The sequence below is a fragment of the Mastigoproctus giganteus genome, chromosome 14 (assembly GCF_048544385.1).
Source record: "Mastigoproctus giganteus isolate SK-2022 chromosome 14, ASM4854438v1, whole genome shotgun sequence".
Classification (NCBI taxonomy): Eukaryota; Metazoa; Arthropoda; class Arachnida; order Uropygi; family Thelyphonidae; genus Mastigoproctus; species Mastigoproctus giganteus.
Window position 1 is genome coordinate 75,697,191 of NC_143588.1, and position 121,896 is coordinate 75,819,086.

At 37.1% G+C, this 121,896-nt stretch overlaps 2 protein-coding genes across 3 annotated transcripts; both read left to right on the forward strand.

Annotated features, from left to right (window-relative positions):
* The first annotated feature begins 24,457 nt into the window (after positions 1 to 24,457).
* Positions 24,458 to 47,023, forward strand: LOC150075253 (cytochrome c oxidase associated subunit FA4L3-like). 2 transcript variants are annotated; one of them, XM_090389059.1, is made up of 5 exons: positions 24,458 to 24,556; positions 28,660 to 28,758; positions 39,912 to 39,997; positions 46,283 to 46,340; positions 46,839 to 47,023. In XM_090389059.1, exons 1-5 carry the CDS (start codon positions 24,554 to 24,556, stop codon positions 46,923 to 46,925), a joined length of 333 nt encoding a protein of 110 aa, XP_090245185.1. In that variant the 5' UTR covers positions 24,458 to 24,553; the 3' UTR covers positions 46,926 to 47,023. The 2 variants fall into 2 exon arrangements, with proteins under 2 accessions (XP_090245185.1, XP_090245186.1); XM_090389060.1 differs by lacking the exon at positions 24,458 to 24,556 and adding an exon at positions 26,951 to 27,026.
* Positions 47,024 to 63,502: 16,479 nt separating this feature from the next.
* Positions 63,503 to 120,863, forward strand: LOC150075254 (ras suppressor protein 1-like). The gene is made up of 9 exons (XM_090389061.1): positions 63,503 to 63,758; positions 67,187 to 67,237; positions 76,584 to 76,651; positions 82,505 to 82,557; positions 84,883 to 85,001; positions 92,573 to 92,655; positions 105,327 to 105,441; positions 107,658 to 107,790; positions 120,296 to 120,863. The coding sequence occupies exons 1-9, from the start codon at positions 63,596 to 63,598 to the stop codon at positions 120,387 to 120,389; spliced, it is 879 nt and encodes a 292-aa protein (XP_090245187.1). The 5' UTR covers positions 63,503 to 63,595; the 3' UTR covers positions 120,390 to 120,863.
* The last annotated feature ends 1,033 nt before the right edge of the window (positions 120,864 to 121,896 follow it).

A 121,896-nucleotide genomic window follows, 5' to 3' on the forward strand; every position in this document is an offset into this window, starting at 1 on the left:
CTCCTGGTACAGTATGGCCCAAGATGCTGATTCATTATAAAACTAAAAACTGTAGTCAGTCCCTCAACTAGACTTCTGTTGTTGCTAGTCCACTGGTCAGATTATTTATTTATATTGTTTTTATGATAATGTCACACATTAAAGGGTCTTATAAACCATTGTAGTACTTGATACAATATATGAATTTAGAGCCAAAGACAGAAATTTGTTAATATTTAACTGAATAACTGTGGGATGCAATTTGACTTTTCATGATTTTAATCAGTGAGTATGCTTCTTTCCCCATTATATGAGTGATTTTATTGGGTAACTTTTTGCTATCATGGGTAGCACAGTTAGTATAATCACTGTTCTCCCCATATTGGCCTCAAAAGACCAGAGTTTGAATCCCATCAATGAAGCTAGGAATTTCATGGGCATTTTTCATAATGTGGCTAAGTTAGTCAGTCTCGGGTGAGGGTAGTATGGTTTTTCCTCCCACAAAAGTCCAGCAAACAGCACTCAACCACGAAACACATGCAATTTACAGATATATTATGTACATTGCAGTATGGCCTAAGTTGCTGATATGCCTAAAACCCTACAACAACCAACCAACTCCAAATTTTAAATGCTTAACAGCACAGCCATTACTCTATAAATGGAATATCAATGGCATAATGGCAATAGTTATTTAAAAAAACTTTTATATCCTAAAATTGGTCACACTGGCAGATTTTTACACTTCAAATAGATATTCCTTCAGATTTTTTTTTTTACTGGACTCTGATACATATGGATGAAAGATTAAAAATGTTATGTTCCAAAACTTGTATTTAGCTAAATAAATGATAGTCAAAAAATAGGTACTTTTATCATCCACTATTTACAGTGAAAGCAAAATTCATTAGTAATTCCTTGAGCAAACTGAAACTCTCTGAAACTACTATTATCCTCCAACATTCTTAGTAACTACAGCTATAATTATAAAAAAAATTGCATTATCACTCTTCCATAGAACATGAGGTGACTTGTAATAATAAGCACTTTCCTGGGCCATAATGTAATTACAACACATTAGGAGCAGAATCTACTTTGTCTAAACAATATATTCAGGCAAGACTGGCTCAAGGAGAGTGCAGAGGATGTGATAATACAGTTACTGCTGCATAGGAATGCCTAGCAGTGGCATATCCAGGAGTTTTTGTCAGCAGGTACATTCACAAAAAAAAGGCACCAATTGCAATTCTAAATAAAGCACCACAATACCAGATTTTGGCATCAGAGGGTACAGTGTACCTGCTGATCCTACCCTGGCTATGCCACTGATGCCTAGGGTGATAATAAGCTGATTTTTGAGGTATTTAATGCTTTGGTAGGGCATCAAAACTTCATCTGACAGATGATAAAATGAAATCTTAAGCTGGTGCTCATTTGGGTGACATGTATTGCATTATTTTCATCAACGTTTCTGCCCTAAGGCCAATTATACTTCACAAGTGTCTAAAGGCACTGTTATAGTTGTAATAGTCTATGAAAGAAGTGAAACGAAGCTGTATCAGTATGCTAGTAACACAGTTCATATAAATTCTACTGGTGCCTCCGTAGCCAGGTGGGAAGGAGCAGCAGTGCATAGCACACGCTTCTTGATTAAACCGGGGGTTCGAGCCCGTCACCACCAAGAGAGGATGTGGAAAGGTCAGGGAATGACCACCGCATATCCCGGAGCAATATGGCCTTAGTTGCTAATGCTATAAAAAAAATCAAAAATAACAACAAAAAAAAATAAAATAAATTCTACCAGGGCAGATCACTAGGTAACATTAGCATTAGTAGAGGCATACGATGCAAGAAAGCAAGCCTATGCAGCATCAGCCAAAAAAACCCTCATTTCATCCCTCCATTCGTTCGAAATGCCTGTCCAGCTCAACCTTAAATTTATTTAGACTATTAGCTTCCACAACAAAAGATAGAAGCCTGTTCCACCAATCAACTACCCGCTGGCTAAAGGCAAATTTCCGCACATCTATTCTACAACTATCTTTCCTCAATTTGAAACTGTGCCCCCTCAGGTTCTTACTGAACAAGATGAAGAATCCCATCAGCATTCAGCTTGCTCAACCCGTTCAAGGCCTTATACACCTCAATCAGATCACCTCTGAGGTGCCTACTCTCCAGGCACTGCAATTTTCAGAACCTAAGCCTTTCTTGGTAAGAGCACCCCTTTGTTTCCCTAACCAATCTTGTTGTCCTTCTTTGTACTCGTTCTAGCAACTCTACATCCTTCCTAAAATGAGGCCTCCAGACCTGTACACAGTACTCTAGGTGTGGCCTGACCATTGCCTTGTATAACAGGATTATCACCTCCCTGTCCTGCTAGCAAAATTCCTATATATCATCGACAAGACTCCATGGCCTGCCCTGGCAGCCTATCTGCACTGTTCAGCGAACTTCATATTTGGCTGCACAATTACCCCCAGGTCTTTTTCACTTTTGCACTTTTGATTTTTGCATTTGTCAATGCAAAAATCACATTCTGATGATATTATAATTTATATGAAGAAAAAATATTAAAAGTTTTGCATTTAGTATAAATAAACTTATCAGATGTGCTTGGATGTGCAATGGGCCTTTGTGCATATTGACAAGGCAGTAAGTAGGTAGAAGATAAAACTGGATACTGATATATATGCTGTTATTACTGCATATAACTTTAATGTTATATTTTTAATTGTATTGAAATTGAATCGAAATCATGTCCCAGAGCAGCAAAGCAAAAGGCTCAAGGTAGTGGGAGTGCAGTGGCTCAGGGCAGAACTGAGGGGGGGTGGTTGTCCTCTGAATCACAGCCTTTTGAAATGTACTGCTTGTCTGATGTTTGTGGATCAGTCAGGAACGGGACATGATATTGCCAATGGGAATGTCTTTGTGTGTGCTTGATGTAAGGAGCATGAGGAAATCAGGCACTAACTCAGTGTTGTTATGGGCCTTTATGAGAGCTCTAAGAACAGAGTAGATGCCCTCGAAGGATTTAAATTGAGGGGCCCATAAGGCTCTCATCTGCCCACATCAATGCTAGAGCTTGCACTTGAACATCACGCAACACAGCAGCAATCCCCAAGGCAGAATGAACTGGTCCCACAGGAATTAGTTGTTGTCAATGACTCTATTGTCTGGGAAACGGAGAATATATTGTGCAAAAAGGAAGGTGGAACAGGACCAGGGTATGTCTACCCGGGGCAAAAGCTGATGACGTAGAGCGGATATCATGTTTTAAGAGCACAAAAGGTGTTGTTGTTGTACATATTGGCACCAATGATATTAAAAATAGGAGAATGGCGGAATTATTTAACAAGTACAGTTCAACGTTGAAAAAAAAGCCACGAGTTAAGAGTTGAATTTGAAAGTGTCTGCAATTCTGCCCAGACATGATAGGAGGGAGTATATGATGAGATTGTGCAAGGCTCATGGGGGTAGAATTTTTCTCAGCTTGGTCTGTGCTTGTTAACAGGAGAGACTGCTTCCACGGGGATGGGATACACTTAAATAGAATGAGTACAAGAATATTTGCTGATGCTATCGAGGCAGTGTTAGGTGGGTCAGAAAACTGCTAGCTTGGGGGGATACACAATCTAATAGATTAACAGTAGCCACTGGCAGAGGTGAAAGTGATTCTTGCACTGCTTCTATTGGAATGAGCAGTACCCTGGAAAACAAGATACAGGGTTTTTCAGAGACTGTTGGGAGTCATCACGGAACAAGTAAATAAATGAGCTGTGTTAGGGTAGCTAAGAAAAAGAACAGGTGCATGTATACTAGTGTATACACTAATGTTAGGAGTTTAGAAAATAAATTTGAAGTGTTGGTCAAAATATCAAAAGCAGATATTGTTGGGATATCAGAGATATGGTGTCACACAGATATAAGGAATGCAGAACTGGAATTTGGGGAGTACAATGTATACAGAAAGGATAGTAAGGGAGGAAGGGTTATGCTATTAGTTAAGAAACACATTAAATCTAAGGAAGTGCAGCCAGTTGACATGGGTGGACAGAGCAATGATGAGTCTGTTTGGTGTGACATAAACACTGGGGCTTAGAGGGGAACAGGCATTCTGTGTGTAATCAGACACTCAGTCTAAAACACTGATGGATCCAATATCTTTCTATTTCAGAAGATTTAGGAGAAGTCCGGTTGGCCTGCCTCCCTAAAATCCACTCATGCACACCTCGATGGTAATCCCTGTTACGTCACGTAGGTGGCAATGAACGTGTAGAGTGGTTCTCTTCAAGATGCCTGGTCAGTGTGAAGAGGAAAAGAGCAAACCCTCCAGGACATGACAGTAAGACGAAACAAATGACCCTCAGTCCCCAGCGGCTTTCATTCCCCCTCTTACGGCAGCGAGAGGGTCAGAGTGGAAGCAGAGGGTGCTAAAGATCTCTGAGTACTACCAGGCTGCCATGCACAGAAACTAAACTTGGCCTGTTACAATGTAAGATTGCTCATTGGTGAAGACAGGATATTAGAGCTGGAAAAGGAATTAGAAAATGTGAATTGGAATACCATTGGTTTCGCTGAAAGAAGAAGAAATGAATCACTTATAAGTTTATCAAGTGGAAATCTGCTGTACACCAATGAAAACAGTGAAGGTGGAGTTGGCTTTCTGGTCCATAAAGATATAAAAAACAGCATTTTGGAATTCAAAAGTACATCACCAAGAGTGTCAAGACTACTACTCAGGATTTCTAAGAGGTATAAGCTAAAGGTTATAATGATTTATGCACCAGCATCGAGCCATGATGATGAAGAGGTTGAAGAAATGTACACCGAAATTGAGAGTCTTCTAGATGAACAGAAAACTCACTACACTATCATTATGGGGAACTTCAATGCTAAGGTTGGAAAGAGACAAAACAGCACAGAAAGGGGAACTATAGGAAATTTTGGAATTGGTGAAAGACTTGTGGAATTTGCAGAATATCGAGGAATGTCAGTAATGAACACTTTTTTTCAAGAAAAGGGTGAACAGAAAGTGGATATGGAAAAGCCCAAATGGATTAACACTAATGAAATTGACTTCATCCTCACTAACAGAAGATATATCGTGAACGATGTTACTGTCCTGAACAAGGTAAATGTTGGAAGTAATCACAAAATGGTAATGCACACTTGATAGAGATGTAAGAAAGGAAAAAACTGACTCAAATAAATAATACAAAGGTCTTTGAGATAACAGAAGAGGAGAAAAAGCAGTATGTATTGGAACTTAAGAACAAGTTTTGCCTTCCGCATTATTACAAATGAGGAATATTACAACTTTCTGAAAGTGATAAAGCCCAAGAAACCTATAGGTAAAAAGAAATCCAGAGAAAAAAAAATTAGTCAAGAAACACTTGTCGTGATGAACCGAAGACGACAAATGAAGAGCAAGAAAAACACTGACGAGGAGAAAATTGAGTATACTGAGTTATGCAAAGCCATTAGAAAGAGACTCAGAGAGGACATAAGAAAATTTAACACAAGAAAAGTAGAACAAGCATTAAGGGAAAAAAATCAACAGCCATGAGCAGAAATGCAGAAAGACAAATGATACTGAAACTGAAGAATAGTGATGGTGTACTTATAAATAGCAGAGAAGGCATAATTCAAATAGCCCAAGACTACTATAAAGAGTTATACAAGGAGCGAGGGAATGATGCCAATAGTGGGGATGATGGATCGCAAATTAGAAACACATACAACATACCTGATATCCTTCCTGATGAGGTAGAACATGCGTTGAAGAAAATGAAGAATCAGAAAGCCCTGGGAGAAGATGAAGTTACTGTAGAGTTGTTAAAATTGGGAGGAAGAGACATGACACAAAAACTGGCAACTCTTCATAAAATACATTAGAAAAGGTGTGATGCCTAAGGAGTGGAATAATGCAATCATAGTTTTGCTGCATAAGAAAGGAGATAAATCAGAAATTGGAAATTACAGACCAATTAGCTTGTTATCCCACATCTACAAGTTGTTCACAAGAGTCATTACAAACAGATTAGAAAGAATGCTTGATAAGAATCAACCAAAAGAGCAAACTGGCTTTAGGACAGGATTCTCAACTATGGATCACCTTCATGTAATGTCACAGCTAATGGAGAAAGCAAATGAATATAAAACACCATTATGCCTAGCATTTGTGGATTATGAAAAGGCATTTAACTCCTCCATACAGCATAAGGCAATGTTTCGGGCACTGGAAATACAAGGCATAGATATCCCATATATTATGATTTTGAAGAAAATATATGAGAATGCTACCTCCTTTATTAGACTAGACAAAGACAGTAGTAAATTTAAAATTGAGAAAGGAGTTCGACAAGGAGACAATATCTCCGAAGTTGTTTACTGCTGCCCTCGAGGAAGCTTTTAGAAGATTAGACTGGTCACAGAAAGGAGTCAATGTGAATAGATAGTACCTAAACCATTTACGATTTGCAGATGACATTCTGGTCATAAGCCACGATCCCAAAGAATTAGAGGAAAATCTTAATCAATTATGCAGAGTTAGTAGGGATTTTGGACTAAACATGAATATGGTAAAACAAAAGTAATGATGAACAAGTATGCCACAGAAAGGGATATAATGATTGAAGGAGCAGTAATTGAAAAGGTGGAGTCATATACTTATCTGGGACAAGTCATTAGCTGTAATAATGATAAACGGGTGGAAGTCAAGAGAAGAATAAATTTTGGATGGATAGCATTCAGAAAATATAGTCACATACTGAGGAGCAATATCCCAATTTGTCTGTAATGTAAAATAATGAACCAATGTATACTTCCCACCATGACTTATGTAAGTGAAACTTGGGCACACCAAAAGAATGGAAGAGAAGTTAAGAACTACACAGCGAAGAATGAAACGAATTATATTGGGAATCAGACTGTTAGATAAGAAGAGAAACACATGGATTAGGCAGCAAACTCAAGTAAAGGACATTCTTATCAAAATTAAAGAACTAAAATGGTCTAGGGGCAGGACACATAGCTCGAAGACATGATGACAGATGGACTAAGAAAATAACAGAATGGTACCTAAGAGAAAACCTGAAAGACAACACCGGCGATGGACAGATGAAATTCGTGAGTTTGTGGGTAGTAAATGGATGGCCATTGCACAAAACAGAAGGAACTGGAAAGTTGCTGGAGAGGCCATCATCCTGCAGTGGATTGAAAATGGCTGATGATGAAGCACTGGGAAAGCAAAATTGAGAGTAGAAATGCGTTATAGGCCTGATGATTCTGATGAGAATAATGAACTGTACGGAGAAATAGAGTGGGCCAGTAAATCATATTATCTTATAATGGGGGATTTTAATTTCCCAGATACTGACTGGAACTTGTTGGTTGGTCACTCACACACTAGCAAGGCTTTTGTGGATTTATTGGATGTTTGTTTTCTATAGCAGCATGTTCGAGAGGCAACCAGAGAGTGTAATGCTCTTGATCTGATTATCAGTGGTGATTCTTCATGTATTAAGAATCTGCAGATAAAGGAAACACTAAGTGGCAGTGATCACAGTATGGTGATGTGGGATTTATTCAAAAAGGTAACTACCATCAGGGGTGAAAGGAAGGGTTTTTGATTTCGTAAAGGTGACTGTGGTCTGAGAGATTTTTAAAATTTTATACAGTGGGACCACCTGATGATATTACTAACAGCAAAATCTAAATGGGAAGCATTCAAAGAATTAATATTGGAAGCTACTAAGCTCTTCATTCCAACTAAGATATACTGTTCAAGGTTTAGGCCTAAATGGATGTCAGGTGAACTAATGAGACATGTGGCAGAGAAGAAAAATGCATGGGATTCATATAAATTAACAGGTGACACAAGCTTATGATAGATATAAGCCGGGCTGTAATCAAGTTACAAAGAAGGTTAGGCAGGCAAAGGCAGATTACAAGAAATCTTTGACAAAAATGCAAAGAAAAACAGCAAACAGTTCTTTACTTAGGTAAACTCTAGAAGGAAGGAGATGTATCAGATTGATCCACTTGATATTGATGGTTCATCTGTTGATGATCCTGCCCAGGTAGCTAACAAACTGAATGAGTATTTTGCATCTGATTTACACATGAGAAGTTATTCAAGGAGGGGAATGCCAGAGGTGTATTAAACTCTGACAGTGAGCTAGATGATTTTGAAATAACTGAGAGCAAAGTGGAGCAGGAATTGTTGAAGGGGTAGATGCCATCCACCTTGGGTGGATGGGATCTACCAGTTATATTAAAGGAGCCAACAAAGAAAGTAAGCAAACCTTTAACCATAATTATGAGAGCTTCCTTGGACCCAGGGGAGGTACCCATGGACTGGAGATGTGCAAATGTGACCCAATGCACATAGGAGGATCAAAGGGTGACACAAGTAATTACAGACCTGTTAGTTTGACTTTTCTTCTGGGGAAATTAATGGAGTCACTGGTTAAACAAGCACTGCAGGATCAACCAAACAAGACTTCAGTTATACTTCGGACACAGCATGGATTTGTTAAGGGGAAGCCTTGTCTGACCAATTTGATTGGATACTATGATGTGGTCAGAAAGGATGCAAAGAGTAATTTTGATATCATGTATTTGGATCTTAGGAAGGCTTTTGATACTGCTGCATGTGGAAGACTGCTGTATAAATTGGAGCAGTGTGTCATTGGGGGCAAGTTGCTGCTATGGATAAATGGATGGCTGAGTGGGAGAAGACAGAGTGGTAATCAGGGGATACTGCTCTTCGTGGACTAATGTTATTAGTGGAGTTCCCAGGGTTCAGTGTTGGGTCCATTGTTGTTTTCTGTATTTATTAATCATATTGATAGAGGTATATCTGGCTTAATGTCTAAGTTTGCAGATGATATGAAGTTTGGCAGGGTAATTAATGACACTAATGACAGTACACTACTGCAACAGGATCTAGAAAAGTTGAGCAGATACTAGATGGGCTGAGAGGTGGCAAATGAAGTTTAACCTTGACAAATGTAAAGTACTACATATGGGTAGCAGTAACCCCAGAGTAACGTATCAACTCTGTGGTACTACACTGGCAGTGGTAGAGAATGAAAAGGACCTGGGGGTAACTGTGCAGGCAGATATGAAATTCTCTGAGCAGTGCAGATGGGCTGCAAGAGTAGCTCATGGTGTCTTTTCAATGATATACAGGAATTTTACTAGCAGGGATAAGGAGGTAATTATCCCCTTGTATAAGGCAATGGTCAGGCCACACCTTGAGTACTGTATACAAGTCTGGAGGCCTCATTTTAGGAAGGATGTAGAGCTGCTGGAATGAGTACAGAGAAGGGCAACAAGATTAGTGAATGAACAAAGGGTTGCTCTTACAAAGAAAGGGTTAAGTTTTGCAAATTACAGTGTCTGAAGACTAGGCACCTGCGAGGTGATCTGATAGAGGTGTATAAAGCCTTGAATGGTTTGAGCATGCTCAATGCCGATGGGAATCTTCCTCTTGTTCAGAATAATCACCTGAGAGGGCATAAATTCAAATTGAGGAAAGACAGATGTAGGATAGGTGTGTGGAAATATGCCTTTAGCCAGCAGGTAGTTGGTTGGTGGAACAGACTTCCATCCCTTGTTGTGGAAGTTGATAGCCTAAATAAATTTAAGGCTTAGTTGAACAGGTATTTCGAACGAACAGAGGGGTGAAATGGAAGTGTGTTTTTTTTTTTTTTTTTTGGCTGATGCTGCATAAGCTTGCTTTCTTGCATCAAATGCCTCTACTAATGCTGATGCTAATATCACATGGATCTAGTGCATTGAAGAATTAATTGGAGGGTTGTTAGATCTGCCAACCCACACTGGACCAGTGTCAGATTATGGTCTATTTCCCTCAACATGAATTGTTGAAGACACTTCCATCCTGCAGTGGGTTGATAATGGCTGCAGTTTACCTTTTATTGAAATATAGTGAAAAGTTTCAGAACCAAATTGAAAATGAAAAACTTAGTATCCATTAAGCAAATTACCTGTTATCAACAAATATATCAGAATTTCTTTGGAATAATTGAACTCTTATCATTCAACAGAAGTATTTTTCCACTTCCAAAGAATTTGAAAGTATTACTGGTCCTTTACAAAGTGAAAAAGTTGAGCTGAGTTAATAAGTGGCTCTCTATGCAATGATAGCACTAATACTTTTTATATTGTTGTTGGGGATCTCAATAGCAGAAAATAAATAAATAAAAATAATTAATTAATTATTAACTGGGATGGCATCTTGGTTGATAAGTTTACTTTTTTTAAAATTAAGTTCAATGTTATTCCAGGTTGTTAAATTCTCAAAAAAGGTTTTCCAAAATGTTAAGATTGGCATTGCTAATTACAAGTCTGTGTACATTTATAATTAATCGTGGCATTGAATGGTAAAATCAAATGGGAACTAGTATATGTTTGCATGTGTTGCATAAAAGGACATTGTCAGCCCACAGTTATTTCTGGGCACCTCCGTAACCAGGTGGGCAGAAGCAGCAGTGCGTAGCACACGCTTCTTGATTAGACCAGGGTTCGAGCCCGTGACCACCAAATAGGGAGGATGTGGAAAGGTCAGGGAGTGACCACCGCATATCCCCAGAGCAATATGGCCTTAGTTGCTAATGCTCCTAAAAACCAAATAACAACAATAACAGTTGTTTCTGGAACTGGAAGAAAAGCACAGCCCTGACAATAATTAATTGCAAATATGCTTGAATGGCCATATTAACATTTTGGAAAACTGTTTTGAGAAGTTTCACAACTAGAACACTTTGAACTTAATTTTAAAATCTAAACTTACCCACTGAAATAGCATTCCAGCCCAATTTACACGTTGCAGAGCTGTACATTTTGTATATTATTAATGTTCAGAATATTAACAATATATTTATATAATAAATTTGCTTTATTATATAAATATATAATATCAGATAGTGTATCTGATTTCACACGTGAAATCATGCACACTATTATTATTATTATTAGCCATATGGTGCAAGGAAGCCTGAGGCTTATGCTGCACCAGCCAAAAAAAAATTTCTTGAGTTACCCTGTGTGTGTGTGTGTGTGTGTGTGTGTGTGTGTGTGTGTGTGTGTGTGTGTGTGTGTGTGTGTGTGTGTGTGTGTGTGAGAGAGAGAGAGAGAGAGAGAGAGAGAGAGAGAGAGAGAGAGAGAGAGAGAGAGAGAGAGAGAGAGAGAGAGAGAGAGAGAGAAGTAGAAGGAAATCACCAAGAAAGAGAAGAATAATGATATCCAGCTGAGGACCCTGGGTGTGCCAAGCCCATACTCACCAGATGTGAGCCCCTGGGGTTAACTAGGAACAGTACTAAAATTTTCTGCACATGATGAACAAGTCAACAGTGGGGGTACAGGCAGAAATCCTCATAAAAGTGTTATACGCTTACCAGATGAAGTGCGGTATATAAAACTGTTCTTGCTAATAATTTGAAACGTTCTGTTTGTGTAGTAGCCTAGAATACAATATGTCATTTGTTCTTGGCACAGAGAGCTCACACGTATGATCATAAATATTATATGTAAGCACCACTATTATTATTATTTAAATGTTATGTTTATACTCCAGCATGGTCACATAGGTCACAGGCATTTACATATAATAATTTTGACGTGAACTGTATTTAACAGCCACAGGAGCTCACACTGTGATCAACTCAAACTTACAAAATAGCAACATGCAAAGTGGCCACTCTCATTGGTGATGGTGTTAATTGCAGTTAGCTGTTAAAACACAAAGTGGAGACAACATTGTGATGGCAGAAAAACATCCACAGGAAAGTTTTTCTACAATTTTAAATTGTGATGTATGCTATATCAATGTCCTGATTTTAAACTATGAAATGCACATAAATTATTGCTCTTAAAAAAAAAAAATAACCTCACATTCGCAAAAGACTGAATAATAACAAAATATAAATTATATAAATATGTCAGGGTTTAGTAAAGTTTCTGCAAAAGTTAACAGCTGAGTGTAAGGGTTGTGGATTGTGCATGCCTTCCTTGGTTGAAAGCCAACTTGTTCTTGCATTTTGTTTAATAATTAGTGATTTATTTACTTTTCAAAACTTTTTTATGCAATAATGTATTTCTTTACACTGCTAAATAAATATATATTTTTGTATACTTACAAAAAAAAGTACTTGTAAATTGTAAAGCTGTATTTTTTTATCATGGAGAAAAGATGTTTAGCCTGCAACGAACATGAAGTACAGTTGTACCAATATTTCCAAACGATCACTCAATGTAATGTAAACCATAAATGATACAAACTGAAAATAACAAAAGCAGTAATTAATTAAATGTAATAAAAACTATTTAATAATTAATTATATTAATATATATTACTTGATATTAATCACAATTAGTAATATCATTAAGAATGAAATAATTAAAATTTAGCTTAATAGATGAAATTGGAACTGGATGCAAAAAAAACAATTGGAAATCATACATATTTAGATTTCAGTAAAGCCTATTGACATTGTTCCATATGAAAGACTGCTGTACAGAATGGAGTGCTATGCCATTACATTACTGCTGTGGATAAGGAATGATTGAGTAGCAGAAGACAGAGGGTAGTTATTAGTAGGCAGTGCTCTTGATCTAATGTTATTAGAGGAATCCTTCAGGGTTCAGTGATGAGCCTCTTACTGTTTCAAATATTTATTACTGATATTGATGAAGGAATATCATACTAAACGTCTAAGTTTTCAGATGATACAAAGGTTAGCAGGATGGTTAATGACAAGGATCAAGGTCTACTACAAGACCTATAAAAATTGGACTGACAAGTGGCTAGTGAGGTTTAATAATTATAAATGCAAAGTACTACATATGGGTAGCAGTAATCCCAGCATACCATACCACTTGGATGGTACCACACTCAACGTCTGGCCTCCGTAGAGGCCTGGCGGCTAAATGGCCAGAAGAACAAGGGTACACAACACTACTCATGTACAATATCCATACACTTTTAAATTTCTGGCCTTGACAGCGTACTGTATCACACAACAATGTAAACTACGTGGAGATGGGGGAAACCCCTGGTGCCGTTTGACCCCAAACACTTTACACTCAAGGTGGCGCAGAACAAAAAAGATCTAGGAGTAACTCTACAATCTGTCATCATTATTTTATTTTATTTTTTGGCTGATGCTGTATAAGCTTGCTTCTTTGTGTCATTTACCATTACTAAATATCAATTTCTGTGGATTCATTCACTGACATTGCTGAGTTGAGTATTCACCGCCCTTTTCTCCAAAATGTGCAGTTTTTTATGTCTTATGTGATGTCAGTCATATCTTCCTGCATACATTAATCCTATTTTTTTTTTTTATTATTTTTTTTTAAATTTAAGTACCATTAACAAATTTACCCATCCAGATACTGAGTTCTTCTTTCCACCAATTGCAGTCGATAATTTTTGGTCACAAATGAAACATCTACATATCCACATATTTTAAATTTTTTGGTATGCACCAGCCAAGAAATATTGGCAAACACCACATATGACCCAAAGGCATTTAACAGTAAAAAGTCTAGGAAACTAGCATATTATAGGATTTAGTCATCTTAGTCTGTGGTGCTATCCTTCATGTTTATTCCTGCACTGGTAGTTTACCAGTGTATGCTGCATTTACAGCAGACTTTGTGTAGATTAACCTTTTGTTCGACTCGCTATATTGCAGAACTTTATACACACGCTAGCCAAAAAAATATGAATGTTTATTCAGTATCGAATTGTTTTGCCTTTTTTTCTAGTAACATGGCACGGCAAGATGTTTTAGTGAATTTTGGTCTTATTGTAACCATTCTTCCAGCAAAATATTGCGTAGCTGCGACAGAGTTCGAGGAAGAGGACTTTCTTGCCAAATAGCTCTCTCCAGCATATCCCACACATTCTCAAAAGGATTAAGAACAGATGAATGTGGGAGCCAGGGAAGATGTTAGAAATCCATATCATGTTCTCTGAACCTTCCTTTCATGATTCTGGTATGATGTTCTATTACACTGTCATTCATAAAGTGGCCATCACTTTCAGGTTGAAAGTGTAACATTGCAAGGTGCATAGATCTGATACAAAATTCAGGTATTGCCTGGATGACATTTGACCTTCCACTAGTATCAACAGACCCAGTCTTAGCCAACAAAACACTTCCCATACTACAATACCACCTCTACATGTTTAGGATGTGTTAACAAGGCAGGCAAGGAACATTGCTTCTTGAGATTCTTGCCACACTTGCTTACCATCAGTGCAAAACAAAGAGTATTTGTCTGACCACATGCACCCCTCTTTGTGTTTTTGATAGGGATACTGTAACTGTGCAGAGGTACCAAGAACAGGTCCTCGAACAGTATGTGCAACTTTTTAGAGGTGCAGTTGGCACAGATTTTCTTTTCATGCACGATGACAGTGCCACTGCACATAAAGCTTAAGTGGTGGAGGAATATCTTGAAACTGAAGATATCCAACGACTGCAGTGGCCAGCACAATCACATCAGCAGACCTAAATGTGATCAAACACATGTGGGACACCCTTGGACATTGCATTTCATGCTGACAGCAAACTCCTCGGTCACTTGGTAAGCTACAGTCTGTGCTGGTGGATGGATGGGGTTTGTTGTCATAGCATCTTATAGACATATCAAACATGGTTCACTGCTGTCGAGCCTGTTTAGCTGTTGGAGAGGATCATATGCCATACTGATGTCATGTGACCATATTTTCGAGCAGCTTGTATCAACTTCTGTAATGTGACCTTTTTTTGGTAATTCTTATAAAACCCCCTATAAATGTCTCTTATACCTCTCCGAAGTTTCTCGCTGTCTCCTCATTTCATTGTTATTCTATGGTATGCACCATACCAAATTTTGACCCACATCATTGCAAGCTGCACAAGTTACACCACATTTTCTATGTGCTCTGTTAATTTTTTCAAGCAGTGTATTAACTTCTTTAAACAATTCAGAAAAACAGTATAAAGTGCCGGTTTATCCGCAGTGTTCAACATTGACCAGGTTTTTACTGATTGGAAAGAAGGGCTTTCTTTTCAGTGGCTTGTAAATACTTGGACTCTGAAGGTAAAATTGGTACACGATTGGGAAATTTAAAATGAGATGGTTTTTGAAGTGCTAAGGCAATAAATCCAGGATAAACTTTGCCATGTGAGTTATTGTGCTGTTCTGTTGATGTTACTGCCTTTTGAAAATAGATTCCTAGATACAAAGTCATATCATTGAAGAAGCTGATTTCAATAATGTGCTAATGCTTTTGGTCAGCAATCATGATACACCCATCATTATCCACAACAAAGAGGGTCCAATGATCACATGAACAGAAATGGCCTACTTTATTGCTAGAAATTTTGTATTCATGAACCTCTCAGCAAGTTTATTTGGTTGTTGCAACCCTAGGATAGGCAAGTATTAGTAGTGGCAAACAAATGATGCAAGGAAGCAAGCTTACATCAGCCAAAAAAAACTACTATTAGTTGAAAAAGGCCAAACTCAGGTCAACGGCATGCACCCTAAGATACATGCTGCCATGTTGAGCTATTTTATTCTGGACCATATTGTATTATGCTTTTAAATTATATTTGGTAATGAAATATTAACCATTTGCAAGATTTTCCTTATTTGACTGTATAGCATATCAGTTTGAATTTAGGTTCATGTTTCACAAATTTTTTTTTTTAAAAAAAAGGAAAACAACAATGGGCTGATTTGATTTTTTTTTTTTTTTTTTTTTTTCTTTCTGCTAACCCATTTACACTATTACTAGTCTGGATCTGCTCTACTTTGATACTAAAGGAAAACCTTTTTCTTGGATTAAAAGATTCATGTAAAACAAATGCATTTTAGAATGACAATAAAGTGTGGAAGCAATTTTCCGAGTAGACGTTAACCTACTTTTAAGAAATTATCAGCTAGTATCACCTTCCTATGCATTTTTAGTGCAGTAATTTTTTCTGCCTTACGTGCTGTCAACCAAATACCCTAATCCAGTGCGTCGTAAAATGCATGGCAGCTGCAGTTTGTTTATAAAGCGCATGTAAAGTAGACACTATTGGTAAAGAAAGGGAATTTACTGCGAGATGGGTAGAGGAGGAGGAGTAAAAATTGCGTAATAAGCAGTGATCGAATCGGAAGAAAGCAATCGGGCTGTTAAAATTTGGAAATAAAAATAAAATAAAACATTTTTTGTCAAAAGTTAAACAACATGTTTATTATAGAGTAGTTGTGGTTAGCTGGCCACGCAGAGCGGCTTTATTATCAGTTGGTAATTGCTACGGCTTCATCCAACTATACATATGGACCGTTATCCTGGCCACCATCTCTTTCCCCCCCCCAACTAACGGTACAGAAAAATGGAAAGGGAAAAACTAATAATTAACCATCACAATTAACACCGCTGGTGTTTGTACACAAACTACGAATTTATACGTGTATTTGTTCTGGCGTACAATGTATCGGAAAACCACAACGTTTTTTGTTATGGTATTTGCATCTATATGATTTTTGACACATATTTCTATTAAAAAAAATATGAAAAAATAATAATTACAAATTTAATTAAAAGTTAAATATGTTTGTGCGGTAGCACAGTGGTCGTCTCTGTCCTCCCCACACTAGGTGGAAAAGGCCCGGGTTAGAATCCCGTTGATGATGCCAGGAACTTTAATGGGCTTTTTCTTTCACTCCGTGGCTGAGTTAGTCGGTCTCAGGCATAAACAGCAAAGTTTTTCGTCCAGCAAAACAGGCAAATCGATCAGAGAACACACGCAATTTACAGACAAAATACATGTATGGGTAACCCTAACATAATTTGAATTTGAAAATTGTGTTAATTACATTTAAACAATTTTGAATTACTGTTGCCGCTTAAAAAATGCAAGTAAAAATAAGATAAAAGAAAAAAAAATATATACATGCAGCTATTCGTCGCCAACCACGTGGGGCAATAGCGATTTTTTCGTTTTCTTTTTTTTTTAAATCAATATTTAAGTCCTGGCGGATAGCATGGTCGATTTTTTTTTTTTTTTTTGTTTGTTTTTTCACGCACAGGTAACATAATATACAATAAAAATGAAAGAACACTATTCTGCTTGAATACGAATTGAACGGTGGTTGATGCTTTCTGACGTTAAGTCCAAATAATACATCACTAAAAACCCGAAATAAAATAAAAAGTAAGGGATTACCGACAAGTAAGGAGTTACGACTTTCTACATCAGATTTTAGGGAGGGCGAAGCCATCTAGACTGGGAAACACACTGCACAGGACATATTCACCTCCACAGAATGACTTGATGGCATCTACAAAGGTAGAGGAAAATTGTGATTGGTCTGAGTAGGACATCTGTAGAAGCTGTACACTCCCAACAATATCTATTTCCGGTAGTCACTACCATCATTCGCGGCTTCGAGACTGTGTTGAATCCAGAGGGGTGACCGGGGGTGGGTTTCACCCCTAGTGGAATAAAATATCCCCCCAAGTGAAAAATAGTAATTTTTATTTTATAAAACACGAATTCAATAAATTTATGTGAAATAAACATAACACGAAAAAGCACATCAACTAATGTGGTACTTGTTAAGTGGTACACGGCGAAAATAAATCACTAAAATTCAAAAGACACGAATTTTCAAAATAATTAAATGGGCAATATTTCTGCACAAATTGTAACTAAAAGCCACTATTTCCGCATTTTCGTTTTATGGTTTTTAGGTTCCCTTTATTTTCACACGAACCATCTCTTGATAGTGTTTCACACAAACGGTTTACTTGTGACTAATTCTTTGTTTGTATATCGCAAACAAGATTGCAGGCCGCGAATAGGTTCGCCTGAATTGGTCCCTGACATATGCTATTGTAATTGTAATTATAAACTGTCCCGCGGCTTTCAGGGATGTCTGCAGCCACTAATTCAATCGTCAGCAGTTTCGCTTTATGGTTTTCACATTCCCTTTGTTTTTTTCACAATAAGGGTTTACTTGTGGCTAATTCTTCCTTTGTATACCACAAACAAGACGGTTTGGTCGCAGCCTATAAACAATACATTTCATATCCTTTTTATTATATATGAATCTGTATTGTAATATTGAAAGAAGAATAAGATTATTACAACACAGTACTTGCATGTTTGATTATAATTTGTATAATTTTTTTTTTTTTTTTTTTTTTGCAAATTTTAATCGGTGATTTTCATATTATTAAACTGTGATTATTGTCAGTAATGTGGTTTTTATGAACTGACTTTTAGATGTTAAATAATAAATATTTCCTTTTGTTTCCTATGTTGTTTTCTCATATTCTCTTTTTATACCATTCATAAATATGAAATGCATAATCTGTATATTTATATTTATGCATAATATGCATAAATATAAATATTAAAATATACCCCCCGAAGTTTACATTCTCCCCCCGGTGCAATTCGACACTGCTCGAGAGAATGCTTAATGCTGATTAGCTCAGGCCTGAATTTGAATACGTATTCAAAATTCACTGTACAGTGAGTTTAGAGTGATTACGCATGTAGATAACTGAGTACAGTGCATGCTGCTTATTGTAATCATGGATAATGATTACAATAAATGCAGTTTAAGTCTGATCGGGACTTCATATCACCTTTATGAAGTCCCGATCAGACTTAAACTGCGTTTATTGTAATCAGCGCTTTGATTTATGTTTTCCCTTATCGCGGTTTACCCATGTGCAGTAAAAGTGTTTACCTAACATCCCGATTTGTTCTTGAACTCCAAAACGTTGCGTGTCTAGTTATTTCTATTGTTTTGTACAGTTCGTATGTTGTTAAAACTGTCAGATTGGTAGGAGTACAGATACAGTACTTCTACCAATCTGACAGTTTTACAATAGAACATTAACTCCTCTCTAATTCTTGATTTTAATACTTTGTTTTTAATGGTTTGTGTGGATTTTCAGAGACGTTATGGGTGTTTCACTTTTAATTTTCTCGAAGAAATAGTGGAGTCAAATTATTTTATGTACTGTATTGCTTAATTTTAATGATTTCTTTCTACCCACTTGCACCATTTTATGTACATGTTTCAGTTCTGCAACAATAAACAGTGCTGATCATCTGCATTTCTGTTCCATTGGTTATTGTTATCAATCAAGCTGTATCCCGAAGTGATCACAATAAGTCGTCCGCTGTATTTGGTGCTTGGTTCAGATGATTGGCTGTAAACTTCCTGAAAGTCTGTCATGAATTCTTCGAGTTCTTCAGGTGCCGGTAAAAGTAACCTTGGAGGCGGGGTCCGAGGAGAATGGGGTATTAAGGTATATCCAAGGGTGGCATCCTGAGGTTGGGAAAGAGTGTAATCCAGAAGGGAGGGAGGAACTTGCCAGCATTGGCACTTGACCTATGTTGAATGAGCTAAACTTCTATGAACTCTCTCCAGCAACTATTTTGTGAGATCTGGAGGAACTTAGTGCTCTTAAGGTTAGTGGCATAACTAGGGTGAGGCAGGTGGGGCCTGTGCCCTCGGCACCAAATGGTGGGGGGAGCATTTTTAATATAAGAATTTAGCCAGAATTTTATAGAACACTTTTCAAGAGATTGTTTTTTTTATTGCTGTGGGCGCCACAACCCTAGTTACGCCTCTACTTAAGGTTAAAGGTATGGTTATTGCAGATGCTCTGAAAAGGGCCAAACACTGAGAGCTCTGAATCTTTATAGTCACCCTGAGTTATCACCAGTGCTGTATTCGGGCCGGTATGTTCTGGTACTTTTTTCTAAATGTCATAATAGAAAATCATTAAATTTATATACTTAATATTATGAAACAACAGCATAATCAAAGGGGAGGGAGAAATATCTATTTTACCCATTGCTACTAAAAATATATATTAATAGTAATCTTTAAAATTAATAGATTTCTTTAAAAATTGATTTAAAAACAAAAATATAATTTTCGCAATGAAACTTGAACATTTCTTACTAAAGTACAATGTGTTAGATAAAGAGATCCAGCGAATGAGATATACTGTGATGCGTGCAAACGCTGCATTTTGATTCGCCATGAGCTGAACGCTAGAACTGGTTGTTCTATGAACCGTGAGTCTGAAGTCTGATTCAGTTACTGTACAGTCGATGTGGCGTTATCATATAGTCTTCTGGAGAACGAGCATTCCGGTACTATTTTTTTTTAGCAATACACCCCTGGTTATCACCTGAACTTGACCAAGTCAGAAACATTTTTGTCCCAACAATTATCCCCTAAGGTTCACTAACTGCATTATCAAAAAATGCATCATCCAACGTCTCCCGTCAGGAAAATCCCATGAGCCCTTCACACTCTCTTACTACCCAGGAATGGGAAAAATCTATCATCAACAGCCAAACAGTACAACATAAAAGTATGTTTTACAGGCAACTGCAAGCTTTGTCAGACAATAAGAGCATTTGGATTCGCAGGGCTGGCGCTAGCGTTTGTGGTGCCTGAGGCAGAACCTTGTAACAGCGCTTAATTCATGTGGTACGAGTATCTTAATACGCATATATATGCAGTAGCCCATCTAACAGCGCCTATTTTAGGCGCTGCCTGTGGCAAGTACCTCAGTGGTGTACCCCTATCGGCAGCCCTGTGGGCTACCCCCTTTGTCCCTTTTGTTGTGGCAACCCTGTCTGCCAAGTACACTGCCATTGCAGTAAATGCTACATGGGGTAATCGTACTGCAAGCTGGGCGACTGCATACCTGAACTTTCTGGGGTGTTGTAGGGAGGGGGTGTTTCGCGACGTGGCGTTTCCCACCATCTGCGAAAAACGTACTTTAACTTTAACAGTCCTAAGGTCCTCTCGGTTATGCACTATCATTGCCAAAGGAAATTCATTGAAGCCTGGTCCATCTAACACATCTCAGGTGCCGACACCAACAGACACATTGGCAGGCTCACCGTTCCTCCCTCCTGGGTTGCCCCTTTCCCCCACCTGAGATGCTGTCCCAGAGGATCCCTCGCACCCTGTTCTCCTCAAACCCCAACCTCTATATCCATTCCCACCTTAAGGGTTACTTTAACCCTTGAGGTGGGAATGGATTACATGGATTTGGACCTCAAGGGTTAAAGTAACCCTTGAGGTCCAAAGAATTCAACACAATTTCAGACAGCTTACAGCTAGCCAACCAAACCATGCAAATCCCATCGCGAGTCATCATACGTAAATCACTGCATTTAAAACAGACAAGCCAGAGCCAATCAGCATTAAGCAGCTTTCTCTCGAGGTCTCAATGCATCGCAGTCTGTCCCACTACAGGAACTGATTGAGCATATACAGCTCCTGCAGACTTCTGAGTCGAACCAATAACAAACAATCTACCTTTGTATCTACCATCAAATCGCTCTGTGAAGCTGAATACTTCCTGAGCAGTTTTTTGCCACTCTGAAACAAAAAAACAAATCCGTTGTTGAAAACCATAAGACTTTGGTTGAAGCGTGCACCAATTTTACTTCTCTTCACTTGCATTTTCTATTATTATTTTTTTTTTTTCGGGTTTCAACCACAAAATATATGCAATTTACAAAAGGAAATTTTCCTGGTGTGGGGGGCGCTAGCTATTTACCCTTCCCTGCACTATAACCATGGAATTTATTCCGTTGACGGTTAAATTTTTGTATTAGTTAATTAATTCATAAATTAAACTTCAATAACTTCTAGCCTAATACAATTTATACTGTGTTGTTTTTTCAGTCAAGGTGAAAAATTTCGAATTTTGTTGTTTAAATTGGAGTCTCTTTTTTTTTTCATTATTAATTTGTTCCGAACGGGCGGTCTGTTTGGTGATACACGTGGAGTACACTTTTTCCCCGTGTTTATTTATCTCAGCTACATCAATATGCAAAGAAATGTGCTTTCGTTTTCACAACAGAACGTAAACACATCCAGGAGCAGATTTTGAGCATTTGTTTTGTACATGCTTTCACTGCTTCTTTCAACTGTTTACTATAGTTTTGTTGGAAGTGCGATTCTGATGCTGGGTAATGTATTGCTCATATCATTTTAATTGACTATATTTATTTATTAATTTATTTATCTCTGCATTATAATTATGGAATTTGCTTCCTCATGGGTTAAATTGCCTTTTTTTATTATTCATTAATTAATTTGAAAATTAATTAATGACTGAAAACTTGTTGAAGATCATCTTTATTATGAGAGGTACAAATTGGACATATGTGAAGACTTCAAGATGCCAAGGTTCTTTCCCGCGTTGCAAGATGGGTACACTAAACAACCTTGCATCTACTGTCTATGGGTTAAAAAATAAAGGCCTGCACTATTTCAGAAGGGAATGGCTTGTCAGAATGCCTTATGAACATGAGGCTCTGGTCTAAATATACAAGGTTTGCTTCCCACTGGTTATAATTACTATCCTCCCCACCGAGTGCAAAAGGCACAGGTTCGAATTCCGTCAACGACGTCAGGAACTTTTATGGGCTTCTTTCACTCCGTGGCTAAGTTACTCGGTCTCAGGCGTGGACAGCAATGTCCTCCCACTTCCTCGGGAAGCTCAGGTTTTTCGTCCAACAAAACAGGCAAATCGACCAGAGAACACATGCAATTTATGGATATATTACACGTGGGCATATGAGTTAGTCTCGGGTGGCCCTAATATGACGCTTTTACATACCACCTTTCATCATGAATTTCATTCTACTGTAAGTATTAAGACTACGAATCTCACATTTGGAACTCTGACATGAATTATATTAATCAATTGTGAAGGAGTTTTCTGTGATTTAGAACGTCCAGAAAATCCCTTATCCATCGTTCGCGCTTTTCAGCTTATCACTCTGTAGATACTTTAACCTCAAATTACTGTAAGAAAGAAGAGTTAAAACTACTTTTTGAAATCATCACTGATCTCACTTAAACCTATACACCTTTTTATCTAGGTCCTTTCCACTGAACTCTTCGAAAACTAGGTGGTAGGGCCTGCCAGAGTACTTAAAAAATCTACTGGGTGCCTGATTTGCCTCTTCGTGGCAAAGTGTGGGCAACGGTGGGTCCCACAAGGGGCCCAGCGGCTAAATGGTCAGAACAACAGAACATAACATTACACGACATTCCACTCCCCACACACGTAAATCTCTGACCACCACAGAGTATTGTGATGCACAAACAGAGTATACAACGCAGCACAGAGATGGGGGAAACCTCTGGTGCTGTCAGACAGCTAATACAATTTACACTTTTGCTTGACCAACATGATGTACCTTTCTACTTTAGCTTTCCTCCTATCATATGTCGCTGAAGCCCACCTGAAATTGGAAATCTTAAACAAGGTTTTGGTCAGTTGTTTAGAATTTTCGAAGGGGCAACTAAAACTTTGAGGTGTTAGTGTCTTTCTTTATGAATTGTATGTATTCTGTAGTATATTTTGCCTTTTTTTGCAAGATGAAAAACCAAATATTCCGGGAAGGAAAAACCATACAGCAACTTTCGCTTGAAACTGACTAACTTGACCAAGGTATGAGAAAAAAACCGTAAAAGTTCATCTCTTCCTGACGAAAGTATGTCTCAACTGGTGACAAAAATTGAGAATCTCATCCCACAAGGCCAATGGTTTCCCATTGCTCTGTGGGACGGTATTTCCCCAGACGCATAATTTCCAATTCTGCTCAACTCTATTGGTTATCGTCAGTACTTTTCTGCTGTCTCCAATAATATGTGTTTTTTTTTTTTTTTTTTCCAATAAAATTATTTAACTGAAAAGGAAAAAAAAAATCAGTGGTAATTGTCTTAGACCATATCACGTGCGTTACATGATCTTGAAAGCTTTTAGATTTAATCATATGTGCGAGCTATTTTCCCTTTCTTATTTTTTCGAAAATTTTTACATTAATTGTAAATAAATAAATATATCTTATATATACTCCGGTATGGCTAGGTCTGAGGAGTTAACAAAGATAGAGACTTGGAAAATATTATTGAATTACACGGTATCACGTGTAGTATTCGAAGACGGGGTATGTATAACTCAACACTTGGACGGTATCTACTCAGCTACACTCGTGCCGTAATAAATTTATTTTCTGTTTATATTACTGAACAGCTAAGTAGGGATAGATCTTTACAATTACTCTCAATGGTTTACAAGATTTTACCCAGTGCATGAACTGTACTGGAATAAGTTTACCTTTCGAAATCAAGCTAAAATCATTCAATTTTGATTTTGTTTACAAATATTAGCTCTCGGCTCTGATGTAGCCGTTATTTTTTTGGCATCACGTGGATACGTGACGTGAATAATTTCTACTTTCGCACACAACTGTAGTGAGAAAAAAAATAAATAAAAATATAGTATTACAGTAGAGCCGCAGAAATCCGGCATTCTATAGAGAGTCTAGACCCAGCACATGTCAGATTTTTTGAAAGTTATGCACCTAGCTTGAGTATTCACGGATAATATTCGGCAAAGATCAGGTGCGATCACATGATTAAAGATAAAATTTTAATTTTACCCATGTGAATTCGGGTAGAGCTCTCAATCGACGTACTGTGGCTAATAATGGTGAGTATTCTGCTCAAAGGCCTGTCCTTAATCTTTGGGTTGTTGTTGTTATTTGGTTTTTAAGAGCATTAGCAACTAAGGCCATATTGCTCCGGTGCGGTGGTCATTCCCTGACCTTTCCGCATGCTCCGTATTTGGTGGTGACGGGCTCGAACCCCGGTCCAATCAAGAAGCGTGTGCTACGCACTGCTGCTCCTTCCCACCTGGCTACGGAGGCGCCTAATCTTTGGGATTTAAACGAATAATGTGCAGTCGTTCCTCATTGCTTACCGCACCTTTACGGATTTGAAGCAGTGTGTTTAGGGCTGGTGTGTCGATTGCATAATAAAATAAGTATGCATTTTGCTAATTAAATAAACTAAAAATATTGCTGAAATCACATTTGAATGGGTTTATTAGATAGTACAGTAGCTGTGATTCCTATAATCTCCACAGAGGAATAAGCCACGGATAATAAGCGAATTAGTCCGGTGGGCAGCATGCTTATCAACGAAGGAAGGTCGCGGGTTCGAATCCCACTTCCGATATGGAGGTTGCGATTGTCTAGTGTTCTTTCATTAATATGAAGTATTAAATGGTGCATATGATTTCAGAAATCGAAGCGCCTCGAAAACTAAATACCCACTATTGTACTACTGAGTATTAGTTGGCACGGCCAACCCTCTAGTGGAAGTGGTGTGCTGTAAAGGTGTGCTTTATTTATTCAGCTTCATGGTTGTTTGATAAAATTACAGCAAATTACGGACATAACACATAGGCGCAATATGGCCAATGTCGCTGACGCGCCTAAAACCTAACAAACAAATAAATTCTTGCCCAATAAATCGGATTAAATATTTGGACCATAACGGGAAACACCAGGATGTGTCTGAAACTTATCTTACTTTTTCATTTTGTTATTCTTGTATTTCTTTTAGATTAGATTTCGGTTATATAAAAATAAGCAAAGATTATTATATTATAATCAAGCTATGATTACCGTGACGTACGATATGGTCCCACTGTTCATGTGATCTCCTGTCTCCTAAAGATTTGTACAAAAAAAAAAAAAAAAAAAAATAGACATCTGACGTTTTCGTTATGTGATAGGTTTTATAAAAAACGAAGCCATACTTTCACGCCATTTGGGAAATGCTTGGATTCGAATCCCATCTCGTGTGGATGAACTTTTATCTGCCTTTTTTTTTTCCCTTTTTTTTTTTTTTTTTTCATAACGTAGCGGAGATCATCAGTCTCATGGTTTTATCATCCGGAAACTCCGGTTTTCGTAGGGGAGAGAAACGAAACACGTAGTTAAAGACAAGATGTACGAGTATTAACGCTTTAATTGCCTTATAGAGCTTAACGCACACACCTAAAGCAAACAAGTTTGATTTGCTACAACTTTAAAAATTTATATTAACCCAAATAAAAAATACGAGATAAAAATGAACTACACAAGACTCAGCTCATGACACACTGGCACTCCAAGAATTTCATACTAAGGAAAATAACTACAGAAAATCGACCCCACCGATTTAAATATATATAAATATAAATCATTCGCGGATTTCAAATGCGAATATTGTAAAAAACTGGTGAGTATGTGCTTGGCAAACCCAGGTCCTGAGCTAGATATCATTATTCTTCTCTTTCTTGGTGTTTCGCTTCTACTTCTCTCTCTCTCCCAGGGTAACTCAGAAATTTTTTTTTTTTTTTTTTGGCTGGTGCAGCTTAAGCCTCAGGCTTCCTTGTACCATATGGTTAATAATAATAATAATAATAATAATAATAATAATAATAATAAGATTGTGGTAGAAATGTATGGGTCGTAATAGAGAATTCGTCTTTGAATTCTCCATTATAACGAATGTAAAATAGAATTAAGTTTATGGGAAATCGGCCAGGACTTACTACATAGGTCATTATAGCGTGCTGGGATGTTAAAAAGAGGATCACTATAAACAGCCTTGACTATAATAATAAAATCAACGCTATATAATTACTATCCACTAAATAAAATTAATAATCATTAATTTCATTACACTAACCCTATCATTAGTAATAGTTCTGGAATTTTCTCCCAGTATTTAATAAGCAAAAAATAAGTAAATAAAAATAAAAAAAATTCACCTTAAATTTTTGAATCTTCCTGAGGATCTTTCCTCAGGTTGAAGCAGCCTACCAGATAGGGCTTCGGGGTAATCAGAATTTGAAGCCTCTTCGCTTCGTTTCCTCCCGACCACTCCGATAAAAGAGGAATCTGTAATCGGTTGCTTAGATACAATACTTGTTACATGTCATGTCACAACCACATGTACCCATTTGCGGAACTTCCTCGTCCCAACCCAATTCTCAGAAGTTTACTTTCATTTGTACAACAAAAGGGTAAAAAACAGTAAGACAAAAAGGTGAAGAGCTGTTGTATGAGTGACCATCTTCCACCATCGTTGCTTTGACTTTTCAAGTTAGTGCATAGCTCATCTTAGAGGTAAGCTATAACCAAAGTGAGGGGAAACGACACATCAGAAACCGTTAAATGAATTTATTTATTTACATGTTCTTAAAAATAAAAATAAATGGTTATTTTTTCCTGTTTGTATGAACGGATCAAGTTAATGAGTTTAACTATCGAGATTTATAGTTTTACTTTTGTAAATACTGTTCAACACCAAAGCCATTCATTATCAGTGACATACATTTTTATAAACCTTGTTTCTGAATTTAAACAAATGGGAAGTGAAAAAAAGAATGTGTGTATATGATAAAAGGGGAGAAAAATTCTGTTTTATCTGAATTTAGAGATTTTAGTTTATAATTAATTTTTAATTTTATTTATTTATTTTTATCAATATTGCATATTTTTATTCGAAAACAACGGATTCCACTGTTTTTCTGCATTAGCTCATGAAGTTGCTCAGTGGCGTATCTAGAAACTGGTAAGTGTGTATGTGGGGGTGAGGGGGGGTTGTTGACATCATAATTCAATTTAAAAGGAAATTACAACTAGTTATAATAATATCAAATGTAATTCACTAAGGCTGTCGTAAAGTTATCATAATTACAAAATGGTAAAATTTTAATAGCATATTTTAAATAGCAAATCTTCACTTCCCTAATTCTTCATAATTACGTTATTGAAACTGGCTTTGGTCCCTTTTACTGTATAGTTATAATTATAGCTGTAAATAATCAAGTTTTGACGTGAAGCTTTGTATATTTAGATAATACAAAAAAGATTATTTATTCACCTGTGACTGGGTAAGTCTTGTCTTAATTAGTCACATTATTCCCGTGATTAGTTAATGATTCTTTGTGACAGCTGAGGATTTGGAAAAACATTTTAAGAATTATTACATCCACCAATAGATGGGATTATTACACTTTGATAAACACACGTGCACGTTAATTTGAGAATTTTGCACTATATATCAGTTCTAAATGTAATACTATAAATTGCTCCATCTTTATTTGGTGTAAGTCAGAGTAGTAAGATATCTTATACTCTGTGGCGTATTAATCAAAGCTGAAAGTGCGTTTCTCCGGAAAGTAATACCAGAAATGAACTTACTAATGTTAATATAATAATTTTTTATTTATTTTCGTTTTATATGACGATAAGGTTTTCTTCCCTTAACTCGTCATTTATTCAGCGCCACATTTAATATTTATTTCACGCTAATTTCAATTATCATTCACCATTAGTATTTAAAGACAGGCGTAAAATTTAATTTCACTAACATAAATTCCCTGTGATCGAAAAATCCGTACGTGTTATCTAATGAAATTGCTGTTAATTATTATATTATTAATGAAATCACAACTAATTAGGTTAATAGTATTTAACAGTAAATTCTTGAGCAATTCAACGGTATTTTTAATTACTTAAATGGCATTTTCATTACGCATTTGGCCACCCTGTATTATTTATTATAAAGACCATGTACTTAGTCTCTGTCTGCAGCGCCCTCACACAATATTGATGTTTGACCAGAATATTCTGATGGAAACGACTTTGCGTGGGTGTTAGTTTACAAAGGGTGGACGATTCACGGTGTGCTTAGAAAACTGTTGCGTCGCGGAGAACAGGAAAATATCTCACATTTTTCTCATTTCGTCTATAGGAGAAGTGGAAAAAAAAGATGTCCGACAAATCTTCATATGATCGCAAAGGTCTGAAAAGCTTTGGCTTTGGCTTGAAGGCTTTAAAAAAATATAAGGAGGTAAGTTTTAAAAGTTACGTAACAATCATTCTTATAATTGTTTCCTGTTGTAATATTTCAGTAAAGTGTACTCTTCGATATAATTTTCAAGACTTCTTGTCAATTTTGAAATTATATAGCATTAGCAAAAAGGAATTACATATTTTATATTGCACAAATTTTTTGTGTGAGAAAACCTGGCGGATGAAAAAAAACATGAACAACAGGCGATGTATGTTTGCAAATATTTGGAAAATTGCCCTAATGCCCCTTCCATTAGGAGAATTCAGTTTTTCGTTCTATTCATTTAATCTAAATTTTGATTGTTTGGTCATCTGCAAAGGCCTCGGATCTCGTTTCTCCTAGTTCCAGCCCCAGGAATTTGTCTAGGATGAGGTTCCAAAGGAGCAGCCCCAGGACGGAGCCCTGGGGGTGGGCCCTAAAGACCAGTCTGGTGAGCTTTATGTTTAAAGATAGTAATTGCAGATATGTCCACTTTGATAATCTTAGAGATTTCATAATCTGGAATGGAATGCCCTTGTGGGTAGCACAATTAATAGAATCGGTGGAAAAGATCCGAGTTCGAGTCCCGTTGATAACATGAGAATTTTTTATGGGCCTTTTTCACAACATGGCCGAGTTAGTCGGTCTCAGGCGAGGGCAGCAAGTTTTTTTCCCTGGAAATTCTAGTTCGCCTAGCACAATGCTTCTCAAACTATCTGTGGTGAAAGACCAGTTTATTTTATTTCCAATCCGTTGCAGACCGGTACTTTTGTAAAATACAAATCTCGCGGACCAGTAACAGTAAAAAACAGTTCGCAGACCGGCACCGGTCTGCGGACCACACTTGGAGTAGCACTGGTCTAGCAAACAGAAAATCGACCGCAGAACACATGCAGTTTGCAGACAATATACGTAAGAAGCAATATGGCCTTAGTCGCTGATGCTCCTAAAATCCTATTACAACAACATTAATCTGGAATCTTCTCTTTTTGATTTTCCCTGGCTTTAAAATCTCTTTATCTCATACTATAAGATTCATTGTGTCTATCGTTCTCCGAATTCTAAGGATTTGTTTCTTTCTTTGAAACTAGGATTTGATTATTTTTATTTATTATTATTTTTTTTTATTCTTTCTGGTGACTTTCTTTCTTTGAAACTCGACTGCTTCCAATTTAGCAGCAGAGTAATCCTTGGCGATTCTAATGTTTAGAACTCCAGACAGCTTAAATTTTCTTGTTTCACAGATCCAGCTGGTAGTGATGTTGTTGCAATTACTCAACTTGCTTATTTATCTACTAGAATACCAGACAATCCTAACCATGTTCCTAACACTCTTGGTTTCTTCCTCACAAAAAAAAAATTAAAAAAAAAAAATTCTAAGTATGGAATTAGTGTTCCTTTCGGTACCTTGCCTTTGTGGATAGCACAGTTGATAGAATTGCCGACTTCCCCACATCTAGTGGAAAAGACATGGGATCTAATTCCGCCGATGGCGTGAGGAATTTTTATGGGCCTTTTTGATAACGTGACTGAGTTAGTTGGTCTCAGATGAGGGTAGCATGGTTTTTCTTACGGAAACTCAGTTTTTTTCCCATCAAAATAGCAAATCGACCAAAGAACACATGCAATTTACAGATATAATATACGGCGGAATATGGCCTAATTTACTGATGCGGCTAAATTCCTACAAAAACAAACAAACCAACCATCTAGGTACCTTAGATCACAACTTGGTTATGATCTCTTCTCCAATGGAGCCACCCCACCAAAGGCCATGTTCGGCTTCGATTCGTTTGACATTACATGAATGCAAAATTGCATAATCTTTGATGTGGGCCTTCGTAGGTAGTACTATTGATGTAATCACCGTCCTCCTCACACCGGTTGGAAAAAGGCCTCAGTTCGAATTCCGTCAATGACTCGAGGAATTTTTATGTTTTTTTTTTCACAGTGTGACTGAGTTAGTCAGGCGAGGGTGGCGTGGTTTTCTTCCTGGAAACTCGGGTTTTTCGTTTGGCAAACAGCAAATCGACAACAGAACACAGGCAATTTATAGACATATTGTATACAGCGCAATATGGCCTAAGTTGCCGATGCGCCCTTTCTCTGGTTGGCTACTGTTTCAAATCTTCTGATCGCAATCTTTATTTTTTCTAATTTTTTACTATTTATTGTTATTTTATTGTATTATTATTTTATTTATTTTATTTATTTTATTTTTATGCAGTGAAAGCCTCTGGCTTCTTTGCACTATGTAGTGAATCCTAATATTATTATTATTATTATTATTATTATTATTATCCGTTTATTTCCATAAGGAAACCACCCCGGGACGGCAAAGTGCCAGGAGGGTGCTAAGTACATATCAGGGTACGAGATACTACGTGCAGTGGGTTACATATACTGAACACGTAGTCTCGTCCCGAAATATTATATACACATTTTATGTTTAATATATACAGTATTTACACATTGATGATTCTGTACATACATTATACAACTGATATATTTACAATTCACTAATAATTCCATCTATAAATTACATATTTACATAACTGTTACAGAAGGTATATTTTTACAGTCAACAAATTATTATTGTTCTGAAAGCAGAAAGTTTCTCTTTTACTCTAAATTCTTTGGTACTTTGCAGCCGATTCATATTTTGGTAAGTCTATACGAATCCTGGAAGATCTCTTTCCGGTATGTTGCATCCTCACACAGTTTTTCGGCATCTATGTGTAGTGAGTTAAATATTTTCGCTGCATTTGATGGGAAGAATCTTTGCAGGCTACTAAGATTGTTCAGGACTGGACGCAGTGGATTATTTACTTCCCCGCAACGTCTAGCAGTGACACGCGGTTTGACTAGAATATTATCCAGGACTGGAGCATCCACTCTGCCTGTGAGCATTTGTGCGAGAGTGTGTATGTTCCTGTTAATTGTCCGCTGCATCCAGGGTGCGATGTTAAGGTTTGAGTAGAGAATGGCCCTTGAGATAGTAAAAGGGTGGCCAGCAATTCTGTTAAGCCATCGCAAGAACCAGTACTCGATCCCAAGGACGGACTTATAATGTGAATCTGGGGCTGATGACCAGATTTGCGAGGCATACATTGCAATTGGCAGGACACACATTAAAATGTACTTGGTCGCTAGCTGAGGATCCCTAATTCCTACCAGTTCCTGTCTAGTAGCCCATAAAGCGGCGAATATTTTTGTCTTCATATGGGCGAAGTGTTGAGCAAAGGTGAGTCTGTCATCCCACTTAAGACCCAGGTCCAGGTGAGAGTGCACTTTTACCACATTAGACCCGTTCACAGAGATCGAGATGTCATTTTTATTCTGCTTGCAAGTTATGGTCATTTGGGCAGACTTCTGCGCATTAATACGGAGCCCGATGCAATCCAGGTAGCTCTCAAATTCTCTGATTGTGCTATTTGCCATCTGACAAATACCTTCTGCTGATTCATGGTCTTTGGAAGTGATGAAGAATTTTACATCGTCAGCATATGTTATAAAATTGTAGTACCGTGCAAGAAACGGCTCCAGGGCGGCCGCGAAGAGAGTAGCCGAAAGAACTCCCCCTTGTGGCACTCCTCGCGAGATGGTAAAGCAAGATTGTAGCTTTTGGTGCTTAACAATAAGTTTTCTATGTTCTAGCAGGCTGGTTATTATAGTTAACAAATTTCCTCTTACATTAAAATAATTCTTTAAAATCGCAATGAGCGCTGGAATTGAGACGTTGTCGTAGGCTGCGGAGATATCCAAAAAAATAATATCAATTTGCTTTTTTTCATTTAGTGCTTTCTGCACGCGAAAAAGGGTTTCCAGTAAGTTTGTTATTGTTGATCTACCCGAAATAACTGAGTGCAAATGCGGTGGTCTATGGCTGAAGCAGTGTTGATTGATGGTGGGAAGCAGTGCTTTTTCGAATACCTTCTGTAGGGTGCAGCTGACAGAAATTGGTCTGTAATCCTTAGCCAATTTTGGGTGTTTAATCTTTGGTATTGGGGTTACAATGTAATTTTTCCAGGCTTGCGGGAAAGCTCCTGACCTGATGATTTCCTGATAGATGTGCAGTAATAGATCTATTATAAATGGGCTACTTATCTTAAGGATGAACATTGGAAATTTGTCTGGTCCAACAGTGGCCTTATTGGGCAGATCGTTGATTGCTTTCATTACGCTCTCTTTGTTGATTTGTATTTCACTCAAAGGAGGTCTTGTTGGTTCCTCTATTGCCGAATGGTTTCGCTTGTTTAAATCTTTCAGGAATTCCAAAATTTTGTTACCATTATCAGTGTTCTCAATTTGATTCAGTCCATGCAGGTTACTAAAAGTGTTATTAGCCCATTCCTTGAAAATGCATTCGGTCATATTCTCTGTGCTATTTCTATTGCTAGTAATTCTTTTTGCTCTTTTTAGTTTATTATGAACAACACTGCAGTGTGCCTGTCTTTTTGCTTTGATGAAATGTGCTCTTTCTTTCTTATAACGAATGTGATCGGCAGGATGACCCGTTCTTTGCCATTTTCTATACAGTTTTTGCTTCCTGAGGAAACTTGCTTTCAGTTGTGGGTTAAACCATTCTTTTGTTCTCTCAGATATTTTGATTTCTTTTGCTGCTCCTTCCAATGCTGTTTGGTATAGCTTTTTAGTGATCATTTCTAAAGCTTCGTCTACTGGCTTTTCTTGCAGGTCATTCCAGTTGTAACTAGTCAGGTGACTGAGAATGACCTCTGATTTAATATACTTCACGGAGAAAAGATACTTACTTTGCTTTTCCCAGTTCGTGTGGTTACCCTGCATGTATTTGTGTATCTTCAGTGCTGCTTCTATTTCAATGGGATTGTGGTCCGACTTAAATTTTATGCAGTTTTGCGCTAGCCTTATGTCTAAGGAACTATGATACAACAGGTCAAGTTGCTGCATTCCCCTTGTCACTGGTGTCGGAAGCTGCGTTAAGTGCAATGCACCCAATGTAGCATCCAGCTCTTTCTTGGCCTCCCTGTGTTTCGGAAAAGGCAAATTAAAATCTCCCGCTATTATTGTGTCGACTGATGGCTTTAGATTTGCAGCAAGCCAAGCATAGAGTTCGTTTCTTGTCTCCTTTGAGTGCTCAGGTGGGAGGTATATGATGCATAACTGTATTTTCACGTGCTCCTTTGAAAAGGTAACGCAAATCCCTTCAAAATTATTTGAATTGGTTTTACGTTCTCTTATAGGCTGGTATTTATTTTGGTAGCAAATTATAACTCCCCCTCCTCGCCTATCTGTTCTTCCGGTTCCCACACATTTGCAGTTTGCTGCCGCAGTTAGCCGATCTAACTGTTTTCCATTTCCCAACCAGGTTTCGATTAGGCAAATGAAATCCAGGTCCTCGTACATCATCATCGTTTGTAGGGTGTGGAGCTTATTTGAGATGCTCCTCACGTTTTGTACAAACAGGTGGATGTGATGTTCTGCATTCCCAGCTGGGGGTAGTTTTCTTGATTGCTATTGAGCCCGATTCCTTGCATCATTTTTAACCAGTGGTCTGGCCCATCTGTCTCTGTAGGGCTTGACTAAGGTACCTACTGGCCAGGCGCTTACGTCTTATTAATACTAATGTTAATACTAATACCACTTGCTCATGCCATGTCTGTGAGAAGGAAATTATTCGTGTAGGAATGAAATACTTTATTCTCCATTCTGTCCTAAAATCTTGCCCTTTATCTAAATCTTGGTTTTCCAATAAATGTGTTAAGGTTGTTCTAAATAAGAACTTAGCATATCGCATTTAGCTTGTATCCAAATCTCCAGTATCATTTCCTGACTACTCGAAATACCGAAATTTTTGTAAATAAAGAGTTATCAATTAATTCGCATTTGATTCTGAGGAGGATAAGGACAGGAAACTTGCTTCTTGTCCAAACAGCTGTCTAGCATGCTGCTCTCTGTCCAAATCTTGAGGCCATGATGTCTCCAGGAGAGCTAAAAACATTCGCAATTTATCCATTAAATACATTATCCTGTATTTATCATTATTAAATTGGCAATATATTCATTCTTGTTATGACATGTCATACTCCTAGTAATCGACTTGATTGTATTTTGATTTTCTCATTATTACACACTGTTTAGAATGTTACAATTTGATGATGTCGGTATCATTAAGTTGCTTATGTTCTGTCGTTAGGGGCGATCTCGAAAATTAATCTTTTCAGTGATTTTTACCCGATGCTCAGTTAGTTGGTCTCAAGAGGAAGTTGCAGGCTTTTTCACTAGGAAAACCTACTTTTTTTTTGTTATGTAACATAGACAAACCGACTGTTAGAACATACGCAATATAGCCACATAATAAAAAAGAATATCCTCCCCTGAGTTGTATTTGCGCCTCTGAAACAGTTTAATCTCACCCTCGCAAAAGATGCTGACAGAAATTAAAGATTTCCAATTTTTGATTCAAATGCTGTTCATCGTTTTAACTTTTCACACAGTTCAGAAAGTGATCTACATTTTTTAATGCAGAGGAGCAAAACCAACAAACATAAAAAGATGACTATGTGACATTAGAAAGATATGAAATGCTAACAAGCACTCTCTCATCTATATTTCTTTTAAGAGGGGATTCAATATAATTTTACACGCCTTTTTATATATTGACGACCAAGTGCATTGTATTGATGAGATTTTTTGTTACGTTGGAGTTAAGCATTCATCATCCTCTCAAAGTAGCGTCGTCTGGCCTTCCTGCATACTGTGATGAAAGAGGCGCCTGGATCATTGACCGTTGGGCACCTATTTTGTAGATGGTGTCTGTGTGTCGATTTTCTTCAAGAATTAGGCCTTGTGTTTGCGAGATAGCTAAAAGAATCCGGTTATACATGCTTCGCGGGTGGGGTGGGGGAAAGAGGGAATAAAATAGGTTGTTCAGTTCCCCCACTTGAAAATTATTGCTCGTGTGATTATTGCTAATTTTTCTGTTTTAATTTATCGATCACCTCCCCGCCCCTCATGATCCTGACGACATGCATGGCCACAGCAGTGTTATGGAGAATAATATGAAGATTCCAAATGTGGTAAACGAGAGAATATTCTTTTTTGTAACCACCAGGCTTGTTCTTAATAAGGTTGTTCTTAATAAAATGCAACCACTGATCTTTCGCGCAGAATGGAAACTACCAGAATAAGATAATAATGATGTTTATGTCTTGTGTATTTTGAATCCAATGGTATCAGTGATTTTTCTCTAGTATCAATACCATGGTGGCAATTGAAGGGCTTATGTTTTCTCAACATTTTGTGGGTATCAAGACAGTGATATATGAGAGTCTGTAGTATTCGCTGCGCTTTTTTTTTTTTTTTTTTTTTTTGCAGTTACTTATGGCTATAAATGATTTGTAAATAATCTCTAGACTCGTTCTGTTGTTTCTGTATATTGTTAAGGCTGATCTTAGCTGTAAAAACAACGGGGAAGTGATTCCATTGTGCCCCTATTCCACTTTATAAAAATTTGCTATATAGAGAAAGGAAGTATTTGTATTTTCTTATTTTAAAATGAGTTTTAAATAAAAATTCAATTTATTTAAATGTATTAAAAATTTAATCAAATGTATATCTAGTTATAATTAAATGATAATTATAATTTTCGAATATAATTATTTTCAAATATTTATTGGAAAATAATTATATTTAGTTGTAAACTTGACAACAAACAGAACAGGATACACACATTATAAAAACAAAGTAACATTTACTTTTCTGAACCTTTGGCCCAGCCGGCTTACTTGCAATTTTATTTTTCATTGACAACATTGCCAATCATGAGAGTCTCTTCTCTGTCATTGTGGATCAATGGTACGTTTTAATTAGTTTCAATTTTGAGAAACTTCTTTTGTCACTGACAACCGTTATTGAAAAGGTCAGTAAATTAGGTAATGCCACCCATATTCGGAAGGATATCGTTCACATTTTATCATGGATGAATTGAAGAAGTTCTCATAGTAAATTTTTCTCGGTAGGTAGAGCTTAATGAAGATTTTTACTTCTTATAATATTTAGTTGAATCAAATATGACAGAACTAGAAATTTGAAATCCATTAACAGATTTGCTAGACGCTGTGCTTCATGTCTAATTCTGGTGTTCCTTATGAATTAGCTCAAACATCGTTTGATTGGTTACGTATAGTTTTTATACTATCAGTGTGACTTTCCTATTGAGTGCCATTTTAATGTATAACAATTTTATTATCAAAATTTGAAATTCACTGCTCCCACAGTCATTGCGCATCTGTTTTGTTTCTTGATCATACTGGTGTACCCAGCATTTATTCATCGTCATCTGACAAAAATTCAACATTCTCTCTACAAAGCTCCAACAATTGTGCGGAAAATGCTCTCCTCTGGAACTTTTGAGTAAGTGCCAACAATCTCAGAACCCATCGGAGTGCCTTGGACATGTGAAGGAATTCACAAATTATGGTGCAAACAGACCCATGACTAATGTTCGCTTTGCCCGCACCTGCTTTGCCACACCTGAGCTGGCTTTGCAATTTTTCAGTATCATATAATGGGAAATCCTCTCCATATAAAGCTTTTATCTCCTCATGGATCTGTTTTGCTTCTTTCCCTTGCAAATGAAGAAATTTTATAATGAATCGGAGCTCAACCTTCTTCCTGCTGTATTCATGGATAACTAGTTCAGTAATCGATGGATCTAGAAAAACAAATATATTTTAACTTATGACACTTCGTAGTGCATATATATATATACTCAATATCAAATCCCTAACTTAAACATTTCTAGGTGAGGATAAATACGTATTGACCGCCCCTCCTAGTGTTATTGCATATTTGGAATCAGCATACCCAAATTCATAAAAGGAGCATCAAGAAATACAGATAAACAGAGCCGGTTTGAAAATTTCTTACAAGTGTAATACGTTACAACAGCTCATGGCAAAACCGACTTTATTTTATAAGTAATTATAATCACTATTAAAACAAAGGACCATTTTATTGTGATTTGGTATTGCATTTAACTCCTTTGAAGGTTTTCATTTATGTTATACACTCAGCGATCACTGAATTATGACAACCCCATCCGTAATGGACTGTGCCACATAGCTCTCAGTATAAGAAGCCGAACAGCTTCATACTCTAGAGTAGTAGTTGTTGTTGTTATTTGATTTTTAGGAGCATTAGCAACTAAGGCCATATTGCTCCGGGGATATGCGGTGGTCATTCCCTGACCTTTCCGCATCTTCCATATTTGGTGGCTCACGGGCTCGAACCCTGGTCTAATCAAGAAGCGTGTGCTACGCACTGCTGCTCCTGCCCACCTGGCTACGGAGGCGCCTAGAGTAGTAGTAATTTGCGTCTGGTCATGCAAGTCAAAGTATGAAGTAGCAGTTATGGAACACAGTAAAAATACCACGGAATTTAAAAAGGGTTGTTGACTGTGGAGCTCGTTCGTCGGATGCTGATGACCCACTGTGGTTAAGGTGTACAAAGAATAGTGTCGAATGGGTCAAACCATCTCCCACCGACAGAAGCATAAAGGATTATAAGGTGGATGTTTGTGGTAAGCGAAGGGTGCAACTCGTTCTACGGGCTCAACGGCATGTCACTGTGCGATAGTTGACATCTCAATACAATATGGGAATGCAAGAACAATATCCCAAATGATGATGCGCTAGTTGGACTGGAGGACTGAAAACGAGTGTGCTGGTCAGATGAGTCCAAATACCTGCCGACGGACTCCGTGTGTGTGGCGTAAGTAACACGAGTTCATGGACCCATCGTGCGTGGTGCCCACTGTGAGATGTTGAACATCTGGGGACTATTTTGGAATGGGAAGTGAGGAGTATGGACACTCAACTTACTGGGTGAGTGATCACTGAATTATGACTAAATAAAGTGTAAAAGAATCTTGAAAGATTTTAATATCATCAGCATTATAAAAAATTGAGGATGGTGTGTAAATTTTCGAAACAGGGATAAATTTCGGAAGATCATGATGCTGTCGGTGTAAGTTTCTGATAAGTTTAGATATCAGCGCTCCCTGGCGATATCTCTTTGAAGTTAGCAGCACTTGACTTCTTAACCATGATACGTAGCACAAAAAAAAAAAAAAAAAAAAAAGTTAATTTGCAGAGTTGGAGAGCATTAATAATTTAGTCCCGGAGTAAGACTATTCATATGCGCACACACACTAGCAAATATAAATCCAGGAGGATAATGATCAGTTAGATAATTGCACTCGTTGGTACTAAATAAAATCTATAGCTTATTCTATACGCCTGCATTTGCACGGCGAAGAACGGATGCATGCCACTGATCGCATCATGTTGCATGCTATCTGTAATGATACCATCCTTAGAGCCCAGAACCAAGGCCGGATTTACCGAGGTACGGTAACGCAGTTGCTCTATAACCCTGGACAGCGGAGATCCCATTGTGTTTCCAGGTCACGCACTACCAGAGTTAACACTTACGTATACCACGGGAATAATGAAATTTTGTCCTTGGAACATGTTGCTCCCCAAGTCGTTGAGCTTGGTGCTCCTTGAATTCGCTTGTATCTGCGGCTGTGAATGATTCTATCCAAGGAGTAGCGATTTCTCATAAACAGCTATGATGTTCAACTTTACAGTTGACTTGTTCCCCTTCCTGTAATAGTTACGAATTTAGTGCTGCTAACTTCCAAGAGGTACCATCAGAGGCACTGCAATCTAACGCATTGAAGAACTCAATAGGCTTTTTTCCTATTTACACCTGCCATTCCAATATCGGTTTCGTGGGTTTCCAAAATTTCTTCCTGGATTTATTATCACTTTACTTACTTTACATTCAAATGGTTGACAGAGCATTGACATATTTTATCTGTAAAACTTGTTATTAAAGGAACTGAGACAAAGAATAGACTGTCTTCGCTTTCTAGTAGTTTATTCTTTTTTAATGGATATTACTTTGGAATACAGTACATGCTTTAGTCATTATTATCATTTTAAAAAATGAATAAATGGCTTCAAATTAGTGTTATAGTATCAATATTTCAATAATTTTTTCTCGGATTTCCATACAGGGGAATATTCGGATAAATTTTGAATATTTCGATGTATGGTAAATGAAAACAATTTTCTTTTTCGTTTCAATGGTTTCTTATTGCTAATTTTGTTACACTCTTTTAGATTGTTCCATTGGTATCGATAATAGCAATGGCTTGCATTGGAATTGTTGGTTTTAGTGTGTACAGTTTAAAAAAAAGTGACGTCATGTAAGTGATTTTTATGAATTTTATATTATAATTAATTAATCTTCCTGATTTCGATTAATACTTGGATTGAGTAGGTGACTGAATCATTGAAAATATTATTTTCAATGATTCAGTCGCCTATTCACAATTTCAATTATTCAGTCACCTACTTTAATCCTGACAAATAAATATGATCAAATGTTACCAAGCTCTCATTACTTCCTAATTCATTTCACAAATATATGTGGTCTCAATTCTAATCTCAACGATGTCCATTTCCACTTATAGTCTGCCAAACCCCATGTACTTTTTCTGACAGAATCTCAATTATCAGTTGACTCAAGTACTACTCATCTCAGTTGCCCAAATTATTCGCTGTATGATTCCTTTCGCCTCAAAGGTGGTACTTGTGCATATGTCCGTTCTGACATTCCCTGTCAGAGACTTGGTAATTTGGAATCTCCTCGTTTCGATCTTCTCTGGCTTAAAATCTCTCTACCTCATTGTGTCAAATTCATCTGTTGTCTCTACCGTTCTCCCAACGCCACTAATCACTTGGAGTTCTCTGACTTCCTCTCTTTGCAACTTGACTTTCTCCAGTCCAACTTTCTTAACAGTGAGGTAATTTTCCTTGGTGATTTTAATGCTCACAACTTCAGCTGGCTTCCGTTTTCTAGTAACACCGACCCAGCTGGTCGAGATGCTGAGGCTTTTGCAATTACTAATGTTTTGCAATTACTAATGCACAGATTGTTCATTTACCTACAAGAATACTGGACAATCCTAACCATACAGCCAACTCGCATGATCTTTTTCTTACAAACAACCCTTCTAAGTACACGGTCGAAGTGAGTGGTCCTTTAGGCACCTCAGATCACAACTTGGTGATTGTCTCTTCTCCAATGGAGCCTTTATCTCATGGCTATTCCCAACCTCGTGTTGTTTGGCATTACAAGAATGCAAAATGGGATGACCTGCGAGATTTCTTTTCCTTGGTTGGACTACTGTTTCAAAACTTCTGATGTCAATGTTTGCTCAGATAGTATCAGTGAAATTATTCTTGTAGGAATGGAATCCTTTATTCCACACTCCACTTTAAAATCCTTGTCCATTATCTAAACCTTGATTTTCCAATAAATGTGCTATGGCTCGTCAAGAGAAGAACATTGCATATTGTAATTGGCTTGTTTCCATTTCTTCAGTTTCATTTTCTCCTACACCAAAGCTTGAAAAATTGTAAAGCAGTTATTAATCAGTTCAAACTAGACTTTAAACAGGCTAAGAGTAGAAAACTTGCTTCTTGCCCTAATAGTAGCCGAGCATTCTGGTGTCTTGCCAAAGCTATTGGCTGCCACTTTTGCCCATCTTTGCTCCCATCTCTGTCAAAACCAGATGGTTCTGTTGTCACTTCAGCCAAGGATAAAGCTGACCTGCTAGCATCCCATTCTTCTTCCAATTCATATATTAATAATCTTGGTAAAACACCTCCCACCATTCCCAACACGCTCCATTCAATGCCTCCTGTGGTCTTCTGCAAAATGGGATGACCTGGAAGTTCGGAAAAACACAAGCAGTTGCTCTTGACATTTCAAAGGCTTTTGATCGTGTTTGGCATAAAGGCCTTTTAAACAAGCTTCTATCTCATTGTTTGCCAACTGTTTTTTGTAATTGGTTATCCAGTTTTCTCTCTGATCGCTCCCTGAAGGTGATGGTAGATGGCTCTCTGTCTTCTAACTTCTCCACTAATGCCGGTGTCCCCCAAGGTTCAGTTCTTTCCCCCACTCTTTTCCTCTTGTATATTAATGACTTTCTTCCATTGACTGGAAATCCTTTCCATAGTTTTGCCGATGATAGCACATTGCATTCCACTTTCCATATTGAGAAACCTTGCCCTGCTTAATCAGCTTCAACTTCTCGAAAATCTGCTGCCAATTCCTTAAATGCCTATCTCCAGGTAATTCTCCAGTGGGGCAAAGACAGCTTAGTTGATTTCAATCCTTCTAAAACTCGGTCTTGTCTTATATCTCGCAAAAAGGATTCTTCTGCTCCTACGCTTATCTTTGGTGACACTCTGATTTTTAGGCAAAATGATATATCTCTTTTGGGGATTACCCTGACTTCTCATCTCTCTTGGCACAAGCACATTACAAATATTGCTTCCTCTGCATCTAAAAAACTTGGTTTTCTCTTTCGCTCTCGGTTTACTTTTCTTCCAAACAGGTGTTCACTCTGTGAAAATTACAAAAAAGCGCCCTACCATGGAATATTGTTCCCACATCTGGGGCAGCGCTCCCCCCCCCAAAAAAACTCTCTCAGATTTCTAAATTCCATTCAGAAGAGAACAGTTAGATTAATTAATGACTCATATGTGTACCGTTTCTGCTGCATGCCTTTTCTGCAGATATTTCCATGGACACTGTTCTTCTGAATTGGCTTCTATAATTCTCTCTCTCTCTCTCTCTCTCTCTCTCTCTCTCTTTCTCTCTCTCTCTCTCTCTTTCAAAACAGTCCGAACACGTGTTGCCACCAGCCAACATCCATTTACTATCCAACTTCAAACCCACAGAACCAACTTTTCATCCTCCTCGTTTATTCATTCAACTGCCGTTTTCTGGAACAACCTTTGTCATATGTATTTCCTGAAAATTACGGTCTACAGAAGTTCAAGTCTAATGTCAACAAATATCTTCTCTCGTCTTCTTAACCTCCAACCCAAGCACGGTACTAAGTACTATAGGTTCCAATACCTCTCGTGTTTGGGGTTCTCATAAAAAAAAACAGTTTCCATAGTAGTACTTGCAACAGACCAACCAGAGCTTTACTTGATGATGTATTTTATTTATGTCAAGACTATAGTTTAAAGTCTGAGAGGAATATAATTTTGAAATATAAATGTTAAAGTGAACATAAAGCAGAATATACAATACATATAGAAATTGCAGTTTTTTATCCATTGTAGTAGTGTAAAAATTTTTTAAAATTTATGTGTTCGAGAGGGTGAAAAGTTATGCTTTCAATATGGTGAGTTCTTTACACCTGTGTCAGTGTAAAGAACCATGGAGTGAGGTGGGCCAATGCCTAGAAGAGCTTTTTATGAAATATTATTCAATATAATTATAATAATTATTATTATACATTATTATATTCCCCCCCTCTCTGACAAGCATTAAGTGGCAATGGCTGCTTAGTGCTCGTCGGGCAGGAGGGGAGTATAATAATATAAAATACATATTTAGAGCATAAACAATTTTTTATTTAATATAGTTAGGGAAGGACTTTACATGGTTGTTTTCCATTAAGAATATTACTACATTTAATACCACTCTTATACCATGTGAAATTAATAACATAGTTTATTAGTTATTTGCCTAAACTACTATACATTAAGGTAACATTTCAGGTATCTTACCGATACCCATCATCAGACTGTGCTGCTGACAGAAGTCTCTTGCTGATGCTCCCAGAAACTCATGCACATCAGGATTCTGGGAACATCGGCTTTTGGAGTCTGTCAGCAGCACAGTGTGAAGTTGGGTATTGGTAAGATACCTGAAATGTTACCTTAATGTATAGTAGTTTAGGCAGATAACTTAATGAAGTATATTATTAATTTCACGTGGTATAAGAGTGGTATTAAATTTAGTAATAATCTTAATTTTTTATTTAATTAATAAATAAATAGCTTTTTGTATATGGCATAGTGAGTTAAGTAAAAATTTATTACAAAATTATTTTATTTTAAATTTGGTAGCAATTTTTATTTTAAATTTTTACATCTAAACTGAATGGAACAAAACTAAACTTCATTTAATACCTCATACTATTACATAATATTATTAAATTTATATTTACTTAACTCACTCTCTACCTTATACAAAAAGCTATTTATTTATTAATTCAATTAAAACTTTTATGCCCTAAAAGTGTATTTTATATAAATTAAATAATTTATTTATTGCTATGTATTATTTGATTATACTACCTCTTATTTAATTTCGTTAAATAATTCTTAGCAAACTGCAAGCTATATATACAGTATAGTATGATTAGTTTCATTCTTTATAAGGATACAGCAAAACTGCAACTGCACTAAGATTCAAAAGTTAAGTTACAATCATGTTTCTTTTTAACTTTTATAATTGCATAAATGTTTTCATTAAATTTCATATCGATGTAATTAAGAACAGAACGTGACCTCAGAATACGAGCAATGCAAATGAGCAGGGCAATAAAATGAGCAGGGCAACAGCACTAATCATTTTTAATTTATGTGTTACAGAACGCATCTGGTAGGTTCCACTTTTTGTAGAATGCAAGGTTGATGTCTAGAAAGATTCGCTATAATCTTTCAGGATGATTGCTATCTTGCCTTAACAGCGAGATACCATAAAGAGAGACGACAGTAAACAATTGTTCGAAATATCAGAGGACACAGAAAAGGTATTTGTAAAGCACACTGTGTACAAACTTCGGGAAGGGTAACACTATGTAGAGTACCCCATAATTTTTTTTTTTTTTTTTTACCTCTCCTACAGAAGAGCCCACCTGATTTAATGCATATAAGGTATTTTTTTGAGACAAGTTGAATGGGCCAATGTTTTCTTAACAGAGAAGTCAACATAAAACTGATTCTCATTCTATTCCCATCTGAAGAGAATGTAGATCACACCCATACCCCTCTAACATCAGAGAAGAGACCATTATTTTATGGGTGATATTGGGAGGTGTCATGGAGAGGAACGATACCTATGGCTAGATCTTTGAAGGAGGCACCTTTGCTGCTGTGGTAAAGAGTTTGAAGTATAGTACTTTTTGAAGCTTTTTAAGAGGTGCATATAAGTGCTGAATTCATTTTCGATGGTGATAAGATTTAGCACAGAGCTCAACTGATGAACGAATTTCTCAGAGGCGACAGTGTACATTCTGGGGGCTACAAACTGAGCTGTCAATCTGTCCTACACATTGATCATTCGGAACTTCAGACTTGAATCAGATCGAGCAAGCTCAGGATGCTTTAGAGAGAGATGAACTGGATCATGTGGTGCTCAACTCAGAATCCTCATGTGGTGCTCAACTCAGAATCCCCATGTGGTAAGCTCTTAGCAGATCTTGTGGATTTATTACTACACTACTTATCATTAGTATTACACAATGTGAAAGCTCATTGTGAGGGTTGTTTGACTGCTGACAGTCGTGAAAGGCACTCCTATTAAATGTTTGAATTATACAGAACTGTAAGTCATTATATATGAGGGTGTTTGTTTTTGCGACTAAGAAATTAAAGTCATAAAGCATCAACTTGTTGTGTCTTTTAATTGCGTGGATAGCATGGTCAGTTTGCCTGTTTTTTTCTAAGGATATATCAGCTTTTGAGAGAGAAAAAAAAACCGCCCTCACGATTGCCTAACTCGGCCACAGTGTAAAAAGAAAAAAACATAAATACTCCCGTCTTGAATAGGTTTGAATCCACAATGATTGTACAACCACTATGCCACCTGTGATGGTATGTACAAGGATGGTTCCAGCTTTACCAGGGCATCCAATGCAGAAAAATTTGGAGGGCATATAGGTACATTACATTTCAGTCAGTGTTAAATGTAGTCCCCCTTCGTTTTCCAATGTTTCAAACACTGTGGAAGCGTCTTGATTTTAATTCTGAAGAATTTTGTAGGTTGATGTTTCAGCATCTACATCTTATTCTTCATTTTATCCTTATCATTACAATTGTATCCTCAGAGGTACTCCTTCAGCAATCCAAAAAAAAAGGTGGTCACGTGAGATAGAAGATTATGACTGTACCACACAGCCTATCTCTTGCAATGTGAGAATTACAGGAGCCACTGGAGGGTGTGTTGTCGTTGAAAAAACAAACACCTCATTCCCACCAAGATACTGCTTCCTTTGTGCACTTTCGGATCTCATGGTGCCACAGCAGTGGGTAGCATAGATGGGATCCCTTTCCTCCAGGAAACTTACTTGAAGAATGCCTCTATAATTTCCAAATTTTGTTTTTAATACAGGTAGACTGCTCAAATCAAAATCTTGGTGGTAGATGGCATAGAACCTCCTTCCAGAAATGTAATTTATTATATGTATTGCTGGGGTACCAAATCTTAAATCGGCCACTGATAAATGCTTATAATAAGAATGCCTGTAATTGATTTTTGATTTTCTAATTATTGATTACAAATATTAATTTTTAATTATTATTACAAATATTAATTTTTAATTATTATTACAAATAAAAAACACTTCATTCATTTAATCTGTATTATGATTTGATATGTAACATTGCTTCCTTTTTAGTATTAACAAAAAGCTACCACCACCATGGGAAAGAGTAGACCCTGAGAAGCCACAAAAGGTATTCGATTAATAAATTAATAAAATAGAAAAAAATATAAAATAAAGTTATATTGTATAAATAATTATCGTACTATTAAGCTTTGGCTTTTCTCTGTAAACCAGTAAAGATTTATTATAATTAAAAGTATTACCAGTCATTTTCAAACATGCTGTATTCATTCGAGCTATTTTATAAGAGAGTAGTCCTAGTATGACAAAACATTTTCATTATTTTATTGCATTAAAAATTAAAAAAATAATTGAAATATACTTAAAAAGAATAACTGAAAGTTGTTTAAAATATATTTAGAGAACACTTAATTAAAATCTTAATTTGAAAACTGCAGACTTTTAATGGTTTGAAATCCATCTTAAAATTAAGAAGGATTTCGTACTTATAGATAAGTAAATTTTTACTTATTTTTGATTTTTTAATTATTGCACTTTTAATAAATTACAAATTATAATTGATAATTATAGTTCTGTCCTCATATGTGTATTTTTGTTCGCTTTTCAGCTAATTACTATAAACCAAGAGTATAAGAAAATTCCCGAGCTCGAAGCTTTGAAAAAGGATATGGCGGAATCAGCAGTAAAAGAGTAACATTTTGGACATTCGTTAGTTCATTAAATGATGTTATAATAAAGATTACTATATGCTTTGAGAAATCGATGTATCCATTTCAACTGTAGAACGAGAGACAGAAGTAATTGTGTCTGTATGTGACAGTGCTATTTAATATGTATAAAATAAACATTTGTGCTGAATAAATTATTGTACAATAAGTTTCTTAATCTTTGCTTAATTCTCTGAATAAAATATTGAACTGATTTTTAAGGACTATCTTTATGAAAACATTGGATCACATTAAACACAATACCTATTCAGAGGGTTTTTGTTAGGTGTTTCCATTCTAAATTTTTCAGAGAGTACACTGAAGTGGTTAATTTAGGAATATCAGCACCCCAAGGAAATTGAATGCCTCATTCTTTGTATGTATGCCACTTTCGGGTATTTACTTCTCTTGTGGATGGCTTATTGGTTGTAATCGCAGTGGTAACATTACATTTCCCGTATCTTGTAGGAAAAACCTAGGTTCAAATCCCCTTTGGAGGGAAGAAATTTATCTAATTTTTTAAAAAAGTGTGACCTAGGTTTGTATTGTTTTATATCCCAGAAACTCTTTTTTTTTGTGCAAGAACAGATAAACTGAACAAAAAAAATGCATACTATTACAGACACAGTAATAAACTAATAAACTAAATAAAGTAATAAACTAATCTAACCATCGTGTTTAACACGTATAAATCCAGGTCTGCACTAAACAGGACCGTCATATTGAAAAAAACTTGGAGATCACTGGTCTATTTTACAATAGCAAAGTACTATCTCTTCATACCACTGCTACGCACATATGACAGAAAGAAATGCCTGCAGTGGATCAGGCATCACTGATCTGGAAGACAGAGAATAGGATTTTCTATTTCAACGAATTCCAGTGAGAGGTGTATCATGCAGATGACAATGGTGCAGAGAAAGAAATGGATTGTAGTAGCGAAACAATGTAATTTTTAAATCATTAAATCAGACCCGACAGCCACTCTTCATCGATTCAGTTGCTGATAAACTTCAGCTTGGTGACTTCAGAGTAGCTAAAGGTTCCCTTTGTTTCAATTTCTTTATGTGATTGGAAGCAATGGATTAAAGAATGTGTACGCCACTGGATAAAAAGCTGAAATCTTTAATAGTAAATCATGTCAACATACACTGGTGTGCAGAATTTAAGGACCAGTCAGGTTTTCACCTGTAGCTTCTCATAGGAGTGGCCCGGATATGGGAAAAAGCATACCAAAGGAACCTCGTGAGGTACAGAAATGATGACGGAAACAACAACGGAAACAAAACGGTACAGAGGGACTTTATTCAAAAATAGCAACATAGCACTAGCTGCCATGATACAGACGAAACAAAGGGAAGAGGTGGTCCTCACTAGGAGATATGGTCACCCCTAATGTCGTTGCAGGCTTTGCACCGCCTGTCCATACTTAGAACAACGTTGTTGATAAGTTCTTGCTGTAACATCGTCGATTCCTCTGTCAGCGCCATCTTCAGCTGGTGGACATTTTCTGGTGGGTGTGGACGTGCTGCTAGGCGTCTCTACAGAGCGTCCCATATGTGTTCGATGGGATTTAGATCGGTGGAACGGCAGGCCAATCCATATGAACAATGTTCTCACTTTCCAAAAGCATATCAACAGGTGCAGTGCGATGGAGTGTGGCGTTATCATCCATAAACACGAACTCGGGACCAATGGCACCTCGAAATAGACGCACATGGGGAAGGATTACCTCAGTACAGTAGCGTGCACCTGTTACAGTACCGCCTTCCAGTATCTGGAGTTGTGTACGTCCATCCAAGATAACACCTCTACCGCCTTTCAGTGATATTTGCGGGGTTAAACCGTGTGCCAACCTCTCGTCAGATTAGCTGGCGTCCAGAATCGCTGCTGAGACTGAATCTACTCATCAGTAAAGAATATCTTAATTAAAGATTTTTTGGTTGTAACCTTTAGAAATAGTGTTGGTCCTTAAGTTTTGCACACCAGTGTATATATTTAAGATTTCAATACTGGAAAAAATGAATTTAAATTAAATTAACAATAAATATACTATATTACCAAAATATTTGGATATGAAAGTATTTTATACAAATTAGTCGTTATGCAAATATTGCAGAAAGTAATACCATAGAAAAGCTCCAGGTTTTTGATTCACTAGCCAAAAAAAAAATAATAATAAATAAAATAAAATAAATTACCTATGTGATTACCCCCAACACGCAAGTACTTATCCAGCTGACCTTTGAATTTCCCTAGGCTGTCAGCCTCATTTTAGTAATTAATCACCCGCTGGTTATATTCATATCTAAAATCAAATGTTCGATAAATTTGTCAAGAGTACACCATGGGCCTCATTCCGTCTATCTGTACTGCAATGGAGAACCTTATGTCTACTAGTATCGTGATCTCTTAAACCCCTTTCTTCATCTACTTTTTTAATCCAATCCCACCATGTGTATGTTATTTCAGCGTTGCTATTTCTCAGTTGTAAGAACTTCATCTTGTTGAACCAGAATATAGTTTTCACTTCTCTCACCACGTTGAAGCCAAATCTAAATCGTTCTAAAGAAACGCTGCTTGGTGTAGATTATTTAATACTCTTCCGATCACGTCCTTATCCCTTCGTCGGTATCAGTTAAGAAAATCAAAAACAGTAGCTGTCGCACTTCTTACATTAGCCTAATCGGAGGAGTAACCATTAATTACATCCATCTGTCATGCAGCCACTGTGTGATAAATCTGAGAATTTTTTCCAACATGTTTTAGCTTATACAGTAATCTCTCGTATGATTCACTAAAATCCAATTTTCTCTTTACAAAACCGTGCTGTTTCCTTCGAAATTCTATTTCTATCTAAGTGACCCTATATTGCACTCTTGATCGTTGCCTCCATTATTTTCCCTCGGAAGTCATCCTGACTGTTCTGCTTTAAAAGATATGAAAAGTCGCCTTCAACAAAGTCAGGAACATAGTGAAGAAATAACATTTTGCTGGATACTAGGACACTGGTATTCTCTGAAATGAAAGAACACACCAGTCTGCGAAACAAACTGACCATTTCTCTCAGTCTCCTTTTCTAGGTCCCTGCACGGACACAGATATGGAAAGAACAGACTTGTAAGACTTATAACAAACTTATGACTTCAAGAGCTGCAGGGAGTGATCATGGAACAAATAAATACATGCACTGTTAGGGTAACTAAGAGTAAGAACAGGTGCATGTACACCACTGCTAGAAGTAGAGTAAATAAATTTGATGAATTTGAAAAGCTGATCAAGGCATCAAAGGCAGATATTGTGATATCAGAGACGTGGTGTCACACATATATAAGCAGAGCAGAATTGGAATTTGGAGAGTAAAATGTGTACAGAAAGGATAGGAAGGGAAGATGGGTTATGCTGTTAGTTAAGAAACACATAAAATCTAACGAAGTGCATTCAGTTGACATTGGTGGACAGTACAATGTTGAGTCAGTTTGGTGTGAGATAAACACCGGGAAAGGGAAAATGAGAGGAGTGCGTTATAGGCCTAATGACTCTGATGAGTACAATGATCAATTCTGCAGAGAAATAGAATGGGCTAGTAAATCAGAATGGCATATAATGGAGGATTTCAACTTCCCAGATATTGACTGGAATTTGTGGATTGGCCACTCGCACGCTGGCAAGACTTTTGTGGATTTATTGGAGGATTGTTTTCTACAGCAACATGTTCGAGGGGCAACCAGAGGGGGTAATACTCTTGATCTGGTTATTAGCAGTGATGACACATGTATTAGGAATTTGCAGATAAAGGAACCACTAGATGACAGTGATCACAGTCTACTGATGTGGGATTTACTTAAAGATGTAACTACCATAAAGGGTAAAGGGAAGGGTTTTTGTTTTCGTAAAGGTGACTACAGTGGTCTCAGACAGTTTTTGAATTCTATACAGCGGGATCAACTTATGATGTTAAAAACAATGAATTCTAAATGGGAGGCGAATTAATCTTGGAAGCTAATAGGCTTCTCACACCAACTAAGAAATACCGTTGGAGATTTAGGTCTAAATGGATGTCAGATGAACTAATGAGGCTCGTAGCAGAGAAGAAAAATGTGTGGGATGCATATAAATTAGCAGGCTACGCAGCCCCATTTTCAGCAGGGTTCGATGTACTGTGTTGTGACACATTACTTCCATTACCAGCATTCCAATTACTGGCGAGTTGCGTCACAGTCGCCCTTCTGTTGCCATATACCATCCGGGAGAACCTTCGTCACCTCGAGCATCGATGAGTCGTGGTCGTCCAACACCTCGCTGGCGGTTCGTGCCTTTTCCCTCCTCGGACCACTTTCGGTAGGTCTGGCCGTGCCGTTTCGGATATGCTCTGACCGAGTCGTCTGGCCAAAATCTCTTTTCTCCCTGTCAATATGGCTTCACCCCAGGTCATTCTTGCGAGGAGGCCTTGTCTGACTTTGTCTGGCACATTATAAATTCTAAATCCAAGTTTGAACTAGCTATTATGGTCGACTTCGAGGGTGCCTTTGACACTGTCTGGTGGGACAGCGCTCTTGAACGTCTCCGGTCTGCCATATGCTCCTTTCATATGTACAAATTATTTCAAAACTATTTCTCTGACCGCTCAATAATTGTCAAATCCAAATTCCTCCAAGTCTCTAGGAAGGTTTTTCGAGGGTGCCCCCAAGGTTCAGTCCTGGGGCCCCTTATCTGGAACATTGTGCTTCAAGACTGGCTGGGCCACTCTCTCCAGAATTGCAAAATTTTTGCTTTCGCCGATGATCTGACAATTGTGGTCTCAGGCAGTTCTCGTGCAGTGTTGGAGGTGAATGCAAACCAGATTTTAACTGACCTTTCCACCTGGTCATTGGCTAACAAACTTAAAATTAATCCATCGAAAACAAAAATGATGCTTTTTAAATCCAAGTTAGATCTCAGGCGGCCTCCCCAAGTCAAAATTTTTGGCAAGCGGCTTCCTATAGTCACTGAAGCAAAACTCCTTGGGGTCATTATTGACCATAAGCTTTCCTTCTATCCTCATCTGATTCATTTATGTACCAAAATCAAAAAGTTCACAGGGTCAATTATTCGAATTTCCAGAGGGGAGTGGAGTCTCTCTAGGAAGTCACTCTTTCTCTACTATAATGCTGTTTTCCTGCCCATAGTCACTTATGCAGCAGGAGCTTGGTTTCATCGTGCCACTAATTCCAAAATGAGGTTAAAACTGAATTCCATCCAGCGGAGCATGCTCAACTCTATTCTCAGAGTCTGTAGAACAGTTTCCACCGCTGCAGTGCAAGTTATTGCGGGGTCCCTCCCATTGGATCTATTTGTCATCTATCGTGGCCTCTGCTTTCGACACAAAAAACAAATACCTTCAGAATTACTTGGAATCCAGCTAAATTTAAATGAAGATCCTAAAAAAGAGAAATCCAGATGGTTTAACGAGCTGATTAGCATCTGGCAGACCAGATGGGACACCACCGCACTTGGAATGACGACAAGAAAATTTCTGCCTGATGTGACCTTCTTACTCTCTAAATCAGTTAAAACTTGGTGCTCTTTAACTATGCAAACTTCCTTTCTGATAACAGGACATGGCTCTCTCAATCAAAAACTCTTTCAGTTTCGCTTGCATCACACTGATCTCTGCAGCTGCGGGAATACAGAAGATTGGAGTCACCTGCTCTATAACTGCGCAATCTACGATGATCTTAGGGTGAAGCTCCGAACTGACGTTCCAGATCTCTCTCCGGGGAATGAGGAAATGCTTCTGCATAATAAGAATAATCTCTCAGCACTTCAGAACTTTGCCTCCGAGGTGTTTGCTCGCAGAAAAAGAATCAACGCCAGATTAGCGCACCAGAACAATCCACCAAATACAACTGTGTAAGCAAGCGGGACAATAGTTTTCTTCTATGGTTCATGTCTGCATGAATTGTCACTGCACCGATCCTAAAGGTCATCATTCCACATCTGAATTATTCTGGATACAAGAGTATTTATTGAAGACTACCCTTTTTTTTTTTTTTTTTTCTTCTCTCACCAGCACCAGTCTGTGTGTGTCTGTTTTTTTTTTTTTTTTTACTATTAGTTTATTATTATTTTATTTTATTCTTTTATTTATTTATTATTATTATTATTTTTTTATTATCACGTGTCCTTTTTTTTTTTTTTTTTTTTTTACCAGCACCACGGGTTGTGTTTACTTTATTATTATCATTATTATTTTCTTTTTCTTTTTTTTTTCTTCTTTTTTTTTTCTTTCTTCTTTCTTCTCTTTTTTTTTTTTTTTTTCTTTTTTTTTTTTCTCTCCTTCTTTATTACAATTAAAATTTATTTATTTTTTATTATTTATTATTATTTTTTTAATTTTATTATTATTTTATTTATTTTATTATTTTTTTTTTCATTTTATTTTATTAATATTATTATTATTTTTTTCCCCTCTCTCGCTCCTTTCTTTTTCCTCTGGAATGGGCCCCCGGAGGAATCTGGCCCACCTTTTGGCAACATCAGGTGGGTCAGAGTCTCTTTTGAGGCGTTACGTGCTCTACTGGAACTGGCCCACCTTCCCGTGGTGTGGACGAGTACCCAGAATCATCTGTCCAGGCGACTGATGCTTCTGGGTAGCCAAGTGGCCAGAACATAACAACAGAACACACACATAAAACACACAAACGTACGTCACACACATATCTGGCCCATTTGTAGTGATACTGTTCTTCACAGAGACACGAGGCGGAGTTGAACAGACGTTCTAGGTGCCGCCCATTACATATACACATGTCCACATTACAATTTGGCCTTTGTCAAACTCGCTTAAGTTCGCTGCCTTCCCCATCTGAAGAACAAGGGTAATTCTGATTAACGGAGCTCAGTATCAGGTGTTTTTTATACCGAGTTCCGACCCGCGCACGCGCCGTAGTTCACCTGTAGGTGCTTCGATTTGCATTGCGACTCGCTGGTCATAATGTTTTTTGGCTCATCGGTGTAGAAATCCCAATGCATTCAGGATTGTTAAAGTACAACTGGATTGTGTTTAATTATCCAGTTCCCCCCTTTTTTTTTTCACATACAGCAGTATATACTTATAATAGCTAGTGAGTGACTCAATTCACTGAGTATGTATAATTATCTTGCTGAATGACTAACTCAAGTCATTAAAAATCTAATGACTCGAGTCAGTGAGCAGAGCCATAGCCACCCAACTATCTTTGCGCCGTCATCGATAACTAGTGGTCCAGGATTTTCTGAAGGAGTTTTTAAAGCAGTTTTTCAAGGAATCAGGATTTTCTAAAATGGTGAGGAGGTAATGCAGCGTTCCAGAGAACAACTAAACTTTAATCGTCATTGTAGCAGTAAGAAAAAAAAATCCACATTATTTTGATCATAAGGGGGCTTGACCCTTTTGGCCCCTACCTGGGATTGTCACTCTCAACAGCTGACATAGCAGTGCTCCAGTTAAAATAGAATTACTAGTGCCCCCCCAAGAGCTTGAGTAAATTACAACAAATAGTGAATGTTACACAATCTTAAGTTCTGGCATGGTAACCATTAATGTTGTAAAAAAGGTTGTTTAAAAATTTGAAATAAATTCAAGCTAATTTTCGACTACTGTCAATGTCTGGATTGGCCACGAACCAGAGTTCTAGTTACAACAAAACCACCGGATTCAAATACATACATTATTACAAGCTTTTAAATTTACTAACACATCAAACTCTACTTGGCAGGAATTTGATTTTACTCTGGCACATGTAGAGCATCCAGCATTGTTGAAGTAGAAGTATATTTAATTATCAGCCGTTTTTGTCAAGGCACGAAAATCGAATAAATTGGTGGAAAGAAGGTAAAAATTTTTTCTAGGCTTCACAAACTAGTCCAAACCATATTTTGCATAATTGCAACTTCAATTCTAGATGAGTTTCCTCGAAACAGGTACAGTGTTCAACGAAAAGCGTAGCAGATTGATAAGTGACAAAGCGCTTAAAATCATTTCTTAATCAGTACCGCGTCAAGATTAGTTAGAGATCCTCATGGCATTGAGGGATTTTGCGGTCCCTTACTGCTGCAAAATTTATGTATTTTGTACTATGAGAAAAGCACCATCGTGCTTAATTCGAATACGAAAAGATGTTTTGAATTTTTTTTTTCTAGTGCTATTTATTGTTTGTGTAGTTTGGTCTCTCGTTGTACTGTTAAGGTTCATCATTGCATTTTTATGATATCTACATAATTTGATGTGTAATTTTATTATTGGAAATTGGTGAAACAATGAGCACTTAAACCTGCATGGGAGTGTAATCTGCCTTTAATTTCTTTAAAAAATTACAGATTAATCTCAGCCGTTTCATGGCACTTCCTGTACCACTTCTTCAGGGACTGTAAAGACAGGAGAACCTGTACATTATGGTGACTTGATATACATTAAGTTGTTAATTTGATTACACATTTCTTATTCGTTAATGTTTAGTCTTGAATTAGTTAACAACTATTCATTAGCAAATATCAGGTGAAGATTAATTTTTTACAGTTTTAAATAATTTTATATTAGTTATTAATTTAGTTAATAAGATTAATAATTAAAATTGAATAAATTAACGTTAAGTATAAATGGATAACTATTAGTACTTCACTCTTGTAATGCTGTCCTTTTGACACCGTCAGCCTCACATACCAAGACAGTGGTTTACAATTCATTATATTTGTTTTTTACTGTATTCCCAAACTAAGAATTTTTGAATGAAATTTTGGTTAAGGTCTTCTGGAGTCAATCATAGGCTAGTTTGTAGCTGAGGGTAAGGGTATTTAGAACGAGAATATCGATTTGGATATTGCAGGATTAGATATCTGTTTGGTAGCTAATCGTTGTGAGTGTCTTACTTGTGTGTGTGTGGATGGGTTCAAGATTATGTTAAAAGAGGGTTATTTTTTCGAGATATACTTATTATGGTTCTCAAAAATAAAAAATCACTATTATAAAAATACCCCATATTTATTTTACACAGAACTCCAGGGCCCCGCAAATAGTCCTTGAACAGGGTCTCGCAAATTTTGAGGTCGGCCCTGTGTAACTCACAGTGGACCATGAGCAACCTGCAAGAAATGTCGCAACCGATGCACGCTGCTCTCACAATCATGCCCTTTTGAAATTGTGTTATATTTACTACGTTCCATAACTGTTACTTTATTACTTTGACTTTGGTGGTAATTTGCATCACGCCCAAATGCAAATTACCACCTTTCAAGCGTACGAAGTCGTTTGGTTTTTTATCCTGCGAGTAATGCAGAATGGTCCATTACAAATGGGGTGGCACAATTCAGTGATCACTGAGTGTAAGATACAAAGCATTATGATATGAATTGTATGAATATTGTATGAATCATAAGTAAAAAAAAACTAGTGATCATGTTTTTTGATTCGAATCTAAAAGAGACAGTGAAATAAAATGTAGAATCGATACATGGGGTTACTTAAAGGAAGGAAGAATACGACCGCTGAGGTTGTTGTAGGGTTTTATGTGCAACAGCAACTTAGGCGCTGTTTATATGTTTGTAAATTGGGTGTGTTCTGTGATCGATTTGCTGTTTGCTGGAGGAAAAAGCATGTAACCCTTGCTTGAGATCGACTAACTCTGCCACGTTGTGAATAAGACTCATAAAAATTCCTTCCGTCTTGACGAGATTCCAACTTAGGTCTTTTCCCTCCGATGTTGGGGGACGGAGTTAAGAAGAAATCTTTATTTTATACAGAATGCACATTGCTGTACACAACACTCTTCATGGCTACAAGCCAGGGGTTTACATAAAAGGAATAACACAATATAATAAACAAAGATGAGAATAATAAACAAAAACAAAAAAAAAAAATAGCACTATGTCCAATTATACAATGTGATTAAAGCCTGGAGCACACAAATGACAAATTTACACATGAAAGTATATTTACAACAGCATGTTAGCGAGTGACGTTATTTCCAGGGAGAAGTCCTTTTATAGTGCAGGACAGTCATCTGAGTAGGTGCAGAAAGGTTTGAACACTGGAGTGATGGCTCCATGGCAGTGATGGATAGATCCTCGGGAGTAGGCTCTAATGTCCCGTGATGTAGTCCTTAGAAGGAATGATGGAGTACGTTCTGCCTATATATCTTATCGACTGCGAACTTGTAGAGGTCGCCGTCCAAGGAGTGTATGTACTGCAGCATTTGCACGGGTAAGAACCGATCGGATAACTTTAACCGGCTTGGCACTAGGCTCCTTCATCCGCAGTTAGCCCAGAAGTCTGGTTCAGAAATAATGCTATCCATCATTTGGAGAGCAAAGACGAGTCTTCTCTCATGAATGATGACAGGAAAATGTCTGATGTTGATAGCTGCCAACATCTGGGTGGTCCTTGGTGCAGGGGGAAGCCAAAATTTCCATATGACTTACGTTAGCCAGAATTTCCCCTGGAAAATCCGTCTAAGATGCGTCGTAGCAGTTGAAGTCCAGACTTCTGCGCCTAGAGTATGATCGGATATACGCGTCTTAATGTATCTGCACCCAACAGCCTGGTCATGGACGTGTACAAGTTGTTGCTTAAGCATCCACTGGAGTCGACAGAACTTTATTTGTAAGTGGTCTAAGTGCGGTAGAAAGGAAACCTGGTCAAAAATAACGCCCAGATCCGTATGTTGTTGGACAGAAGAAATTGCGGACCCTCTTAAATGGCTTCTGTTTGAGCGAGAAAGTAAACTGTTTCGACTTCTCAGGATTGATGTGAAGACTGAAACCGGAGAGGAAGGCCTCAAGGTTGCGGATTTTCTAAAGGATTAAGGCATTGATGTAGTCAGCAGTGTCTCCAGGGTTGATGGGAGTGCACAGTTTATGTCATCAGCAAAGGTGATAATACCAGTTCAGTCGTTCACGAACGGCACGAGAACAGCTAAGAATAAGATTCCAGACAGGACTCCGTCTTGTGTAACTCCAGCTGTCATAGTCCCGGTGTGGCGCAGATTGCCATCGTGAGCAATAAAAGTCCTGTTCCTCACTTACTGGTACATGATGCTTTATTTCTAAGTGATTTCAATAAATTTTGTGCAATAACGTGACTGAGCCGAAACAGCCAAATGACTCCTTTTGCTCAACACTGCGGTGAATATTACATAAATTGGATCTAATTATAAGGTCCTTATTCTACATTTTTAACTTCGACAAGAGTGAACACATGACAGTACAGTTATACAATATAAAACACTATGTTCTTTGGCGGGAGCTTCAGCTCTCCTCTTCATGGATCCGTTTGTGCTATGTATACCTTGCCTGCCTCGGAAAAGAAGAGTTGCCCTCACTCAGTGTGTTTAGACTTCCTTTTGAAAATCATTTATGCGTTAGGGCCACCACATACTGTATATTCTTTTAATATTATTATTATCAGTGTTTAATATGATTCCTATTCTATTCCGATATGAAATTTTGGACATTATTCGCGAATCCTCTCGAGTATATTTAGATCCCCACTGGTTTGCTGACCACAGGGTGGATGCCCTCGAAGGAAATAAATTGAGGGGCCCATCAAGCTCTCAGCTGCCCACATCAACGCCAGAGCTTGCACTTGGTCATCACGCAACACAGCGGCAACCCCCAAGGCAGAATGCGCTGGTCCCACAGGAACTATTAGTTGTTGGTGACTCTATTGTCAGGGAAACGGGGAACATGCTATGTAAAAAGGATAGGTGGAACAGGACCAGGGTATGTCTGCCAGGGGCAAAGGTTGATGACGTTGTAGAGCGGATATCATCTTTCAAGGGCACAAAAGGTGATATAGTTGTACACGTTGGCACTAATGATATTAAGAGTAGGAGACCGGCAGAATTACTCAACAAGTACAGGTCACTGTTGAAAAAAAGCCGAGAATTAGGGTTGAATTTGAAAGTGTCTGCAATTCTGCCCAGACACGATAGGAGGGAGTATATGATGAGAGCCTTGTCGATCAATTCGGCCCTGGAAAGATTGTGCAAGGCTCAAGGGGTAGAATTTTTTTCAGCCTGGACTGTACTTGTTAACAGGAGAGATTGCTTCTACAGGGATGGGATACACTTAAATAGAAAGGGTGCAAGAATATTTGCTGATGCTATCGAGGCAGTGTTAGGTGGGTCGGAAAACTGCTAGCTTGGGGGGATACAAAGACTAATAGTTTAACAGTAACCGCAGGCAGAGGTGAAGGTGATTCTTGCACAACTTCTATTAGAATAAGAAGCGACCTGGAGCGAGGGGTGTTGGGGGTTTCAGGGACGGATGGCAGTCATCCTGGAATAGTTGGGTATATGGGATGTGTTAGGGTAACAAGGAATAGGCATAGGAGCATGTATGCTTGCATGTATACCAATGCTAGAAGTATAGTAAATAAATTTGATGAATTTGAAGTGTTGGTCAAGACATCAAAGGCGGATATTGTTGGGATAGCAGAGACGTGGTGTCACAATGATATAAGGAATGCAGAACTGGAATTTGGGGAGTACAATGTGTACAGAAAGGATAGACAGGACAGAAAGGGAGGAGGTGTTATGCTGTTAATTAAGAAAAACATAAAATCAAAAGAAGTGCATCCAGTTGATATAGATGGACAGTGCACTGTTGAGTCAGTTTGGTGTGACATAAGCACTGCAAAAGCAAAAATAAGAGTAGGAGTGTGTTATAGGCCTAATGACTCGAATGAGTACAATGAACAATTGTACAGAGAAATAGAGTGGGCCAGTAAATCAGAATGTCTTATAATGGGGGATTTTAACTTCCCAGATATTGACTGGAACTTGTGGGTTGGTCACTCACACAGTAGTCAGACTTTTGTGGATTTATTGGATGATTGTTTTCTGCAGCAGCATGTTCGAGACGCAACCAGAGAAAGTAATACTCTTGATCTGGTTATCAGCAGTGATCATTCGTGTATTAAGAATTTGCAGATAAAGGAACCACTAGGTGGCAGTGATCACAGTGTGCTGAAGTGGGATTTACTCAAAGAGGTAACTACCGTCAGGGGTAAAGGAAAGGGTTTTTGCTTCCGTAAAGGGGAGTACAGTGGTCTCAGACAGTTTTTAAATTCTGTACAGTGGGATCGACTGACGATGTTACAAACAGTAAATTCTAAGTGGGAAGCATTCAAGGAATTAATCGTGGAAGCTACTAGACTTTTCATACCGATGAAGAAATATTGTTCAAGGTTTAGGCCTAAATGGTTATCAAATGAACTAATGAGACTCGTGACAGAGAAGAAAAATGCATGGGATGCATATAAATTATCAGGCGACGCAGAAGCCTGTAGCAGATATAAGCTAGTCTGTAATCAGGTCACAAAGGAGGTTCGGCAGGCAAAGGCGGATTACGAGAAATCTTTGGCAAAAGATGCTAAGAAAAACAGCAAGGATTTCTTTACTTATATAAACTCTAAAAGGAAGGGGCTGAATATGATTGGTCCACTTGACATCGATGGTTCGACTGTTGATGATCCTGCTCAGATAGCAAACAAACTGAATGAGTATTTTGCATCTACATTCACACGTGAGGAATCATTACAGTTTGAAAATGGAAGAAGGTTATCAAATTGTAGCAGTGTGCTTAATGATTTTGTAATAACTGAGAGCAAAGTGGAGGAGAAATTGTTGAAGTTAAACATAAGAAAGGCACCTGGGGCGGATGGGATCTATCCAGTTATATTAAAGGAGGCGGCAAAGCAACTAAGCAAACCCTTAGCCATAATTATGAGAGCATCCTTGGATTCAGGGGAGGTTCCCACGGACTGGAGATGTGCAAATGTATCCCCAATTCACAAAGGAGGTTCGAAGGGTGACACGAATAATTACAGACCAGTTAGTTTAACTTCTGTTCCGGGTAAAATAATGGAGTCACTGGTTAAAGATGCATTGCAGGATCATCTAGACAAGACTGCAGCAATAATTCAGACACAGGGTTTGTTAAGGGAAAGTCTTGTCTGACAAATTTGATTGGTTATTATGATGTGGTCACAAAGGAACTGGATGCAAAAAATAATTTTGATATCATATACTTGGATTTCAGGAAAGCTTTTGACACTGTTGCGCATGGAAGACTACTGTACAAATTGGAGCAGAATGGTATTAAGGGTAAGTTGCTACAATGGATAAAAGGATGGTTAAGTGGGAGAAGACAGAGGGTGGTAATCAATGGGTGCTGCTCTTCGTGGACTAATGTTATTAGTGGAGTCCCACAGGGTTCGGTGTTGGGTCCACTGTTGTTTTGTATATTTATCAATGATATTGATGAAGGTATATCAGGATTAATGTCGAAGTTTGCAGATGACACGAAGGTTGGCAGGGTTGTTAATGACAGTAATGGCAGTGTGCTACTGCAACAGGATCTAGATAATTTGGGCAGATGGGCTAAGAAGTGGCAACTGAAGTTTAACCTTGACAAATGCAAAGTATTGCATATGGGTAGAAGTAACCCCAGAGAAACGTACCAACTGTGTGGTACTACACTTAAGGTGGTAGAAAATGAAAAAGACCTGGGAGTAATTGTGCAGTCAGATATGAAGTTTTCTGAGCAATGTAGACAGGCTGCTAGGGCAGGTCATGGGGTTTTGTCAATGATATATAGGAATTTTGCTTGCAGGGAAAAGGAGGTGATTGTCCCTCTGTATAAGGCAATGGTCAGGCCACGCCTTGAGTACTGCGTACAGGTCTGGAGGCCTCATTTTAGGAAGGATGTAGATTTGCTTGAGCGTGTACAGAGAAGAGCAACACGATTGGTGAGGGGAATGAAGGGATCCTCTTACCAAGAGAGGCTTAAGTTCTGCAAATTGCAGTGGCTGGAGACTAGGCACCTGCGCGGTGATCTAATTGAGGTCTATAAGGCCTTGAATGGGTTGAGCACGCTGAATTCTGATGGGATCCTCCCACTTGTTCAGAATACGAACCTACGGGGACATAAGTTCAAATTAAGAAAGGATAGATGTAGAATAGATGTGCGGAAATTTGCCTTTAGCCAGCGGGTGGTTAATTGCTGGAACAAACTTCCATCTGTCGTTGTGGAAGTTGATAGGTTAAATAAATTTAAGGAGGAACTGGACAGGCAATTGGAGGGTATGGTGTGATTTTTTTTTTTTTTTTTTTTTGGCTGATGCTGCATAAGCTCCTACACTTGCTTTCTTGCATCAAGTGCCACTACTACTACTACTACTACTACTACTACAGTGGGAAATGCTGTTCTATTTGGGCGTCGCTTTAACATTGTACAGATAGGAAAGGTAGGGTAAAAAGTACATCAGAACTTATGCACAGTAGAAAATACAATCTGTAACATCTTTTTTATTATGTATTTTACTACAGCAATCACTACTATTTTTAGTTTTGTCTTACATAACTTATAATGACTTATTGGTGAAAAACTGATTTCTTTGGAAAGAGGATAAATAAACAGTACAGTGTAGGATATCTTCTAAATAACTTTAAAATTAAATTTATATCTGTATAGAGTATTTTAGGGAAAGAACCCCATGCTATGTAGTAGAATAATTAATGTATAGGTTCTCTGCGTGTATAGGCTAGCACAGTGGTATCATCATCCTCTTCCCCACACCAGGTAGAAAAGGTCCGGGTTCGTATCTTGTCGATGACACGAGAAACTTTAATGGACTTTTTTCACTCCGCGGCTGAGTTAGTCGGGCTCAGGCTTAGATAGCAAGGTTTTTTTGCCTAGAAACTGTGGTTTTTCATCCAGCAAAACAGGCAAATCAACTAGATGGTCTGCGTGGTAGCACCGTGGTGTCGTTACCGTCCTCCGCACACCGGGTGGAAAAGGTTCGGTTTGAATCCCGTCGATGACGCGAGGAACTTTAATGGGATTTTTTTCATTCCGTGGCTGAGTTAGTCGGTCTCAGGAGTATTTGGCAAGGTTTTTCCCCCAGAAACTGGGTTTTTTCGTCTAACAAAACAGGCAAATCAACCAGAACATATGCAATTTACAGACACAGAATGTTATTATTATGGTCACGAATGGGTAACCCTAATAAATAGTTTTTTTTTTAACGTATAGGGCAATAGCATCGGTTTAATTCGTAGCCATCTACCAAAGTAGTTTAATTGGCATAATTTTAATTATACCTCACATTGTGAATGCCTTCACAATGAGCTGCCATATTATACTTCATAACTGGGTTGTCACTATTGCAATACCAGGGTATCTTCCCACCCACCGATGAGAAGCCAATAAGTTTGAACCGGTACCGTCTGGGTGGTGGTATCCGCCGATAATAAGTAACAGTAGTCTTCTCCACCGATGAAGTGTTACTTATTCGAGGTAGTACAATACCATGGCAACTCGTTGTGAAGGCATCCACAATATGAGATATAATTTAAACGATGCCAATTAAACTGACGCTATTGCACTAACCTATACGTTATTTATATCTTTATTAAATTAAATATATTTACCATAGTTTGGGTGAACAGTGGCGCTCTATTTTGTGCATACCGTATTAGGAAAATGATGGCAACTTGCCTAAAGTTATCTTTCTCTTCCCACTTAGAAACCCCCAGATGCTCAACGTTTGTGCTGCTGTACATTTTGTCGTTACGCCTGTCTACGACACAGTTGCCTTTTAGTAAGCGGAAGGGTGTGTGTGTAAAGTGCATGCGCGATGGAGAAGTCAACTGAGTCACATCAAACTTCCTGTAATTTCTTAGACTTCAACAAGATGTCGAAGGTAAAGAAAGTGCTAGATGAAGCGCGTGAACACAATAATCCCGAAATTGACCTTGTCGAGAGGAATATTGCATCTTTCGAAGAGATGCCCGGAATCTGTAAGTACTGAACTCCAGTTAGGATGTTGCTTGAGAAATCGGAGCTGTTTCCAAATTTGGAATTTTAAATTTAGAAACCGGTTTTTGTAGTATGAGGTCACACCGTATCTTAGGCGTGACTATGTGGATAATGTAAACAGTAAGACAGAAGATGCCATCTGCTTTTTAATTATATTAGTTTGGAATTTAAATAGATTACTCTTGGAAGAATATTTTATAGTTAAAATTGGGTCCCACAATACTTTGATAATATAAATTTGTTTTGTAGCATATTGTGATATATGTCCTGTTGGATATTTTTATTACTTCTTCTAATCCAAAATATACCTCGAGGTAGAAGTAATGAGTATTTTCAGTGTTAGTTAAGTCAAGTCTTTAGTAAGTTGACTTAAATGCTTTCCAAAACAAACGTATTTTTAAATATTTAGGATATGTTGACAGTTTAGATTAGCAAGCTTTAAATTAATTTGCAAGAACCCACACCCATTTTCATTAATAAAGAATTCCATTACAATTAAGTAGATATTTTCAAATGTATTTCTTTTTATCTAATAATTTTATTACTGTTGTTTTTTTAATAGGTATAATTTCTCTAATCTGTAAATTGAAGCAGGCACTGATGATAATAAACACTGGAAACAAAAAAAAAAAAAAAAAGGAAAGAGATTATTTTATTTGATATCAGTGAGACTCTAACAGTAAAATGATCATAGATCCTTCATAACTTCATGTGGGTCAGAAAACTGAAATCTTGGGGGGGGGGAGTAATTTCAAAACCTGCTGGGGGTATTGATGGAACAAGTAAATATAAGGACTGTGTCATAGTAACTAAGAATAGGAACTGCATGTAGACTAATGCTAGGGGCATAGCAAATCAGTTTGATGGATTTGAAGTACTGATTAAGTCATCAAATGCAAATGTAGGGATATCAGATACACAGTGCCATTCAGAATAAGGGATCCAGAATATGATTATGGGGAGTACAGTATGTACAGAAAACAGGGGGAGGTTATACTCTTAGTGAAGAAGCATATTAAATATAAGGCAGTGCATTCAGTCAACATGGGGACCAATGGAATGTTGAGTCAGTTTGATATGACATAAGCATGGGGAAAATGAAAGTGAGTAGGAATGTGTTATAGGTCGAATGATTATGGTGGGTATAACCAACATCTATAGAGAGAAGTAGAATGGGCCAGTAAATTTGAATGTCTTATAATGGGGTATTTTAAGATTCCATATATTGACTGAACCTGTGGGTTGGTCATTCACACAACAGCAAGACTTTTATTTTGGGTTTATTGACTGTTTTCTATAGCAGCATGTTAAAGAGGCAACAGAAGGAAGCAATACTCTTGATCTGATTATTGGAAGTGATCCTTCATGCATTAAGAATCTGCAGGTTAAAGAACCACTAGGTGGCAGTGCTCACAATGTGCTGATGTGGAATTTGCTTAATGACAACTATGTTGTCTCAGACAGTTGTGTCACTATGTTGTCTCAGACAGTTTTTAAATTCTATGCAGTGGGATCATCTGATGATGTTACCAACAGCAAATTCTAATGGGGAAGCATTAAGGAAGTAATTGTAGAAGTTACTAGGCCCTGGGGTGTAGTGGAGGGCATATGCAGGTGTATGCTGTATGCTATTCACTTAAAAAATCCTCTGGATTTTTTTAAGTGAATAGCATATACCTTCTGGTTTTTGAAAGACTTGAAAAAACAAATATTATTAAAATATTTACTGAAAATTAAAAAATAAATTTATTAGAATTTGATTCTTAGGCAATACTTATAGTTTTATTAATTTTAAAATATATGGTGTGTATATATACATAAGTAAGTAAATATGCGATATATATATATATATATATATATATATATATATATAAAATGTAATTTTAAAATAAAAGTTTCACTTTTATTTCAAAAGTACTTCTATTCATACATACTTATATATATAGGGTGATCCAAAAGTCAGTAAACAATTAAAGAATTGGTATTTCAGTGAATTTTTGATGTATGGTAATGAGATTAGTGCAGAAATGCATAAAATTACGTGTGGTTTTTCCGAAAGAACGTCAAAATTATTTCCAAATATGTCCACCAAGTGGCACTTGACTGTAACACCACAAAGCACCTCATTATAGTAAATGTTCAATGTGGCAGCCTTCGTCGCCGAGCACTGTCTGAAGATGAGGAACAACGTTATGGACAGCATGAAACAGCATTTCTGGTGGTATCATTGATACCTGCTGTCGTATAGAGTCTTTTAGCATTGCCAATGACATTGGGTGATCTCTGTAAACCCGTGACTTCAGGTAGCCCCATAACCAAAAGTCACAGGGCATCAGGTCTGGAGACCTTGGTGGCCATTCATGCTGAAAGTGACGGCTTATCACTCGATTCTTTCCAAACACTGAGAGTAACAGTTGTTTCACAGGAGAAGCAATATGGGATGGTGCTCCATCCTGCACGAATGTCACAACATCCAAAGCTTGCCTTTCCCCCCAGGCTAGGGATAATGCAGTTTCGTCACAGGTCAGCATAACGCTGACCTGTGACAGTGATAGTTTCAAAACCAGAGCCACTGATTTCCTGAAAGAAAAATGGCCCTATAACAAAAGAAGAGGTGAATCCACACCACACTGTTACTTTTGACTGATGCAATGGAGTTTCCATGTAGAAGATAGTTAGAAGAAGATAATTTACTTTGACCAATATATCAGCTTCAGAGTTGAAGAAGAAGATAATTTACTTTGACAAAGTTAAAAGAAGATAATTTACTTTGACCAATATATCAGCTTCAGAGTTGAAGCTGATATACTGGTGAAACATCAGAGCCAGTTTCCTTAAAGACTCCTTAAGCCAAACCTTGTTTTTTTGTTATATGACACAGTTTATTTTATTCATACTGTATTCCTCATATACATAGGAAACATAAACAGAGTTTAATTTCTCTAACAGCTTTAATTTCTGTGCAACACTCAGATAAACACGCTATCTTTTCACCAGTTTTCTTATAACTATGATGATACACTGTAAGTGAAGTTATAATAAAGAAACAAGGCACAGGCAAACATTTAACGATATGTTAGTGAGCATATACGTAAGTAGACTGGGATACTTGCTGTTGGCTTCCATGATACGCGAGTTCCTGGTTTTCCATGTCTCATGAGCACACCCAAAATACACTCTGGATCCCAGTAATTTTTGTCCATTAAATCCAGTCTGCTAAATCCAGGTCCATAAAATCAAGGATTTACTGTAGTTTGTTTTCAAATATCTTTATATAACTATAAAGTACTTTTATTATAACTATTTGGTCTATTTTATGACTAATTTCTGTTGTCTTTATGATTACTTGATATATGTTTGCACATTTGATTTTAATTATACTGAAATTACTTTCTTGTTTTTCTTTCAGTGAGTATGCAGAATATTACAAGGCTGACTTTAAGTCATAATAAGATCATCAGTAAGTATATATTAATTTGAAAAGTTTGTATCTGAAATTGTTTTATGCAGATATCACTGTATAAATAAGGCTACTAATCTCTGTTAATTTTTTATTCATATTTATGCCTCTCATTTTTGTGTTTTTAGTGTAAAAATTCCCCTGTTGTTTATTTAGTTCCCACAGTACTTTCTCTTCATCACATAGACTCCCCCCCTTCCTCTGAGATGTATAGTTTCTACATCCCCAGTCTCTCTCTCTCTCTCTCTCTCTCTCTCTCTCTCTCTCTCTCTCTTCTCACTAAACAAGTCTCCTATGTTTGGCCCCTTTCAAGAAGCTCATTCTTTTTTTTTTTTTTTTTTTTTTTGGTTGTGGCATCAGACCTGAATGCATATTCCTAATTTTGTTCACTATTGACTCATATAACTGGACTGTGACCTTCTCTCTAGATGCAAAAGTACAGTAAATCATCGATAAGACACTATGTTCCTTCCTTTCCAGGATGAAAAGTTTATCTTCCTTGGATAATCATCATGCCTCATGATATAATAACACTTAGTTATTTCCCAGACTTACATTGGCAGCATTAAAACACAATTGCCATTTCTTCAACCAATCAAGAAGCCTATACAGATCATTCCGAAGGAGCTCAGTTGACTTACATTGTTAACTACCCTCCCAATCTTCATAACATTTTCAAATTTCAACATTATAATATCCTTTATTCCCTCATCATTATCATTCAAGAAATTTGGAAACAGGAGTAGCCCAGCACCAAATCACAGGGCCCCACTTATAAACCTGTCCTACTCTGAAGACTGACTATTTATGGCAATCTTCTACCTCCTGTCATTTATCCATCCTTCAATTCACTACAGACTGTTGTCTGTAATCCCAGTTTGCTCCAGCTTGAACATATTTTTTGCCAAAAAAACACACACACGCCCATTAGTGATGGGCATAATCAGAGGTCATAATTGATTATGGCTCATAATCAAAATAATTATGGATTTTTGATAATCATGTGTAAAACAGACACACGCAAGAGAGAGAGAGAGAGAGAGAGAGAGAGAGAGAGAGATTATTGAAATAACTGATTACACTCTTCTGCATTTTGAAAAGAATTCACTGATGTTTTCTCAGAAAAGGGTGTTTCTGAATAATTTTCTAATGCTGATTTCAAAAATGACTTCCATTTGTTTCCATCATGTTAGGTTTATTCAGAAATAACAAACAAAAATTTGATTTTTCACAAAGTTTTATTAATTTTGGCAGAATTTGTCCACTGAAATTATAACAAAATGCTTCTTATACCAGACTTTTATATTTAAATACATGTTCAAAACACTATTAAAAAGGGCAGTGTGGTAAGAAGTCCACTAGACTCACCTCTCATTTTAAAACTGATGTACATTGGGTCAGATTTTCATTTCTTTGATTTTCTTGCAGATCCTACTTTACAGTCCCTCTTCAGGATCCAGCAATAGTCAGTCATCATGTTGACATTCCATCCTGGATGTCTTTGATGTCTTGATGAAACCTGTCACCCTGTTTTCACTAACATTTCCTAGATTTTCTGGGAAGTAGTCAATGTGGGAGTGTAAAAAAATGTACCTTGATACTCATGTTGCAAGCCAGCTTCTTGATGTTTACCAACATATTTTCAACTATATCCTTGTAGTCTGGATCCTTATTGTTCCCTAAAAAATTCTTTTATTCATAATTCCCTCAAAATCTCAGTCCCTCACCAATTTGCAAATTTCCATTGATCACCCAAGAGAATCTAAAACAAGGTATTTTTGTTGGGCCTCACTAATTTGCAAATATGAGGCCCAACAAAAATACCTTGTTTTAGATTGTCTTGGGTGATCAATGGGAATTTGGTATGAAGGTAGTTGAACGAGGGATTTTCCTGAGGTAACACTTTCACAGATGGTTTCATCAAACATGCAAGGGTGGAAGGAGAACAGTTTTGGGGTCTACCAGTGGTTTATGAAGTATGTTCTTTGATCCAGGCAATAAACTGCTCGCTCCTCTTTGGTCAGACCCAGACACAGTGGGGAAAAGAGTCTCCACTGTGTAGGATCGTAAATAATTCCTAAATAGTTTGTCATTTTACATTATCGCAAACAACCATAGAAACAACCTCAGAAGAGTAGAGAACTTGTTCTTGTTCTCTGTGTCTGTGCCATGCAAAAAACATCCCATGTACTAGAAGATTTTTTGACTTAAGTCTAAAACCAAGGAGTTCTGCAGATTCCTTTGATAAATTTGAATCTCTTACCAGATCATTGAATGCATGCTGTGTAAACAGTTGAGGACTAGACTCGGTGTCTCCAGGCATGTAGACTTCAGTTTCATCTTCAGAAGCTTCACTTTCACCATTCTCTGCTGCTACATTATCCAATATAAGTAGAAGGCATGGAATCAGCAGGTTATCTCCATGTGGGACTGCTGTAATGGCAGACGGACTATTAGGATACACAGCACCCTTCTTACTCTTTGCATTGTATCCCTCTACATTAACTAAGCAAAAGTAACAGTCATCATAGTGATTTGTAGGCTCCTGCCAAATCATGGGAATTGCAAATGGCATAGTTTTATTTTTGCCATTTTTCCACAATCTCATTGTGGAAAAATGGTAAAAAAACACACACACGCCCATTAGTGATGGGCGTGTGTGTGTGTGTGTGTGTGTGTGTGTGTGTGTGTGTGTGTGTGTGTGTGTGTGTGTGTGTGTGTGTGTGTGTGTGTGTGTGTGTTCAACACAGGTTCGACAAACTTTATGTGGAGCCCATTGTTTATCTTAGTCACCAAGTTTCACTCCAAAATAAGCACAGTACACATTTTTTACAAATTCTGTAATGTCTTGTATTTGTTTGGGGACTACATAACTTCCACAGATATAACAAAATAAGTTCAGATTGTTCAAACGCTTGCATGAAGACATTTTTCTCACTTTTCAGCACACGTTTGACATGATAACCTCAAAAATTAACTAAGCTCACACTAATAAACATTGCTGCATGGCGCTCTCAAGATCAGGAAACTAATGAATGAAGGCATTGTTGCCAACATGTGAAGATTTAGTTTACAAATTCCCAACATTTACTCCTAACTTAATACATTCAGTAATTCCCATGACATCAACTTAAGTGGTTTGTGAAAAATTGTAATAGAAAAAAACAAATGAACATTTCTAAAAACAGCTATTAGTTTACAAACACTGCAAACCATGCAGAGTGGTGTTACAAATCATTTTATTATGCCTATCACTAAAATATATTCATAAAAGATCACTCAAAATGTTATCTATCCGAGTAATAAAGAAACAACATTAACTAATTTTTATTTATTTATTTTTTTTCCCCAATATATTTTTCCTTGTTTAATATATGTCCACTGTTTTGTGAGCAAAGAGGAAATACCTACCACAAAGAAGTTCTGGGCTGAAAAAGCTGGTGCCTCCATAGCCAGGTGGGCAGGAGCAGCAGTGCGTAGCACATGCTTCTTGATTAGACCGGGGTTCGAGCGCGTGACCACCAAATACGGAGGATGCAGAAAGGTCAGGGAATGACCATCGCATATTCCCGGAGCAGTATGGCCTTAGTTGCTAATGCTCCTAAAAACCAAAATAACAACATAACAACAACTGAAAAGGCTGTGTTTTGGGGTTATCATCACTTGAAAATCAGAGCCCCTGGAGGTGTTTCTTGAGATTTCTGAAGAGGAAATAATTATTGAGAACTGGATCTGGACTGTAAGGCAAGTGCTTTAACTCCTGGAATCTACAGTCTCTCAGAGCAGTAATTAGCTTATAGAAATTGTATTCAGGAGTATTGTTATGCAGAAGCAAGACACCTTTGTTAATTTGCTCTCTCTTCCTTTATGTCTGCTTTTAAATTTTTGAGAACAGCAGCGTAGCATCTCCAGTGACTGTTCTTATGTGGCATGTAGTCTATCAAAAGAATTCTTTTCCTGATCTTCCTGCTCTGTTTTCATTACATATATTCCTGGTTTGTTTCCAGATTTTAGTAATGAATTTGTATTTCATTACTGAAACAACTTGTATTTCATTACCTGTTGCAACTCTTTAAAGAAACCTTTATAGATCTGCATCATGCACATGTAAATATTCCTCACAAATTTGAGCCTGCAGTGTTTCTGAAAAGGTATGAGCACTGTTGGCACCTAGTGAGAACTGACACTTTGACATGTCCAAGTGTTCATGGAGAATGGTCAATACTTACCTCTCAGAACTATTACATTTTCTGAGATAAAAATTGAAGACTGTGTAACTAGATCTTCGATTTCTTGGCACATCTTAGTATTAGTAGTGGCTAATGATGCAAGAAAGCAAGCTTATAAAGCCTCAAGCAAAAAAAAATAAAAAAAAAAAAACTCACATCACCTGTCCATCCCCTCTAACAGTTTTTCTAGTTCTTCCTTGAATTTATTCAAACTACCCACTTCCATAACAACAGATGGCAGTTTGTTCCAGCAGTCAATGACCTGCTGGCTGAAAGCAAACATCTACACATTTATCTTGCAACCATCTTTCCTTAATTTATGTCCACTCGTGTGTAAATCCCACATCAGCACACTGTGATCATTGCCACCCAGAGGGTCTTTTACCTGTAGGTTTTTAATGCATGAAGGATCACTGCTGATAATCAGATCGAGTATTGCATCCTTCTGTTGCCTCTCTGTCTCCAGCATGTGTAGAAATCAGTAATTCAATAAACCCTCCCCCCAAAAGTCTTGCTATTGTGTGAGTAACCAGCTCACAGGTTCAGTCAATATCTGGAATCTTAAAATACCCCATTATAAGACATTCCAATTTACTGGCCCATTTTATTTCTCTGTATAGGTGTTCGTTATACTCATCATAGTCATTAGACCTATAACTCATTCCTACTCTCACTTTCATTTTCCCAGTGCTTGTGTCTCACCAAACTGACTTAACATTGCACTGGTCACCCATGTTGACTGGATGCACTGCACTTTTGTTTTTCTTGGTACATAATAGCTACTGCTGCTAATGCACCATAAAAATTTTAAATCAAACAAGCAAAGCACTGCACTTTTGCACTGCCTTAGATTTAATATGCTTCTTCAATAAGAGCATAACCCCTCCTGTCCTCTATGCTTTCTGTATTCGCTATAATCCCCATAGTCAAATTCTGCATCCATTATGTCTGAATGACATTGTGTATCCAATATCCCTACAGCGTCTGTATTTGATGACTTAATAAGTACTTCAAATTTATTTACTATGCTCCTTGAATTAGTAGGCATGCAAGTGATGTACATGCACTTGTTCTTTCTCTTAGTTACCCTTACACAGCCCATGCATTTACTTGTTCTCTGATGACCCACAGCAGCACTTGAAATCCCCATCACCTTGTTTTTAACGCTTTTGCATGTTTCAATACGTGCAGTGCAAGAATCACTTTCACATCTGCCTGTGGCTATATTAGTCTGTGTATCCTCCCAAGCTATCAGTTTTCTGACCCACCTAATGCCACCTTGATAGCATCACCAAATATTCTTGCACCTCTTCTGTTTCAGTATATTTCTGGAGTTGTCACTTTTCTTGGTCATCCTAAGAAGGAGGTTATCTCCTGTGGATTTACCCAATTTCAACTGTCTGGACCAAAATTGTTTCTGGTCTTCAGATGGGGTAGTGTTATTATATACAGCTTTCATGGATTTGTGAATAACTTTTGATCCATTCCCTACCTTTTCAAAAATTTAGTGGTGACCCAATGTACCAATTTCATGAGATACTTTTTTTTTTTTTTTTTGACATGGCCACTTTAAATGTCTTCAGTACTTCACTATAATCAGTTGGACCTGTGCAAATAAGATAGACATTTATGCAAGTATGCTAAACTACAATATTTTTTTCCCTTATGTGTTCCCCCTCCCCCTTTCTGTTGTTTGTGCATTTATTCCTTCATTTATTAGAACTTTTCATTTTTGTATTGCAGTGCACTTTTATGCTGGAGCATGCATATTTAATTTTTTTCTTTAAGAATAAAAGGAAGTCAGATTTTTATGAGAAGGAATTCAAAAAGTCAGAATTTGCCTATTAAGGTGGTTTATTGGTTAGTTGGTCCGTGCATTGTCTGTATTGAGAGTTTCTCATTTATGTCTTAATTGTTGTGTGTATCTCAGTATGTTTAATTATGTGTCAGTTGATCTTATGGATTTTAGAGTCTGGTAAAGCAGGCTTATTGTTAACTGGCTGTTATTGTGTTGCCAGTCAAAGTGGAATACTGCATGTATGAATATATTGTGGTATTTTCTTATTTAATGATTACTTTAGTTCAACGTAGTTCCACTTTAGAGAAGCTTTACTGTAAAAGTATCATCATGTTAATAATAAGTGCTCTGCTTTGTATTTGTATAGTATTGGCTTTAGCAACAGTGAATCTGACCAAGGAGTTTTCTAACTGTCTGGCTCTGTAGAAACCTACTTGCAGAAATCATTATCTGTTATGTAAGTTCATTTTGTATTTATGAATTTGTTACACTGTATAGTATTTTCTGCAGTGATAATTTTTTGAATTTCTTTTATATGCATATTTCTTTTATATGTGGTCTTGCAGCATAATTGTTTCCTTGTAGTTGTTCAATAACCTAGTATGTGTTCATTCTGTTATTAATTTTTGGTATTTCACAATTGGTTTTGAGGTATGACTTTATTTATTGCATGAAGCTAGATGTGTGTTACTTTATGCATTTTTTTTTTTTTTTTGCAATGATTCATTCTGTTGATATCTTAATTTTTGGTGATTCTGAATAGTTTATTCCAGCTATAATTTAGCCTCTTTTTTAGAATACTTTCATCTTGAAACTAATCTTCTCATGAGTCATGTCATGTTTATTTCTGTATATTTACTCAGTTTTGTCGATTATTCGAGGAGAGAAGTATAGAAGGTAAAGGTGTTTTTCCTGTATGAATGTATTCTGTTCTGTTCTGTTTTTGTTTTGTTTTTTTCCCCTTTAGAATATTGAATTATTTTCCCAAAGTAGATACATGGGTAATCAAATTAATAAGTTTGTTTTGATTGTTTTTCATGTTATGCCATATATCTCTATATGCAATGATTAATTCATATGAATCATTGCATATAGAGATATAGCCTTCTCAGTTGTAATGGTCCTGCACTTGAACATGAATTCTATGCAAGTTTATTGAGTTCTTTACAGAAATTACAAAAGATTTGAACAAATTATTAGAAGGAATGTGCAAATGAAATGAATTAATTACATTTTTATTTTTTTTTATCATTTTACTGATAATAATTGCTATTCTGCATGTAGACATATCATACAGTTGCAGATTCTATCTTTTTTTTTTTTTTTTTTGTTTTCTCTCTGCTAAATTTTTCTTTTATAAATTCCTTTTGTTATTAAGTTACTTCTGTCCCACATTTATTTCCTTCTTCAAAATAGAATTTCTAAATTTTATATATATTTTTTGCCACACTTAATTCCTGTCTCTACTCTCTTCCTTTCCCTCCTCCCCCTCTGCTTCACTTTTTTTGATCTATCCATGACACCTTATTAACTAATAACTTATTGGTTTTAAATTGTTTGATGTTTTTGTTAATAATCTTTTAATAAAAGTTATTTTAAATGCCTAACTTCATTAAGACAATTCAGTTATAATTTCTGATAAAAATAAGTTTGTCATTAAATCATAAAAGTTGTAGAGATGTATATTTCATGCTTTTATGCAACTTACATATAATATGCAATTTTAGATATCCATCATTTGAGCTTTTTCTACAACCCTGATATTTCTCTTCTATATAATGCTATTAAAAATGCTTTCTCTGATACATTTTATGAAATAAATTTTATAAAAATTATATTTCTTTTAGTTGAAGAGCACATTTAGTCATGTGCTGATTATGTAGAATGAAAGACATTTCTCTCTGTATGTGTAGGGTTGGCTAAAAGATAGGAGGCAGAGGTCAGATAAAAAAAACAAGCATTTTTCAGGGTGGACCAGTGTAGTAAGCAGATTCAGTGTGGGGTCCCCTCTTGTATGACACTGATAAAGGAGTATAGGAAAAGCTGTCATAGTTTTCTGATGATTTAAGGGTAGGAAGGCTGGTTAATTGCCAGAACCAAGCCACGTTGCTTCAAAATGACTTAGATCAGTTGCATGTATGGTCTCAAAAAATGGACACTCAAGCTTAATGCTTCTAAATGGAAGGTTTAGCACCTGGGGAGTAGAAATCTAAGACACTTATAAGTACAGGGGAGAGGAATTAAAAGTGTTTCAGGATGAAAAGGACTTTGGGATTATGTATCAGTTATGAAATTTACCATGCAGTGTAAACAGGTAGTTAGGAAAGCACATGCAGTTCTGTTTATGATTTATATAACTTATAGACAGAAGGATGTAATTTCCTTCCATATAAGATGATGCTACTTATATTTCTTTAGCTCTGGAGGCCACACCTAAAGAAAGGCAAAGCTAGAGATGGTTCAAAGGAGGGTGACCAGAGTGGTGTGGGATGCTAATCAATTCCTGTATGAAGAACAGCTTAGCATGTGTGGTCTGCAAGGCTTGACAATGAGACATTTTTTGAGAGAGGGACCTAATTGAAATAATTACATCCCCAAGTGGAGAGGTTGGCTAAATTGAAAGCAGAATTGGACAGTCATTTTTTTTTTTTTTTGGAGCTTGGGAAAGTATGAGCAATTAGAATTTTTTTGGTTGGGCAGCAGATGCAATTGCATCATTTTAATCATTGTAATACTAATAGTAATACTAACTTCATTCATTCACTTTCATCCAAAAATAAAACTTCATCTTCGTGACTAGAAATAAAATAATTCAAATTAATTACCTAACAAAAAGTTATTTTAGTATAGACACATGAAGTATATTTTCTTTTTATTTTGAAATGCATCAGAATGTCAAAATGTATATGAGTGCTAATTGTTGGTGGAACAATTCACAGAACACTTGGGAAATGCTTGTGATACAGTGTTCTGCAGAACCCCTGGCTGAAAAACACTATTCTAAACAGTTGGGAGTAAAAGGCAGGAAAAGTTCTGGATTGGATAATTTGATAGTATGATATTGGTTTGGACAATTGATGTGTCAGATAATTCATATTTGGTTAATCAAAATCCTATTGTATAATTAATGTTGAATGAAATTAGCATCATAAATTATTACATCAGACTTGGCATTCTCTTTTAATTATATAACTGTTTCTCTCATTAAAAGTTTTACCTTAACTGTCACTTATTTAACCAAGCATAATTTTTTATTTCATAATTTTATTATGTAACTAATGATTTAACTTCTTTGTTTTTTTGTCTGTCCATATAATAGGTGTTCCTCCTGGAATAGCTAATCTTCCTAATTTAGAAATTCTGAATCTCTTCAATAATCACATTGAGGTATAGTATTATTTTACTTCCAATTAATTATAACACCCACTTTTCATAATTGCTGTATATTCATGTAATAATTTCATTCTTGCTGGCATATGTAAATTATGCATCAGAAAGTAACGTGATTATTTGTTGTTACATTATAGGAGAGATTGCTTCTACAGGGATGGGATACAGAAAGGGTGCAAGAATTTTTGCTGATGCTGTCGAGGCAGTGTTAGGTGGGTCGGAAAACTGCTAGTTGGGGGGGATACAAGGACTAATAGATTAACAGTAGCCACTGGCAGAGGTGGAAGTGATTCTTGCACTGCTTCTATTGAAATGAGCAGAAACCTGAAAAACAAGATGCAGGATATTTCAGAGACTGCTGGGAGTCATTGCGGTACAAGTAAACACATGGGTTGTGTTAGGGTAGCTAAGAATAGAAACAGGTGCATGTATACCTGCGTGTACACCAATGCTAGGAGTTTGGTAAATAAATTTGATGAATTTGAGGTATTGCTCAAAACATCAAAGGCAGATATTGTTGGGATATCAGAGATGTGGTGTCACACAGATATAAGTAATGCAGAACTGGAATTTGGGGAATACAATGTGTATAGAAAGGATAGACAGGAGGGGAGGAGGGGTTATGCTATTAGTTAAGAAACATATAAAGTCCAAGGAAGTGAAGCCAGTCGACATCGATGGACAGGGCAGTGTCGAGTCAGTTTGGTGCGACATAAGCATAGGGAAATCAAAATTGAGAGTAGGAGTGTGCTATAGGCCTAATGACTCTGATGAGTATAATAAGATATTGTACAGGGAAATAGAGTGGGCCAGTAAATCAGAGAGTCTTATAATGGGGGATTTTAATTTCCCAGATATTGACTGGAATTTGTGGGTTGGGCACTCGCACACTAGCAAGGCTTTTGTGGATTTATTGGATGATTGTTTTCTACATCAGCATGTTCGTGAGGCAACAAGAGGGAGCAATACTCTTGATCTGATTATCAGTAGTGATTCTTCATGCATTAAGAATCTGCAGATAAATGAACCACTAGGTGGCAGTGATCACAGTGTGTTGAAGTGGGATTTACTCAAGGAGGTAACTACCATCAGAGGTAAAGGGAAGGGTTTTTGTTTTCGTAAAGGCGACTATGATGGTCTGAGACAGTATTTAAATTCTATACAGTGGGACCAACTGATGATGTTACCAACAGCAAACTCAAAATGGGAAGCATTCAAGGAACTAATCTTGGAGGCTACCAGGCTTTACATACCAACTAAGAAATATTGTTCAAGGTTTAGGCCTAAATGGTTGTCACATGAACTAATGAGACATGTGGCAGAGAAGAAAAATGCATGGGATACATACAAATTAATGGGTGACATGGAAGCCTATGATAGATATAAGTTGGTCTGTAACCAAGTCACAAAGGAGATTAGGCAGGCAAAGGCAGACTACGAAAAATCCTTGGCAAAGGATGCAAAGAAAAACAGAAAAGAGTTCTTTACATATTTAAACTCAAGAAGGAAAGGGATGAATCAGATTGGTCCACTGGATATTGATGGTTCAACAGTTGAGGATCCTGCTCAGGTGGCTAACAATCTAAACGAGTATTTTGCCTCTACATTCGCGCATGAGGAGTTATTCAGGAAGGAGAATGATGTAGGTAAAGTAAACATTGGCAGTGAGCTGGATGATTTTGTAATAACTGAGAGGAAAGTGGAGGAGAGATTGTTGAGGATTAACATAAAAAAGGCACCTGTGGTGGATGGGATCTATCCAGTTATATTAAAGGAGGCAGCAAAGGAAGTAAGCAAACCCCTAGCCATAATTATGAGAGCTTCTTTGGACTCAGGGGAGGTACCCATAGACTGGAGATGTGCAAATGTGACCCCAATTCACAAAGGAGGATCAAAGGCTGACACAAGTAATTATAGACCTGTTAGTTTAACTTCTGTTCCAGGTAAATTAATGGAGGCACTGGTTAAAGAAGCACTGCAGGATCATCTAGACAAGAATTCAGTTATAGCTCAGACGCAGCATGGTTTTGTTAAGGGCAGGTCTTGCCTGACCAATTTGATTGGATACTATGATGTAGTCACAAAAGAACTGGATGCAGGGAATAACTTTGATATTATATATTTGGATCTTAGAAAGGCTTTTGATACTGTTGCACATGGAAGACTGCTGCACAAATTGGAGCAGTGTGGCATTGGAGGCAAATTACTGCTATGGATAAGGGGATGGTTGAGTGGCAGAAGACAGAGAGTGGTAATCAATGGACACTGCTCAACGTGGACTAATGTTATTAGTGGAGTTCCTCAGGGTTCAGTGTTGGGTCCGTTGTTGTTTTCAGTGTTTATGAATGATATTGATGATGGGATATCAAGTTTAATGTCCAAGTTTGCAGATGATACAAAGGTTGGCAGGGTTGTTAAGGACACTACTGATGCTATGCTGCTGCAACAGGATCTGGAAAGGTTGAACAGATGGGCTGAGAGGTGGCAAATGAAGTTTAACATTGACAAATGTAAAGTACTACATATGGGAAACAGTAACCCCAGAGTAACGTATCAACTCTGCGGTACTACACTGACAGTGGTGGAGAATGAAAAGGACCTGGGGGTAATTGTGCAGGCAGATATGAAGTTCTCTGAGCAGTGCAGACGAGCTGCAAGAGTAGCTCATGGTGTCTTGTCAATGATATACAGGAATGTTTCTAGCAGGGATAAGGAGGTGATTATTCCCTTGTATAAGGCAATGGTTAGGCCACATCTTGAGTACTGTATACAGGTCTGGAGGCCTCATTTCAAGAAGCATGTAGAGCTGCTGGAACGGGTACAGAGAAGGTCAACAAGATTAGTGAATGGAACAAAAGGTTGCTCTTACGAAGAAAGGCTTAAGTTTTGCAAATTACAGAGTCTGGAGACTAGGCACCGGCGAGGTGATCTGATAGAGGTGTATAAGGCTTTGAATGGTTTGAGCATGCTCAATGCCAATGGGATTCTTCATCTTGCTCAGAATAATCACCTCAGAGGGCATAAATTCAAATTGAGGAAGGACGGATGTCGGATAGATGTGCGGAAATTTGCGTTTGGCCAGCGGGTGGTTGGTTGGTGGAACTGACTTCCATCACTTGTTGTTGAAGTTGATAGCCTAAACAAATTTAAAGCTCAACTGGACAGGTATTTCGAACGAACGGAGGGGTGAAATGGGAGTGGTGTGTGTTTTTTTTTTTTTTTTTTTTTTTTTTTGGCTGATGCTGAATAAGCTTGCTTTCTTGCATCATATGCCTCTACTAATGCTAATGCTAATATTAGCTTTGTTTAATGACCTTATTAGGAATGTGTTATTATTAGGATTACTCAGTTGATGGGAACATGAATGTATAAAAGGAGTGAAATAGTATGATGTAACAGGCTGAGAGAGAGAGAGATGCAGTAAATTAGAACTTTAAAAAAATTTATACCTTGTTTCTACTTCAAATCATGCAGTTTTTACTGATTATTTAAGTGAAATTAATGCACTGAAACATGGATCTTCTAATAAGTATCCTATCCTTTATCAAATCAGATCTCAGACAGAGTCAAGAAACTAATCTTTTTCTGGAACCCAGCACATTCTAGGATCCTACAGAATGAATGTGCTGATGAGATTGCCAAAAACCCAAGAGACACTGACTTGACCCATATTCCAGTTCCCTCACGACTAATTGATCTGCCATACATGGTGCATATCACATACAATGGAAGCAAGTATAGTACATTTCTAAAAATAATAAACCAGTGCAAATCAGAAATGATTCACAATTTGGTAGCTTTAGCTTCCACTCAAGCCCAGTAGGAAGAAATTGTCCTCACAAGAGTATGTATACTTCTCTTATACATCCATCTTACACATTACTTATCAATTGGAAATGGTTCACTTTGATACCCATGGTGTACTTATTATTCAGAGATAGCACATGTGCCTTTGCTATCTGTGAGAGAGGAAGAGAGCTTATTGACTGCTCACAGTATCAGCAGGACAAACTGAACTTTCTTTTCTCTTGAATTTATAGGAACTGACAAATTTCAGCATATCATTGAAAACAAAGCCAACGTTCTCAATTATTATTGAACTTTCTAAAAATAATATATTTATTTACTGATTCCTGATACCAAATATATCATTTTGTTTGTTATATTGGAACACTGAGGAATTATTGTTCTTCCCTACCAAACCGATAGTTATATTATAATGTAGGCTGGCCTGTGCATAATTAGCTAGTTATTGTTTGACATCTTTTTTTTTTTGGCTGATGCTGTATAAGCTTGCATTATTGCATCATTTACCGCTGCTACTACTGCTATCTGTCTTCATCATTTTGAGGTTGATTTTCAGTGTATGAGGCATAGGCTTAGCCTGATTTTGACACATTGAAGTTTAAAATATGTACATTTATAATTCCTCCAAAAATTCTTCCTTTGTTCATCTGTTTTATTAATTAAGAAGAAACATTTATTAATTAAATAATAAGATTCCTTATTTTATTCTTGTCTAACAAACTATTGTAGGTTGCTGCAAATCACAGATACATTATATGTTCCTGCCTGTAGGTGGTAGATGGTATCGTGTGGAGATTCCTTTGTGTGCTGACACCCAGTGTTAGCTGGAAACTAGTGACTTCCACAGAATATATGTGTGTAGGAAGAGGTGAAGCAGTCATTTTTTTTTTTTTTTTTTTCTGTAATTAAAGTGTACCACACCATTGGAAATAAACCTGGAGTTTGTCTGTGTATGGTATTAGCATCATGGTAGTGTTAATGCATTAGGAAGTGATATAGCAGATGACAGCAGAAGTTAGTTTTATCCACCTCATCCCAGAACATTAATAATTGCAGCAGTATGGACAGACAAATATTCGACTTAAGCAGTTGGAGCAGACACTTAATCTTTCACATGGCATTGTATGGAATATCATTTATGAGTGTTGAACTGTGTGCAATGTGTAGGAGATGGGTGCCCAAACAGTTGATACACAATCACAAGATAGCATGCTTGGCAGTATCAATTTCATGCATAATTTTTGCAACAATACACAAAGGGGCTTAGATTTTTTGGTTGAATAATAATTAGGGTGAGACATGGATATTTTGCTAATTTTCTGAAGTTAAAGTAAACTCCAAATGATGGAAACATCCCAGTTCTTTTGCAAGGAAGAAGTTCAAGATGACACTAGGTGTAGTGAAGGTGAGGGCAACCATCTCTTGGGATGTATGTGGTGAAGGTGATGGCAACCATTTCTTGAGATGTACACAAATTGATTTTGATGGATGTAATCCATGTGGTAAGACAGCTGTATATCACACCATATTGAATTGACTGAAGAATGCCATTCAATCTGCGAGACTTCTCCACCTTTTCTTACATTTGAAGAGCAGTGCCTCCTATTGGTTTAAGGAGGTTTCAGCAGGATTCATCATTCTGCTGCCATGACTTTGATGATTTGATTGATTGTTGAGATAAGTGCCTGGATAAGCATGGAGACTATGTTGAAAAACAACCATAGATGCACCTCTATTTATCGTTTGCTTGCTTGGATGTAACCCATTTGTAATAAAACAGGTAGAAAACTTTGAATTCATCTTGTACAGCTTCAGAGATTGAAGTCAGAAATGAACCAAAAATGGTTTATATTGGCTTTAACTTTATATCTGTTTCCATATGCATTTTGTGGATTGTCATGTGACCGTTGCCAATTTCTTTGCATATCAGTATTTTCAAATCAACTATATTAGCATATCTGTGAATACTATATAAAGGAAATTATTTTAAACTGTCACTTATAAAGTGTTGTTATTTATTATTATTATTTTTTTCCTATCTAGGATTTACCAACTTCTATTTCATCAATACCAAAATTGAAAATCTTAAATCTTGGGTACGTATGTTTGTATATCTCTATCTCTTTTTAATGCTAAAATATAAAAATATATCTGAAAAAATTGCATTTATGTACTGGTCATTTATTTGACTATTTTCAAAGAAACACCTTTGTTCAGTGCACTATTTTGTTTAGTGAATCATTGGACAAAATGGTGCACTGGACAAGGGTTTCTTTCTTGTACTTCCTCTCCAGTTTGAGGGTTTGTACAGTATATGCACCTTTAAACATTATGCTTTCATTGTACTTCACATTTTAATAGAAAGTTATTAACCATTCAGAAACACAATTTAAACATAATGGTATATGTTCATGCTTCTATATATACTTGTTTCACAGAACTTATATTACATACTTTATAAGACACAACAGTCTCTTTTCAAGTATATTAATTATAATAAAAATAATAAACAAACTTACTGAAGTGATATAGTTGTACTTTTATATAAGTAAAATTAGGAAAAGATTAATATAGCACCACAAGGGAAGATCTCTCTTTCTCAGGATTAACAATTTATATATACAGAGTGATTCACTACCAGTGCAACAAACTTGCAGGAGGTGTACGGGGCACAAAGATGAATCGGAATCACATAGCATTGCAGGGTCCGAAATGCCTTCGTCATGTGGTAGAGGACGTTGAATGGGAGGTCGCATGAACAGCGATCCCGCTGGAAGTCAGCATTTGCGAACCGGTTCCCGAGGCAGTAGGATGGACGAGTATTCAAACATTGAACTGGCCGACATGCACCTCGCGTATGGAGCTGTGAACTGTAACAGGCGCACTGCTCTGCGCTTGTACCTGGAACGTTTCCCGCACAGGCGTGCTCCTCATCATACGATTTTCACACGTGTGCACAAAAGGTTACGTGAGACTGGTTGTTTCACAAGAGGTACCATGAATCAAGAGCAAACGACGAGGACGCCAGACAATGAGGAGAATGTCCTACGTCTTGCAGAAGGCAATCCGAGTACGAGTACTCGATTGATAGGCTAACGATTGGGTATTTCCCAATCCACTGTATGGAGGATACTGTCAACAAACCAAATGAGTTCATACCATCTGCAACGCGTCCAATCATTGCAGCCTGCGGATTATCCACTCCAGAGGACTTTTGCTACTTGGTTTCTTCAACAGAAACGGTTCACAAATGCTGACTTCCAGCAGGATTGCTGTTCATGCGACCTCCCGTTCAATGTCCTCTACCGCATGACGAAGGCATTTTGGACCCTGCAATGCTATGTGATTCCGATTCATCTTTGTGCCCCCTACACCTCCTGCAAGTTTGTCGCACTGGTAGTGAATCACCCTGTATATATATATATATAAATGCTAGTAGGTTATGCTTTTAATGTGGAGAGAACGTTTTGATGGCTGGCCCTCGTTAACGATGTTATAATATAATATTTTTGACTTTTTGTTGCAGGTTTGAATTGTGTTATTTTATGACTGCCTTTCTATGTTATCTAACCTGTTGGTCGATTACACTACCTGCTGTTCTCTCCACATTAAAAGCATAACCTACTAGCATTTATATATATATAACAAAAAATATTCCAGACAAGTTTTACCATATAATATTAATTGCCATCAAATTATATCAGCCTGAGAGATACCATTTGATGTGGTTGTTTTTTGCCGATCTTTTTAACCCCTTTACTGTAAAAAAAAAAAAAAAAATGTATCTTTGCACCTCTCTACTTGATTGTGCCCCCTAGTTTACACATCTGCTCATTTGTTGTTTTATTTTTAGCACAAATTTTATACAGCATTTTTAAACAATTAATACCTGATAATAAAATTTTTTTTAAATGAAATAGCAGCCATAAAGCTTCTAATGATGGAATATTTTAAACACCCTGTCTGACTGAAAAAAAATAACAAAACATCAAAAATTTTCAAAAACGAATAACTACTGCCAAATTGAATAAGCATAGTGTATTTTTACAGTACTAAAAGAGTACTGATCAGGAACAACAATTAATCACAAAGAAAGTTTCCCCATTACTTCAATATATGTTATGAAAATGTTCAAATGTTCAGGTATTATGAAATATTGTGCAGGATTGATAAGAAGATATATATACTGTTGTTCAAAACTTAAATTACAGCCATATTATTTTTTATCTTCTAAATGTAATTGCATAAATTTTTATGTGAATTTTGATGTTCCAATATAATTTGACACATTAAATCTAAATATTATATCAGAATACAAATTTAGCTACTGAAACATGCAAATCAGTGGATTATAAAATTGTATATTGCAGTTTATTAGTCTTTGAAATTAAAATATCTTCATTACAGTTTTTCCTTTTCAGAATGAATAGACTTTCTACTCTTCCAAGGGGATTTGGTGCATTTCCTCAGTTAGAGGTTCTAGATCTTACTTATAATAATCTAAATGAGACAAGCCTTCCAGGAAATTTTTTCATGATAGGTAATATTTAGTATAATAGTAAATATTTCATCTTATCGAACAGTTTTAAGAAACTTGTTTGAAACTCTATCTTGAAACATACTGATAATTGAAAGGGCTTTATTTTCATCCCTGATTTCCCAGTAGTGTGGATGTAAAGTCTTGAAACTAACAAGTAATGGGTTATGGATTGGGCTGAGCTTTTTCAATTGAGAATGGTTTTCAGTGCAATGTACATTTTTGAAATTAGGTGTCAACACCCCTTCATTCATGAGATAATCCAGTTTGTAGTTTATGGTGGGCCTTAAGATGTGGCAGAGTAGATACAGTACTGCTATTCAGATTTGTACAGTGACAGATGTAAATTTTTTTTCTGTTCAAAATAAAAAAAATAGGTGTAATTATCCTTTTTTAAGTTCAATTTTTAGTTTTATTTATTTGTCATAAAACAATTGGTATTGTGCTAACATCACAAAGAATTTGAATACAGACAAAATGACTTATTATTATTATTTTACATGTACTTCTTACATGCAGTACATGTAAGAAGTATAGGCACAATAAAAAAAAAGCTTTTCGTAATTGGGAAAAGTAAGCATCCACGTGTGTTCAGAGGGACAAAATACCTACCAGTTGAATATAAGAGCAACATGAATGATATCTCAAATTTTCGTTGACTTTCTGAAGGAATGGGACAAAGAATTATCGCATCAGTGAAAAAATTGTGCTTACCTTAGATAACTGTACAGCTCATCTAAATGTACTCTTGAACAACAATAACACTTGTATTTCTTCCAGCAAATACAGCATCTATAGTGCAACCTTTGGATTAAGGAATCATAAAGGTTTTCAAAACATTGTGCAGCAGTGCAATGTAATGCAGTGAAATATTATTGCACAAATTGAAGAAAGTAATGATAAGGACATAACAAAAAGAATTAATTTATTAGATACAGTGTGTATGCTGGCTAGTGCTTGGGATTTCATTTCCAAACAAACAATCAAAAACTGTTTTCATAAAGCCAGATTTATCAAGTGAGGTGCTGTAATAAATATTAAAGAAAGTAGTGCAGTGTCAACAGAGTATAGCAGTAATTCATTTAATATTACACCAAATTTTGACAATTGGGTAAAAATCAATGAAAATCTTCTGACAACAGGTGATCTGTTAGTAAAGAATATATTTGATGTAATTATACCAGATAAACCTTGACACTGAAGAAAATAAATTCTGATAACAAAGATATTGAGGTCCAGAGAGTTATGGTAACAACCAGAGAAATTAGGAAATATTTTGAACTGTTACGGAGGCCATTAGAACTTTGAACTGTTACAGAGGGCACTAGAGAGAGAAAAGTGATGATTACAAATTATTGTATAAATATTTGTAAAAAAATGTATTAATAAATTTTGTAATAAATTTTTGCAATAAATTTATTGTAGAAATTTCAGTATAATACTGAAATCAGCTAATATATGTTTATGTTGTAGTTATGTATGTAGAGTATTATATATAGTGTACTGGATAATAAATAAAGTTGGTAAGATAAACAACTTTTTATATTTCATCAAAAAAAAATCTCTCCGTTTAATGTTATCAATTTTTATAAACCAAAGACAATCACAATAATCAGCACCCACTGTAATAATAATCATAATAAACAAAATAATTTAAAGGGGGTGCACAATAACCCAATGGTTACGATGTTGGCCCGCCCACTGGCGAACCTGGACTTGAGTCTTGCCCTGGTGATAAGCAGGATTGCAAAGTCTCTTTATTGGACCCACCTCACCAACATTGAAGTGATAGCCAAGGTTGGAAATGGTACCATCTGGTGCTTTTCCTAACATTCACCACTGGATGCAAGCTGAACTGAACAGGTCCACCTCCATAGCCAGATGAAGATGCCATGTAAAAGCATTGAGTGTGATGCAGGATAAAGTCACTCGCATTCAGGCCCTAGGCAGAGGGGGTCAGTTTGAAAAGTTGTTGACAGTCTCCTAGGGAAATAAGTGAAGCAATTGGTGCTGTCCACCATATGACTATCACAAGGAAGGAGCAAAACTATCCAGCCTAATCAACTGGAAGTGCTTCCAGTGTGATTTCACTAGTGACAACCCAGAATGAGAAGAAACTCTAATGCAGGAAGTGGTACATTGAGATGATGTGTTCATCATGTGAACATACTATGAAGTAACCATGTTGGAGACTAATAGGACAGTGTACAGGACCAAATTATACAAGTGGTCAGAATGATTCCCAACAATTCAGGTCACTGAACAGTAAATAGCCAACCAGAGATGGGCCATCGTCATGAAGGACCTGATAATTCCTGCAATCTGGAAAAAATGAAACAAGATGGGAGTGGCCAGCTACAAAAATGAACAAATAATATGGAAAACACTGAACCAGAACTAGACAAGGAAGAGCAAGAAGTACAAAGTCTCTTTATTACTTTAGTACCTGGAGCAGCCAGAGTGGGAACAGATGAGATTATGATATCCAAAATAGAAGATAAGTGGAAGAAGACTAGCAGAATTTGAGGGAATAGACCACAAAAGACCTACACCATACTGAAGCAGAGGCACAATAAAATCCAATCCTGTAGAAAGTCACAAACCACCTCATTTGATGAATAATACCAGATTACTTCAACAACAATGAAGTGAAACATCAACAGAAGAGAAACCAGAGACCAGCAGAACAAGAAATGCAAAAACAAGGATTCACCAAACATGGGAAAGGTTTCATCAGAAAATAGAAGAGCTGAGAGTCAAAATAAGCCAGCTTCAGCTCCATAATAACAGGGAAATAGAAGCAAATAGCTGATCAGAAAAGTGAAGAGCATCCTCAATAAAGACAACACCCACAGCAAACACGAGACCAAGAATCAGAGGATAGAAGAATATCTAGACACCCTGAAGCAGAACCTTCTTACACTCAGCAAGAGACTACACTGATACATGAGAGAGCACCCAGAGAAAATAAACAACCAGATCTTCAATGAAATTTGAAGAGGAGCATCAGACAAGAGGAGGAGGAGGGTAGTAGACCACCCGACCAGAAGGTGAAGGAGGAGTTTTGGGGCAACTTATAGAGCAATGAAGTTAGACATAATGCTCCAGATAGACCTAGAATGCAAGAAAACTAAGGACACACAGGAGATGGTAGAATGGAAGATTAATGAGGAAGAAGTACAACAGAAAATCAGGAGGTCTCACAATTGGTAAACCCCAGAAATAGACAACATCCACAAGTATGCTGGTACAAGAAGTTCAACACATATAAAAGTATCTAGTGGAGCAGTTCACCTGGATGATAAGGCACCCTGAGATGACTGCAGAGTATCTGACTCAAGGAATCACATGCCTGAAAGTAGCCAAATGGGCAGGAGCAGCAGTGCGTAGCACACACTTCTTGATTAGACTGGGGTTCGAGCCCGTGCCCACCAAATACGGAGGTTGGGGAAAGGTCAGGGAATGACCACCACATATCCCCGGAGCAATATGGCCTTAGTTGCTAATGCTCCTAAAAACCAAATACAGTGGTACCTCGGGTCACGAACGCCTCTAGTCACGAACAAATCAGCCCATGAACATAATTTCTGAACAAATTTTGACTTGACCCGCGAACAATGCCTCGGCGGACGAACGCACAAACATGGCTTTGGCACCATGTTTTCGGCTCGCGAACAGCATCAGTTGTATTCAGGTTTGCACGCTGTGAACATTGTTTGTAGTTGCGTTGTTCTTGATACAATTTTTTTTTTGCTTTTTGCATTAAATTAACCCTCATTATAGCTCCCAAGAAAGTGAAAAGTGTTAGTGACAGTGGTGTAAAGAAGCCTAAGCGTAATGCAGTAGAAATGAAGAAGGAAATAATAACTAAACATGAGAATGGTGTTCGTGTTTCTAATCTCGCCAAGCAGTACGACATGGCTATGCCGACTGGGCTAGCCTGGTGGGTAAAGCGCCTGCCTGGCAACCCAAAGGTCGCGGGTTCGAATCCCGCCTCGGGCTTGGATCAAAGTACTGCAAAAAACCTTGGGAGGTACACTATGGCCACAGAAGCCGATGCGCCAATAACTACCAAAAAAAAAAAACGACATGGCTAGATATCCACGATCTGTACTATCTTAAAGAACAAAGATGCGCTAAAGACGGCTGACGTGGCTAAAGGAGTGACTATGTTAACGAAGCAAAGGTCTCAAGTGTTAGAAGAAGTAGAAAAATTATTGTTAGTTTGGATTAATGAAAAGCAGCTTGCTGGAGATAGTGTTAGCGAGGCCCTAATATGCGAGAAGGCTTTACTTTTGCATGATTTAGTGGAAAACACGCCGAATACAAGTGATGCTAGTTTAAAGCAAGTAGATGCGAATTTAAAGCAAGTAGAGGCTGGTTCGAGAAGTTTCGTCAATGAACTGGAATTCATAGTGTTGTTAGGCTTGGAGAGGCAGCTAGTTCAGACAAAAAAGCAGCAGATGCCTATGTGGAGGAATTTGCAAACTTTATCAACTCTGAAGGTTACGTACTGCATCAAGTTTTTAATTGCGATGAAATGGGACTTTTTTGGAAAAAAAATGCCAAGAAGGACCTACATAACCCAAGAGGAAAAGTCACTGCCTGGCCACAAACCAATGAAGGACAGGCTTACACTTTTATTGTGCGCTAATGCAAGTGGGGATTGTAAGATTAAGCCTCTTTTAGTTTACCACTCTGAAAAGCCGCACACTTTTAAATGCAATAAAGTGCTAAAGGGTAAACTTCCGGTATTGTGGAGAGCGAATAGCAAGGCTTGGGTAACAAGATTACTTTTTATGGAGTGGTTGACTGAAGTTTTTATGCCAACTGTCAAGAAATGTCAAATGTTTTTATGCCAACTGTCAAGAACTTGAGGAAAATAATTTGCCCATTAAGTGTCTGCTGGTTATGGACAACACTCCTGCCCATCCTCCAAGTATGGAAGAAGACCTTGATGTTGAATACGACTTCATAAAAGTCAAATTTCTGTCTCCTAACACCACTCCTCTCATCCAGCCCATGGACCAGCAAGTAATTTCCAACTTCAAGAAGTTATATACAGAGGCTCTTTTTTCCAGGTGTTTCCAGGTGACCAACGACATGAATTTGACCCTGCGTGATTTTTGGAAGGATCACTTCCATATCCTCCACTGCATAAACCTCATTGACAAGGCATGGAACGATGTCTCTAACCGCACGTTTCAATCTGCCTGGAGGAGACTTTGGCCAGGTTGTGTGCCTGATAGAGACTTCGAAGAGACAGATGTAACTCTAGTAAACAAGATTGTGACCATTGGCAAGAGTTTGGGCTTGCTGGTCAATGAGGAAGATGTGGTGGAGCTGGTGGAGGACCACAGACGAGAACTCAACACAGAAGAACTTGTTGAGTTGCAATGTGAACAGATGAAAGTTATGCAGGAGGAGCACTCAGGAGAGGAGGAGGAAGAGGTGGTACATGTTTCAAGTGCTGAGATCAAAGAAATTTGTAGCAAGTGGAGTGAAGTGCAGGTTTTCATTGAGAAGCATCACCCTAACAAAACTGTGACCAGCAGAGCAGTGGACATTTTAAATGACAATGCAATGTCCCATTTTCGGAAAAATATCCAACAAAGAAAAAGACAAATGTCTCTGGATCGTTATTTTGTGAAAACACCAGCCACCGAGCCAGCAATCGAACCACTTCCCAGGATACAAACAAGAGGAAAAAAACCAGAAATGCCCGACGTTATTATGGAATGGGACTCTCCTTCGAAGGAGTAGCCTTCCTCCTCCTCCTCCTCTACCATCTACCTGTGCCAGCAACTATCAACCACAAAGGTAAAGTTATACTGTATATTTTATATTATATATTTTTGCCACACATAAATCCATAAAAAAGTCAAAAAACAATATGTTTCTGGGGCGGGCGAACGGATTAATTGGATTTGCATTAATTTCAATGGGAAAAATTGTTTCGGTTCGCAAACGGAGTCAAAGAACGAATTAAGTTTGTGACCCGAGGTACCACTGTAACTAACAAACAAACCTACCTGAAAGACAAAGATATCAAAAACCCCAGCAAAGTACAGATCATCTGTCTCCAAACAATAAACAAGATTTTGCATAGCCAAGAAGATATCAGACCACTTAGAGAGCCAGAATATCATGGTTGAACAACAGATGGGATACAGGAAGACAAGTAAAGGGTGTAAGGAACAATTGACCATTGATGTGGCAGCTATGGAGAGCAGGCCTACAAGCACCACAACCTGTACATAGCCTACATTGACTACCCCGAGGCCTATAGCTGGCTGACAGGAATGCTGAATATCTACAAAGTCAACCGTGACAGTAACAGACTTCCAGAAGCAACCATGGCAAAATGGAGGACCACTGTCAAGGTCAAGAACATCATGATCGCAACTCCAACCAATCCCTATCAGGAGAGGAATCTTCTAGGGAGATTCCCCAAGCCCAATGTGGTTCTATCTAGCACTCAGTCTGCTGTCCACCATGCTTAATACCAGCAAACACAGATATACCCTTAAAGGAGAAGGAACCTGTACAACCTCTCCCATCTGATGTATGTGAGTGACATCAAGCTCTATGACAACCAAGAAGCAACTCTTAACAGCTACTCCAGATCACCAAAGAGTTCAGAACTGACATCAAGATTGAATTTGGACTAGACAAATGCAAGACCTGTGGATTGTATCAGAGAAAACCAGTCAGACCAAACTACGAGATGAAGACTGATAAGAAGATCAAAGCCATGACAGAGGGATAGATCTACAAGTATTTTGGGATGATTCAACCTGAACATCTAGAACACAAGGAGATCAGGGCCTGCCTGACCGAGAAATACCATCACAGACTCAGAAGCCTACTAAAAGCAAAGCTCAGCACAGGGAACGCAGTCAAAGCCGTAAATGTACATTGGTACCAGTACTAATGTACGTTTACGTACATTAGTACTAGTACATATAAACCATATAGCACAAATAAACCCATGTTCTGTTTACAACCTAAATTGTCCTTTAGGTTGTAAACAGAACATGGGTTTATTTGAAGAAATTAATAGCACATTCTCTACTTTTGTTGGTAATTGCTGTTTCGGTGCATTGAGGAAGACTTTCAATTTCTGATAGAAAGTTTGTGATACTGTGCTCAACAAATTAAAGAATTTGTGAGCCATTAATGAAGAGGGCTGTGCCCTAATTTTGCATTCCAGTTCATCACAAAGACATGCAGCTAGATTAAGGTCAGAGCTGAGAGCTCTGTGTTGACCACTGGAATGTTCTAATGTTCTCCTGAAACTAATCATTCACAGTTCTTGCTCTGTGACATGATACAATGTTGCATTGCAGTATATAAGAGTGACATCCATAAAATTACCAGAATGTAGAATACACAAAATTGTCCAGAACATCAGTGGAGGAAACAGTATTAATGATTACTTGAATGTATACTTGAAAAATAATGTAAATTTAAGCAGTGGTATTTGTGCCAGAATGTATATGCAGAATTAACTTCATATGTCTTAAAAAAAATTAATAAAATTGCAGTTCTTAAAAACTTGCTTAATTTTCTAGAAACCCTTCGAGCATTGTATCTTGGAGATAATGACTTTGAATTTGTGCCTCCAGAAGTTGGACAACTCAAAAATCTTCAGATTGTAAGTATTTAAAATATAATTAGGAAATTGTTACTTTTTTGATAAAATTACACATTTATACAGTACAGTACCTAAATTGTCCTTTAGGTTGTAAACAGAACATGGGTTTATTTGAAGAAATTAATAGCACATTCTCTACTTTTGTTGGTAATTGCTGTTTCGGTGCATTGAGGAAGACTTTCAATTTCTGATAGAAAGTTTGTGATACTGTGCTCAACAAATTAAAGAATTTGTGAGCCATTAATGAAGAGGGCTGTGCCCTAATTTTGCATTCCAGTTCATCACAAAGACATGCAGCTAGATTAAGGTCAGAGCTGAGAGCTCTGTGTTGACCACTGGAATGTTCTAATGTTCTCCTGAAACTAATCATTCACAGTTCTTGCTCTGTGACATGATACAATGTTGCATTGCAGTATATAAGAGTGACATCCATAAAATTACCAGAATGTAGAATACACAAAATTGTCCAGAACATCAGTGGAGGAAACAGTATTAATGATTAGTGGACCTAGTCCATCCACAAGAAACTCCAGACTGTACCCCCCCCACTTCCCAAGTTTACATTTGGAACTGCATACTTATGAAGTAGGTGTTCTCCAGACATCCTTCATACTCAGAAACATACATCAGACTGATTAGCATGACTTGTCACTCCTCAGACTGATTTTCAGTGATTTACATCCCAGGTGTGGGTATACTTGCAGTATACCAAAATTCATGTCATGCAGCTCCCTATATGTCATGAAAAAAGTTACAGGTTGCCTGTGACCACACAAGATTCCAAACTCAGATCCTCTAGAGTTTGATGGCTAGGTAATATAAATAGCCATCTCAAGGTGTGCTACTCCTGTTATTCAGTATTTTGGATAACCTTTTTTGTTTTTTGGGTTACCTCTTGACTTCTATTTTCTGCACATGTTGCAATTGCCTGAGCATTGAACAGCCCCAAACAATATCCAACTGTCATCCCTCTCTGAAACTACATTAGCTCTTTTCTGTGTGCTCATTATTCACTGTAGAAGTTGAATTGAATTCTGGTAATAACTGATCACTTCTATAGGCCAAAATATTTGCATATTTCATATCCACACACAATTTCCTGCACAATTTCCTGAGCATTGAACAGCCACCCAAACAATATCCAACTTCATCCCTCTCTGAAACTACATTAGCTCTTTCTGTGTGCTTATTATTCACTGTAGAAGTTGAATTGAATTCTGGTAATAACTGATCACTTCTATAGGCCAAAATATTTGCATATTTCATATCCACACACAATTTCCTGCAATTTGAGAGGTATTCCATAATTTTTGGTAGGAATACATGTGTACAATACATATATGAGGTGTGGGTAGAAAGTTCCAGGAATGACTTTATAAACAAGTTAAAATTGAATTTGCCAAATAATTGTTATTGCCTCTTTCAGAAATAGTGTCCTTGATGCTCTGCACGAAGCCATTTTCTTCTGTCATGATTGGAAATCCTCATTTCCAGAATACCTTAAATAGTCAGTAAATAATTTTTTTTTCTGATAACAACATTTACTGCTCTTACTAAAAATATTATTTCTGAAATTTCTGATATTGATTTTTGTGCCCTCAGTGTAAAGAGATACATTTTGGATTTCCTCCAAATGCAGTGTGAAATAGTGTTTTCTGTTACTATTTTTGATAAGAAAACAAAGAAAATAATTGGTAAGTTCAATTTTAACTTATAAAGTCATTCCAGGAATTTTCTGTCATACCGTGTGTGTGTGTGTGTGTGTGTTGCCATTTTATTAGGTACACCTACCTAGTAGTGTGTTGAGCCTCCTTTAGCCTTCAAAACAGCCTGAATTTGTCTAGGCATGGATTGAACAAGATGCTGAAAACATTGTGCAGGAATGGAGTACCATGCAGACATGAGTGTGTTACACAGTTCCTTGAGATTTGACGGAGGTGTAGGCCTGCAGTGAACAGCCCTTTCCAACCCATCCCAAATATGTTCAATACGATTGAGGTCCGTGGACTGAGCGGGCCACTGCAGCAAAGAAAAGTCATTGTCATGTTCCTGAAACCATTCCATAGTGATTCGGGCTTTGTGCACTGGTGCATTATCCTGCTGGAAGTAACCATCTGACTGAGGATAAACGGTCAACATGAATGGATGTTTAGGTACAATGTGGCATTCAGATGTGAATCTATGGTTATCAATGGACCCAACATGTGCCAAGAAAACATTACCCACCCTATAACACTGCCCCCACCATCTTGCACAGTAGTCATCAGACCTGATGGGTCCATGGATTCATGTTGTTTTCACCAAATTCTGAGCCTTCCATCAACATGATGCACCAGGAACTTCCACTCGTCAGACCAAGCAACTGTTTTCCAATCCTTGATAGTCCAGTGCTGGTGTTGCTGTGCCCACAGGAGGCATGCTCTCTTGTTCTTCATTGATTACAAAGGCACACGATGTGGCCATCGGCTGTTGTAACCCATTCGAGACAAAGTGCTACTAGTGGTCCGTTGCGATATTTTGTTCTGCACACCAAAGTTGTATTCTGATGTGATGTTCAACATTGTGGCCCGTCTGTTTGTTTGCACAATTCTAGCCATCTTCCTTTGACCTCTCTCATCAACAAGCGATTTTCTTCCACAGAAGTGCCGCCGAGAGGATGTTTTCTGTTTGTTGCACTATTCTCGATAACCCTTGAAACAGTGGTGCGTGAAAAGTTCAGGAAAACTGCCATTTCAGAGATGCTTTGTCCAGCATGTCTTGCACCTACTACCATGCCACGTTCGAAGTCCGTTAGATCACTCCTTTTCCCTATTCTTGCTAGGGTTTGTACACTTAACTGATACTAGAAAGGTTGTTCTGCTACATTTATATCTACAACTGTAGTTATGTGACTTGCAACGTTGTGGGACAAACCATTTGTGTGCACAGCAGAGGTGTACCTAATGAAGTGGCAGCACAGTATCTCAAGGCCTTGACTAATTCAGTGCTTATTCTAAGCAACCGAGAAAACATTATAGAGATATGATGAATAAGCTGCAGTGCCATTAAAATACAGTCAGACCTCTCTTTAACAAACTTCCATATAGCGAAATTTTCTATATAGAGAACTTTTTTGATTTTCCCTTGGTCATTACATTGAAAATAGTTTCTGTATAACGAAGAAAATTTCCATATAACGAACTGATTTCAAGAGACCTGAGTACACATTGTTCGCACCTCAGGTCTTTAGGCAATGAAGCTGATGCTGTAGAAAGCATGAATTAAGAGCTGAAAGGATTAAGCATTAATCCCTTTAGCTTTTAACAGCTAAAGGCTTTAATTCCACGAATTAAGAGCTAAAACATTTTACAATTTAATGGTGCCTGTAAAACCCTACAGCAGGAAACTGGCCACCACAGCACAGGATAGAAAAAAAATGGAAGTTTGGGAGAGGCCTTTGCCCAGCAGTGGGTCACCAATGGCTAAAAAGAAGTAAAACCTATACAACTTATACACTACTATGCTGAGAAGTCCCACTGGTCAGCCGTTCACAGCCATTGGGAAAGATTAAGACATATTCCTGACATGGGCATTGGCTCTGGTCAACCTATTTTCATAAGCATCCTATTACAGAATTAGGAGAGTGATTTTCCTTTATCCCAGAAATTCATCTTTTGGTTTGAAGTGAGTCATCCACACTTTCACTAAATTCACCTGTCTCTGTTTACATGGTAGCTACAAGTGGTCTTTAATTTCAGCTTTCTTTTAATTGCTGTGCAAGTAACCTTACAGTGTCTAAGAGGGAATTCTTGAGTGTAGTGTGAAAAAGTGAAAGTGCTTAATAGTGTAGATCGCAGTGTTAAAAAAAAAAAGAAGAAGAAATATCTTTAAAATTTGATATCCCTGCCAGTAGTATGTCAACCATTCTGAAAACCCTGTTTCGATTCTCAAACTGTTTGAGGAAACAGGACCCAGTTGGAAGTGTGCAAAATTATACCTTTGAGAAAATGTAGATGAAGTTGATTCAAGACCAAAACATGCTGATATAAGCTATTCTCTAATTCTCTGATATCAGGGATATCGGAGAATTAGAGAACAGCTCTGAGTATTATTGGCTCTGAGAATAGCCCAGAGTATTAATAAAAGAAAAGCCTATGGAGTATGCATCTTTTCTGTGGCACAAAACACTCCAACCCAGTTCTGGTTGGCTGGACAAATTTAAAGAGCGTCATGACTTGCTCGAAAAAGTTATTACTGATGAAAGTGAAGTTGCAATCGAAGAAGACTATACCCATTGGGAAAAAAACAATTTTGAAAAAAATTATGGACGACTACCAGTCCAAAGACATATTCAACATTGAAGAAACACGTCTATTTTTTAAATGTTTGCTTAACAAGACACTGACTTTTAAAGGTGATAAATGTTTAGGCAGTAAAAACAGTAAGGAAAGAATTACACTCTTGTTTGCAAATATGGCTGGCAATGAAAAACTGAAGCTTTTGGTAATAAGCAAAGTAAATAACCTCGATGTTTCAAAGGAATGAAATCTTTAGAGTTGGACTACAACAAAAAACCTTGAATGACAAGCAAAACTTTTTGGCAGTGGATTTTAAATTTTGATAAAAAGATGATGGAAGAAAACAGAAAAATCGCTTTGATTGTCGATAACTGCCCATCTTCACTCGGTTATTTCGAAATTTACAAGTGTGAATCTTGTTTTCTTCCCTCCGAATACCTCGTCTAAACTGCATCCAATGAACCAAAGCATTATCAAAAATTTTAAAATGCACTACCAAAGGCACATACTGAAAAAAATTATACTGAGAGTAGAAACCAACCAATCTGTTCTGGATTTGCGGATGTGCACATCAGAGTTGGCAAAAGTGTGGAGTCAAGATGTGATGGAAACAACGATTAAGAATTGTTTTGCAAAAGCAGGTTTTGCTAAAACACTAATTAACAACGATGAGAGGGGTGAACTGCTACAAGACATTGAACAATCTTGGGAAGAGCTCCAAGCTAGATTTGATCAGTGGAGAATAATAATGTCATAGTAGCTGAATATCCAAGTGACTCCAACATTTTGGAGCATATTTAAAGAACTAGTGACAATATCGACGATGAGTTGGATGAAAATGAGGGCAATATTAAACCTTCCAAACAAATGGTCCCTCTGTCTCAGCCCTCTCCTCATATGCTGTGTGGAAATCAATAAAGAGATGGTGCAGATCTACATTATATTCACAGCACTTCTCCATGATCTGTCTGAAGGTGGAAATATGGTCAACAGTTGACCTCCCTGTATGGAACCCACTTTGATATTCACCAACTTCTGCTAGTCTTGATATTCTTCTAGTCAGGATGAGGGATAAAATCTTTTATGTTGCACTAAGTAGGGCAATCCGTCTGTAGTTTTCACACATTAGTTTATCTCCCTTCTTGTGGATTGGGATGATTACTTCTGCCTTCCAGTCATTTGGGAATTGTTCTCTTTCCCATATGTCTGATATAAGCTGATGTAATTTTTGGATCAGTTTCTCGCCGCCTGCCTTTATGAGTTCTGCTGGGATGTTACTTCTCCTGCTGCTTTGTTATTTTTAGCCCTTTGGACTGCATCCCACACCTCTTCTATTGTTGGGCCCAGGATACTTTCAACATTATCAGTTTATTCTTTCTCTTCTACAGTTTTTTCTGGGTGTGCCTGTTCTTTATTAAGTAAGGAATTAAAATTGTCTCTCCAAACTTCTGTGAACTCTGCTACTCCCTCCCTACTATTTTTCCTTTCTTAGTCTTACACAAGTTAAAGCATGGCTGGTAAACTTTTTTTATGTTTCCTTCTTCTTTATAGAATTTCCTGATCTGCCCTCTGTCGTATTGTTCTTGCATTTTTTCTATTCTTTTCTTTTCCCATTCTCTTTTCTTTTGTCTACATACTAACTGTGCTTCAGCTCTTTTAATCCTGTTATCCTCAGTACTCTTTCTTGTTCCTCTGTGTAACATTTTCTTGCCCAGCTTGGCTTCATTCTTCCAGGATCTTCTCACAGTCCTGATTGAACCAGTCATTTCTCTCTTTTTTGTTCCACTCCAAGTGCCTCTTCTGCTGCTACACTTAGTGCTTCCTTAATATCTTCCCATTTTTTATTGATGAGCTGACCATCCTGTGGTTGGTGTTTCTCCAGTTGTTCTTTGACTTTCATTCTAAATCTTTCTCTAGTATCTTCCTCTTCTTTAAGCTTATAAGTTAGATAATAATACAGTATTATCTAACAGAAATAGATGGTTTTTTTTTTGTTGTTTCCTAATCAGAAGCATTTTTCCAAATCATGCTCTTTTTTTTTTTGCAATCTGTGAAATAGTTTACCTCTGTGTTTTTATAAAAGTTACAATAGTCAGAACTTGAAGTTTTATATCTTCAGTTTCTTTGTCTTCATCTCAGTTTTGCTAATCCATTTAATTCCTCACTTCACCAGCAAAGTCATCATCTATTAAAGTTTATGAGGTGATTACATTGTCATCAACCATACCATAAGCATCTGAATCTTATTGATTTAAACCCAAGTGATTTGCTTTGCAAATCTATTCTGACAAGGCGTGGTATCAATTTCAACAGAATCAGTACTAAATCTTGTGTAATGAAAAACATTATAGATGGTCTTCTCAGATACTCCACTCCATGCCTTTTCTGCTTTTTCTGTTGAATCTAGTAATGTTTTTTTGGGAACAATGATATCCATGTGTGGGCGAAGATTTTATGGCTCCAGCAAATGGATAAGTTTTTGTTAAATTTTTGCCATTTTATTGACTTAATTGGCATACTAATTTATTTTCTAGAAGTAGCTTTATAGTCCTAGTCACGCTACTTAGTTTATTTTGAATTCAGATAGAGATTTTGTAGGTTACTACTTAGTATCCGTAGAACCTTGTACCATTCGAAACTTGCCGCCATTGTTATAGTATATTAGATTGATACGGAATAGTGTAACATATATCTTGAACTTGATAGCGTAAGGTACAATGTAAAACTAGATAGCGTAAGGTACAATGTAAAACTAGATAGCGTAATACATAGTACTGTATTAGAAATCTGTTAACTTAGTATAGTATTGTCAATTAATCACTTAAATTTATAAATCTTATTAATTATCATTGTTAATTAAATTGTATTTAAGTGGAAATCATGCCTTAGACTAGAGCAGAAAAGTAATGTGCACAAAGTAGTGGGAGTGCTATGGTTGAAGGAGAACTGGAGGGGGTGCTTTTCCAATGCATCACAGTCTAAAAAAATGTGCAAAATGTGAAATTTTTGCGGTTGTTTCTAAAACAGGACATGATCTAGCCAAGGAGGTTGTCTTTGTGTGTGTTAGGTGCAGAGAGTGTCAAGAAATTGGGCACCAACTCAGCATTCTGATGAGTATCTATGAGAGTTTGAGGTTTAGGGTAGATGCCCTTGAAGGAATTAAAATGGGGGCCCATCAAGCTCTCAGCTGCCCAACTCAATGCCTGCTCTTGCTCTTGTGCATCAGGCAACACAGCAGCAATCATCAAAGTAGAATGTGCTGGTCCCAAAGGAGCTCGTTATTGTAGGTGATTCAATTGTCAGGAAAAGGGGATATATATTGAGCAAAAAGGATAGGTGGAATAGGACCAAGGTATGTCTGCCCGGGGCAAAAGTTGATCATTCTGTAGAGCCGATATCTTTTAAGGACACAAAAGGTGATATTGTTGTACACATTGGCACTAATGACATTAATTGTAGGAGATTCGTAGACTTACTTAACAAATACAGGTCAATGTTGAAAAAAAGTTGCGAGTTAAGGTTAAATTTGAAAGTGTCTACAATTCTGCCCATACACGATATGAGGGAGTATATGAAGAGCCTTGTGTATCAATTCGGCCATGGAAAGATTGTGCAAAGCTCATGAGGTAGAACTTAGCATTAACATTAGCAAAGGCACATGATGCAAGAAAGCAAGCTTATATAGCATCAGCTGAAAAACAAAAAAAAAAAAAACATTATTTCGCCCATCCGCTCGCTCCAAATGTTTGTCAAGTTCTGCCTTGAATCTATTTAAGCTATCAACTTCTACAATGACAGATCGAAGTTTATTCCATCAATCAACCACCCGCTGCACATCTATCCTACAACTGTCTTTCCTCAATTTGAATTTATGCCCTCTCAGGCGATTATTCCAAGCAAGAGGAAGAATCCCATCTGCATTAAACATGCTCAAACCATTCAAGGCTTTATACACCTCAATCAGATTACCTCGCAGGTGCCTAGTCTCCAGACACTGTAATTTGCAACACTTAAGCCCTTCTTCGTAAGAGCAACCCTTTGTTCCATTCACTAATCTTGTTGCCCTTCTCTGTACTCGTTCCAGCAGCTCTACATCCTTCCTAAAATAAGGCCTCCAGACAGGTATACAGTATTCAAAGTGTGGCCAGACCATTGCCTTATACAAGGGAATAATCACCTTCTTATCCCTGCTAGAAAAATTCCTGTATATCATTGACAAGACACCATGAGCTACTCTTGCAGACCGTCTGCACTGCTCAGAAAACTTCATATCTGACTGCACAATTACCCCCAGGTCCTTTTCATTCTCTACCACTATCAGTGTAGTACCACACAGTTCATACGTTACTCTGGGGTTACTGCTTTCCATATGCAGTACTTTTCATTTGTCAATGTTAAACTCCAGTTGCCACTTCCCAACCCATCTGCTCAACTTTTTTAGATCCTGTTGCAGTAGCGTACTGTCATTAGTGTCATTAACAACCCAGTCAACCTATGTATCTTCTGCAAACTTAGACATTAAGCCTGATATACCATCATCAATATCATTGATAAATACAGAAAACAACAATGGACTCCTGGGGGACTCCACTAATAACATTAGTCAACGAAGAGCAGTGTCCATTGATTACCACTCTCTGTCTTCTCCCACTCAATCATCCCTTTATCCATACCAGCAATTTGCCTCCAATGCCACACTGCTCCAATTTGTGCAGCAGTCTTCCATGTGCAACAGTATCAAAAGCTTTTTTAAGATCCAAATATATGATATCAAAGTTATTCTTTGCATCCAGTTTCTTTGTGACTACATCATAGTATCCAATCAAATTAGTCAGACAAGACTTCCCCTTAACAAACCCATGCTGTGTCCAAGCTATAACTGAAGTCTTGTCTAGATGATCCTGCAATGTTTCTTTAACCAGTGCCTCCATTAATTTCCTTGGAACAGAAGTTAAACCAACAGGACTGTAATTACCTGTGTCTCCCTTTGATCCTCCTTTGTGGATTGGGGTCACATTTGCATATCTCCAGTCCATGGGTACCTCCCCTGAGTCCAGGGAAGCTCTCATAATTATGGCTAAGGGTTTGCTTACTTCCTTTGCCACCTCCTTTAATATAACTGGATAGATTCCATCCACCCCAGGTGCCTTTCTTTTGTTTATCTTCAACAATTTCTCCTCCACTTTACTCTCAGTTATTACAAGATTATCTAGCTTACTGCCAGAGTTGAATACACTTCTGGCATTCCCCTCCCTGAATAACTCCTCATGTGTGAATGTCGATCAAAATGTTCATTTAGTTTGTTAGCTACCTGAGCAGGATTATCAACAGTTGAACCATCGATATCAAGTGGACCAATCTGATTCATTCCCTTCCTTCTAGAGTTTACATAAGTAAAGAACTCTTTGCTGTTTTTCTTTGCATCCTTTGCCAAAGATTTCTCGTAATCTGCCTTCGCCTGTAACTTGGTTCGCCCCTAACCTCCTTTGTAACTTGTTTACAGACCAGCTTATGTCTATCATAGGTTACTGTGTCACACATTAATTTATATGTATCCCATGCATTTTTCTTCTCTGACATCCATTTAGGCCTAAATCTTGAACAATATTTCTTTGTTGGTATGAAAAGCCTAGTAGCTTCCAAGATTAATTCTTTGAATGCTTCCCATTTTTAATTTGCTGTTGGTAATATCATCAGTTGGTCCCACTGTATAGAATTTAAATACTGTCTCAGACCACAGTAGTCACCTTTATGGAAGCAAAAACCCTTCCCTTTACCCTTGATGGTAGTTACCTCTTTGAGTAAATCCCACTTCAGCACACTGTGATCACTGCCACCTATTGGTTCCTTTATCTGCAGATTCTTAATGCATGAAGAATTACTACTGATAATCAGATCAAGAACATGATGCTATAGAAAATAATCATCCAATAAATCCACAAAAGCCTTGCTAGTGTGTGAGTGACCAACCCACAAATTCCAGTCAATATCCGGGAAATTAAAATCCCCCATTATAAGACAAATTATATTTTTCTCAGCATGGTCTGTGCTTGTTAACAGGAGAGATTGCTTTTACAGGGATGGGATACACTTAAATGGAAAGGGTGCAAGAATATTTGCTGATGCTATCGAAGCAATGTTAAGTGGTTTGGAAAACTGCTAACTTGGGGTGGGATTCACAGACTAATAGATTAACAGTAGCCACAGGCAGCGGTGGAAGCAATTCTTACACTGCTTCTATTGCAATGAGCAGCAGCCTCAAAAGCAAGTTGCTGGTGAGTTCAGGAACTGCTGGGAGTCATCATGAAACAAGTAAATACATGGGCTGTGTTATGATAATTAAGAATAAGAACAGATGCATGTATACTTGCATGTACACCACAGGTAGAAGTATAGTAGATAAATTTGATAAATTTGAAGCTCTGGTCAAGACATCAAAGCAGATATTGTTGGGATATCAGGGACATGGTGCCACACACATATATAAAGAATGCAGAATTGGAATTTGGGGAGTACGGTGTGTACAGAAAAGATAGACAGGATTGGAAGGGAGGCGGGGTTATGGTGTTAGTTAAGAAACATAAAATCTAATGAAGTGCATCCAGTTGACATTGGTGGACAGTGCAATGTTGAGTCTGTTTGGTGTGACATAAACACTGGGAAAGGGAAAATGAGAGTCAGAGTGTGTTATAGGACAAATGACTCTGATGAGTACAATGAACAACTATACAGAGAAATAGTGAGCCAGTAAATCATAATGTCTTATAATGGGGATTTTAAATTCCCAGATATTGACTGGAACTTGTAGGTTGGTCACTCACGCTCTAGCAAAACTTTTGTGAATTTACTAAATGATTGATTTTTACAGCAGCATGTTCAAGAGGCAACCAGAGGGAGTAATACTCTTGATCCGATTATCAGCAGTGATTATTCTTGCAATAAGAATTTGAAGATAATGGAACCACTAGGTGGCAGTGATCACGGTCTACTGATGTGGAATTTACTTAAAGGCAGATCCACCATCAGAGGTATAAAGGGAAGGGTTTTTGCTTTCATAAAGGTGACTACAGCGGTCTCATAGATTCTTTAAATTCTATACAGTGGAACTAACTGATGATGTTACCAACAGCAATTTCTAAATGGAAAGCATTCAAGGAATGAACCTTGGAAGCTGCTAGACTTTTCATGCCAACTAAGAAATACTGTTGAACGTTTAGGCCCAAAATTTATGTCAGATGAACAACTAATGAGACTTGTGACAGAGAACAAAAATGCATAGGATGCATAAAAATTATCAGCTGACACAGAAACCTATGGTAGATATAAGCTAATCTGAAATCAAGTCACCAAGGAGGCTAGGCAAGCGAAGGCAGATTACGAGACACCTTTGTAAAAGGATGATAATTTTTTCTTTAAATTTCAAATTGTGTGCACTTTTTAATTCTATAAGTTAAGTTTGTGAGCAGCAACATGTTTTTTCTTCCCATTTTCTATTTTTCTAATAACTTTCATTTTATCCTTAACACTTAACATTTCACTTACTATCCATTGCAAAAGTACTGTGCTGCACCATACTTTACTGTACTATGTAAAAACTACGTACTGATCTTTTCAACAGAATGATGCAAACTGACAGGAATTCAAAATGAAAGCAATGGTCATGAGCAGAGACTAACTATACATATGCAGGTGATTTTAAATGCTCGAGAGTTTGCTTTTTTAAAGTAAACTTTTGAGATGGATTTATGTATAAACACACTTGCTGTTTATTATAGCAAGCATGCTTCCAATATTAGGTATTGATTACAGTGAAACGAATTTGCAGAACAACACTAAACTGGCCACAAGGAATGGCTGGATTACACAATCAAAGTCTTTCCTGTATGTATATAACATCGATAAGAGCGATGATGTCACAGCATCACCTATGCCTGTAGGATTTGGCTTTGGGACCTTCTATATAAAGGAGAAAGAATGAGAAAGGTCTAACCTTTGAGATTCCTATCATCAAATATGAAATACTGCAGGCAGATTATTCATGATATTCTTCTGTTATTTTCTTCAGCCTCCAATATGAACTATCACTAGTGTATTGTGTTTGTACCAAACACAATACACTAGCGAAAATGTAATGCATCAGATTTTCATATGCTTTAAATACTGTTTTCTGTATTTTTTTTTGCTTGATATTCATCACTCATATTATAGTTCTCAGCTTTCATTTCCTGATGTAAATAAAAATTATTTTTTCCCACCTGCTGTGCCTTTCATTTTGCTGTTATGCTGTATCTTTGCTGCTTTTAAAAAAATTATTGGTTCTTGAAATTTTAGTTTATAAAAATATATTTAATACAATTATATGCATATTGAAACTATTTATTCTAAAATATTTAGCTTGTCTTAAGGGAGAACGACCTGCTTGCTCTGCCTAAAGAAATTGGAGAGTTAAGTCGCCTCAGAGAACTTCACATACAAGGAAATCGCCTTGCTGTTCTTCCTCCAGAACTTGGTAAGTGGTGATAAATTAGAATTTGGTTAATTTTAGATATAAAGTAGGTTTTATAAAGCCCATATAATGGCACTCACCAACAAGTACCCATGAATGTATTTCTATTGTTAGTATGTGCATTCTGTTGTTTCACCAAATGTGGAATACCTTCTGTCATGGAATTCCTTTGGTTGCTGATGAGACAACTCAACTTGCTACAACTCTGCATCTGACTGGAATAAACATCCTTTCAGCAACTTTTATTTTAGAGGTCTGAAGATACAGAAATCGTAGGGAAAGATTAAAGGGAGAGGATGCTGCATGTCCCATAATATCCATGATAATCTTAATTGGATTGCTGGTATGTGGACAAATATCTTTTTTAAAACCCCAGAAATGAAAGACATTAGAAACCTATAATGATTATTACTATATATGGGTTGAACACTGAAAAGACAGATGATACTCGTTGACATTAAACTTGAATTTCTGTAGATTGTAATTTTTGGGAAACACATGTGAATGAAGGTTATTCCACAGAATAGAAGTAGAAGAGATAAATGAGGAAGTGGAAATGTTTGAAGGCTTGTGAGTTTGGATATAGACAATGAATGGAATTACAGATTCCAATCTGTAATTGGAATTAAATTGGAATTGCATTGGAATTACAGATTCCAATTGAGAATAATGGTGCCCATGGAAGCCTCTACAGAAAATACATGTGGCAGAAACTGAACATCAATGAGATGTATAGTGGAGGGACTTTGGAAAAGGTGGAGCATTAATTTACATGACTGCCCTCTTTTGAATAGAGTCTAGGGTTGGAGAGAAGTTTTGGGAGTATTATTCCAGATGTGGGAATAATATTCCATGATTGAGATTTGTACAGAGGTTATTAGAAGAGGTCAGTAGTTATTTAGAAGAGAAGTATTTCAAAACAGCTGAAATAAAAGTTTTAGAAGTGAACAATTATTGTTTGCTTGAAATTATATATGCAAAGTAACTGTTAGGTCCCACATGACTATTTACTGTTTTTGCCTTTGCGTTAATTTTCTAGTTTTGGTTTCAGTGTAATGTGAACAAATATGTTGCTTGCCTGTTAGCTTATGCATCTATTTTACAGAAATTAAATACTCTTTGTTTTACATTGAATTATTCTACAGATGTGTTTTTGTCTTGATTATTATTATTATTGAAGTAAAATGGTGTCTTGTTTCAGTTGTTAAAAAGTATGTCTAAATTAATATGCTGTTTGACAAAACATAAGCATGTAAATTTAAAATTTTTGTGCTCTTAACAGTTATCTGAACTGGAAAATGAAAGTGGCTGTTAATTTCATCTTTATATTTTGACTAACTTTTTCTTTTTCTTTTTCAGCAGAACCAATAAGTTCTGTTTTATTGAAAATAGCATATGCAAAAAAGCAACTTATTTTTAATTTTTCATTAAAAAAAATTGTGTAAAAATTTTGTAACTTAAATCTTGACTGATTTGGTGAGTAAATTGGGAATGTAGTTAAGGCAATTTTAAGATTCTCTTTCAAGAATCTAAATGTAGTAATTTCCCAAAGAAAATAATTCTCTATATTGTCATATGTTTACCTTTTACTTTAATAAATTTCATTTGGAGTCCTTTAAAATTAATTTTGAAAAGACTTAAGTGCTCTTCCCACCCAGGTTTAACCTTTTATGTTAATTGTGATAACACAGTGTTCAAGGTTTTCTACAGTCACCTGAAATTTTGACTTTGAATCCAGCTACACTACCATCATTTTGCTAAATTTAAATTTTTAAAAACTTTTCTTTTATTAGAAATATCTAGTATTTGTTGTTTTCCACATTTAATCTTTGTTACAACTTTCATTTAAATCAGAAACATTAACTTTTGTATTTGCATATGTGTTTAATAGTTTTTATGAATTTGTTTTGATACATATGTTACAAGTTGGCTATTACAGCTCTCATAATGTATATAAATTATCAGTTTTAGAATTGTATATTAATCAATTAGAAAAAATCCTATATAATCACAAGATTCCTTGTATATTTATTGATAATTGTATTATCAGTAAAAGGCTACAACCAAAAGTGAAGAACCATCTTATTGAATTCACAAAATAGCATGCTTATGCCAAGTTTACTAAGCTTGGTTAGCAAGTAGCATTTACTAATTTTGCAAACATCATATTTATTATAGATACAAATATAATTGCTCACTAATTTTTTGTACAAACTTAGGTAACCTTGATCTTCTTGGTCATCACTGTGTTGTAAGAATGGATAATAATCCTTGGGTGCCACCAATAGCCGATCAGTTATTGTTAGGGGTATCCCATGTTATTGAATATATTCGTTCAGATACATATAAGTAGTAAGTGAATCTTTGAATCATTATCAATTAAAGTAAAAGTGATACTTTGCTACATTTAGAAATTCTGCAAGACTCATATTCATATGCATGGTCTGTCATTATTAACAAATTCTATATTTGTTTTTTAAAAAAACATAACAGCAATTGCTTTAGCCTAATGTAATATAGAGAATTAGTGTTGCTGATTACTGTAGATTTTATATGAAAAACGTGGATAATATTAATTGGCTAATTTAATGAGACACGATATATAAATATACTACCCTCCAAAATGTACCTTGTATCCATTGGACCTTACAGGATAAACAAGTGACTCAGACTAGTATATTAAGAAGGTGTACGAGCCACGGAAGTGTTCTCATCGCGGCATATAGACCCAAGCTGACTGATTTTGGAAGGGGTATTGTTGTATGTCACATTGCTGGCAGCCTACATGATCTAGAGTCAACTGTTGCCGAATTTATAATGAAGTGAAAGTACAATAGTATTACTACCACTTTCCAGCAATGCACAGGAAGACCATGGAAGCTCACTCCACATGATCAGAGGGTACTTAGAAAGGTATGACAGCCTTATTATATATCCTTGCAAAGCAAAACAAACATCAACCAATGAGTGTTTATGGCACCAATAGGGATTAAGGTCTGTACGAACAATATGTACAGAGCTCCACAGCATCAGTTTTCATGGGCAAGAACAGCACATACGACAAACATCTCTAACTGTGTTCTCACCTTGCATGATTCAGCAGTTGCTATAATTGGTACATAGAGTAGTGGAAATCAGATCTGTGGAGTGACAAATCTCATCGCAACATTTCTAATCAAATGAACAGGTGTGGAGGATGCCTGGTGAATGTTTGCTGTGACAGTGAAGTTCAGAGGAAGTGGAGTTACAGTGTGGGCTGTTTCTCATGGTGTGATAGGTCCTTGGACTTTAATACTTTTGGTAATTTCATGCTCCCTGCTATGTGGCAGTTCTTTAGTACAGACCAGTGTTTGTTTCAACAGGTAAATGTCATACCACCACCAGCACTTTTCAAGAATGGTTCATGGGCATGAATGAACAAAAGCTGGAATGACCAGTGGAGAGTCCTGATTTTAACCCTATGGAACACCTGTGGAATGAACTAGAACATTTGGTGAGGGCCAGACCAATACATCCCACATTGGTAGCTCAGCTGGTCACCTTGTTCTGCAGGAGGAATGAAGGGCTGTACCCACTGTAACCTATTGTTCATTGATGGAAAGCCTACCCAGAAGGGTGGAGTGCCCTAGCAGCCAAAGGGACACCAACTCACTATTGAAGTGAGTGGAAGCAGCATAAATGTGAAATCAGTGTATATCTGAATACTTTTTTTCGATGGTAGTGAACATACATACATATGAATATTAAACCTTTTGGAGTATGTGCAGTGATAAAGAAAGTAATTTGCATTTGTAATTTCTGAAAATCATGCAGAAAGGGGTTGTATGGTTTTTTCTTTCCCTGAAACAAACAAATCCCTGAAAATTTTCTGCCGTAGGAATAAACAAAAATGAAATTGATACATTCTGCTCATTTAATATTTGGTATTACTATAGGTATTGTTTTCTTTGTCTTATTACAATAGTTATGATATACAGTAAACCGCCGCTATTCGCGGGGGTTACGTTCCTGAGAAATGCCGCGAATACTGAAAATGCAAATACTGAGTTATGGCTCCCATAGTAATAAAGGGGTTCCGTTCCAAAGTATGAAATATATAAGAAAAACTAGTCTAAAATTTTGTCTATGTATGTATTATATGTACCTTCATAATATGACTATGTACATAGACCGTACATAGTGAAATGCAAGCATATGGCATCGAAATGAAAATAAGAAACAATTTAATATTAAATGTAATATTTATTAGAAATTTCAAACAAATCTTTCAAACCAGCACCTTTGCTAGCTAAAAAACTTATCCCGCAGTGCTATCACCAGTTTCGCTAGGGTTGATAAAGGAGTTTTGCCTTTTCACAAATCATGAGTGAATTTAACAGAATTTTATTTTGAGTTTGGTCTTCTATCCACAGATTTAAAGCCTTTTCCATTTTTTTCTAATTTAACATCACGAGTTACAGAGCAAATTTTTGAAGCAATTAGCGCGTTTTCATGGACACTGGCGGATTTTTTCTTCTGATTTTTTGATTGATCGTACCATTGACTCATTGATTTTATAATGTTTTGCCAGTGAGAAGACACTTTCACCATTAGAAATTTTGTCTAATAACTCAATTTTATTTGCCAATGTCATCACCTTTGATATTTCACATTCCCTTGTTATTCGTAGCCATATTTTTGTACGGGTTAGAAAGAACTTGTCCAAATAAAATCACTTTCTTCCGTTAACACATTCGAAAAAGTCTGTTTTACACTGCAAAACGGTAGATTTATCACTTTTGTAAGCATATCAATTTATAAATTGATATGCTTACAAAAATTTATCATTTTTTATCAAATATGATAAATTTATCACTTTTGTAAGAATATCAATTTATAAATTGATAAATTTATTCAATTTATAAGCATATAAATTAAAAACAAATGACGAAACCTTCCATGGCAAGCGCATAACACATACTGAACAAGGATTAGCGAGAAACATCCACGCTCGTGATTTTGTCACCCCTCTCCCCCCACCCATTGAGCGCTGTTTTGACCGGGAAAGATAATTTTAGCCACGCCCATGTTTTTTTATGGCGGAAAATGTTCATGGCGCTTTAAAATTCACATTTGTTTTAGGTTTCATTTTATATTAAATCAGTGACCGCAAATACACGAAACCGAGAATACAGATACCTCGAATAGCGGGGGTTTACTGTATTTAACAAAAGTTATATATCAAAAGTAATAAAATTTTAAATAAAAAAATTCAGTATTTTAAAACTGAAAATTAAGTAATCATTAAGGTAAACAATCGCATCATGATATTTTCTATATTTTTCAGTTTGGCCCTAGCTTCCCACACCAACTCAAAAAGGCTTGAGTTTGAATCATGTCAATGACGTGAAGAATTTTTATGGGCTTTTTTTCACAACATGGCTGAATTAGTTAGTCTCAGGCAAGGGTTACATAGTTTTTTTTTTTCTCCTGGAAACTCAGGTTTTTCATTCAGCAAATTGACAAAAGAATACATTCAGTTATGGACACAATATACTGATACCCCATAGCCGTTACTTGCTTTGGTGCTTAACACATAACCTAATCTAATAGTAAACTAGTTTTCAATCAGTATTCTTAAGTGTGTAATACCAAAAAAATGATGCATGTAATTATTGACTGAGAACAAGTTTATTGTTTAAAACCAGAAAATTTTGAGTAGATTTTTGTTGATGATCACATTTGTGCTAGAATTCCCATTGTGAATAATTTGAAGGTGAAATAAATAAACTTTAAATATAAACACAAAAGAAAGAAAAATGATGTGGCATGAAAGTTATAAAGGCAGAAATAAATAAATTGCTGTGGTATTATTCCTAAGTTTCTGGGTAAGACTGTTCGATCATCACTTTTTCTGAACGAGTCTTGCCACATTTCTGTTCATTTTTACCTGTCTTCAGCTTTCTCTTCCTAATTCCTGGTTTTCGCTGGTGCATTGGCTTGTTTTTATTTCACATGTATTGATGTCTAGGTGTTGTGAGTTCTTCTTACAAAACAAACCGTGGTGAACATCCAACTTATTCATCCTTTCCTGGAATAAGTGGAAAGCATGTTGGAAGTATCAGTGGTATTCCTCTCACAGGATATAACCCTGAGTTCTCAGCTCATCATTCTCTATATAATACTGTTAAGAATGGAACCCTAACTCAGTTTATTAAAGTCCAATCTCAAAAGAGGATCTTTTTGCAGAAAATCTCGCTCATCCCTCAAGACTTCTGGCTGGAGGCCTAGGCTGATTGCGTTACAAGATTTGATCTTATGTCATCCATCATGCATTATAGCCACAGTTGCTGATGCACCACCAACAACGACAACATGTCATCCACCGATGCAATGGTAATGTTCAAGGGTTCCCACGTTATGATATGCTAGCTAAAATTTCCATGTCATCCTCAAAGTGGCTGATCAACTCCATTCCAGACTTTTCTGCTATAGGATACTGTACCAGATGGTATCCACAACTGCTGCCTCAATATTGGTAGCTTTTTCTTCTTAGACACCAAACCCTCACTCAGTTTATGCACCCAAGACTGTAAATCCTATAGGGTTATTCCTGTCCCAAAGTATGCAAAGCCACAAGAGCCAAAAGGCTTCAGACTTGCCTCTGAAGACACTAAGCACGTTTAGATAAGTTATCTGAGCACGTTTAGATAAGTTATCCATACTTGGACAATATATTCCAAATGCGATCTTACAATTGCCTTATACAGTGGAGGTTATGACCTCCCTATCTCTACAGGATATTGTTCAATAAATCATAGATAGAGCACCATGGTCTTTCCTAGCCAGCTGTTTACACTGCTCAGAAAACTTCATATCTTCCTCTATCATAATTCACAGATCCCTTTCTTCCATTACTCTTTTTAATTCAAGCTCACCAAGTGTATAATTTATTTGTGGGTTGTTATTCCTGAAGTGTAAGACCTTGCACTTTGCTGCATTAAAACACAGCTGCTGCTTTTCTGGTCGTTCTTGAAGCCTGTTCAAGTCATCCATAAGGAGTGCTGCTTGGCACTGATCATTAACGACTCTCCCAATCTTTATGTCATCTGCGAATTTTGACATTATGCTCTTTATCCCTTTGTCGATTTTGTTTATGAAAATCAGAAACAACAGTGGTCCAAGAACAGTCTTTGGGGGACCCACTTCTTTCGTGACACCAAGCTGAAGAATATCCATTAATCACAACCCTCTGCCTTCTATCCTGCAGGCATCATGCAGTCTAGATTAGAATCTTTCCAATAATCCCAGCTGTTTACACTGCTCAGAGAGAGGTATATAAGCTGGACATGTTCCAGCTTATATACCTCTCATGAGGGAGACTGAGTCAAATGCCTTACTAAAATCCCAATAAAATATGTTGAAATTGTTCTCTACATCCGGCTCATGAGTAATTGTGTCAAGATAGCTTATTAGGTTATTTAAACGTGATTTCCCCTAAACAAAACCATGTTTGTGTCCTTCAAAATGCCATTTCTATCTAAATGTCCCTGGATTGCACTCTTAATCATTGCCTCCAAGATTTTCCCTACCACCAAAGTCAGATTAACCAGTCTGTAGTTACTGAGATCACTCTTAGAAATGTCTTTATGTATTGGCAATATGTTGACTCTTCTCCAATCCAAAGGAATCTCTTCCAAGTCCAGTGATGCCCTCATAATTAACCCCAATGGTTTAATACACTTCCTGACCACCTCCCTCAAAATTACTGGGTATATGCCATCAATTACTTGGTGACAGGAAAGCTTTTGATACTGTTACACATGGAAGACTATTGTACAAATTGGAGCAGTATGACATTAAGGGCAAATTGCTACAATGGATAAAAGGTTAGTTGATGGGTGAAGACAGAGTGGTGGTCAATGGGTACTGCTGTACGTGGACTAATGTTATTAGTGGTGGCCCTCAGGGTTCAATGTTGGGCCCATTGTTTTTTTGTATATTTATCAATGATATTGATGAAGGTATATCAAGCTTAAAGTAAAAGTTTGCAGACGATACAAAGGTTGGTAGGGTTGTTAATAACAGTAATGACAGTATACTGCTGCAACAGGATCTGGAAAAGTTGGGTAGATGGGCTGAGAAGTGGCAACTGAATTGACAAATGCAAAGTACTGCATATGGGTAGCAATAACCCCAGAGAAATGTACCAACTATGTGGTGTTACACTTAGGGTAGTGGAGAATGAAAGAGACCTTGGGGTAATTGTGCAGTCAGATATGATTTCTGAGCAGTGCAGACAGGCTGCCAGAGTAGGTCACGGGGTCTTGTCAGTGATATACAGGAATTTTGCGAGCAAGGATAAGGAGGTGATTATCCCCTTGTATAAGGCAATGGTCAGTCCACACCTTGAGTACTGCGTACAGGTCTGGAAGCCTAATTTTAGGAAGGATGTAGAGTTACTAAAATGAGTACAGAGATGGGCAATAAGATTGGTGAAGGGAACAAAGGGGTGATCTTATGAAGAAAGGCTTAAGTTCTGCAAATTGCAGCTTCTGGAGACTAGGCACCTGCGAGGTGATCTTATTGAGGTGTATAAGGCCTTCAGTGGATTGAGCAGGATTAATGCTGATGGGATTCTTCTTCTTTCTCAGATTACAAACCTGAAGGGGATATAGATTCAAACTGAGGAAAGACAAAGTTGTAGAATACATGTGCAGAAGTTTGCCTTTAGCCAGCGGGTAGTTGATTGCGGGAACAAACTTCCATATGTTGTTGTGGAAGTTGATAGCTTAAATAAATTCAAGGCAGAACTAGACAAACATTTGGAATGAATGGATAAGTGAAATGGGAAGAGGTTTTTTTTTTTTTTTTTGGATGATGCTGCATAAGCTTGCTTTCTTGCATCATGTGCCTCTACTAATGCTAATTCCAGAACCCTCCTTGCCTTTAGCTTGAAGTTTTTCTAATAAACTGTCATCTGTAATTTCGAAATCGCTAATGTCATATGGCTCAGCCTCATTCACACAGTCTCCTCAGCACGAAGGATCTTTCATCAGTAAAGACCAGTGCAAAGTACCTATTCAGTTCATCAGCAACATCAACTGAGTTATCTAAGATTTTCTTACATGAGAATGTAGGAAAATCTCCTTGTCCCCATTCCTTGCTCTTATAGCTAGTGCTTTCTCATACTCAGCCGTGACCTCCCTAATCTAATCTGTGGTACTATTACAGATCAACTTGCAGATGTTGTAGGCTTCTGTACTTTTCATCGCTCAGTAATTTTCCCATACTATCTTTTTTCTGCTCTGTTAGACTGACCACTTCCTGTAGTTTCATTATCTCACCATTCTCCTTGTGCTATATTTTCTTAATGGTATATATGCATTCGTGGCTTCTGTGATTATTGCTAAGGTATTCCATGATTCTAATAGAGGTAACCCCCACTTAACGCTGATAATTCGTTCTGGAAAAACAGAGCACTAAGCGAGCGCCGCATTCCCATAAGGTAGCATATGTATTTGTGAGTTGCAGTCAGTGCCATAGGATATTTCCTAATCAATAATAAACAGTAGTGAAAAGATGCACAAATGTCGGTCAAAATATTTAATATTGAAATATTTGTACATATAAAATATTCTGCATTGCATACATATATCATTATGTGGTAACTACTTATGTATTAAAATTCCGATTAAAATCATGAATTCAATTGATCTAAATTGATTTTAATTGATTTCATTTAATTGATGAATTTAATCATAAAAAATGTGTCTATTTTGGGTTGTACTTTGGCCCTCTTCCTGGTGAACTAAAAGGAGTTTTAATTTTAAATCCCCCACAGCGTTACCATCCAACAATAAAGTCAACCGATCCTTTGTCGCTTTGAAACCTGGCATGTTTTTTCTTCTTTCAATATGAAACTTCTTTTAGGCATTCGTTTCCAAAAAAGTCCTGCTTCATCTATGTTAAAAACTTGTTGAGAAGTATAATGCATAATACCCCCTTCAATAATTTTAACAAGTTCTTGCGGCTTCTCCCTGGATTCTAAATCTATCCAATCAGCCCTTACTAGTTTTAAATGGTGGCACATTTTTTTTTTTATTTTAGATGAGTTTTCTTCAGATCATCATATAGGCTAATCTCTCTCTTTTTTTTTTTTTTTTTTTGTATAATATTTAACTTAACCGAATTCTGCATTGGATATTATCTTCAATACATTTAGTTAAAGTCTCTCCATTTCAATCCTAATAGCTGGCCTAGCCCTAGTTGCTTCCAGTGGAACAGCTGTCTTTCCCGCTGCTAAAATTAATTCTTTATTTTTAATAATTGTTCTTACAGTTAAACTTGTGAGTCCTAAATTATGGGGCGCCTCCGTAGCCAGGTGGGAAGGAGCAGCAGTGCATAGCACACGCTTCTTGATTAGACCAGAGTTCGAGCCCGTGACCACCAAATATGGAGGATGTGGAAAGGTCATGGAATGACCACTGCATATCCCCGGAGCAATATGGCCTTAGTTGCTAATGCTCCTAAAAAACCCAAATAACAAACAACAAAACAAAACTATGCTGGCAGATATAACTTCTGACTCAGGAAAAACTCTCTTTGTGCTCACGCTGTTTTTGATTAGAAGCATGATCCTACACCACCCCTTCTATCTTCCCAAATAAATTATATATATATATAAAATTTAATTTTGCAAATAATGTTTTACGCTGCATTATGGGTTGCAGAAATGTTCAAAATGCATTTGTTAGATGGAATATATACCTCTGTGAATGAAATCCAATAAAAAGATTCCGCTTGATATACCTAATTGCCATAAATATCTTCCCAAAGGGTAAAATGCATAATTAATTGAAATATGAGAAATCATGTAAATGGCAATCATGACAACCAAACGTACATTTTATTGCATTTACGTGTACAAACTGAAATGATAAGTTAATGTGATAATATTATGTACTGTAAATCAGCAAAATAAGTCCTCAATATTTTGTAATTGCCTCCTCAAGCTGTAATTACAGCCTTGCAACGATCTGGCATAGAGTTAATCAACTTCTGGATATATGGTTGCCCAATTTCGTGGTGCCACACCCTTACAATACTCTCCTGCAACTGAATCTTATTTGTTGGCTTCTTTTGAGTAATTTTAGATGACATTATGTAACAGCAATTTTCAATAGGGTTCAAATCTAGACTGTTGTCAAGCCAGTTCAACACTGTAATGCCAGCATTTCTGAGGTATGACTGCACCTTGAGAGAGAAAACATTGGTGTTAGTATGTTTTAAGTCTTGTGAGACAAGAAGACAAACTCATCATTAAATCTAAATAGCATAAAACTTACCAAATTTGCTGTCTGGCAAGGTGCTGAGTCCTGTTGAAAAATGCAGTTTTGGGCATCTGTGTGGTTATCTCTAATAATGGGTTTTAGACACTCCTCCAACAAGATAACAGTGTAGGTTTCTGCATTCACTGTTCCGTTAATAAACTTATTTGTCCCACCCCTTTGCTTGTTATGCATCCCCAGACCATCTGACTGGTGAGGAACTTTACAGTCAGTGTTATGCAGTCAGGATGGTATGCCTCTAATTTTTGTCTTCTGACATAACACTCCCCATCTGAGCCAAGCAAGTTGAATTTTGATTTATCAGAAAAGCTGACGGTGTCCCATTGCTCTTTTGTCCACAAAACATGCGTTTTAGCCCAAGCAAGTCAATTCTTCCTCATTTGTTGACCCAACAAGGCTTCTTCTTGGGCTGATAGGCATGCAGATCACATTCCAAAAGCTGTCTCTGGATTTCATGCACTTGTTTTAACACCAGAAGCCATCTCAATGTCCAGTTTCAGATCAGGAGCACTATCACGGCGATTACGAAGGCATAGCTGTTTCAAATATTGATCTTGGGAAGGCGTAGCCAGTCTCTTATGGCATGATCCAGGTTTTCTCTTCACATCACCGGTTTCACACTTTAATTTCAGCTCCTGAGATACTGTTGACTGGTGACAGCCTATTTTATCAGCAATAGCATGCATAGAAAGCCCTTCCTGGGACAGAGCAACAGCTGCACTTTTTTTTCTTGGATGGCAACTGAATACATGGACCCATGCTTACATCTCCACAAAACACGATACTAATGAACTTGTATACCCTTCAAAACTGCCATATTTATAGAAATGGCTGATGCAATACCTTGCAATTACTGTCTGCAAATGAAGCGTTATCTGATACAATACTTTGCAGTTATTGTCTGTAATAGAAGCATTATCTGAATCAATACCTTTGCTTTGCGACAAACAAAATGACTGTAATCAAACAATATCTTATGTTTCACTACAAATGTTACTTTTTTTAAGGTGATGCAGTTTTTTTGTCTGCCACTGTATATATATACAGGGTGTCTCAAAAATATTGGTACAAACGTTTAGGGAAGGCAGGTAACATCTAAAGGAATGTGAATCGCATAGGAACCCATAACCACAAACGTCACCGTAAGTTGGTACACAGTGCTGTTAATCAGTTCGCGAGAGGGAAAATTTCTGGTTTACTCATTCAAGCAGTAGTCGCCGCATGCATTGATATATGAACTGTGAGTTGGCAGACATGCACCTAGTGTATGGATTAGCAGAGGGCAATGGACGAGCCGCTCATCGAATTTATGGAGAACGCTTCCCAGACAGTCATGTACCGGACCACCGTTTGCTTGCGCGTGTGCATCAAAATTTGTGCGATTATGGGTCATTTAGAGGTAACAGTAGTAGTGTGGGCAGACCATGTTCGACGCGAACTCCCGCTATGGAAGAAAGTGTGTTGAATGCCGTCCAGAATAATCGTACTACTAGCACATGTGCCGTTGCCTCTGCCTTAGGAGTGTCTTGTTGCAGTGTACAGCATGTCTGGCACAATGATTCCTTACACCCCTTTCATCTCCAAAGAGTTCAATTACTGCTCCCCCAAGATCATCCTGCACGTGTGGCTTTTGCGCAGTGGTTTCTCCAAGAAAGTGTTCAAGACTTGAATTTTCCAGCCTATGTTTTGGTCACGGATGAGGCTTATTCCACTCGGGAAGGCTTATTCAATCAGCACAATGCTCATGTGTGGGCTCACGACAACCCACACGGCGTGCACCCCCATGCGGTACAACATCGCTTCGCAATAAATGTGTAGGCAGGTATGGACAGTGACTGCTTAGTCGGTCCATATCTGTTACCATCCCGCATGAACTCCGCTAAATATCGGATCTTTCTTGAACAAGTTCTACCAGGATTACTTGACGACGTTCCAGCAAATGTGAGACGCAACATTTAGTTTCAACATGACGGGGCGCCTGCCCATTATGGAAGGTGTGTTCGTGACCATTCGAACAGGCATTTTGGGCGTCGATAGATTGGCCATGGTGGACCCATTGCCTGGCCCCCACGCTCACCTGATTTATCGAGCCTTGATTTCTTTCTGTGGGGTGCCCTCAAATCTATCGTGTATGAATCACCTGTGGAGACGGAAATGGATCTCGGGGTGAGCCTCGTCTGCGCTGCTGCTACTGTCAAAGAAATTCCAGGTGTGTTCGACCGTGTCCACCAATCCATGCTGCGTCGGTGTCACGCATTGCATCGCGTCTCATGGTGGAACCTTCAAGCATCTGTTGTAACATCATGAAATGCATCCATCTCATACTCCATCGTTAATATTATGTCAAATAAATGTTTGCCACTGATTACTGTCTTGTGTCATTTCCGCTTCTCGTGCCTCTGCTTCTACTTTCCCGTGACGTTTCCGGTTATGAGTTCCTATGCAATTCACATTCCTTTAGATGTTATCTACCTCCCCTAAACGTTTGTACTAATATTTTTGAGACACGCTGTATATGCTATAGTGTAACTCATAATCTCCAATGTAGTGGTGGAAGAAATTGGTATAATTATAAAAGTTATAAGTTACATGAGCTGGCATGTTGGTGTGCTTTATATGGAAATAATGAGAGAACCAATTTTTTTGTTTTTAAATTTGTATAGCTCATATTTCTAATTATTGATGTAGGTTGAAAATAGAGGAATGCTAAAATTCACATGGTTGTCACTCTAATAGTTTAATTTATGTTTTATTTTTTGGTGTAGAAAGATAACCAGCACATACACTTGAGAGTTAATTATTTATTTTTATTTTTTATTTTTTTGGAGAAATGCACATTTTTCTCATCCAGTACCAAGTAAGCTTTCCATACCAATTACATTCCACTTATGGCATAATTTTAAACATTTTTAAATAATAATATAATCTTGCATTTTGGTGATGAATTTTGTTTTCTTCTTAGGGTAATTCTTCTGCAATTTTCTCTCACCACCAAAGGCATAGTTATGGTTTTGTTTTGTTTTGTTTTATTTGGTTTTTAGGAGCATTAGCAACTAAGGTCATATTGCTCCAGGAAATGCGGTGGTCATTCCTTGACCTTTCCGCATCCTCCGTATTTGGTGGTGACGGGCTCGAACCCCGGTCTAATCAAGAAGCGTGTGCTACGCACTGCTGCTCCTTCCCACCTGGCTACGGAGGCGCCACCATAGTTATGGGGGGGGGGAGGAATAAGTAGTGTTACTAAATGATATTAGAGGTGGTGATATTATCATGTTATATCAAACAGTGATAATGTATGTGTGTATGAATGTCATTAGTGTATGTACCGCTATATTTTGTATATTAAACTTAATTTTTTAAAATTTTTATTTGGATACATAGCAAGATTTCATTCTAAAAATGTTGATTGTTTATCTCTTTCAATTTCTTATAATCAGACTCCGTTTCAATATAAATGCACATTATAGTCTGCAATGTAAATATTGTGTTTATTGTATTACTATAAATCATATTTATTTTCTGTGCAGTGTATATGGACGTCGTGCCCAAGTTGATTCTATACCTCCACCCAAGACTATTGACAAATCCAAGAAAATAAGTCGCAAACGGGATCATAATTAAAGGAGAGTGAAAATTTATATTTTTATGAAACTTGCCACAAGTGACTTATAAGCCTAAGTTGTATTATCATAACCTGTATGTTGTTAATATTGTGTAAAGTATAGATTTTATGCTTTTTTTATAATTAGTTCAACATCTGTACTTATTCTCTTTCCATATCAAAAATTGTGCAAATAAATGTAAATATTTCTGTTCTCTTTGCATTTTCACCACTTATCATTTTCTACCTAATGTGATTTTTATATCTAAAATCCCTACTTTTTTATTTTGAAATTGTACCCCCTGAAATTTCAGTATTTTTATACCTATTAAGGATGGGAAAAGAAGTGCAACAATGTGGTATCTTTGTGATGGGTAGCACAATAGTTTTAAATATTGTGAAATTTACTAAGACATGATTGCTAAGACAATCTAAATCAGTGTTTTTGAAAAGTTTTCTGGAATCTCCTTTTGTACTGAAGAGTTATATTAATGTTAATTGTGCTTGCAGTTGGATAATCTATAAAATTCTTGATATGTTTGTTATTATTATTTTTTTGGTGTTTTGCATTTGAGTAAGTGAATTTATACTTCCATATATTTCATATATAATTTATATCAGTCAAAGTTGTTAATTGATAATAATAATACATTGAGATATGTTGAAGTATTTTTCAGTATACATTTTCCTCCTCCTGACATTGAGAAACTGCTAGAGTTTCCAGAAAAAATTGCATGTTTATTTGTACTTCTATAAATCTACTTAATGCTCACTTTGTTTTGCTATATGCTACTTACTGTTGCTACATGCTAATTACAAGTAGCAATTATATTTTGTTATATGCTAATTATTAGTAGCAATTATAGCAAAACAGAAAGTGAGTGAGTTTATACAGGACATTCTTTTATAGCTAAATATGATATTAATTGACTATCTGTTATTGTAAACAAACATTCTAAGGGACAAAAACAAGATGTTAGCTATGAGTTGTATTTATATATTATAAAAGAAGATTAGGAGAGGGTTTAGGTTATGTTCATTCTTAAATATGTCATGTCACACTAGAAATTCATACACTTTATAAAATTGGGCTCCATTTTAGTAAATAATGAAACATGTATAACAAAATTTAAAAGTTTTGTATATAAATATATACAAAATTTGATTAAAAAGTTTGGTGACTTACAAAAAATATTTTATTCAGTGATTAATGTTTACATTGTTAATATTCTTCAAACTACACATTTGTTCCTCATGCCCATCACTGATCAAAACATTTTTAGAAGGCTTCTTTTGTGAAGGCTTTTAGGTAGTTCATTTGATTTGATTGGATTTTTTTGTTAGTCAGAATTGACAAATTTCATAATATTCAGCACACATGACAAATGGGAAAAACAAGAATTCACTTAAAGTATCTTTCTGCTAGACTGAAAACTTATGCACATGCCCAAAAGATGCTGTTGTTAATATATGTTATATATTGAGCTCAATATGTTTAAATGGTGAAATTTTTTTTTTATATATAGA

Coding starts and splice junctions, on each gene's coding strand:
- LOC150075253 (XM_090389059.1), top strand. Junction 39,998..46,282: donor TTAAAAAAAAGTGACGTCAT/GTAAGTGATTTT, acceptor CTTCCTTTTTAG/TATTAACAAAAAGCTACCAC. Junction 46,341..46,838: donor ACCCTGAGAAGCCACAAAAG/GTATTCGATTAA, acceptor TTCGCTTTTCAG/CTAATTACTATAAACCAAGA.
- LOC150075254 (XM_090389061.1), top strand. CDS start 63,596: ATGGAGAAGTCAACTGAGTCACATCAAACTTCCTGTAATTTCTTAGAC. Junction 63,759..67,186: donor CGAAGAGATGCCCGGAATCT/GTAAGTACTGAA, acceptor TTTTTCTTTCAG/TGAGTATGCAGAATATTACA. Junction 107,791..120,295: donor CGTTCAGATACATATAAGTA/GTAAGTGAATCT, acceptor TTTTCTGTGCAG/TGTATATGGACGTCGTGCCC.